We start from the raw sequence: 144,179 nt of genomic DNA on the forward strand, positions 1-144,179 counted from the left end.
ATCAAAACCTTTTTTTTGTAAATATTCTCGAAAGTGGCCTAAAAATAGCGCAAAATGAGTCGAAACTCTGTCCAAATGTCCAGTTAAAATTCGGGCCTCGAAACCAATTTCAAAAAAAAAACTTCATTTCGAGTCAGCACTCCTACAACTACACTACAGTTGCTTAGGACAAACATTTCAAAACTTTGTCATTTTCAAACTTTACTAAACACGGTGGCAACACTCCGACTTCACAAGTGGAGTCTTTAATTTTTTTTTTTTTTTTGAGTAGGTGTGCTAAAATGGTCGATCGCATTTTGATTCGTCGTCGATCTCTTATCTCCAGTTTCCGAGATGCCTGGAACTAGTCACACAAGTGTTAATGGACAAAATGGTAATGGTCTAATCCTAGCTACGCTCGCCCGTCTCCAAACAAGCCAAGACAAAGTTTATGCTCGCCTCAACGCTATTGAAGGTCGAATTGTTGCTGTAGAAACTAGGCTTCCTCCTGCAGAGAATGATGTTCCTGAAATGAGCGTGCATGATAATCTTCCACCCTTTGTGGGACAACAAGAAGTCAACCCTCCACTAGGTCCTACTGAAGCTGAAAAGCGGCTCCAATACTTGGAGGAGAAACTAATGTACCTTAAGGGAGATGACATCTACAGGGAGAATAATCGTAAGTGTGGGGCCGTGAATGCTCAATTGTCGACCAACTTCAATATGACTGACATTCCAAAGTTCAAGGGGCATGAAAATCCTTTGAACCACATTGGTGCTTTCAAAGATTACATGTCTACCAAAGGCATCAAACCCGAGATGTTCCTAAGGATCTTTCCTTCATCTCTCGACACCATTCCTAAACAATGGTTTTACTCTTTGGAGCACAAAAAAATTGCCACTTGGGATGATGCCGCAATTGAATTCACTAAACAATACGTAGATAATGCTGAGATCCAAGTCAACATGCGCACTCTAGAGGTTCTTACACAAAATGAGAAAAAAGGCTTCACCGACTTCCTAAGTAGGTGGAGGAAGACTAGTACCCAACTAGTTGAACGCCCGGATGAGGCCACTCTTGTGGAAAAGTTCGTAGATAATTTGAGACCTATTTATGCAAACCATTTGAGGTACCAAAACATAAAGTCTTTCAAAGACCTAACTGTACTAGGGACGAGAATTGAAGATGACATCCGTAAAGGACTCTTTCTAAAACGGTAGGTCGTGGATATCAAGCCTCACCGAATCGTTCTTATGGCTCCACTAGCAAGACTGATGAGGTTAACCTTGTCAAATCATCAAAGAAGAATAACCCGCAAAGGAAGTTCACGAACATTGGTGATGCATACTCCAATGCTCTGAAAAGGTTGATGAAACAAGGTAAGCTCCAACCCATAAGACCTACACCTGACCTAGAAAAGAAGTCTAAATTCTGGAATGAGAATGCATACTGCGAAGATCATAGAGGCAAGGGACATGATGCAGAGAAATGCTTTAAACTGAAACATGTCCTTCAAGATATGATCGAAGATGGTCGTTTACCCATACCTCCCGGAGGTAAGCCCAACAATACTCAGAATCCTGTTGAAGTTCTGATGATCACAGATAAAGAATCCACCTTGGATTGTTCACACCTCATTTCTCCAGCCGAAGATGAGATTCATGTACTAGAAGAGGAAGGGAGCTATTCCACCATTTCTCCTACCATTGCCGATTTCATCGCATGGGCAAAGAGTGGGAGTAGGCAAGTTTCAGAGTTGAAAGCTGTAGTGGCATCTCTACGCAATCCCGGCACCATACCCAAGGAAAACGAGCCACTAATTCTATCTCAAGGGCCTACGATGCAAGAAGTAATCGCCATAGTTGACAGTCTAGTCGACCAGATAATCAGTCTAGAAGCCGAGATCATCAGGTTAAGAGAGCTCAGCATCGTCAACGGAATATGGTCCGTTGACGATGAAGATGAATACCTCACAGAACACTATCTACTCAAGGTTAGTGAGGATATAGTCAAAGCTAGCGAAGATCAAGATATAGACCACCTTACTCGTTCAGGGCGCCCATATCAAAATGTTTCTCAGAACGGACCTATGGCTAATGGTCCAGTTACTAACACCAATGTCATCACTCCAAATGATGGCGAAGATATGTCTACTGACCATTTACTAAAACAACTGCAAAATACAAAGGCTGATCTTTCAGTCTGGCAACTAGTTGCGAGTTCATTTCCTCATCGTCAAGCTTTGCAACAAGGTTTGGCTAAATTGAACGTAGCGCACAACTCTACACCTGACGACGTAGTCAACTAGGTCTTCCAAGATTCAGTTAAACTAAGTAACCCAGTTACTTTTTCAGATGAAGATTTGCCTTCCTTCAGCGCCAGTCATAACCTCGCTCTATACATTACGGTCACATGCCTAAAGAAGAACGTACCAATGACTTTGGTGGATGATGGCTCTGCAGTCAATGTCATACCATTGAAGACGGCATATAAGTTGGGCATGAAAGAATCGGATTGGACTCCTACCAACTAAGTTGTTCGAGCATACGATGGAACATGACGTAAAGTAGTGGGACTAATCAACCTCACTATAGCCACAGGGCCAATCGAGCGAAAGGTTAATTTTCAAATAGTGGATATCGAAACATCATTCAATATACTTCTGGGAAGGCCTTGGATTCACGCTTCCAAAGCAGTAACATCCACCTTGCACCAGAAGATTAAGATTCCTCCAGATGGCAAAGTAGTGATGATCACTTCGTCACCTATCAAAGCCGTGATAAAGAAAATGTCAAGCTACCAAGTAGTCACTGATCCAGTATATGAGCTTGGGGGATTTCAGAGCATAAACCTTGTAGACAGCTAACTGGCACCTCTGTACTTCAACCGATACTCCAATTTAGTGATCAACCACATACTCAAGTCCCAGGGATACTTCCCTGGAATGCCATTAAATCCTGCCAAGAAAAATACCTTGGCACCTTACAAGGAAGGAAACTCTCGAAGGATACCATTAATATTGGGATACAAGCCCACAAAAGAAGAAGCCTTAGAAATGCTCACCCAATTCCAAAACCGTAAAGATAGAGGAATCCAGATGCGACCCTATCTCCCTACCCTAAACGGATATTTCGTTAGAGAAGGGAGTCATGAGTACTTTCACGGGTTTCCCGAACCTTGGCACTATAAAAGAATGCAACTAGCTGGAATCGAGGTCTTCCACGATTGATACCTCATTCCTCCAGAAACGGTTCATACCATCAAAACTCGTAAAACACCTTGTTTAGACGAACAGGCTGTTAGCCTTCTGTTTGGAGAAGACCGATTTATCAGAGCAGCACAGGATGAGATCATTACCATGATACTTCAAGATGACCATTTCAACCCCACAGCACTGATCACTAACACAAGTTCAAACCAGCAGAAAGGATGGAGAAAATCGATCAAATGGACTAATAACCAAAGAAAGCTCTTCAAAGTCACCACTAGAGAAGGAGAGATGTTCAAAGGAGAACCTAAAGACAACGAATTCGAGTCAGAGTCGGAGTCGAAGTCGAAATCAGAGTCTGAGTCAAGAGAAGTCGCTAGAGAGTCTTCTTCTGTCGTCACTCCCCATCCCCTTATTTCTCATAGCATAGCATCAAATAGTAACAGTAGCTTGGGAAATAACCCAGCAGCTGTCCCTTTACCACCACTGACTACTGAACAAATGGCTTCTTTATTTCAGCTATTTTCAAAATTTAATATGAATAAATCGGATTCTGCTTACTCTTTGTGTTATTCTAAATGCAATTCTATTTACGATGATAATGAGGATGATCCAGACCCAAACTCAGTCGAATTACCTCCCTACATAGTTAAAGAAATACTACAAGAGGGGAAAGGGGCACCAGTTATACAAAACACCGAACCCATCAATGTAGGAACTGAACTAGAACCCCAAGAACTTAGGATAGGGACGACCTTAAACCCAACTGAAATGGCCAATTTCATCGACCTCCTACACGAGTTCAAGGACGTTTTCGCTTGGTCCTATAAAGACATGCCATGAATCGACAGAGATATTGCAGAGCATAGAATTCCAATCAAACTAGGTTTCAAACCTGTAAAATAGAAACTCTGTTGGATGAGGACCGAATGGGCTCTTAAGATCAAAGAAGAAGTCGATAAACAATTCAAAGCCGGGTTCATCAAAGTTTCCGAGTATTTAGACTGGGTGGCTAACATAGTCCTCGTACCCAAAAAGGACGACTTAAACAAAACAAGTCCCAAGGACGACTTCCTTCTACCACACATCGATATATTGGTAGATAATACAGCAGATCACGCGTTGTTATCCTTCATGGACGGGTATGCAGGGTATAATCAAATCAAAATGGCCATAGAAGACATGCATAAGACAGCCTTCGTTACTCAATGGGGCAAATATTGTTATACTGTTATGCCATTCGGGCTAATCAATGCTGGAGCTACATATCAACGCACTGCGACCACTTTGCTACATGACATGATGCATAAAGAAGTAGAAATATACGTCGATGACATGATTGTCAAATCCAAGGATAGGAAGGGACATATTGACAATCTTCGCAAATTCTTCCTTAGATTGCACAAGTACAACATGAGGCTCAATCCTCAGAAATGTGCGTTCGGAGTAACGTCAGGCAAGCTTCTGGGATATGTCGTCATCCAGAGGGGAATCGAAATTGATCCATTCATGATCAAAGCTCTAATCGAAATGCCGCAACCCCAAACAGAGAAGGAGGTTAGTGGATTTCTAGGCAAAGTACAGTATATAAGCCGATTCATATCGAAGCTTACTATAATCTGTGAACCCATTTTCAAAAAGCTCAAGAAAACAGATCATAACATATGGGACGACGACTGTCAAAAGGCGTTTAAAAGAATTAAGGAGATACTGGCTAAGCCACCAGTGCTAATGCCGCCTCAACGAGATCAACCTCTTGGTTTATATCTCACAGTAACCGAAATAGCTATGGGGGCTATGCTCGCACAAGCTGTTGGGAAGGAAGAAAGAGCTATCTACTACCTTAGTAAGAAGTTCTTAGAATACGAGTGTAAGTACACACCTCTCGAAAAGACATGCCTCGCTCTTGTGTGGGCAACAAAGAAGCAACACCACTACATGCTTAGCTACTTTGTCAAGGTGTATTCTAAAATGGATCCCGTCAAATACCTCTTCGAGAAACCCATTCTCAACGGACATTTGGCAAGGTGGACCTTAATGCTCTCAGAGTTCGATCTCAAATACATACCTCTGAAGGTCATAAAGGGACGCGGCCTTGCCGAATTCTTTGCAGATAATCCTATCAACAACACCCAAGCAATAGACATGTGGTCATTTCCAGACGAGGATATCCTACAAACCAGTATAGACTCTTGGGATCTTTATTTCGATGGAGCATCGAATCTAAGAGGATTTGGAATAGGAGTATTGCTCATTTCTCCTGAACGCGAGCATATACCATTTTCTGTCAAACTCGACTTCGAGGTGACGAATAACGCAGCAGAATCTGAAGCTTGCCTCATTGGTCTACAAGCAGCAGTAAGTTTAGGCTTCAAGAATCTTCGAGTTCACGGAGACTCATCCTTGATCATTAACCAAATTACGGGATCTTGGAAAATTCGAAGTGAAAGTCTAGCACCCTATCAAGGTAGGATAGATCAAGTTGCCCAATTCTTCGATCAGGTCACTTATCTACACCTGCCTCGTGAAGAGAATTAATTTGCAGACACTCTTGCAAAACTTGCATCTTTGATTAATATGCCCGACAACATGGTTGAAATGCCTTTATGCATTGAACGACGTTCAGAACCAGCCTATATAAACCTCCTCTCAGATGAAGAAGAAAGTCCAGGGGAACCTTGGTTTCAAGCCATTCTAAACTTCAAACTCAATGGTACATAGCCACCAGATATGGATAAGAGGGGACAACGCGCCATACGTCTACTAGTCTCTCAATACCTCCTCATGCAAGAAGAATTGTACAAAAGAACACCTCTTGGTGTAGTCTTACGTTGCCTTGATCATTCAGAGGCACAAAAAGTGATGGAAGACGTTCACGATGGAGAATGCGGTCCTCACATGAGTAAACCCATGATGGCAAACAAAATCACGCGTCTAGGATACTACTGGACCACAATGGAGTCAGATTGTATTAAATACGTCAGACATTGCCATAATTGCCAAATTTTTGGGAATGTGCAACATGTCCCTCCTTCAATGCTTTACACCATGACATCTCCTTGGCCATTTTCTGCTTGGGGAATCGACATCATTGGGAAAATCACTCCAGCCGGAACAGGAGGTCACTGTTTCATTTTGATAGCTATCGTCTATTTTACCAAATGGGTGGAAGCAACATCCTACACTGCTTTTACAGCTAAACATGTGGCAAAGTTCATACAAACCAATATCATCTGTTGATATGGTTGCCCACATGAGATCATTAGCGACAATGGGTCACATTTCCATGCCGAAGCTGCACAATTGCTGTCCAAATACAAAATCAAACACCGCCATTCCTCGCCTTATAGACCTCAAACTAAGGGCGCGGTGGAGGCAGCTAACAAAAATGTCGTCACGATCCTCAAGAAAATAATCGACAATTATCGAGATTGGCCTACCAAAATACATTTCGCTTTATGGGGTTATCGCACATCGGTTAAGACGCCCAATGGGGCCACTCATTTCTTTCTAACTTATGGCATGGAAGTTGTACAACCTGTCGAACTAGAGATTCCATCCCTACGCATTTTGCTCGAAAGTCAAATTCCAGAGGCTGAATGGAATAGAGATAGATATGAGGAACTCATCCTCTTGGATGAACGAAGATTGTGGGCATTACATAATGTGCAAACCTATCAGGCACGTATCAAACGTGCCTTTAATAAACAGGTTAAGCCCATGAATATCAAAGAAGGGGACTTGGTGCTCAAATCAGTCAGAGCTCTCCTGCCTGTCGATCCGCGCGGAAAGTTTAAGCCTAACTGGGCCGGACCTTTCCTAGTCAAGTCCATACCCTCGGGAGGTGCGGTTAGGATTACAGACCTAGATGGGAATGGATTTGCTAATCCGAATAACCTCGACCAACTGAAAAGTTATTACCCTTAGCATAGGACAGAAAACGCGCCTCGCGTAAAACCCACGTGCCGCTCATGCGACACGAAATAAAAATGGCCCTTGGCCCACTGAAATAGAGCTTATGTCACCTTGCTCTTGCATTTTGCCATTTCGACATCCTCATCTCATCAAATAAATTGAATTGTATTTTAAGAGTAAGTAAAGCTCTTCCTTATTTTCTAAGTTCGTTACAGACTCTTGCTTCAAACAATTATTCTTTTGCATTTATTCGAACTACGCACAGGGTTTGATTTCATTTTTAATGAATACGTAGGCAATCCTTCACAGGATACAACCCATTATTTATTTAATGTAAATTGAAGGACATTTGTATTTGCATTTGAAATTCGACAAGAATAATAAAATAAAATCATAATAGTTCCTTAACTAATTAATCTTTTATTCATTTCTTCCATAAATAATAGTAATACGCCAAATACATATAAAATAAAAAGCTGAAAATAAAATGCTAGGCAAGGATTCTAAACACCCCGCCGTTTATTATAATTTAAATAATAATAAATAATACTACGACTAAGGCTATTCTTTCATCTTCCCTTTGCCTTTGTCACCCTTGTCATACTTCTTGTCTCGACCACGAGCCGGACGCTCTTGCGCTATCTCTGACCTAATCACCAAGGGTCTCTCTTGCTGTCTAGTCTTGCCATTTCGATCCATCACCATCTCTACAGCAGAAGCGGTCTTCGATTTCTTCAACGGATGAACAACTCGGAATCCGGCTTCTTCTTCCTCCTCAGTCAAGTATTTCTGGTTCTCCTTTACTACATCGCGAACCTTGTAGTCCATAGGCTTGTGTTTTCGCAATTTCTCACGCTTTTCAGGAGTACCAGCCTTCCTCCATTGCAAGTATGAGTCAGATACCCATAAGGAGCCAATAAGGACCGGTATGAACCACATGTTCCTCTGAGCCCACTTAATCACCTACTCTCGACAAATCTCTATGGTATGTGCCAATGCAGTTTGCGGAATGGTATCAAGATTCGGGATCTTCTGTTTATGGCCCACTTGCCTCAGCAACCTCTCCGGATAAATGCAAATCATGAACTCCAGGCCAGGGATACGAACTGGCCGTGTCAAATCCAAAGATGAGACTCCAGTAACTGACCTGTGATGCCACCATGGCACAGTCCACCGGATCAGAGGACCTCCTTCACTCTTCAGCTTATTCTCCCAATAGTTGCAAACCCGAATGAAGTCCACCATGTAGAGCCTAGTTCTCATCGCAATTGATTGAGCATGGTATTCTGGCACATTAACTGGGGGCTCGATCAACCGCAGCCGCTCCATCAGCCAAACCTGCAAAAGAAACGGGAATTAATGCCCATATTTCTACCGGAAAAAAAAAAAGACTGAAAAAAAAGAGAAAAACGTGAAACAAAAAAAAAGAAGAAAAAACAGTTGATATATAAAAAAAGAGAAAATGGGTTCTTACCTGTAGAATGATGGGACTTCCCAAATAAGGAAGCTCGCGGTTGGCCTTTCTGTTATCCAAACCAAGAATGGTCTCTCCTAAGCAAAGGCATGCTGGGCTCTTGCGTAGCTCCATTTGTTCCACTAGGGTCAGAAAACGAGGATCCCCTCTCTTTTTCTTGTCAACATGCCCTTGAAGGACATAGCAGTGAAGTAGAAAAAACCCGAACGCTCTGCGCCTTGGAACGTAAGAAATAGTAGGGTCCTCCCTATTTATAAACCGTTCAATAAATTCAAACATACGGAATTCTTTCGAGGTCACAAGACGGTCCACCTCAGCCTTGGTTAATCTGAGCAAGTCTCTAAATTTGCTTTTATATCCTTGAGAGCTAAGAGGTATAGCGGATACATTTTCCGGGTCCCATCCTCCAATAGCAGCTATTTCTTCAGGGAAAGGACAAATATCGCCTCCGGGAAAGGCGATACATGAAAATTTGGGTCCCAATACTCAAGACAGGCATCCAACAAAGGCTTCACAATTTTCACTAATTTGAGACTCAAGATCGATCCCAAATTAAATGCACCCATGTCATGTTTTTCAACATTTATGAACTCATTCGTCCACTCTTTGAGACGGTTTTCAAAGGCATCCATGGTTTTGAAATTTTTTATGAAGATATGGGAGTTTTTATGTGATAAACGGAATAAAGACGAAGGAATTGTGTGAATAAAAGCTTCCCCGAATTCTCTTATATATACTAAACGCTATTTCCTAATTTCTGTCGAGGTCTGACTGACTGGGGAAATGGCGCAACATCTGCTTCTTCCCCAGGCTTTTTTTCCGTGATTTTCATATTTGGATCTTTGCTAATTTGCTTTTTACTATAATTTCCTATTCTTATAGGGTATTATTTCGGTAATTCCGTCCAATTACCAAGTTTCGTGTTTCCTAATTTTTTTCGGGTTCACTTTTCGAGACGAAGTCGACATTTGCGCCAAACAAGCACATTTACCCATTTTATTTTATTTTCTTTTTTGGGGGAATCATTTCACTTCTCCTTTTCAACACTTTTCACACTTATACATTTCTTTTTAAGTTTTTTTAGGGGGTAGGCCTCCCTTCCGTCCGGTCATATTTTCTGCTCATTTTTGGGCATTTTTGCGCATTTTCTTGACATTTTTGTCATTTTTGCTCGTTTTCGGGCACTTTTTTTACTTCTCTCATTTTGCGCTAATTTAAGCCACCCATATGCTATATGTTATGTGTGTAAATTCTATGTAAATTTCGGCACCATGACGACATAAACCGTCACCTACCAAACCTGTTTTTAAGCTAAGCTGCAGGAACAACAAATACCCAGCAGCAAAGGCACTCAGGCCATCATATATACAAACGAAATGCAATATATACCTCAAACTGGGGGCTCTCGCCCAAAACAGGTCCGAAAATCCAAAATAAAGTCCAAAATTTACAAAATGTATACAAAGACGACAACAAAAAAGCAGCTACTCCTGGTTGCCACTCAGCTCAGCAATGGTCGCCTTGAGAGCAGCAATCTCAGCGTCCTTGACCTCCAACTCCCTCAACAGAAAGAGCTATCTCCACTCGGGACTACGCCAGCTCGCGCTCTAGGTCACTCTCTCTCTGCAAATGATCATGAAATCCCTAATTTCAATAATTTCAAAACAAAAATGCGGGAAATTGCAATAAAAATTCGAAATATCATTGAAATGAAATAGGTAAGAGAATGAGAGGTTCATACCTGTCGTCCTCGGCCACCTGTAAGTGCCTCGATGGTCGTGGTTCGCAGCCGGTTGGCCGCCCTCCACAGCGCCACGTACTGAGATGGTGCCGCCTACATTCAAATATAAAGAAGGTTCAAAAGGAATGAACGCATTCTTAAGAAATAAAAAAACAATAAAGCCAGCCAGAACTGAGGGCTTACCCTCCTCACTAAGTGTTGCCACTCCTCCAAACCGGCGTCCATCACCTCATCGCCGAAGTCGCGGATCTCCGAGATCATCGAAAAAACCCGCCGCGTCAGTGTACTCGAGTGTCTCTGGGTAAGCTGGGGGCTCGACGCCTGCCACCTCGATCTCCTATAAGGTTCAAGTGACTTTTTATTTGACGATCGTTCGTCGTTTTTCATGTCAATTCAAGAATAAGAAAAGGAAAGTACTTACCACGACCGGCCAGTACGCCAACCTCCGGTGAACGAACTCGGAGTACTCCTCGCCAGGAAGGAGAAGGGCGTCACCACTCGTGTCCGCCAAGTCAGCCTCTCTCTCGGCGTCAGAAGGCTCCCTAAACATCGTCCGTGGAGGATCGATGGGAACCGTAAAGGTGTCATGAGAGCACTGCCGAGTCAAACGCTCGCCCAGGTACCACACAGATCCCATGGGCATCCTCAGTAACAACCGACTCGAGCTCCTAGGACGAAGGATCTCAGCCACAAAAGCGGGAGCGTCAGGGTAGTCCTCCCAAGGTCTAGGCACCCACTAAAACAAGCAAACGAGGGGTCATTTCTATGATCGGATCTAAGCGGGAAGAGGGGGTCATTCCTATGATCGCTTCTAAACGAATAAGAAACATAAATAAAGGAAGAGTAATCAAAAGTACTTACGCTCTCCAACTTCAGGGCATTCACACCCCGTCGACAAACATCGTAAGAAGAGCCCTGGCTCTTCCTACGGCACACCACCCAGTCTCTCACAACAGGGTACGCCCTCGGCTCACGCTCCGTCCTCTTAGGCGCGAAGCTGGGAAAGTAGGAGCACACCCATGCCTACAAATAAAGATAATCATTAATGATCTTTCATAATTCGATAGAAATAGAAATAAATGAAGAAATAATGATCTTTCATAATACAAAAAAGGTTCATACCTTCAACAAGAGCCCAGGACCGACAGTAGCAGGAGAAGTCCCCTTCTCCATCAGCTCGGGACGTACCATGACCCTCATGTAGCGAGTGAGGACCGCAAAGCCAAGAGTAACCCAGTCCCACCGACCTAGGCTACTCAAGTTAGACAGAAAAGGAAAAAGCTTTATCGACAGCCTCTCCCCCTTGTCTCCGAAGTAAATCGAAGACAAGAACCACCACAGCCACAAGCGGGCCCTCTGCTCCGCAGAACTAGGAGGAGGAGCCACCTTCCTCCCATCCATCGTCACCATCGCCGGGGTCATGCCCGCAAAGTAGTCCTTACCGTAAGAACTCGGCACCAACCCAGGAACGCTGGCAGCACCCTCTGCCAGGTTCCAGCAGATCAGCCTCCTCGCCTCTGCTAAGTCTACTCTCATGGCCGTCGACGGCCACACCAAAGCCTCCTTCCCACACGGCAGACCTGAGATCATGCCGTAGTCCTCCAAAGTGACCCCGACCTCTCCAAAAGGCATATGGAAAGTCGAGGTCGTGTCCCAGAACCGATCAAGAAAAGCTCGAATCAGGCTAAGGTTAGCTCGAATCTTCCTTTCCCTGATCGCCCCCCACGCTCCCACTAGAGCTCCGAAGGCTCCCAACTCAACGATGGCCTTCTCCTCCTCCGACAGTCTCCCGAAGGCGTCCATCATCGTCGAGTAACCAAAAAAGGACCTCGTGTTCCCGGCCTCCTGTATCAATTCGAAACAATGCTATCTTTAGCACGGGACAAATGAGAAATGAAACGGCAAACAAATAGGTAATGTAATAAGAAACGACAAGTTTGAGATTTACCACACTCCTCGCAGTCCTATAGGACAGGTGGCTCTTTGCCGCCCAAATGAGATGCCTAACATCCCATTTCTCGACCTACTCGGGTGCACCCACTAGCTGGCGACCACCACGTCCCACGTTGGCCCGCCTCGGGACCTCCTCAACCTCCTCCTCAACCACCTCCTCTCTCTTACCTCTTACAAGAGCGAGCGAAGGGTTGAAGTCTACGTCCACGTCCATGGGAGCCTTCCCCGATGTAAAAGGAATGTCACCTGTAAAATTAAAGTAAATTAGGCTGCGTCAAGCCACGGCAAGCCTTGATGAGGTTGTTTCAAGCATTTTCGAGCCCTAAAATGACCTTTTTTCTCGCCATCTTTGGCCATTTATTTTGGAACCCGACCACTCATGTGGAATATTTGGGTCAAGTCAAGTCTAAGTTAAATCCTAGTCATGGGTTTGAGTCGAAATTTCGGCAGCATTTCGCTATAATAACGATTATGCCCTAGAAAAGTGTCCTGAAAAAGTCGTCACAAACCAAAAATCCGACATAGTAGGAAGTTCACCAATTACACAAGGGTTCCAGAAAACCAAATTTCATCAAAAATGGACAATCCTAAAGGCATTTTCGAAGCAATTTTCGAAACAGGTGAGAAACCGTCTCAATTTCGCTCAAATGTTCAATACTTGACGAAAATTCAAAAGAATACGTGGTTATGTTCCTAACATTGCCAATTATTCACTTCTAATGTCATTTTATTAAACAAATCCATTAAGGGCAAAACCCCCAAATTTTCGACATAAAGGGGAGGGGAACCCCCAATTTTTTTCGGCTCTAATTGATAAAAAAAAACGGGCATTAAAAGCAAGAATGTGATGCATACCTCTATTAGTCATGATTAATGGGACGGATTGATCAAATTTTGACGGAAATTGGTTGGAATTTGAAAGAGTTTAGAGGGAATTTGTGTTTTGTTATTATGAATAAAGCCTACGGTTTATCGAGCTTTTTACTCAGACAGGAACAAGCCCAAGAAAAGTCGCAGCACCTGCTGCACCTTTTCCAAAAGCCGCAGCTCTTGCTGCGCCTGTTCCCTAGCACTCTTCCAGCTCAATTTTTGAAAGTTTGTTATAAGTTCGTTTTTTGTGGGCCCATCTTTGGTGCGCCTCTTCTCCGACACCTTACATCATATATTTAGTCTATTGGGCATTTATTTTTATCCGGACCCGTATATTTTTCTAAAGCAGACTGCAAAACCGTCGCAGTATTTTATCTCCCAGCAAGGATCTCGCTCGCAACAACGAGCGGATTTCCAGCGGTGCTTAGGACGCGCCACTATCAGTCAGGCCTCTTCATTTTCTTTGACGGTGTTTTAAGACGCACCTTCATCGATACTTTATTTTTCCACCGAGAGTTCATGACAGACGATTGCGCTTCTCGAGAGATGAAGTTTGTTTGGAAGCAGACGCAAGCAGATTCCCAGGAAACGATTCAATCCAGACAGAATCATCAACATGTTCCCCAACGAGAGTTCGCTTGAGACCGAAGCAAGCCAATTCCCCCAGCAGTTTCTACCGACGTCCTGCTGTCCTCAATATTATTTGTTTCCTCATGGAGTTCGACAAAGGTGTCGTTCTCCAGAAGTTCTCATACCCACCTTTTCTTAGGTTCCTAAACTGCCCAGGTTCATACACCTAACCTCTACCTATAGGATCGTACTCCTTTAGGATCGCCTTTCTCTCAGGGTCCATACACCCAAACCATGGTTACCCTTAGGCCGCCTTCTCATCGATATTTTTCTTTTAGGGTCCCACACCCTAGCATAATCCTTATATACCTTTTAGGTCTTAACCTTAGCTCCTACGCTTAACCTTAGCTCCTACGCATCTCCGGAAACATCTCGGGAAAGAAGTCTCGGGTATGATTTCTTCTTATGGCTAGCGAGCCTCCTTACGTAGTCTAATAGACTTTAAACGACCCTCCTTGATAGTTGACAGACTCAAAAATGTTCCCGACGACAGGTCATTGTCTCAGACCCCTTGAGCCGCCTCGCCGTTGCCATAGTCGTCAGGTTGTAATCTTTGATTGACCTGATGGCTATACTTTGCCTTTCACCTTGTCCAATCCTCAGTCAAAGTGGGGGCTCTGTAGATGCCTCATTTCTACACCTCCCGCCAACCACCCGGTGATGATTGGGCCGCATGTTTTGTACGCGGAACGATTTATGACAATTCGTAAGTTTATCGTCAAGTGATAGCTCAAATAGTTATGTATACCCCTTGGTCGTCATCTATGCGCATATACGGTCATTTTGACAGTAATTAGAGTTCATTTGGAGTCCGGGTCAAAAACCGCTCCATTTTCTAAGAAATCGTTTAAAATGCCGAGTCGGAATGCTCTAGAATATTCCAAATATTTATTCCATAACTTAATTTTATGTCTTTTGGTAAAATATACCTCGTATATCTTATTTTAAGAAATAAGGAAGTATAGATCCACCGCAATTCGATAAAAGAAACGCGGAAATCTTTCTTCCGCAGGAGGAAACCTCTGGGGAAATGACACAGCAGATGTTGCGCCTCTTGGAAGGATCCCAGCAGCTGCTGCGCCTCTTCCCCGATTCGTTTCTGCCTATTTTCAGATTTTTCCGTGATTTGTTTCCAAAGTTTGAGTCATTCCATAACTCTTCAGGTTCCATATATTTTTCACGCGAGTGTCCGCCCTTCTCTTCTCCCTTTGCATTCTAAGACCGTGCTCTAAGCTATTGATGTCTACGTGCTTGATCAATTGACCACGTAAGCTCAGATCATTCTGAGTATCAGTCACGTTGCATGACCGACCAATTTGACCACTACACATCAATCAATTTAATCTAAATCCTCTTACGAGGGCACTTTCTTCACACATTCGAGTCGAGAAATCACTAAACGTTAAATTAGTTAATCTCGTTTCGCCAATCATGTAAGTCTGAGGGTGTAATTCCCATCTTTTTTATTGTATTTTATTTTCGTATCAATTATTGTAAGATTTGCGTCAAAAATACATTCAAAATCGACTTCTAAAACCCTTTTATCAAACCATTTTTATGGATCAACAGCAACCAGACGTCGAGAAGAAACGCATAAACTGCTGCGCCTGTTCGAAGGGTCGCAGCACCTGCTGCGCCTCTTCCAGAGGCTGCCGCAGTTCCTGCTCTTCTTCTTCTTCTTACTCGGTTTTCTGTTGTTCCGTTCCTTTTATTTTATTTTCTTATTTTCTTATGTTCTTTTTGTATATAAACCATGTTTTCCTTCTAATTATCACGCTTTATTAACGATTTGGATCCCTTAAAATCAATATTTGCGAGTTTTCGTCATTTAATCAAACCCTGATCTTGGAAACTCGATTTGTTCATATCAAGTTTTTGGAATTCGACCTTTGTACATATTTCAATTGCTTATTTCCAGTTTATCACATTCTTTCAAGTTCGTTTCCGTCTTCATAAATAACCTAAGTTCGTCTTAATCCTTATATAATTCGTTCTTAACTCGTTTTAATTAGTTTTAATCCGTGTTTACCGCTTTTATGACGGCTTCATATGTAATTAACCCATTAAATCACTTTCACTTGTTTCAAACATCGATAAACAATCATTAAACACATTAACGAACATTAACCAACCCGCGGTTCTGACTTCACAGCCAGAACTCAATCCAGGAACAGACGCAGTGATAGTTGCGCCTCTTCCAAAGGACGCAGCAATCCTGCGCCTTTTCTGGGATGAGTTCTGTCCCTGAACTTCCGTTCTCGCTTTGACTTAATCCTTAATTAAGTAATTAATTGACTATTAACCTTAATATCACTCTTAATCTGCCTTATTTTTGTTACCTATTTATCGTTTATTATGTATGGTTTATTTATTTATTTCTCACATGCAAATTAATTTAACTTCCTAATTCGACATAATTGAGTGCTAATTACTTTTTTACCGACTTAGTTTATCTCACATGTTAGGATTAATCTATTGTTTGTCGCATTGCATGCATATAACCGACGGCATATCAAATATGAATGATTTCCCCAATCATTAGTAGAGGCCGCTATCGAGGCGGGCGGGATTAGGTGTTCAGTAAAAGGACTTCCTAATATGTACCCCCACCCCTTACTCCAGATCTCTGTGAACATCCGTGTTCATTGGCATCCACGAGAGTCATTCTAGACATAGAATGCTAAGGGTAACGAGTTCTTAGTGTTCATGTCACTACTTTGTGTCTTGACATGACACGACGTATTCGAACGGTTCCAATTTTCCATAAAAATTGGTGGCGACTCCACAAATGCAAACGCTTGTCCCAAGCGCCCCCATGGCCCCGTGTCCACAGCCATGAAGAGTTAACAAGTACCCTATCAAGTTTAGACCAAACGCTGGCACCAGGCTCTTACTTGTTAGTCCAAGACATGTCACACCCTAAACTACTTAGATCATTAAGTTGACAATCTGAGATGCAAGAATTAAAAGCCAACATGTGCTGTAATATAGGACGATTAAAGCTAAGCTTCTCCTCAGGATATATAACCACATTAAAATCCCCCATCTCTATCCAAGAATTGTTTCTTATTTATTAATGTCCCCTCCCCTTTATTTATGTTGTTGTTAACTAATTGTTGTTTTATTACCTTAAATTTTCATCGGATTTTGAGTGTCACAATGTCTTTTTCAAGAAAAAAAAATATGTTCATTAGTTTTTTTTAATTTATTATATGGTTTTATATCTCATACATATCTTAATTACAAGATATCTTTAAAGTTACTCTCAAACCACCATCTTAGATACGAGCATTAGATGATAATGTTGACTTTTTATTGTATTTTATTTATAAAAAAAATGTTACTTTCTGCCCGTAAGGGTGGAGTCTAGTGGTTAAAACTTGGAGAAAATTCTCAGGAGACCCAGGTTCAAGCCTTCCCAAGAGCAAAATCTTGTGGAAAATTCTTAGCCTGAATCCATTCCTAATAGACTTCGAGCCTGTCATTCTCGGGTGGCGTACCTGGTATACGTGGTTTGCAGGCTATCATGTACACCCAAGGGTTTACCCAGCTCGCACCGAAGGTAGCGGTTGTGGGTTCCCTTGTCACCCAAGAAAAAAGATAATGTTAATCTTAATTGAACTTATGTCTATTTTTTTCTTAGTGTCTCAAAGTTTATGACCTACATAAGAAATTTTTTAAGTAAAAATTAATAGAGTAATTATCGATTACTCCTACCGACATTCCATTTTTTTTCAATTACTCCCACGTATTTTTTTTAAATACACCCTGTAATTTTTCATTTACTTGACCTAATTTCATCCTTTTAACCTTTTTTCCCACAAATTTCCCCCTAAAATTTTCCCAAGATTCTAACCTAAATTTTGTTGATTGAAGGTTCCTAAATTAAAAGATTGTTCACCAATCACCTAATTAGCATCAATCGAAAAACTATTATACAAAGAATAATACTATTGAGTGTAAAATTAAAAAAATTGCACACAATGAAAGAAACCAAAACAATGTGGGATAACTTTTCTTGATTATGAGCTCTTGAAATCAAATTAAGGATAGAATTTATAGAGAGAGAGAGAGATGAGAGAGAATCAAAATATGTTGGGTTATAAAATAAACACGAATGATAAAGGGGGAAATAACATAAGTTTAACAAAAGAAGTAAGGGCAAAATCGTCAAAAATTTAATGTTTTAACCAGAAAATTTGAATTTTGTCGGAAAAATGGCCTGGAAGTGATATTGGGTGCAAATTTTGACCTGAGCAAATAATATGAGTCTAATTTAAAAAAAAAAAAAGAATTGACGTAGGAGTAAGTGGAAAAAAGTGGAATGTTGTTGGGAGTAATCGATAATTTACTCAAATTAAAATATTAACTAACTTTCTATGCATTGTTTCTGAGTTACTTTTCAATCTCTCGAGCTAAATATTTATCTGAAAAACTCAAAACCTTTACAATAAAACATATAAATTTTAAAATTAAACTCGTAAACTTTATATTAAAGTTCCAAAAATATAACACTAGTAATATAGTCTACTAGCTGGTTTTAGAGTGGTGCTCAAAATCGAATTAAGCATAATTATCGAAATTCAAACAATCTAACTATTGGAAATTCTCACAATCTTAGTTTAAATATAATAAGTAGAGTTTGAAAATTGAGAAAGAAACATTTATTATCAAATGTTATTTTTTTTATCCCTAAACTTTGCTTTGATGATCCATTAACTTGTGATATATTACATGAGAATTTGTATTGAAGAAAGAAATTTATTGAGAATTGTGAAATGACGAATAAAAAAAATATTTTTTTTCCTAAAGTAACTTATACAACGAAATAAGATAAGTAATAAATACTCCATAAATTTATCTTAAATAACTCATGACCTACATAATTACGGTTACTAACATTAACAACGCATCTTTATTATTATATGGTGTTCTATATAAAAAAAAGGTTTCAACTTTCAAGCTTTAACTAAAAAACTTCTTACAATTTTTTTTATCAAAATGGCAGCTCCAAGGATAAATTTTCCAATAAAAAATATACTTCTCTTATTAATTTTTTCAATGTGGAAGCCAAACACAGCATATAAGCCTCATCCTCTAACCAAAATCTTGACTGTTACTAACGATTGTAGTAACGGTCAAATTATTGACGTCGTTTGTGGCGAACCGATCACGATGGCAGAAGAATATTCTATCTCACCTAGAAAATCACAAAAGATATACTTGCCACCGCCTAATATCGAGTTCCCGTACAACCCTAAACATTGCTACATAGGTGGTCATATTACGGTACAAGGCCCCGGTTTACCATGTAGGCGTTTTTGCAAAATTTTAATTAAAGATGATGGATATTTTATTTGGAATAGTTATGAGAAGGCTTGGAATATACTTTGGCAAAGCGTTGATAATAGTCTCCCACCTATGATACATCCATGATTTTTATATAAAAATATGAAAATATCAGTACCCGAAATATGGATAACCTCTTTCTATAATGTACTTATTTCAGTTGACGTTTATTTATTACGAAATTTTAATAAAAACATACGGAGTACAATTCATTGAGCAAAGTAGAATATACGCCCCTCTGTTTCATATTATATGTCGTTTTAGGAAAAATCAAAAAATTATTTTTATATGATATTTTACATTTTTCCATGTATTACATCTTTTGTACATTTTTCAAAACACAAATAATTAGGAGAAAGATGTACGTTCAACTATTTGTTGGTGGAGAAAGTATATTTTTTAATTTTCAACGATTTATTATAGGTAACTAATAAAGTATCACTTCCAATGCTTTCTTATTTCGTGTGCAACATTCTAAAACGACATATAAAAAAGAACAGAGGGAGTAATACAATTACTACGAGAAATTTCCAATGCTATGAACGAATCACTTTGCAAAATTCTAATTAATATAAATGAGTGATATCCCTCTAATTTTAAAGATGTGTGACAATATTCAAACATAAATCCTATTATCTACCGCCAGAAGTGATCGTCCATGTACATAAACTTTTGGTTAAGAGCGTCCGTATTCATAAAGACACTTAGAACAAGTTAAATAAAGAAAAAAAGGATTATAAGAGCTCTTAATTTAAGATGGTCATAAACAAAACCTACTTATCCATGTAATATTGATGATTAGATGAGACATTATTTGGTAGAAGATATATATCATGATGTTTTTTATCCCTTCAATTTTGCATAAGAAACTTAATAAGAACAACGATTTTTAACTATTAATTTTTTTTTTTTTGCAGATATAAATAAAAGAGTTTTATTTTTTAAATAAACGAGTAAATAAGGGGAAAGACAATGAAAATAAGGGAAAAGACTATTAATCGCTTCTAGAATACCTCGTATATGGATACTGGGAGTCTTAAATCCACATAGTTGGTTAATCACCTCCTTGAAGTCCGAGTGGATCCAAAAATGAAGTGGTCACTGCCTAAGAGCAATCAATTCAATGATTATGGATAGCAATCGATTCCACTTGACTTGGTGTTATAGGCATGATGTTAATCGATTTCTGTTTCAAAACAGTACCATCATCATGATACGAGATCCAACCACAACCTCTGTTAAGGTCTTTGTCTCATGCTTAATCTGGCTCCATCCTTATACATTTATCGATCATCAGATGGATATGTGCCGGTCACCAGACCGGCTGTCGGTTGACCGGTTGGGAACCCATACACACTAATTTTCGATCAAAAAGTCTAGCGGGATATGTGCCTGGTGGAGAGCCGGCGGCCGGCCGACTGATACATGGACTCAGTGTTTTTAAGTCTCTCTCTTATGAAGACCCTAATCACATGCAATAGTATATTACATGTTGAATAGAGAGATTATACACCAAAACCCTAGATGTAGAAATCCTCTCTATTAACCCCAATTAATCCTTAATCAAAATTTAATATCTCTTTGTTTTTAGTTTTAATCCTTCAAATTTTATCTTGGATCTCTCTTAAACTAGTGTTGGGTGCTTGTTAGTTTTGGGTTGAATGAAACATTGAAGACATGCATCTTCTATTTCAATCCAAGTTTTCATTTTTCATCTTTGTTGGTATAATATTCTTTCTTTTTACTTTGTTTATTCTTGTTTTAATTTCACACCACATCTAATTAGTTGAATATCTATTAGTCATAATTTTATCATTGTTTTGTGTTAATCTAATCTTTGTTGATTGCTTTGATTATGTCAACTATGAGTGAGCAGATAATTTTTTAGGGTTTACGGAAATTTTTGGTAGAATTGTGGTTTTGATTATGGGTGGTTGATGATTTTGGATGGGTGATCTGTCTTCATATTCACGCATGTTATGTGTTTGATGAATTGCTTGAACGTAAGTTTCTATTTTTCATTGTCGTTGTAGACTTACCTTTGAAGTGAAAGTTTTGGGTAGTGATTAGACTGTATTATTATGATAAGTTTAGCTTAACTATAGCAAGGACTTGTTAGTGTCGGTATAAGTGTCTTTTTGGACCGAAAGGTTGAGATTTGACCTAGATAAACACTATTTATCCAACCCCTGTCATTGTGACCAGACTTAGCTTTTCCTACCTAGGTGAACCTGACAATCATAGATTTCCTTTAATTAATTAAATCAACCAACAAAGTTTATTTATAATCCTTGCATCTTGTTTAGCATTATATTTCATTTGGTAGTTCATAATTTATATTTTTAAAAAACAAACTGTCTATATTTGACTAAACATAGACTTTACCAACCTAAGTAGTAACCCTACCATCTGTGTGATCGGCCTACTACTAACTACATAGTTGAGTTAAAAAAAAATTGATGTTAAGTGAGACAACTAAAACCTATATTAGCAACATAATAAAAGTATTTTCTCTCAAACCAAACAATGAATCTATCAAAGAGCGCTCGAAGGAACAAGAGAACGTAATTCCAGTGCAAGTACAAGCAAACTATGAAGCTATCGACAATGACACGCCATTGGTCATCATAGCTCTCTATGACGATGAGAGCACCCTCGTTTATTCATGTTTCCTCCGTAGAGGCAAGTCACAATATCAATATGGAAGGAGACGGTTTTACCTTGTGTAAGGTTGATGGTTTGTGAATATCTGAACATGAACTTAACCATCGATTTGTCCAAGGAGGAGAGGTCGACACTTTGGCTTGAGATATCAATACCATGGAACACTAACGAAGTTTTGTCTCTTGTAAATAGAGTTTATCTATCTTCTTTATAATTTCTACATTATCTTAATGTCGGACATAATTTCCAAATTATCACCAATCTCCTCTCATCTAACCTATATGATGTACAATATTAAAGATCCTCAAATAAAGTTAAAATAGTTGCATTAAAGGAAGTTGTTAAATCCTATAGACCGACGATTCTTGTCCTAGTTGAAACACATATAGGGAGAGCACTCTATTCAGTCCATTATTATAGGTTATTAAGGTCACATAAGTGCGGACACAATACGGTTTACAGAAGTATCTGGATCAATTGGCGCCTTTAATAAGCTACTGTATCTCTTGTATCTAAGCATGGTCAATATATCACACTAAAAATCCCTCGAACTATTGAGCCATTGTCGTGATTTTTTTTTCTCGGCAATCTATGCTAGCCCGAATCCATAAAAATAGACGGGAATTGTGGGCTTAACTAAATAACTTCTCAACTAATAACAATTACTCTTAGATGTTGGTGGGTAACTTCAATGAAACAAGAACTATGGTTGAGAGTCACGAAATAAGTACCAATATGGCTCGGCCTTATAGTCTATTCAACAGTTGGATTAAAATTTATAAATTAATTGAGCTCGAGTTCTCCAGTCCTTTTCATACTTTTCAGAGGATACTCGAAAAAGGGGTAGGTTGGATAGAGGTCTCTGTAATAAGAATTAGAGTACTTTATTTTGTGATGCGAGCGTTAGTCATCTCCTTACTATACAATCTGATCATTATCCCATGTTTATCGCATCGAATGGATTTGCACCTTTATGTTCCATTCAAAGACTTCCAATTTTGGGCTGCATGTTAACTTACGAGAACTTCACGGAATTTATTTATAAGTAGTTGGTCTTCGAATGATAATCTAGTTACTCAGTTCTCTCTGACTTCTCAATTAATCTCCAAAATTGGAATGAAAGTTTCGGTAATGCGTTTCACAAAAAGAACATTTAAAAGCACGAATCAATGGGATGTAAAATAAATCTTTCTATTTTCAAAGATCGAGCTTTGATTAAATTAGAGGCTAAATTACGGAAAGAACTGATGATTTGTTGGGAAAAAAAAAAATCTTTGGTATCAGAAATCGAGAGGTTGAATTCATCTACGATGGTGATCGTAATTGTAATACTTGAATATTTAGAGACCGATAAAGGAACCTTGGGATGCATGAGAGGACCCTTTGGCTTGACGAGAGACCATTCGTGAGTAAGACATAGTGGTGTAATGGACCAATTACATCATATACTAGACCTAGTGGAGAGTTTAGTGGACCGAGTAGGTGGAACTCGGCCGAGTACGAGTTGTACTTGACCGAGTGGGTGGCACTGGGCTGAGTACGACTGTACTCGACTAAGTGAGGAGCACTTGGCCGAGTGGACTCTGCACTCGACCGAGTGCAGTGTGTCAGAGGGCGATATAACATATGACGGGATTCCTTATCCACCTAATCCTAATTCATTTTCTTCCTTCTCTCTATCACTCATAATCTTCTCCCTTCTCTTTAAAACCCTTGTAAACATCTCCCCATGGAGTATAAGCTTGGAATAGATGATTATACACCTTTATCCTTCTTCCTCCCACCTTTTGAGTAAGATCTACCTTTCCTTTTTCTTTTATCCAACCTTAACTTTTGGGGATTTTGTTATGGGTGATTAATTAGTAATTAATATGAGTGATATGGGTAATTAAGGGGTAGTAAAAAGGGGTTTTTGTTGTATAATAGTATAAGACATGTTATTATGATAGTTATTATATTATTTATATAGGATGAGACGGTTTTGTGCAGGGGCGTCTCGAATAATTCGAAGGCCCCGTCCAAAATGAAAATGGAGGCCCTCAAAATTTGAGAAAATAAATAAAAATGGTTATGGCAAGGCTCGAACTCGGGAGGCTTGGGCAATTGAAACATGTTTTCACCAATGTGCTATCACACTTCTGTTAATATACACGAAGATTATTATGTGACTAATGTTTTCATAATCTATACGAACACGAGGCCCAAAAATTTGGAGGCCCAGTTCGCGTGTTCAGCCCGCACCTGGTCATAGCTGCCCCTTGTTTTATGAGACGAAGTCTTTCTTGTCTTGGATTGCTTACGGAGTATGCTAAAAGGTAGGTTTATTCTACTCATATTTGATAATGTGTATACTTGTTAGTGTGTCAATTGTCATTGTTTTCATGGTATAAGTCGTATTGCATCATATTGTGACATTTGGGGATTATTGTGTATCTCACGTAGTTGTCCGAAATGCATTATAGTATTGTATTGATCGAGTTGTTACGACTCGAAGAGTCGCGATTCTTGAGGAGATGATGTTCATAGCACGTTTGGGAGTGAGTCCCATGATGAGTCGTATATTGTCATATTGCATTGCATTTTACATTCACTGTGTTTATTGTATATGGTGGAGAATATGGTGGGGATGCGGTGGTTGTTGAGGAGACGTAAGGCGGTTTAGAGACTGTCTTACGCATGGATCGCCTCTTGGAGCTTTCTACTCCAAGAGAGATATGCACTTAATGGTTTGAGTTATGGAGGGGCTCGTGTTGTGTCACGACCCATGGCAGGGGTGTGGTTAGCGCCCGGACTCAGTACCACGGGTGTGTATGTCTCGAGTACCTGTTTAATGGACTGCGGTCCGGCTGTTTGGTGGGCGGTACTGCTATGATGTCACTGGTTGAGGTATTGTGGGTGTGTCCCTGGTATTTGTGAGGTAGTTGTGTATTATCATGGATGTAGAATCGTGTCTTGTGCATTCTTTATCGTGTTGCATATTTATACTTTTATGTCGTATTTAAGTATTTATATTATTGAAACTGACTTCAGTTGGTTGTTTGTAAATTGTCACCTATTTTCGGGGTGGCCTGTGTTGATCCATAAGATATTTTTAGGATCATAGGGGGAGCAATTCGTATACAAGTTTGGTTTTGGTGTCACTCGGGAGACGGGGCAAGCTTCGGACCTTGGAGTCGAGTTGCTTAGTTAGACGATAGACAACGTAGTTAATAGTTGAGTTGTATGACGTGTAGTTCACTTGTTATTCATTTATTAGTTATGTAATTCACTAAACATGGATTTATTTAAAGCGTTACTTAATTGAAGGTCCTATTCACTGCCTCGGGAAACAAAGATGGTGACATCTCCCGATTACTTTGGTCGGGTAAGAAGAGGGTATTACAGTTAATACCTCTTTTCTCCACGTCTCTACCTGAGTAAGAAGATGGTAAAATCGGATTTAGTCACACTGAGACGATGAAGGTAACCTAACCGAGACTAGTGAGAAGGTGGAAAACCTGGGGTGGATACCTATAAGCAGCTTTACAGAGAATATACACCTTACAATATAAGCGCAAATATACTGTATGACCCGTTGAAGCCCTTCGGTAATGAGTATTGTCGTTGGTTGATTAAACCATTTTTTTATCACGGAAATAGAATGCGTTGCTTTTAATATGGGAGCAATGAAAGCCCTAAGACTTGACGGCATTCAGGCCCTTTTCTACCAAAAACATTGAGCAGTCGTGCAAACTTCCATTTGTTCGACCGTCTTCAAAGCATTTGGTTGGCATAAGTTTTACGGAATAGCTTTATGACACACATATTGTCCTAATTCCAAAAGTGATTGGACCGGAATACGCATGTCAATTCTGTCCAATAAGTCTATGTTATGTCTCGTATAAGATCGTCAGTAAAGTTCTTACGAACCAGATCAAAAAAAGTACCCTACATCTTATTTTAGAAAATCAAAGCAGCTTTATTCTCGAAAAGCATGTTTATTACTGACGGTATAGTTAATTTTCAAGAACATATAGTTGATTTTCAAGAAGACATTCATACTCTGCGAATCAACAATGGAATAAAAGGGCACATGGCTATTAATTAAATCGACCGGGAAAAAAGCTTAAGATCGATTTAGAAGAATTTTATTTGGAATATCCTATTTTATTTCCCCTTGTGGATGAATAAAAAAATAGGATGTACTCTCTTGCAAAAACAAAAACCTTTATTTGGAATACATTGGTAGATATAAACTTACCCATTTTTCTTATAGATACCATCATGGAATGTGTAACGACTTCAAGGATGCAGATACACTACTACAAATCCAGGCAATTACAACGCCCCTTTAACAACGATTATTCACGAAAATCACAATAGACGTTGTAGAATGTATGGCGCGAATTTTACTAAAATAAATTACAACGGGTATTGTTATAAACACCGTTGTTATTAGTTTTAACAACGGGTCACACATTCACAACCGTTGTTAATAATTTGGCGCAAAATTGGCGCAAAGTTAGTGAAAAGTAATCACAACGGTTATTTTTGAAACCCGTTGTTAAACCTTATTTAACAACGGGTGTTTTTTACAACCGTTGTTAAAACTTATTTCACAACGGTTGTTGTTTAATAACCGTTGTCAATACCTTCCATACTATAAACCACACAAACAAAAGTCTGCTGCAGCCACAAAACACAACCCTTAATACACAAACACAAACACAGCAGACAAACAAACACATACACACTCTCTTTCTCTCTTTCTCTATTTCTCTCTTTCTCATCGTCGCTTTATCTTCTCGCCGTCACTGTGATTTCATCGTCTATTACGTTCGTATTTATCGGTAAATCTCGCCGTCACTGTTAGTTTCATCGTCATTATTTTCTTTTTCTATTTATTTCTTTTGCATGTATGTGTTTTTATCGACCATTATGTTATTTGTTTAAGTATTGTTCGCATAATTAGTTAGTAAAACAATGAAGAAGCAAGATGAAGAAGTAAGATAAACATAATTAATATATATATATATATATATATTTATAAATACATAAATTAAAAAAAAAAAATTACATATGTAAAAATGCAATTCTTATATTTTCATAGAGGATCTTATTCCGCTCTATCGTATCCGTCCTCTCCTCCTTGGCTATTTGGAGGTTCCGTTCAAAGCAGATTGCTATATCGTCATATAGCCGCAATCGCTTTGCTCCGTCAAGCCATCTTCTTTGGCGTGCTTCATGCGGATCGAGCATCCGCAAGGTAGCTTCAAAACTTTCCTCAATATGGAGGAACCGGCGGATGAAGTTGTTGTTGTTCTCGATCATGGTAAGAGTCTTAAGGATGAAATCATTCATTTTGTTGGAGTTTTTTGAGTTTGATTTGAAAGATTAAGTAGAGTTTGTTTTAGAAGTTAGAGTTTGGAGATGAATATATGAGATAATGGAAATGTTAGTTGAGATATGCAATGTATTTATACTAAGCAATGTGTGGGTTGAGTTAATTGCTTTTTAATTAATATATATGTTAGGAAGTTGTGCCATAATCATCATCATATCTCTCAATAATGCTGCTTCAAATCCTATTACTAACCCTTCTCATTCCATATTATCCGTTCATATGTACAGTGATGTCAGTAATAATGCATGCATCGGAATTCTAATAGGCCGTAATTATGCATGCATCTAGTAATATTTAATTTAATTTTTTTTTATTTTTTAAGAACAAACAACAACGGTTGTTTTAAAACAACCCGTTGTCTTTAGTTATAACAACGGTTTTGTATATTAAAACCCGTTGTTATAACTTTCCCCCCAAAATTGAGTCACACTTTCCACAACGGGTTTTTATACATAAAACCGTGGTTAATAGTTTTAACAACAGTTTCCTTAAGTAAACCAACCGTTGTTAAAACCTTCTACAACGGACGCTTTAACAACGTCCGCTTTTTTATATAACAACGGTTTTTTACCGTTGTTATAGCCTGTATCTGTAGTAGTGATATTATGGAAAAGCGAGCCAACTGATAAACTTAATCTTTTATGAGGGATTCATTATGATGATCCCTTATTGTCATATTTATTCTTTATGTGTTTGGAAAAATTAAAACATTTGAGGTTTGAAACAATAATTGGAAATCCATTCCAATTTGTTTAAATGGTCCGAAAATATCAAATTTGTTTTTTGTTGGTGGCATGGTGTTATTTGTCATGGCTATTGTAATACTATAGTTTTATGGGGCTTGTTACTCGGCGGAATAGCGCTAACTCGGCCGAGTAAAGTGTCGTGTGTTTTCAGGTCAAGCTACTGTCCAGGAACACTCGGCCGAGTAGTGTAATACTCGGCCGAGTAGGAGGTACTCGGCCGAGTACTCTCACTACTCGACCGAGTAACCGGTCTGACATGATTTATTTCCGCGGTTTGGTTAAGGATGATTGATACGTGCATTTTATATAGTCTTTTTAGCCTATTTTATGCACGTATTTCTATGCTTTTATCGTGGTTTTATGCTACGAAATGCCCCGAATATGCTACTTTGGGTTATTATGACTTATTTGCAGGTATGGACCCAAAAGTGGTGAAATCAAGCTATTTACCGTCCATTTTGGCATGCATTTGGAGGAAGAGTAGATTTGGAGCGGGAAATATTATTGTCTTGGGATGCGTGAAGGTGTTTCGGGAGCTGAAAGGACAAGTCAAGGCCAAACTAACGAGAATTACAAGCTGCTGAAGTCAAGATCCACTCGATCGAGTGCTTTTCTACTCGATCGAGTGGTTTAGGATTCAATAATCAGTCGATCGAGCACTATTCTAAGTCGATCGACCAGTTCCTTATATGCCCTTACTCGATCGAGCACATTCTTGGTCGATCGAGTTGTTTTCTGGCTGAGTTTGCTCGATCGAGTGATTCCTTTACTCGATCGAGTGGATATTGCTGACGGGCTGGGCTTTTTAGTTATATTCCGTCATTAGGTTTAATCCTCCTTCTATTTTCTTATAAATAGGAGTAAAGGTTGTCATTTGTAATCATCCAAGGATCACATTGCTCTTCTCCCTTTCTCTATACACTGTTACTTTTATTCCTGTTCAATTCCGGATCTCTTTAATTCAGTAATTCTTTCTTCCTTTCTCTCTTTTTATTTAATGGTTATTATTCCCTCTCCCTCTTTATTTATTGTTCTTATTAATTCCATGTCTAGCTAAATTCCCCCTAGTATGTTAGGATTAGGGAAGCCGTGGTAGCGATGCTTTAACTGTATTAAATAGATTAGCCTTGCGATAGGAATTGTATTAGGCAATTTAACTGTTATCCGGTCGAATGAATGCATGCAGGAGACCATAAATTTAGTTAACCCCGACCTAGATCGAAAGATTGGAAGGGAAGGCTTGCTTAATTACAAAAGGGTATTGCAGTGAGGGCGAAAGTTAAGCTATTTACGCTCTAGGGCGGTTTAAGGACCGAAAGGTGACGACCATAGCTCTTCTTATCAATAGTCTAGTCGCCTTAGTATTCATGATAGTATAAGATCTGATAGCTGCCACGGTAGACCGACTCCTAGCATACTACCCTTCTCTTATTGTTAATTTCTCTTATTTATTTCCCTTGCTTTAGTCTCTAGTCAGTTAACAATCAATCAAAACCCCCATTAGTGACATTTAGACAGATAAATAGACAAATAGATAGTACACCGCCTCCCTGTGGAGATCGACCCTACTTGCCGCTGACTTCTGTTAGCAGTAATCTAGGTATTTTATTTTTGGTGTAGAAACGACCGCATCAAATTTTGGCGCCGTTGCCGGGGAGGCAATTGTCTAAATTACTAGCTGTTTGTTTTTAATTCTTTTTGTAGTTTAAGGAACATCGTTCCTTAGACTATTCTCATATCTTGTCTGTAGTTTCGTCTTATGCGCAGGTCGCAAGATGGTCCACTACTACCTTTTGATCCCGAGATTGAGAGGTCTCTGCACGTAAAAAGGAGACTACTATTTCAAGAGCAACAGGCAGAGGAAGAGCCTAGTTCTCGTGGTAACTTTTACGAGAACGAGCTTTTCGAAGACAACCCGCCGTCTTCTCCAGTTTCCGATTTATCACTTGAGTCTATCACTTTCCCAGAATTTCCCGAAATGGCTGAGGAAGCAACCATCGCTAGTCACTCCGAGCCCACAGCTGATAATCTTTATAAAGGGTTCGAACTGCCGGGAGATGCCAGGAAGTTCGAGCCTAAGCCGTCTTACATTAGCATGGTCGAGAAAAATCAGTTCGGGGGAGCTGCGAAGGAAGATGCAGCTCAGCATATGGAGACCTTCATTGATTACTGCTGCTCCATACCACCTCCCACTGGCGTGACAGCTGACCAGATTAAAGAAACTATGTTCATTTTCTCACTCCGCGATGCTGCGAGGGAGTGGTACAGGGATTTGGATAGAGCTGCTCACGGCATAGTGGACTGGAATTCGCTAGCATTGGCGTTTTATAAGAAGTATTTTTCTGCTTCGAGAACCATAGCCATCAGAGCTCAGATAACCAGCTTCAAACAAGGGCCCGACGAGAATTTCCACGAGGCATGGCTTCGGTTTAAGAAACTGGTGCGGACCATACCGCATCACGGTTTCGAAAAGTGGAGCCTGTGTAACCATTTTTACAATGGTTTATATGATGATCAGAGGGCTATACTAGATGCGGCAGCTAACGGTCGATTTTCTGACAACTTGGGGCCGACGAAGGGATGGAAAATTATAGATGATTTAGCCACTCACAGGGCTGAATACGGGAATTCAAGAGGAAACCAAAGGAGAGCTGTTGAATCCTCTTCAGTGGCCGCATTAGAAGCCCTTACTGCTAGGTTCGACAAGTACGAACTAGGGGGAGCTCTCAAGCCAGGGATGTACCAGGTTAATGCTATGACAGACGGTCCTTTCGTCTGTACGAGATGTGGGGTAGATGGACATGTCGCTGATTATTGTCCTAGTCCTTATGAGCAATGTGCTGCCTTTCAACACTACAGGCAAAACAACACTCATTACGAGCCGAATATCCACCCCAATTTGAGGTGGAGTAATCAGAACAACGTACTCAACCCCACCGCTCCTCCAAATCAGCAGCAGCAGCCCTATATTCCTCCACACCAGAAGCAACAAGGCTATCAGAAGCCTCCGTCTTTTAACCCTCCTAACCACGGTTCATCTTCAAGTGGGGTGAGTGAAATGGGAGAGTTAAAGTCTATGATGCAAGCCATTACAAAGCAGCTTCATGCGAGTGATCAACAAAGAAGCACAAGTGATCAACAGAGAGACGCGACCATAAAGGCACTTGAGACTCAAGTGGCCCAACTCGCCGCTAATCAATCCTCGAGGAAGCCGGGTCATTTACCGACTCAAAATGAGAAGAACCCAAATGAGACGGTCCATTTGATAGAATTGAGAAGTGGTCTCTCTTATGAAGGACCGTAGTGCGTAAATCGGACAGGAAAGTCATTGCCAATGATGAACAAACAAAGTGTTCTCGTTAAGAGAAAAGGACTCACGACACAAGAGTTACTCGATCGATCAAGTCGATCTTTGAAACAAACAAACGATCGAGTGGAATTGGTGAGAAAAGCCCTCGATCGAGTAGTCATCCTGCTCGATCGAGTGAACTGGAAGCTGAAGATGGTCGATCGAGGGGGGACGTTGCTCGATCGACTAAAGTTGCTGAAGAAGGTGCTCGATCGAGTGAACACATTGCTCGATCGAGTGATATTGATGACGGGAAGCTTATTCGAGAGCCTGCTAGTGCTCGTTTAAGCGAGGAATCACCAGAAAGACCTCGTTCGAGAGGTAAGAAGCGTCCAAAGGATACTGAACTTGCTCCGGAAGACACTTTGGAGGCAAGAAACAAGGGACTTGAAATTCCAATTACGGTTCCCTTCCCGAGGCGGCTGCAGAATACCAAGATTAATCAACAGTTTAGCAAATTTGTTGAGCTTTTGAAGAGTTTGGAAGTTTCCGTGCCGTTCACTGAATTGCTGACTAAGGTACCTTCTTACTTGAAATTTATGAAAGAGATTTTAGCACGTAAGAGGACCATTAATGATAACGAGACCGTAGCTTTGACTGAGATGGGGTCAGCCCTATCTCAAAATAAGCTACCCCTTAAGCAATCAGATCCGGGTAGTTTTTCGATCCCTTGTCACATAGGTATGCAATTTATTGATAATGCGCTATGCGATTTAGGCGCTAGCGTAAGTGTTTTACCATTGTCTCTAGCCAAGAGACTTGGTGTGACAAAACTGAGTTGCACCAACATGACTGTCCAGATGGCCGACCGTAGCTTATCACCGCCACTAGGTATAGCAGAGGACGTACCTGTTCGGATCGGGAAGTTCTTTATTCCCGTCGATTTTATCGTCTTAGATATCCCCGAAGATGTGCACACCCCTATCATTTTAGGGAGACCATTTTTGTCCACTGCCCGTGCGTAAATAGACGTCGGGAAGACTTTGACCTTCCAGGTAGGGGACGAGGAGTTGACTTTCCATCAGTCCAAGTTCCGGAGGGCTCCCATGCAAGCTCAGCCTTGCAATGCCCTCTCTTCTGTTGACCCTATTATTGACACTCCAGATGAAAATTTGGAGAATTTTGCTGTTATTGCTAACCCTCCGCCTCACACTGAGAGCAAAAGGGAGGAAAAATCGCCTATTCTCCTTACTGCAGGTACAGATGAAGGCAAGAAAGGAGTTGTCAAAGGACGTGGTACGACCATTATCAATCGAGCTGGAGCAAAGGATGCCAAGGAAGATGACAGAGGGGCGAGAACGAAGACAGTTCGAACCTACATAGATTGGAACTACGTTCCTCCTCCTCTTGCAAACAGTAATTCAAGCTCATGGAAATCAAAGAGGACGGTCAGTATTGCTGAAGTGACGTCCTCCAGTCAGAAGCCCACGAAGGGGCTACTGAAAGCTAATGGGAATTAAACGGGGAAATGCCCCGTGTAACAAAGTGTAATAGACATTTGGTTGAATTTCTTTTGAATTTATTTATTACGTTTTTTAGGACAATTAGTTAGCAATTTCTTTAGCTTAGACTGAGACTATAGACTGCGTTTACTGTGTTTTTGGTATTTTGGGATATGTTTGGATATGTTTTACGCAGGTTTGGGGAAGATGCACGCAAATCAAGGAGAAAAGATGGAAATTCAAAGAAGCCTACACGAGGAAGTCCTCGATCGAGTACTTTTTTGTACTCGATCGAGTGAAGTTGGTTCGATCGAGCTTGCTGGATACTCGATCGAGGAAGGCCACAGAGGAACAGGTCGATCGAGAGGTTCTGTATTCGATCGAGCAGAGGGACATGAAAAAGTCCTCGATCGAGTGACTTAAAATCACTCGATCGAGTGAAGTGAACAGTAAACGGGAGTTTTCTTTCTTAAAACTCTTTACTTTTCTAATTCTATTTCATTTATCCCTAACTTCCGTCTAAACTCCCCTTATTGCGATTTCTTTTTCCCCCAAATCCCCATTTTTTGCCCATAATTACCAAATCCACCACCTACATCCTATTGCTAGCTAATTATTCTTCAATAGCCCCTTGTTTTCCTCTTATTTGGTGTTCATTTTCACGGTTTTCAAAGGGAATTAGGGTTCCGCGGGTTTTCGATTAAAAATCCGCCTTGCTTGCTTGTTTTTGAAGTTTAAGTGCTTGTTTTAGGATAATCATCATCAAGTAAGTATTTCTATCACACTCTTTGCATTTTCTCTTCATTTAATTCGATTTTTTTGAGGTGATTTGATTTAGGGCTCGAAAATCCATGTCTAGTCGATTTTGTTTCGACTTATTTGTGTTTATATGCCCTTAATTAGCTTGATTGATGATATTTTCGCAATTCCTCCTTGCTTCTACATGTTAATTCGAACTTTGCGCGATTTCCGCGATTAGGGTTCCTGTAAGTCGAGTGTTTCGAATGTTAGACGGCCTCTATGTTGCCTTGCTTGCTTAACTTCAGTCCATGCCTACTTACTGATGTTGTTAACTGCTGTTGCCGTCCCCTAACGCCCGTATACGCTGTGAATTATTGGGACTTTTGTTCCGTGAGTGCTTTTCGCTTGCTAGTAGACTGTATGTTGTCGCATGCTGTTCCTTGCTGATTTCAGTCTTTCTTAGCGGTCATATTTTGTCACTTTATCACCACTCACATGCTGTAATTCGAGGTTTGAGGAATTGCTGGGTTTTGCATTCTGGAAGTCGAATTTTTCGACCAATAGGGCCATTCTTTTTGCTGTCACATGTTGGTTAGCGGTTGTTTTAGCCACGGTTAGCAGCATCTTCTCTTATTTCGTGCCCTTTGATACCTTGCAGGATGGACGCGAGTTCTCTGTCTTCTACTAGTACGTCCTCCAGCTCGGCCGTGAGCGAGTCAGTGGTCCATGCTGTTGCCACTAGCTCTGCCTCGGTCACCACTGCAGCACCAGTTCTGCTTGTCTCAGCTGCAGGGACAGTTTACTCCGCGGCTAGCTCAGCCGGGAGCTCGGTTCAGGCTACACCAGCCACCACTCCTACCGGGCCTTTCTCCTTGCTGGACTGTGGACGCACTCCTCGTTTCCAGCAGCCTGGTATGCTGCCACCGAGGACACTTCAGCAGGCTAGCCAGTTAGCCATCACTTCCAGCCCGTCTGCGGCTGTTGTTACGAGAGAGGGCGCTCTCACACCTCTACCGAAGATGCCCACGGTACGTTTCATTTCCGAGGCTCACCGGAAACGGTTAATTGCTTTACTTCGTTGCCCTCTCTCCTCCACCTGTTTCCTTGCGCGGACTGACTTAGAGACCTTAGGCATTTACGAGGAGGTCTGTAGTTTGTTGAACGGGACGGGTATGTCGGGTTTGATTGCCATGCAGGAGGCCACCATTCGTACTCTTACGTACGAGTTCTTTAGCTCCTATTTCTTTGACACCGACTCTTACACTGCCGACCACTCCAGTTCCTGCATTCACTTTCGACTCCGCAACGAGTCGCATCACTGGACCTTGGCCAAGTTTGGGCAGGTTTTAGGACTAGTTAGTGACGGTCCCACTGCCCCACCTCGAGAGCTCCTTCAGCCACTTTGGGCTGCTCTTTCTCACACTCCCTTCCAGACACGGAAGGGAGCTCATGTTCACTTACTGCGCCCACACTACTTGCGTCGTTAGGAGAGACCATTTTTGGGCGCCCGAGCCCAATAACTTGACCAACACCGAGCTAGCGATTCTCGCGGGTACCTCAACATTGACTCCGTGTACCGTTTGTTCTGAACATTGCCTATCCGGTAGCTCAAAGATTGAACGGTATTGGGACTCGGTCAAGACCGCTGTTGTTGTCCGTGGCGGGCTAGTTACTAGGATTGCCCGCCACCTTTACCCCACCGACCCTTCACTCACCGCACCGATGAGATGGCTCTCCTTGACCTCGGAGGCCATGGTCGTCTTGACCGGTTCCCAAAGGCGAAGGGGAGTGCGAGGACGTGGAAGATCCGTGGCTCCACGTCCACGTTACCTTGCCGTGCTCTACCCTTCCGCCACTTTCACCGCTCCCTCTCGCTGCGCCGAGGGAGCGAGGCCACCTCCACCTACCTACCACCTTACCTTCACCCCTCCCTCTTCTTCTTCTAAGAAGAGGAAGCGGGAAGCCGGAGCATCCTCTAGCTCTCAGGCTCAGACTCAGGCCCAGGCTGGACCGACCCCCACGCCTCAGCCTACACCCTCACACACTCAGACTCATACTCCACCACCACTTGACCCTCCTTCTGGTTCGGTTTTTCCGGCCAATTTTGTCTGCCCTCCTGCTTTAGAGGCGCCCGAGGTCATGGACCAAGGGCGTCGTGATGCCGCGCTTTCGGATATGTGCAGGTACATTACTGAGATGAGACGGGATATGGCTTTGGCTGTATTCCCGCTCTACGAGTTCCACATCCGAGCCCGGCGACCGATTCCAGAGGGGTGGCCGCATCCTTCCTTCTACCGATACCCAGCGGACGGGTACCCTCCACTACCTTCTGACTCAGAAGAGGAGCCGGAGGAGACAGCGGTAGCACGAGAGGTGCGGTTACGGGCAGAGCAGGCAGCAGCGAGAGCTACCAGAGAGGAGCAGAGTGACCCTCCGTTCATACCCGGTCCGGATGATCAGCCTGGAGATGACGACTGAGTCTCCCCCTTGTTTGTTGCTGGTTTGGGGAGACCGTTTTGTTGAGTCGGAGTACCTGAGAGACGGCGGTGCCGACGACGAGTAGCTACTGGTCTACTCACTTCCCCAGTTTTCTGGCTGGTTTGGGGAAGTTCGTGTTTTGTATGTCCTTTCATTTTTTTTTATTTCGTCTCCTTTATTTTTCTTTTATTGGTTGTATACCCCCATCCCCCATTTTTCTGCTGGTGTATGCTGGAGGACAACGAGGGCGTTGTCCGTTTTGGTTTGGGGAGGGTATTGCATCCTTTTGAGTCTGCATCTGCATTTGTTTTGCATTCACGTTTCATTTTTCAGTTTGCATTTGTTGTTTATTTTCAAAAAATCAAAAATCAAAAAAAAAATTAGAAAATGTTAAAAATTCAAAAAATTTCACGTTTATTTTTGCATTTAGGTTGAGTCGGAACGGTAGATTCCCGTGATGAAATTGCACTTAACTTGTCGATTTACTTGAGCCTTGCACTTTATTGATGGTTTTTAGCTTTGTCATACGCATAGTCTACGAATTTCTGTTCAAATAATAGCTGACTGTTTAGACTTGACCTGATAAATTGGCAAACTACTTAAAAATTCTGAGTTTTTAGAGCCATAACTGGTGCCATTCATGACCAGTTCATTAGGAATTTTGAGAGTAGTACTCCTTGCATAGCATGTTCGTCTCATTTGCACATTTATGACATTCAATTTCTCGTCAAATGCACATATTCGGGTTTGCGGTTGGTGTCACATGCAGGGAGGGTCTTTCAAATTTCCCTTTCTTTACATCCTTCACCCATTTAGCTCCACATTGACCAAAACTTGCCTTTTTGACCCATTAGCCACAGTCCAAACAAGCCTGCCTAGTCAAGCTAGTTAGTCTGTCCTTTTGTGGTATGTTTTCCATTGCAGTTTGGTCCGTAATTTCTGTTTGGAGTTGGTGTTTGTGATAAGAAAGGAGGAAGAAAAAAAAAAAGTATTGAAAAAAAAAGAGGAAAAACGTGAAAGAAAAAGAAAAAAAAAAGAAAAGAGAAAGAAAATGAAAAAAAACATGATGAGATTCACGTACAAAAAGAAAAAAAAAAGGTTGGTCAGACGGTGGTTAAAAAAGGGAACTTTGTGACCGTCTAGCTCCTCCACTCTTATTCTATATTTTTTGAGGAGATTGTGCTTCCAGTTTAGTGAGTTTTGTGCCAAGTAAAGGGCACCTGTGTTAGTCTTTCAGTCAGTTTGAGATCCGGATGGTTTATTATGGTCCTGTTAGGAACTAGCTTGACGCTTTTACCTCCACATTTCCATAACTTGTTTTGCCTTTTCTCACCTGAACCTCACTATTCCCATATTATTTGCAAACCCTCGGCTGTGACGGACATTATTGGTTGGAGTGTGTGCATTAGTACTTGAATTGTCTTTCAATTTTTGTTGCATGCATGCTATGTAGGTCGCAGTTAGGCGAGTGACTGTCTTTTCTTCTCTCTTTTACATATAACATTCGCCCTTTGCTTCATGAGAGAAGAGTGACCACGTGAGAGTCCGATTTTGTTGGTCTTGCAAGGTCGATAGGTCGACTTTATTTTTGAACGACTTATAATTCGTTTGCGTATTGACCCTAGCTTTAATCGTTGATTTCTTTGCATTAAAGTGGTTCAAGTAGACAAGTTAAGCTAGCTCTGAGTTATCATTTCCGTTCCATTAGTTTAGTTTTGAGTTTACTCGAGGGCGAGTAAAGGTTTGGTTTGGGGAGATTTGATACGTGCCTAATGTATAGTCTTTTTAGCCTATTTTCAGCACGTATTTCTATGCATTTCTATACTGTTTTTATAGTATTTTGCCCCGAATTGGCTACTTTGGTGTATTTTGTCCTTTTTGTAGGAATGATCGCGGAAGTAGCGGAACCATACCTCTTTTTGTCCTTTTTGCATGCATTTAGAGGAGACGGGATTATCCCAGAGTGAGATGTTGCACTTAGAAGTGTCGTTGCACGCTTTACGAGGCATTTGGGTGAAGACGTGAGCTGAATTGAAGACCCAAGTGGTCTATCGAGCTGATTGGTGGTCTATCGAGTGATTCCTAAGCTTCCCAAGGCTCGATCGAGCTATTCCCTTACTCGATCGAGTAAGCTGCATTTGACTAAGCCTCGATCGAGTACCCTGAAGGTCGATCGAGGAGTTTCTGCTGAGCTGATGGTCGATCGAGTGGTTCAATCCACTCGATCGAGGGGTTTTTCACGGGCATGGGCTTTGCTCCAGTCCGTGTGTTTAATTTTCGCTAAACATTGTTTGTTTCCTATTTAACCTATGTTTACTAGGTTAATTAGGCATCTCTCTTGACATTATTCTTTTCACTATCCTTTTTACGATTCACATTAGAATACACTGTTACTTTCGACGTTGGATTGTTTTCACTCGGATTTCGTTCTTTACGCCGGAATTGCTCGGATTGTAATTCTCTTTCTCTCTTAATAATAATTAACTTTCTTGTTGTTTTAATTCTTGTTTTTGTTATCATTCTTCTGCCCTAGTTTATTTATCATTGCATTTTATTGTTATTTCGTCATGTCTTCTGCTGGAATCTTACATGCTGTTAGTTTAACAATAGACATGAGTAGCTAATCTCCCTTCATGTTGGGATTAGGGGATCTGCGGTAGAATAATGACGACGTAGTGAATGAATTAGACGAATCGACTAAGAGACCCTGTCACTATAGCAATATAACTGTAATTCTCGACCTAGTTGAGTGCACGCTTCTATGTCACCCATTAATCTGGCTACAATTAACCCTGGATCGAAAGATTGGATTAAATAGGCCTGCTATAAACAGTAGACTACCCTAATGAGGACGAAAGTTAAGTTAGTGGTATTTTAGGGTGGGAAGTGGACCGAAAGGACCTTCTAATATCCGTCTCGCATTAGTTCGTCTGAGTCATTTACTGCTAAGTTGTTGTACTACCGTAGTGAACCGAGTTCCCGACATGTCCCTCTCTTATTGATAGTTTAATTCATTTTCCTGCTTATCTGCTCTTCTCTTTATTTCTCTTTCCCTTTACTCCGTAGTTAGAACCAAAAATTAATCAACCCCAATTGCGACCATAGAATTAGAAATAGATAGCTGTAGTTGCATTCCTCCCTGTGGATTCGATACTCGACTGCCTCTACTACATTTTTAGTTGAGACCGTTAGGTTTTATTTTTGACAGGTACGCGACAGACGTGTCAAATTTTGATTTTAATCTCCCCAAACCAAACCTTTACTCGTCCCCGAGTAAACTAAAATGCAACTAAAGGAACGGAAAAAGATAACTCAGAGCCAGCTACAAATGCCCACTTAAGCCAATTTAATACAAGCAAACTAACACTTATAGCAGATAGTCAAATGCAAACGAGTTATAAGATGTCTATAATAAAGCTGAACCGTCGACCTTGCTAGACCTTCAATAATGGACTCTCACGGGTCACTCTTCTCTCATAAAGCAAAGGGTGAACATATATATGTAAGAGAGAAAGAAAAATAGTCGCTCACCTAGACTACGACCCACATAAACATGCATGCAACTAATATGATAGACAATTCTAGCTACCAAACATACATTCCAACTAAACAAGGTCCTGTCACAGCCGAGGGCTTACAAAAATATGGCTAAGTGAGGCAATGGGTAAGGAAAGGCAAAACAATTATGGGAATGTGGAGGTATAGGTGATCAAGCTAGTACCTAAACAAAACCATATGAAACATATCCATTTCCAACTCAATTATGAATCTAACACATGCCCTTCATTTGGCATAAAATCTCACCAAACCAAACTGAACTCACTCCTCAAATTATGTAAGATAGAACATAGGAGCAGAAACCGTCAACCAAACAACATTTCTTTTCTTCATATTTTTTTTCTTTTTCGGTTTCTTCTTCACATTCTTTTTCTGAATTTTTCGATTTCTTTTTTTTCATTTTTCAATTCTTTTTTCATCAACCTCCTTTTTTTTTTCAATTCATCCTCTTTTTTCTTTTTCTACCAACTCCAAATCAACAGAATACGCGCCAAAATTTGATACAATGAAATATATACCGCAAAACATACACTAAACTAGCTTGACAAGGCAGGCTAAATTTGGAATGTAGCTAAGGGTCAACAGGCAAATTTGGCTAATGTGGAGTTTATGGGTAAAAATGAAAGAAAGGGAAAATTGTAAGCACCTCCCTGCATGTGACACCAACCACTAACCCGAATGTATGACGGCAAAAAGCAATTGAATTTCATATTTGTGCAAATTAATGAACATGCTATGCAAGGAGTAACTACTCACAATCCTACATGAAACTGGTCATAAATGACACCAGTTTATAAGGCTCTAATTCTTAGAAATTATAAGTAGGTTGCTAAAATATCAGGTCAAGTCTATTCGTTCAGCTAAATTTAAACATAAACTCGTAGATATGCAATAAGACAATGCTAAAAAGATAATAGTTTAATGCAAGGCTTAAGCAAAAAGACAATTATAGGGCAATATCATCATTGAAATCTACCGTTCCGACTCAACCTATATGCAAAAATAAACATGATTTTTTTTTGAATTTTTAACAATTTTTCAATTTTTATGAGATTTTTTTTTATTTTTATGAAATAAATAACAATGCAAGCAGAAAATTAAACGTGATAACAGAAATGCAATAAAAACAAGATGCAGACACAGATATGGATGCATAACCTCCCCAAACCAAACCGTACAATGCCCCCATTGTACCAAAACATGGAAAGGAAATGCAAACTGAAGGAGAAAGAGAGTAAATGCGGAAAACTCACAAGATTGCGCGAATAAGGGGACCTCCCCAAACCGACCATGAAATGGGAGGTTGCTAAGGGCCCGGAAAACCGTCTCAGGAAGCTAATCCAAGTCAAAAGGGTGAAAGGGCATCCAAAAACTGCTCGATCGAGGAGAATAGCAGTCGATCGAGTAGTTTCTCATCTTGCAGGTGGTCGATCGAGTAGATTAATCACTCGATCGAGTGAATCCTTCAGCTACAGTGCTCGATCGAGTAGAAAAAACCACTCGATCGAGTGATGCTCGATGAATTCCTGCAAAATGCAAATGAAAACAGCCCGCGAACTAACAAGACAAGTAAACTGAGATAGTCTATGGTATAAAACCATTTATTGCAACCGAAAGTAAATAAAAAAGTGAAATTAAAATCGCCGGGTTGCCTCCCGGGTAGCGCTAGCTTCAGTCAGGTCCCAGCTCGACCTTCTTTTTCTTCGAGCCTCTCTAATGATCACAATCAAAACAGCTCAAAGCGCGCAGCAACCTGTCGAATAGCTGCGCATGTGCTACACAAAAGCATAAGTAGCACAAAAGTGGATTACAGAAATAGGAAATTAAAATATAAAACCGTTTACGTCTAACAAATTTCCTATGAGCGCTCCTAAATTTATCCACAAAATATAGGAGCGCGGGAGCAATTATCAAATAAGTAGGGCTCCATTTCAGATTAACGAATTTACAATGATAAGGGCGGTGAAAAATCGTTAAGTAGCACGACCTACTAGGAAGGGGTAAAGCATTAGAATGCAAAGCGTAAGTCAAACGAGGCAATTTACTATTTAAACAAGCAATAAACAGATTACCGTTCAATACCTCAGGTTGATCACTCTCAATGACGGAATCATAGATAAAAGAATTCATTACCTCTTCCGTGCTAGGAGTGACTACCGACTCAGCTACCTCCTTGTCATCCTCAGTGGAATTCGTCCCGTAAATCTCAGCCTCAAGTGCATCTAACTCGGCCTTGAATAAGGGGGATTCACCATAACCGTTATCATCGTCATAATCGTCATCAAAATCAAGCCCAAATGATGAATTACAGCTCCCAATGACCAAATCAGTCGATCGAGCAGAATTGTTACTCGATCGACCAATTTCTTCCCGCAATTCACTCGATCGAGTGGAAAAATCACTCGATCGAGAACTATCCTCCTGCATTCCACTCGATCGAGTAGAATATTCACTCGATCGAGCAAGTTCTTCTGGAAAATCACTCGATCGACCAATAATTGTCACTCGATCGAGTGATTCCTCCTGTACAGCGCTGAAATCTTCGCGTGGGGTAGTGAAATATGATAGGAACTCGTCGTCCGAGTCATAGAAGTCATCCTCATCATTGGGCAACACGGTTTCCTTACGAAAAAATCGCTCTCAAGAAGATAAACCTCTTCTTCTTGCATCTCACCGCTAACCGAGCTATTTGTGACTCCAGTTCGGGAATTCGAGCGTCCATATATCTATCACTCTCTTGCACTTGTGATACAAGCATTCTCATTAAATATATCGACTCCGCGATCTCTTCTCTCTCCATCTCAAATTTGCTAATTGAGCAACTGCAGACTCGAGCTCATCAAATCGCGAGACATATTCTTGCACTTGGAATGCAAGTGCCTCCATCAAGGATTTCAGCTCCGCAATGTCTTCTTCTTGTATATCAGGGGAATCTTGTTGCGGTGGCCATTGATAGGGCGGATGTGGCGGCACAACTACAAAAATGCATTGTGCTCGTGAGAACCACATCTCCCGTAGCAGATCACCGGCTGTTCCATATAATGGGACATCGGTGATGGGTCAAAGGTACTCAAGCCTTCCCTTTGACTGTCTTTCACCTAGAACTGTCTAGGTAGTACCTGTAAGGCCTATCAAAACAGCACTAAACAAAAGATTAAAACGGCCTCAAGGGAAAAATCCCCTGAGGCTAAAAACATATAAAATTTAAACAAATAAATAAATAGATTGCCTCCCCGGCAACGGCGCTAAAATTTGACACGTCTGTCGCGTACCTGTCAAAAATAAAACCTAACGGTCTCAACTAAAAATGTAGTAGAGGCAGTCGAGTATCGAATCCACAGGGAGGAATGCAACTACAGCTATCTATTTCTAATTCTATGGTCGCAATTGGGGTTGATTAATTTTTGGTTCTAACTACGGAGTAAAGGGAAAGAGAAATAAAGAGAAGAGCAGATAAGCAGGAAAATGAATTAAACTATCAATAAGAGAGGGACATGTCGGGAACTCGGTTCACTACGGTAGTACAACAACTTAGCAGTAAATGACTCAGACGAACTAATGCGAGACGGATATTAGAAGGTCCTTTCGGTCCACTTCCCACCCTAAAATACCACTAACTTAACTTTCGTCCTCATTAGGGTAGTCTACTGTTTATAGCAGGCCTATTTAATCCAATCTTTCGATCCAAGGTTAATTGTAGCCAGATTAATGGGTGACATAGAAGCGTGCACTCAACTAGGTCGAGAATTACAGTTATATTGCTATAGTGACAGGGTCTCTTAGTCGATTCGTCTAATTCATTCACTACGTCGTCATTATTCTACCGCAGATCCCCTAATCCCAACATGAAGGGAGATTAGCTACTCATGTCTATTGTTAAACTAACAGCATGTAAGATTCCAAATGAGAAGACATGACGAAATAACAATAAAATGCAATGATAAATAAACTAGGGCAGAAGAATGATAACAAAAACAAGAATTAAAACAACAAGAAAGTTAATTATTATTAAGAGAGAAAGAGAATTACAATCCGAGCAATTCCGGCGTAAAGAACGAAATCTGAGTGAAAACAATCCAACGTCGAAAGTAACAGTGTATTCTAATGTGAATCGTAAAAAGGATAGTGAAAAGAATAATGTCAAGAGAGATGCCTAATTAACCTAGTAAACATAGGTTAAATAGGAAACAAACAATGTTTAGCGAAAATTAAACACACGGACTGGAGCAAAGCCCATGCCCGTGAAAAACCCCTCGATCGAGTGGATTGAACCACTCGATCGACCATCAGCTCAGCAGAAACTCCTCGATCGACCTTCAGGGTACTCGATCGAGGCTTGGTCAAATGCAGCTTACTCGATCGAGTAAGGGAATAGCTCGATCGAGCCTTGGGAAGCTTAGGAATCACTCGATAGACCACCAATCAGCTCGATAGACCACTTGGGTCTTCAATTCAGCTCACGTCTTCACCCAAATGCCTCGTAAAGCGTGCAACGACACTTCTAAGTGCAACATCTCACTCTGGGATAATCCCGTCTCCTCTAAATGCATGCAAAAAGGACAAAAAAAGGTATGGTTCCGCTACTTCCGCGATCATTCCTACAAAAAGGACAAAATACACCAAAGTAGCCAATTCGGGGCAAAATACTATAAAAACAGTATAGAAATGCATAGAAATACGTGCTGAAAATAGGCTAAAAAGACTATACATTAGGCACGTATTAATGATTAAAGGTTATAAATCGTGTTTTACAGTTTCACTTTTCATTTTTACAAAAACCTAATTACATTCTACGTTCTCTAATCATCCTTAATCACTCCCGAGGTCTTTGATTGTTAGTGAGTCTTTGTTATTCTCTCTCACGTCGGTTTCGTCAGTAAGTCTCTAAGTTCCATATCTTTGGCTTAGTATTGTCTTTTAGTGTTAGGAATTGGGGGGAAAGGGTGATTGCATGTTTGTGATTAGATTGGTGTGGTTATTGTTAGATGAAGGATTTGTAGAAGAGCGTTTCTAGCTTCCGCTAAAGACTCGTATTCGGATCAGTGCTAAGGTAGGGTTTCCTGACTCAGTTGTCTGTTTAATTGATTTAAGATGAATTATTGTGTTGATGGCATGATTGATATCGTAATTGGAATTGTCTTTCTTGGTTGTTGGAATTGTTGTTTTTTGTCTATGTTGGTGAGGTCCTTTTCTGGTTGTTCAGTTGTTTGCTTTGGTTGTTTCTTTGCAATTAACTTATGTTGATTATTCAGTTGACTGACCCCATCGTGTTTTGTAAAACAGTGGTGATCCATTCGGGGATGGTGAGTAGATTGTGACAGGTGAAGATTACTTTCAGCTGCGGGGACAAGGATGGAGATGTCATCACTTTGAGTCTAGCTTCCGCTGTTACGAGTTTAGATACTTTGGTTTTGTTGTATTAAGATTTATATACTTTAATTTGGTTTTTCGTAAGACGATGTAATCACTAAACTTTATACTTTAATAATTGTTCTTGAATGGTTACTTTTGATATACTTACCTCGGGCAACCGAGATGGTAGCAGCTTCACATGCTCGGGTGGTCCTTGGTAAGACACCTTGGTATGTGAGGGTGTTATAAAGTGGTATCAGAGAGACGATTTTGGAACCTAAAACCAATGAACCAAATGAACATAGGGAGTCTAATTAAAATGAACACAGGTAGGAGTTGTTTGGAGCTACCGCAAAGGCTTGGGAGATGTCCCGAAGTCGCATTTAGGCCCTTACAACTTTGAGCCGGTCACCATGGGAGTGTCTTGGGAATCGTTATATGCTGAAGTAATGTGTGTTACATATATAAACATATATGAGTCCTTTGTAAAGTTGTTGGATGGAAAAAAAGAATGATTGCATGTATTGAGCATTGCAGTGTTTGACATGGTTATATAGGCTATTACTTGGCTTTTGGAGGGTTGTAACATGTTTAGAAGTAGTAAACATATGGCTATGTACGTTTTTTCGTGAAGTATAGCTCGTTTTGGCATGATTCGGCTGAGCAGGGCGGGTACTCGACCGAGTAGGGGATACTCGGCCGAGTAACCAAGCACTTGACCGAGTGTTAGTTTGTGAGTTTAAAACAGTAGCTTCTGGTTGTGATCACTCGGCCGAGTAAGAGGGGCACTCGACCGAGTGAGGCATACTCGACCGAGTACCCTGTGTACTCGACCGAGTATGTTTTATGTGTTTTGGAGGTCAACTACTGGAGTAGGATACTCGGCCGAGTAGTCTTAGTACTCGACCGAGCATCTCAAAGTACCCGACCGAGTACTTCTTTGGCGGGTGATTTGTTTATTTTGAGCTATAGGCTATGTGCTTACTTTTTCTTGGTTATATCAGCTCAAAATGCCGCCAAAGAGGTCAGATGCATACATCCAAGCTACTAAGATGAGTCTTGATGAGGTTGTCAGAATTATTGAGCAGCAAGATGCGCTCATGGAAGCACTCCAGAACGTGGGTAAGGGAGGTGAGAAACCGATGGATGCATCTCAGCTGAGCACCATTATTTTTCGCTTCCACCCCTCTACTTATGAGGGCACCGGGGAGCCAAAGCTGCTTGATGCTAGAGGTTGTGAAGTGTCCGGCTGATATGATGGTGGAACAAGCTGTGTTCTACCTAAGGGATGAGGCTGGAGTATGGTGGCAGAATGTGAGGAAGGATGCTCGGGCATACTATAGGGACCAGGGACAGGATGATATCCCATGGGCAGGTTTCAAGAGCACTATGAGAGAACACTTTGTGCCGGAGCACATTCGCCAAAAGCTGAGAGCAGAGTTCGATTCCTTCTACATGGCTGATAATATGACTGTCACGGAGTACTATCATCGGTTTATAGAGGTGCCAGGGTATTCGGAGGATATGCATATGGGTCAATGGAGTTTGGCTCTTTGCTTTGAGAAAGGGTTGGCACTGAAGATCATGGATAGACTACCTGTAATACTCCGTATTTATATGTCTTGGGGTACTCTATCGAGTAGCCCTTACTCTGTCGAGTATGGGCAAGTTGCGAAATCAAATAGTTTCTGACCTGTTGGGTACTCGGTCGAGTAGCTAGGGTACTCGATCGAGTAAGGGGGTACTCGACCGAGTACCTTGGGTACTCGATCGAGTGTCCGGTTTACGGGGAGTTTTTCTCGGGTTTTGTTAATTATGCGATTAGGGTATTTAAACATAGTCGTCGTTGTTTTAAAACACTTTTATCAAAACCTAAAACCTGTTTAAGAGAGAAAGCAGTCGGTTCATCTTCCTAATCGCATCCTTAACAATTCCGGAGTTCGACGGTCGGTTCTTCTTTGTTTTTCGTGTCGTTGGGTTCCTTGCGTCGAGGGTAAGCTTCTAGCATATTTTTTATAATGTTTTGCTAGGTTTGGTCAAACCCTAATTTAGGGTTTGGGGGTTTTATGAGTAGTAAGTAATTGGTAGTCTTTATGTGTTATGTATGATAGGAGGAGAATTCGTAGAGGAGCCGTTTTGATACAGCGGTAGATACCGTCTGCGTGTTGTGCTTTCCAGGTAGGATTTCCTACTCAGTATTAGTCCCATAATGGGTTATTGGTGATGTGCTGTAGTTAGTTGTTTGATATGATGATTGTGATTGTGATTGTGATTGTGATTGGTTGTCTATGGCTCTCGAGATGCGTTCTCCGAGTGGGGTCACTTGCGGGAGTTACTTCACGCCCTAGTTTCGCCCTTCGTGGAACCCGCCACGGGAGGGGATGTGCACATTAATGGACGGGGTTATCGCTCGGTATGATGAGCGGGGCTTAGGTGGGAACGGCTGCGGTCCCCCACTCGGGGCTGGTCCAAAGGACGATCGGTGATTGAGATTGTTGGGATTGGTGTGGTTGTGTGTGTGTGTGACGGTTAAGTCATCTTTTATCTTATTGTTGATATATTGAATTGTGTGATTAGTATCGACCCCGTTAAATGTTTTAAAAACTGTGTGATCCATTCGGGGTGGTGAGCGATTATTGAGCGGTATGAGCCGATGCGTATGGGATAATCGGGAGGAGTCACCACGATGCGGTTTAGAAGTCTTCCGTTTGTGCTTGATAGTTTTATAGTCTTTGATAGTAGATAGTTTTGGAGAACTTGTATCTCTTTATCAGTTTTGGGTTTTTGGCATGTAATCACTTTAAACGTTAATTATTATTTAAATATGTTTCTTTATTGTCTTATGATAATCATTGCCTCGGGTAACCGAGATGGTAGCATTTCCATGCCTTAAGTGGTCCAGGTAAGGCACTTGGAGTATGGGGGTGTTACAAATGGTATCAGAGAGACGATCCTGAAACCTGTAACCAATAAATCCAATGAATATAGGGAGTCAATTAAAATGAACCCGGGGTAAAGGTTGTAGGAGCTAATGCAAAGACTTGGGAGACGTCCTAAAGTCGCGAACTCGCCCTACAATTTTGAACCGGTCACCATGGGATATGTGTCGGGATCGTTATGTGCATATTGTGTGTTGTGTGTATCTATGTAGTAGTATGTTGCATGAATTGATGATGATGACGTGAATTGTATGTTGGTTGATTGTAAAGCATGAAAGTATAATGATTGATACATGTAATTTGGCATGTTATAATTATGTAAGGAAAAGTGTTCTGTTTATATATATATAAAGCGATGCGTAAGTATACATGTTGTTGTTGTCGTTTTGAGTAAGAGTACAGAAAGTTGGGAGTGTGAATTGAACATGTGTTGGGTGAATATGTTGAACGAATGTGGTGGATAAATATGTGGCATGATGGATGAATTAGTGGAAAAAGATGAATAATCGTTGCATGATAATATGATTTATGATTAAGCATGTTATATAATGAAAGTTATTTTATAATGTTATTATGCTAGTAACATGTGAATAGGGGACTTGATGTCATGTATTTGTGATTTTGTTTACGAAAAGTGATAGAATAAAAGCATGTGGGAAGCCATGATTGGCAAGTTAAATGAATTATGTGCATGATAAATGTTATTGTTTGGCTTTTTGTAGGTCGTAACATGTGGTTAGGGATAGTGGTTTTACAAGTATTGAGTCGCTTTTATTCGCTTTGTTGATGTTTAAGTTGTTTGAAAGAGAAAATCGAATAGTTATGTCGTCTGATTACAGCAAAGTTGTCTTTAAACTGTTATAACTTGAGATGCGTAAATGATTTTAATGTGATTCCAATTGGAGGTGATAGCTTGTTCTTTTACGATTCTAACGATAGGTCACACGCCCAAATTGACCAAGAAATGAGTGAGTTATGACTGTTTTACGAAAACTGGACAGTGCTGAGAAATGCGTAGGTACTCGATCGAGTAGCCTTGGTACTCGATCGAGTAGGGGGGTACTCGATCGAGTACGTCAGTTACTCGATCGAGTGTCCCTGGCAATTTGTTTTACGTGCTTCTGATCTTCACTTACTCGATCGAGTAAGTCCCTTACTCGATCGAGTGTCATGTACTCGATCTAGTGACCCCTGTTTTGGGTCATATGCTTATCTTTTGAATTCGTTGCATATTATGTTTAATTCAAAGTTATTATTTTGCTTCTTTATGCATTGTTTTACATGTATGTTGGTCTTGACGCGTAAGTTACCCAATCTTGTGGTGTAGTGAGTGGCACCTGTGTTGAGTATGAGTTCGGTGGGAGGACATGAGTTATACGTGGTTGTAATAGATAGTGGAAAAAGAAAAGGAAGATTGTTATGGCTTAATTAAGACATAGAGCATGTTTTCTGAGATGAGATGAGATGAGTGATATGAGTGTGTGTTGAGTAACGTAAAAGTATGTGAATGTGGGCAATGGATGATGTGAGTCTAAGGAACGTGAGAATGAAAGTATTGAAAGAAAGGATGTGGATAGAAGCAACTTGAGATGTATAACGGATTATGGAGGGAGATGGTTAGAAATAGTGTTGAGTAAGAATATATGTAATGAAAGGTCGTTTTAGAGGAATTGAGACGAGTGGTATATAGTGAACTTAATGGGATATGTCGCGACGTGGATTTGCAGATAGTGACTGAGTTTTGAAATTTGTGTCACCGAGAGACGAAACTAATGTGTGATTTCCTTGGGCAATTAACGGTATAAAAAGAGAATTTTGATTTCTAGAGATGTAAAAAGGGAGAATGAACGTGGATTTTATGGATAGATTAGTGGCAAGTGTGAGTGATAGCATAATAAGAGAAGATCCATGGTAAGAAAGAGTGAGATGATGTCGGTAGAAAATAATGGAATTTGAGTTTTGGAGCAACGAAGGGGTAACTGGATTTCTAAAGAGTTAGCTAGAAGGAATAAGGAGTTGAACTATTAATTGTTATTGTTGAGTGTAAAGAGAAAAGAAGGATAAAAGTAAGCTGAGGAAAAATGTTGACCAGAGTTATGTGATATAGAAGTAAGGAATCGTCGAGATTTATGATATTATCATGAGGATATTAGCTAATGATTATATAGAAGTTTCAGGACAATATGATTGATAATGAGTTTCGAGGAATTAAGGGAGTAATAAGTTGGGTAAAGAATTTGCACGATACGAGATTTTGGTGGTGAGGTGGGTGACTATACAATTAAGGATAGTATTGGGAAGAATGTTGAGGTAATGTTGTTGATGGATTTGATGTTCGTTATTTGGGATGTTAACCACAGATAGGAAAGAAATCGTGATGTTTAGAGATGAGTGTAAGAGGTTTGATGCCCGGACAGTGGTAGTGTTATGGTTTGTGACTAGTGGTTAGGGGTGATGGTATATTAGAAAGGTAGCAATTCTAATGAGGTTGATTTTGTAGAGGCCGGATTGATATGTATGGTTGTAAGGAAGTATAAGATGTGGTTAGATGCGGCGGGTGCTAATAGTTGAATAGTAATGGTATGGTTATACTTGGCATGAGGTGATGGTTATGCGAATGAGGGAAGATGTTATGAGGGGCATATGAGTTAAGCTCGGGCGACAGGTAACCTTTACCGAGTGGTAACTTACGTGATCAGGACTGACTAGCTGGATGTGATTACGGGTCTATGATGTGTATAAATGTTTGTGCGAGGTTCTGACCTCACAGGAAGTGGTATGGTGTGATAGTTATAAAGTCATTATCCAATGTTCGTAATATATGTTGGACACGGTAATTTAATTGAATGATATTCAAAAAGGTAATAATTTGATTGATCTGGCATGACTGGTTATACTTGTATGTATTCATGATATATGTTATTCCGTGATATGGTAAGGGGATGATATTCATGAGGTTATTATCTGTTTAATTCATATAATATGTTGCATTGTGATTTAGTAAAGTGGATTTGAGTAAGTTTTTCTTATCCGAGAAGTTATTCTGAGTCAGTGTTTATGGGAGTTGTATAAAGTTGTGATGTCTATCGATGTGGTTGTGGTGCCTCGGGTGGTGATCCGGGCACGATATTTAGTGTTGTGATGCGGGTATTTTCGCACTACGGTGTGGCTGTTGGTGGCGGTGTTGTGATGCCGTCACCGGTTGTGGTGGAGTAGGCAGGATGATTATGATACGAGTTTTCGAAAGTGCATACCAGTTATACATAGATTGTTGTTTTGTTTGATGTTGTTCTTTGTGAGTTTTGGTTGAACATGTAGACAGTTGTCTTGCTTGTTGATGTTTTCTTTACCAGGTTAAGTTAAGAATGAGGTAGAGTATGATATGAAATAGAGTTGAATATGTTTTCGTTGTTGTCATGGTATAGTGATGTTCTATTGATGGGACACGGTTGTGAGAGGTTGTTACAGTAATTTTGACCTTGTTCTTGATAAGGCTTTAGTAGACATGGTAATGAAAAATGATTCGTGGAACATGTGTTGTAATGATCTGAAAGCGGCAGGTAGTCCATAATCTTTTGTTGGGACAGTGAGTGTAGGGTGTTGAGGGAATTAGTGTCATATTAAGTTATGTATGAGTTTTGCGGTAGGAAATAACTTGAGGATCTGGAATGAGTGCACGTAACAAGTGTGGATCGTGAGTTATGCTTTTGATGATGGGAGTTTCATATAGTTTATATAGAGAGGTATGTCATGTTGCGGTAATGTGGAAAAGTTGAAATTTTGGGTTAAGATAAAGATTTTGAGGTATAGGTTAGGTGGTGTGACGAGTGAATTGAAGTACGAGAATTGTTTAAGTAAGAGAGCCTTGGATATATGCATGACGAGTGTTTAGAGTATAGGTGGTTATCTATGACATGTGATGATAATGAGAATAATGAGAAGATATAACTAAGGATATAGTATTAGTAGGTTACGAGGACGTAACATTTATCTTAAGAGGAGTAGGATGCGATAAAAGAGATTTTGATGATTGTTCATATGGTAGTATATTTGGAAGTAGAGTGTTGGTGTAGCATAAGATATGGATTTGTATATGTTGTGGTTGATAGTGTTAAAAGGTCACGGACGTGCTTGTAGTAGTTTGATGTTAGGAATGCGAGAATACTTCGATAGTGTTGACAGTTGGATGATGAGATTACGAGTGTGAGTAAACTTCGAGGACGAAGTTCCTTTTAAGGGTGGTAGAATGTAACATTCCGTTTGATGTCTATGAGTGTCTTGATTTTGGATTTGATAGTGGATGGTATTATGGAGCTAGCAAAGATTAGAGGATGGTAGTTGGTTATGTATGGAGTTGGTGTCGTGAGAGATATATCTGTGGTGGATACGATATCGTGAGTCATGTTAGGGAAGTAAACATAGTTGGTGGAGTGGGTGTTAAAAGTTCATGTTTTATGTTTGGTCGAGTTCTTGAGTCCTTAGTTATGTTGTTGTGTCTTGGTCGAGTTATTATGGTTGTTTTTATGTATGGGTTGAACTTCGGGGACGAAGTTCTTTTTAAGGAGGGAAGACTGTAATACTCCGTATTTATATGTCTTGGGGTACTCTATCGAGTAGCCCTTACTCTGTCGATTATGGGCAAGTTGCGAAATCAAATAGTTTCTGACCTGTTGGGTACTCGGTCGAGTAGCTAGGGTACTCGATCGAGTAAGGGGGTACTCGATCGAGTACCTTGGGTACTCGATCGAGTGTCCGGTTTACGGGGAGTTTTTCTCGGGTTTTGTTAATTATGCGATTAGGGTATTTAAACATAGTCGTCGTTGTTTTAAAACACTTTTATCAAAACCTAAAACCTTTTAAGAGAGAAAGCAGTCGGTTCATCTTCCTAATCGCATCCTTAACAATTCCCGGAGTTCAGACGGTCGGTTCTTGCTGTTTTTCGTGTCGTTGGGTTCCTTGCGTCGAGGGTAAGCTTCTAGCATATTTTTTATAATGTTTTGCTAGGTTTGGTCAAACCCTAATTTAGGGTTTGGGGGTTTTATGAGTAGTAAGTAATTGGTAGTCTTTATGTGTTATGTATGATAGGAGGAGAATTCGTAGAGGAGCCGTTTTGATACAGCGGTAGATACCGTCTGCGTGTTGTGCTTTCCAGGTAGGATTTCCTACTCAGTATTAGTCCCATAATGGGTTATTGGTGATGTGCTGTAGTTAGTTGTTTGATATGATGATTGTGATTGTGATTGTGATTGTGATTGGTTGTCTATGGCTCTCGAGATGCGTTCTCGGCTGAGTGGGGTCACTTGCGGGAGTTACTTCACGCCCTAGTTTCGCCCTTCGTGGAACCCGCCACGGGAGGGGATGTGCACATTAATGGACAGGGTTATCGCTCGGTATGATGAGCGGGGCTTAGGTGGGAACGGCTGCGGTCCCCCACTGGCAGGGCTGGTCCAGTGGACAGTCGGTGATTGAGATTGTTGGGATTGGTGTGGTTGTGTGTGTGTGTGACGGTTAAGTCGTCTTTTATCTTATTGTTGATATATTGAATTGTGTGATTAGTACGACCCCGTTAAATGTTTTAAAAACTCGTGGTGATCCATTCGGGGTGGTGAGCGATTATTGAGCGGTATGAGCCGATGCGTATGGGATAATCGGGAGGAGTCACCACGATGCGGTTTAGAAGTCTTCATTGTGCTTGATAGTTTTATAGTCTTTGATAGTAGATAGTTTTGGAGAACTTGTATCTCTTTATCAGTTTTGGGTTTTTGGCATGTAATCACTTTAAACGTTAATTATTATTTAAATATGTTTCTTTATTGTCTTATGATAATCATTGCCTCGGGTAACCGAGATGGTAGCATTTCCATGCCTTAAGTGGTCCTGGTAAGGCACTTGGAGTATGGGGGTGTTACACTACCAGCCAGGGTTCTCACAGATCTTAAAGTGGTATATGCAAGAGGAGGGCACACTAAGAGGCTAGTGGACTTAGCCAAGGAGGCGAAGGAAAAGAATGCTAAGAAAAGGAAGGCGAAGAGTGAAAGTGGCAACCAATCGGGTCACAAGAGGGGCAGTCACAATCAGGCTAGGGCCTTTTCTGGAGGATCTAGTTATGCTGGGGGATCTGGAGCTTGGGGAAGAGGAGGCGGCCGGAGTACTAGTGATAACTCTAATCTTACCTGCTTCAACTGTGGCGGAGTGGGTCATAAGAAGCATGAGTGTACCAGTACTAGAGGAGGAGGGGATTTTCAAGGGACATATCAGGGGAACTTTTCACATGCTCCAAGCCACAGCTTTGCTAGCAATAGGCCATCTGGGTCTTGGGGCAATCGCAGAGGGCATAACAACAACAATGGCGGCTACAACCACAATAATGGAGGATCCTATCAGCGTCCAAACAACAGTGTGACACAAAACTCAGCAGCCAAGCAAGCCGACTACTTCGGCTACCACGGTTCAGGGTAGAGGTCATAAAAGCAGTGGGAAGCTCTTTATGACGGGCAACCAGGAAGCGGAGAATGATGCTCGCGTTGTTGCCGGTACCTTTCTTGTTTAAAATACGACATCTTTTGTTCTGTTTGATTCGGGGGCAACCTACTCTATTGTGTCTAGGAGTCATGCCATAACTATGGGTCGTTTGGGAGAATGTGAACTGGTGAAAGATAATATGTTTATACCTTCGGGGAAGTCAATGTCATGTTCTAAGCTGTATAGGGATGTGTCCATGGTGGCTGGAGAAGTAGACTCACCGGTGAACTTGTTAGAGTTTCCTATGGATGCGTTTGAGGTTATCGTTGGGATGGACTGGTTGGGCAAGTATGATGCTAAGATATATTTTCGACAAAAGAGGGTGTCTTTAAAGGGGCCTAAGGGAGTCAAGGTATCATATAGGGGGTTCATGGTAAAGCCTAAGGTGAAGTTGATCGCGGTAATGACCTTAAAGTCATGTTTGAGGAAGAAGTGTCCCTTAATCCTTTGCCGTGTGAGGCATATGCTTGTGGAAGAGCCGTCACCAGCTGACATACCAGTGGTTGGGGAGTTTGATTATGTTTTTCCAGGCGAGATACCGGGGTTACCTCCTAAGAAGCACATCGACTTTAGTGTTGAGCTCAAACCGAGTACGAAACATATATCTAAAGCATTGTACCGGATGGGGCCTAAAGAGTTAGAAGGGTTGAAGAAGCATCAATTGGATGTGTTATTAGACAAGGGATACATTCGACCTAGTGCATCACCTTGGGGTGCACCAGTTTTGTTTGTGAAAAAGATAGACGAGAGTATGAGGCTATGCATCGACTACAGAGAGTTGAATCATGTCACAGTGAAGAACAAGTATCCTTTGCCAAGGATTATGATCTTTTTTACCAGCTGACTGGTGCAGGAGTGTTTTCTAAGATCGAATTGAGGTCGGGTTATCACCGGCTGAGGATAGGAGATGAGGATATTCCTAAGAAAGCTTTCCGGTCGCGATATGGTTACTATGAGTACGTGGTAATGCCATTCAGCTTGACTAATGCATCGGCAGTTTTCATGGATCTTATGAACCGGATTTTCAGCCCGTTCTTGGATAGGTTTGTGGTCGTCTTTATTAATGACATCTTGGTCTACTATAAGACTAAGGAGGAGCACAAGGAGCATCTGAGGGTAGTACTACAGACTTTGCGAGATAACCAGTTATATGCCAAGTTGTCTAAGTAAGAGTTTTGGTTGGAGAAAGTGGCTTTTCTAGGCCATGTGATATCCAAAGAGGGTGTGTCGGTGGATCCTAGTAAGATTGAGGTAGTGACTAAGTGGGAAGCACCGAAGAATATAGCTGAGATTCAGAGTTTCTTGGGTTTAGCTGGCTACTACAGGAGGTTCGTGAAAGACTTTTCTAAGATCGCCAGACTTATGCTAGCCTTGATGAGGAAAGAGACCAGATTTCGTTGGGATGTGAGTTGTGAAACGGCGTTCCAAATTAAACCTTGAAGGAGCATTTGACCACAGCTCATGTTCTTGCTCTACCTGAGGGAAGTGAGAACTTTGAAGTTTACACCGATTCTTCAAAGAATGGTTTGGGTTGTGTGTTGATGCAGAATGGGAAGGTTATCGCGTATGCGTCGAGGCAGCTGAAACCGTATGAGGAGAACTATCCTACTCACGATTTGGAACTGGGCGCAGTTGTTTTTGCTTTAAACATTTGGAGGCACTACCTTTATGGAGCAACCTTTAAGGTGTTTTCAGACCATAAGAGCTTAAAGTATATTTACACACAGAAAGAAATGGAACATGCGACAGCGACGGTGGATGGAGTTGATCGGGGACTATGATATGGAGATCATCTATCATGAGGGTAAAGCCAATGTGGTGGCAGATGCTTTGAGCAGGAAGAGTGTGCATTCGTTGTGTATAGTTATGTCTTTGATGAAGCTGAGGGATGAGATGTCTAAGATAGGGATCCATATGATTCGAAAGGGGGATGTCATCGGAGACTTGACTATCGAACCGGGCTTGTATGATGACATAAAGAGAAAACGGGAACTTAGTCCCAAGATTCTAGAGTGGAAGTCAAGGGTAGAGAGTGGTAAAGTTTTGAGGTTTTCTATCCACACTGATGGGAGTGTACGTTTTTATGGGAGATGGTGTGTACCTAATGATGTGGACTTGAAGAAGTTGATCATGACGGAGGCTCATTGCACTCCTTATTCCGTTTATCCGGGTGGTGGCAAGCTCTACAAGGACTTAAAAAAACGTTTTGGTGGCCAAACATGAAGAAAGATGTGACGGAGTTTGTGGCTAAGTGTTTGACTTGTCAAAGAGTAAAGGGTGAGAAACGAAGACCACAGGGTAAGACTCAGTCTCTTGAGGTACCGGAGTGGAAATGAGAGTCGATCTCTATGGACTTCATCGTGGGGTTACCGAGGACTCAGCAAGGTAACAATATGATTTGGGTGAGCATTGACCGTTTAACAAAGTCAGCTCACTACATTCCGATGAAAGATACTTGGACTAAGATGCAGCTAGCTTTGGAATATATGAAGCATGTGGTTTGGTTACATGGGGTACCAAAGAATATAGTGTCAGATCGAGATGTGAGGTTCATATCACGGTTTTGGCAAGAGTTACAGAACTTGATGGGAACTACCTTAAAGATGAGTACAACTTTTCATCCTGCGACAGATGGTAGACTGAGAGGACTATCAAGACTTTAGATGATATGTTGAGGGCTTGTGCCATAGGGTTTGGTGGGAGTTGGAAAGATAGGCTGGACTTGATCGAGTTTTCGTACAACAACAGCTATCACAACAGCATTGGGATGACACCTTTTGACGCTTTGTATGGCAGGAAGTGCAGGAGTCCGGTATGTTGGGACGATAGTGCTGAAGCTGTGGTTTTAGGGCCACCGATGGTGCAGGACATGATTGAGCAAGTTCGTATAATTCGTCAAAATATGAAAGCAGCTCAAGATCGCCAAAAGAGTGACGCGGATTTACACCGCAGGGACATTGAATTCGCGGTAGGTGACAAGGTCCTTTTGAAGGTGTCACTTATGTGAGGGGTGATGAGATTTGGCAAGGAAGGGAAGTTGAGTAAGAAGTTCATCGGTCCTTATGAGATTATAAGCCGCGTAGGTGAAGTAGCTTATATGCTAGCTTTACCACCATCGCTTGATCGGGTTCACAATGTGTTTCATGTTTCGCAGCTCCGGAAGTATGTGAGTGATCCATCACATGTGCTTGAGGTGGAGAACATAGAGTTAGACGACTCTCTAACTTATGTCGAAGTTCCTAAGGAGATCTTAGACCGTAAAATGCGCAAGACGAGGAGTGGTGAGACCGTATTACTAAAGGTACTTTGATCTAACACTACTACAAATCCAGGCAACTACAACGCCCCTTTAACAACGATTATTCACGAAAATCACAATAGATGTTGTAGAATGTATGGCGCGAATTTTACTAAAATTAATTACAACGGGTATGGTTATAAAAACCGTTGTTATTAGTTTTAACAACGGGTAACACATGCGGAACCGTTGTTAATAATTTGGCGCAAAATTGGCGCAAAGTTAGTGAAAAGTAATCACAACGGTTACTTTTGTAACCCGTTGTTAAAACATATTTGACAACGGGTGTTTTTTACAACCGTTGTTAAAACATATTTGACAACGGTTGTTGATTTACAATCGTTGTTAAAACATATTTGACAACGGTTGTTGTTTAATAACCGTTGTCAATACCATCCATACTATAAACCACACAAACACAAGTCTGCTGCAGCCACAAAACACAAACCCTTAATACACAAACACAAAAACAACAGACAAACACAAACACAAAACACACACTTTCTCATCGTCTCTTTCTCTCTTTCTCATCGTTGCTTTATCTTCTCGCCGTCACTGTTGATTTCATCGTCTCTTACGTTCTGTAATTATCAGGTAAATCTCGCCGTCACTGTTAGTTTCATCGTCATTATTTTCTTTTTCTAATTATTTCATTTGCATGTATGTGTTTTTATCGACCATTATGTTATTTGTTTAAGTATTGTTCGCATAATTAGTTAGTAAAACAAAGAAGAAGCAAGATGAAGAAGCAAGATAAACATATATATATATATATATATATATATATATATATATATATATATATATATATATATATATATATATATATATATATATATATATATATATATATATATATATATATATATATTTATAAATACATAAATTAAAAAAAAATTACATTAATAAAAATGCAATTCTTATATTTTCATAGAGGATCTTATTCTCCTCTATCATATCCGTCCTCTCCTCCTTGGCTATTTGGAGTTCCGTTCAGCATTGCTATATCGTCATATAGCCGCAATCGCTGCTTTGCTCCGTCAAGCCATCTTCTTTGGCGTCCTTGATGCGGATCGAGCATCCGCAAGGTAGCTCCCAAACTTTCCTCAATATGGAGCAACCGGCGGATGAAACTGTTGTTGTTCTCGATCATAGTAAGAGTCTTAAGGATGATATCATTCATTTTGTTGGAGTTTGGAGTTTGTTTTGAAAGATTAAGTAGGGTTAATTTATTTGGAGTTTGTTTTAGCAGTTAGGGTTTGGAGATGTATATATTGAGATAATGGAAATGTTAGTTGAGATAATGCAATGTATTTATACTAAGCAATGTGTGGGTTGAGTTGTTTTTTAATTAATATATATGTTAGGAAGTTGTGCCATAATCATCATCATTTCTCTCAATGCTGCTTCAAATCTTATTACTAACCCTTCTCATTCCATATTGTCCGTTCATATGCACAGTGATGGCAGTAATAATGCATGCATCGGAATTATAACGGGCCGTAATTATGCATGCATCTAGTAATATTTAATTTAATTTTTTTTTTATTTTTTAAGAACAAACAACAACGGTTATTTACAAACAACCCGTTGTCTTTAGTTATAACAACGGTTTTCTATATTACAACCCGTTGTTATAACTTTCCCCCCAAAATTGAGTCACACTTTTCACAACGTGTTTTTATACTTAAAACCGTTGTTAATATTTTTAACAACGGTTTCCTTAAGAAAACCAACCGTTGTTAAAACCTTTTACAACGGACACTTTAACAACGTCCGCTTTTTTATATAACAACGGTTTTTTACCGTTGTTATAGCCTGTATTTGTAGTAGTGTAATCATAATGTGGAAGAGGCCACATGGGAACCAGAAGAGTCTATGAGAGACCGTTTTCCTCACCTTTTTTATCGGGTATGTTTGGTTACAGGGATGTAACCGTTGTCTTTTAAGGGGGTGGGAGATGGTCGCATGCATATTTTGGTTAGTTTGAGGTCAACATAGTTGTGTTGTTGGTATCTTTGAGCTTGGGACGAGTCGTTTTGTTGTGTATAGTTGGTGTTGTTGGTACCTTCGAGTAGTTTTGGTTGTTGTCAGTAAGTACTTAGTGTGGCGTTGTGTTGTTTTGTTTTAGGTATGGTATGAACTTCGGGGACGAAATTCTTTTTAAGGAGGGAAGACTGTAATACCACGGTTTTCTAGGTCTTGTTATGCGGCCGAATAGGGCTAATTCGGCCGAGTAAAGTGTCATGTGTTTTCTGGTCAGGCTACTGTCCAGGAACACTCGACCGAGTATAGTGTAATACTCGGCCGAGTAGGGGGTACACGGCTGAGTACTCTCGGTACTCGACCGAGTAACCGGTCTGACGGGATTTATTTTTGCGGTTTGGTTAAGGATGACTAAAGGTTATAAATCGTGTTTTACAGTTTTACTTTTTATTTTTATCAAAATCTAATTACATTCTACGTTCTCTAATCATCCTTAATCACTCCCAAGGTCTTTGATCATTTGTGAGTCTTTGTTTATCTCTCTCGCGTCGGTTTCGTCGGTAAGTCTCTAAGTTCCATATCTTTGGTTTAGATTGTCTTTTAGTGTTGGGAATTGGGGAAAAGGGTGATTGCATGTTTGTGATTAGATTGTTGTGGTTATTGTTAGGTGAAGAATTTGTAGAAGAGTGTTTCTAGCTTCTGCTGTAGACTCGTATTCGGATCAGTGCTAAGGTAGGGTTTCCGTACTCACGTGTCTGTTTAATTGATTTAAGATGAATTATTGTCTTGATGGCATGATTGATATCGTAATTGGAATTGTCTTTCTTGGTTGTTAGAATTGTTGTTGTTTGTCTAAATTGGTGAGATGCGTCCTCGGCTGAGTGGAGTCATTTTCGGGAATGGTTTTACGCCCTTGATTCGCCCCTTGTGGTTCCCGTCACAAAGGAGGGATGTGAAAATTAATGGACATGAGTTGTTGCTCGTTGCGATGAGCGGGGCTTAGGTGGGCATGGTTGCGGTCCCCTACTGGCGGTGAGGATTACCTGTCATGGCGGGTAATCTGGCAGGGCTACACACTTAAGTGTGTAGCCGGATATGTGATATGATTGGAGTTGGAGAATGGTTGTTCAGTTGTTTGCTTTGGTTGTTTCTTTGCGATTAACTTATCTTGATTATTCAGTTGACTGACCCCGTCGTGTTTTGGAAAACTGTGGTGATCCATTCGGGGATGGTGAGCAGATTGTGACAGGTGATAATTACTTTTAGCTGCGGGGACAAGGATGGGGATGTCATCACTTTGAGTCTAGCTTCTGTTGTTATGAGTTTAGATAATTTGGTTTTGTTGTATTGAGATTTATATACTTTATTTTGGTTTTTCTTGAGACGATATAATCACTAAACTTTATACTTTAATAATTGTTCTTGAATGGTTACTTTTAATATACTTACCTCGGGCAACCAAGATGGTAGCAGCTTCACATTCTGGGGTGGTCCTTGGTAAGGCACCTTGGTATGTGAGGGTGTTACAGCTAATGTTGAATAAGCTCATATTACTATGAGGATGTTGGATAATTTTTATGGGGCTTCTAGTGAAAAAGTGAGTATTTCGAAATCAAGAGTATTTTCACAAATAACGTTTCGTTAGACAAGCATGACGAGATTACCTCGGCCGCCTTAAATTTGAAATCATGACGAATCTTGCCATTATTTAGGCATGTCGACTATTAATGGACGTGTTATGTGTGCCATATTTGTAAGAGAAACTCATTAAAAGATTAGAGAGGTGGAGCACAAAACATTTATCGCTTGCGTAAAGAACGACCCTTCTTCAATCTACCTTGTCTTCAATGGGAAATTATAGTATGCAATCAACAAATCTTCCTAAATCCTTATGCGACTCGCTTGACAAAAAATCTAAACAATTTTTATGGAATGAAAATGAACAGAAGAAGACGGTTCATCTCCTTTCTTGTAAGATGATCTAAACGTCCCAAAACTTTAGGTGGTCTCAGCATTGTTTCGACTAGACAAGTTAACGTGTTTGGTCAACGATCCTATGTGCTATGTATTGTAAAGGGAGACATGATCTGGATATGTTAAAATCAAAATCAAACATGTCCAATGTTTGGACCGGGATTTCTTCACAAGTTAAAATAATTTACGATGGTATATCTATGGCCGTTGGGAATTGTCAGAGGACTCTATTCTGAGATCACTCCTGGGTAGAGGGGGTAGTTTATCTTATAAAGCCACCTCCAGTATACCTAACAGTCATGCACAATTCTTGGTACTACAGTTAGCGATATAAGGTGTAAGAACTTGGGTTGGAACTGTGGTTAATTTGCTAATTATCTCCCTAAAGAAGAACTTAGTATGATCCGAGTTATATTCTCTTTATCCTAATCCTGACTTAGAGGAGTCTCTCTATTGGGATGGTACGTTATGTGGAAAATTCTCTTTAAAGTCCTCTCTTGGTTTTATCAGGGGCCTTGACTTTTAGGAGGAAGAAGCTAAGAGTCTTTTAAGTGGCGTCTTATTTGGCATATACCCGTTCAGTAACATATTAGAATGTTCATCTGGCTCACCTCTCATGGTCGTTTAATGTGCAATGTGAACCGCGTGAAAAAAAGGATTATCTGATGCCCATTGTGTCCACGTTACACATTAACTAAAATATTGATTTGGATTATTTAATGAGAATAATCCATCATAAGCCTCTCCTTCCCATTTTTATCCTTCCTTTATCTTTTGTTAAACTTAGCCTAATTTTTACCTAATACCTCCGGTAATGTTTCAGGTCATTTGGCCGTGGGCCTTATTTTGTTTTCTTCTTCACTCAACCCAACAAATTTATCTTCTTCATTATGCATCTTCAACTTTTCCGAAATTAAAAATAAATACACACAAAATCACACTTCCTAAAAACACACAAAATCACACTTCCGTCCTATCAGCTTATGTAATGTCGCTTATAAGATTATCAGCAAGACCCTTGCTAATAGAATCAAAAGAGTCTTGCCATACGTTATTTCTGAGACACAGAGTGGGTTTGTCCCGGGACGTCAAATAACTGATAATATCGTTATCTTTCAAGAAGCCATCCATTCGATGAGGAAAAAGAAAGGTAATAAAGGGTTTATGGCAATCAAAATTGATTTGGAGAAAGCTTATGATCGACTTCGTTGGAGCTTTATTCAAGACACTCTCAAAGATATGCGCTTCCCTAATCTCCTAATTGAAGTGGTTATGGAATGTGTATCGTCAACTAGGATGCAAATTCTATGGAACGGAGAGCCCACCGAACAATTCACTCCATCTAGAGGGGTCCGTCAAGGAGACCCCCTATCCTCATATTTATTTGTCATGTGCTTAGAGAAGCTGCAACAGGCTATCGATCTTGAGGTCCGTAACAAAAATTGGAGACCATTCAAAATCTCACGTAATTGCCCTGACATCACGAACCTATTTTTCGCGGATGACATGGTTCTATTTGCTGAAGCTACTGAAGACCAAGCCCTTGTTATTCGGTATGTCCTAGACAATTTCTGTAAAGCTTCAGGAGAGAAAGTTAGTGAGGCTAAGTCACGAGTTTTTTTTTCCGGTAATACGAATCAAGATGCAAGGGATACGATCTCGAGAGCTCTGAATTTCGAGGAAACAGACGACCTAGGTATTTATTTGGGGATGCCAACTATTAATGGGAGAGTGACTCGTCACACTTTCGCTCACCTAGAGGAGAAGATAAATAAAAGATTAGCCGGATGGTCCACTAAGCGTTTATCACTGGCAGGCCGTACTACCCGGGTTCAATCAACGTTGAATACGATCGCAAACTACAGTATGCAAACTGCAAAAATCCCACGGACTGTATGCGATACAATTGATCGAAAATCGCGCAGGTTTTTGTGGGGTGGAAATGATAATAAGAAATCAATTCATCTCATTTCATGGGAGAATATTCAAAAACCAAAATCGATGGGAGGATTGGGCATTACATCAGCAAGACAAGCTAATGCGGCTTTCCTTACTAAGCTAGGGTGGAGAGTCCTTGCGGAGCCAACAAGACTATGGTCACGGATTTTACGGGCAAAGTACTGCAATAACAGGTGTAATATCGACATATTTCAACCAAAAGCTAACATGTCTAATGTGTGGGCCGGAATTACGAAGCAATCTAAAACGCTAATCAGAGGCGCAGCATCCGCGGTGGGTAACGGTAGACGAACCTCCTTCTGGGAACACGCGTGGGTTGACGGCTTGCGTCTGGCCGAGCATACTCTATCACCAATTCCAGACGAAGTTAAAGATGTGACAGTGGGGGAAATGTGGTGTGAAAGCGCAGGGTGGAAGTGAGATAACTTTGCTAATTTCTTGCCGCAAAACATTCTACAGCGTATAGCTTCTATCTACCTGGTTCACGACCCCGATCTCGAAGATACGCTTTATTGGCAAGGTTCGTCCTCTGGTAAGTTCTCTTTAAAATCTGCCTTGGGTTTTTTAAGAAGTTCTGATGACGCTGCTTTACCCGAACCACCCGTTTGGAGAACAATATGGCGACTACCAGTCTCTTTTTTAAAAAAGGTAAAATAAATGGGAAATCATATTTAATTTTATCAAGGAAAAAGCCCAGTCAGCCACCAACTCCAACAACGAATTCGAATGTTTTTATGGCTAGCAGCTCACGGACTATTAATGGTAAATGTTAATCGGGTTGTGAGAAACATGGGAGATAATCCCATGTGTCCTAGGTGCGAGGAGGCTGAGGAGACCACCGAGCATTTACTTAGATCGTGTCCCATATCCCAACAAATTTGGAGCTTGGTTGGTATTCAAGCTTCACATACCCACTTATATTCTATGCCTTTTACGAGTTGATTGTCGAAAAATGCGGGGAATGAGGACATAATCTCAGTAGCAGAGTGGCCAATGCAATTTGCAATTACATGTTGGTGGATATGGAGATGGAGAAACAACATGGTTTTTGGACGAGACAGTGAAAATCTGGTTGAGCCCCAAGCTTTCCTTTTCCAACAGTTTGCAAATTCGAAAAAAGCATTCGATATGTATGATATATTCACACCCCAGCCAAGAAATTCCAATGAGGAAATATTTGTCCGTTGGCTCCCTCCCCCACACGGATGGACTCAATTAAATACTGACGGTGCCTCTAAAGGAAATCCGGGACCAGCCGGTGGAGGTGGAGTATTAAGGGACGAGACAGGTGATTTCATCACTGCCTTTTATTTCTCTTGTGGCATTTGCTCATCAATGAAGGCGGAGCTATTAGCCTTACTCGCTGGGTTGGAAAGAGCAAAGTCCATTCATATTCCGAAGCTACTAGTTCATATGGACAACGCACAAGGTGTTAAAATTATCCTCGAAGACGGACTTGTTAGTAATAATCTCAAGTTCATAGTCCAAAGGTGCAAGCAGCTGATAAAGGAACCACATTGGTTGGTTAGAATCGAACACACATATCGGGAGGCTAATAGAGCGGCAGACTTACTAGCAAACCGAGGAGTCCATTCCAGCACTCTAGTTCAGCATATTGACCAACCGTATGAAGAACTCCGTACAATTCTCAGAGAGGACATTTTTGGGGTAGCCATTCCCCGTGTAATAGCAATTAATCAAGTTATGGGGCTTTGCCCCTCCCATGTACCCAAAAAAAAAAAATCCCTCCAACCGTAAATCTCATCAACAACCCAGAAAAACTTACAAATCAAAGAACCTAATTACACAACATACAAACATCTCCCAAATTAAAACATATTCCATCTTCTTCTTCTTCTTCTTCCCAAAACTCCCAATCGACATACACCATTAAAGCATGTCTTTTCTTTTGCTTCTTTTTTCTCTAATCACCCAAATAAAAACTTATATTTTCACCACCATTTTCTATCACCTAAAACACCCATGTTACGATGTCACACCAACCATCACATTTCATACTGCTCACGACCACCGCCATCATTCTTTCTCTCTCTTAATGGCGTTGATGGTGGAATCCGATAGTGGTGATGGTGGTGGGGTGGGGCGTGGAGATTTTGCGGTGGCAGGGCTGTATGGATGGGTGCGTGGTGTGCAACGATGATTTGGTGCGATAGGATGTCATTTCAGAGAAGGGGTAGGACTGTTCGTTGGTGCCTTGGTGTTGCGGTTTAGTGGTGGACCGGTGAGATGAGGCTAAAGGTGGTTATTGGTGTTTGGTGATTAGTGATGAGAATGAAGAGGATGAATGGAAAGGAAGGATTTAAAAGGTTATTATTGTTTTTAATTATTTAAGGATCACTTTTTTTTAAAGTGTGACCGTCACATAGAAGTAGTCGGTTACCTGGTTCAGCGAAAGATAAATGAGTGCATAGTTCAGATTAATGTGGGTTAAAGTATAAGATGGATTAAAATGGAAAGAAGAGGTTTGGGATGGATTATTTTCATTAAATAACCCTATTAATTTTACTAGGTTAAAGTAAAATTCTAAAATTCTAAAATATGTTTAGTTTGAATAATGTAATATTGATATTGATATTCTTAGTTTCGCACTTGGGCTTGGGTCGTTCACATTGATAAGGAGTAAATTTTCACTTACTAAGTTCAAACTAATTAGCGATAGGAGAATAACTCATTTGTTTATAACGTTGATTACACTTGTGTATTTCCAATATAGAATACTCCCTCCAATTTCATTTATTGTTCCCCTTTTTTTTGCATAAGAAATAAGGGAATCAATTTGGACCACACAATACACATGACCTCACATCAAATTGATTTTGGACCACACAAAGTTGTTCAAAAATAGAAAGAGGGAACAATAAGGAAAATGGATGGAAAGGAAAAGAGGAACAATAAATAAAATTGAAGGGAGTACCTTATATATATCACATCTTTTGGTTAGGCTTATTTTTCGAAGACATGGTTAATTTTGAAAAATATTTTGTCTCAAACAGCCATTTGCAATTGCTTGAGCCTAATTTAAATTGTATGTGATTACTAGGAGTATATAAGGCTTCGCACTCTTTGTTTTTCTCTGATAATCTATGATATTAAAGTCCAACTTAATCATTATATATATTTTTTCCACGGACAATAGCAAAATTGTGTTAATTAAGTAACAAATTACCATTGACATTTTATAAATACTCCTTAATAAATGCCAATTTTTTAACATAAACATTTACTAATAACTTATCCTACACTAATAAGTTCTACTAATAACTCACCTTCTGTGGTACGACCTATAACGCTATAAAAACAACGTTAATTTGATCCAAATTTTGCACACAATTCTTTCCTTACCAAATCGTTGAACAAGCACATCAGCTCAAGCCATAAGCAAGCATAATGGCAAGACCAAATACTCCGAAGTTAACTTTCGCAGCGATTATAATTGTGTCGATAATTTTATCAATGTGGGAACCAAGTAGCGCGATACTTCCTCTCACTACCAAAATGATGACCGTCTATAATGGTCGAAGCGACGGTAAAAACGTTACTCTTACATGTAACAGTCCATTCACAAGAACTGAACATTATAGTATTCCACCTGAAGGGGTCCAAATGATTTTGTTACCGATAGGTAATTTGGATTACCCAGCTTGGCCTAAACATTGTCACATAGACGGTCATGTTGTCGTACGAGCTTTGACTATGCCATGTGGTCATCTTTGCAAAGTTCAAATTAAAGATGACGGGTGTTTTGTTTGGGACGATATTCGGAAGACATGGGATGCGCTTTGGCGTAACCCACAGGCCCCGAAAATTGCCCCAGCTCCGAATGTATGAGTTAATCTTGGCTTACATACCCGTAATCGTTGAAAATACTTGGCTTGAATCCAAAAGTGAGTGACTAGATTCCCACCACTTGTAAGATTTTGTTGGAGTTTTTTAGACTCAATGGAGTTTTTTTTTTTTGTATGTCTCATCAATAAAATAAATTAACTAATTAATAAAAAGAATCCTATAACCTTGACTATTCTTAAGTATTGGAGATTTCATTGTGTCTATTTATGAGATTGAATGAGATAACATGCATCAATTATGATTTTGTTTTCATAGTGTTATATTAAATACAAACCTAGGAAAATATCACCATCACTTGTCTAGTTGCGTGTATTGAAATGTATTTTCTCACACTTTAATATAAGTTTTTTTTTAATCTAACGAAGCGTATACTTAATCGCATTACAATAGAGGAGAGAGGGGATCCGAACCAAGGAGAAATTGTCCACAATGCCACCGTCTTAACCACTAGACTAAGACATTTTTAGTTTCACTTAATATAAGTTGGTGTACAAAATATACCCATGATAGATTAAGGTCACCATTATATATATAGTATTAGGATCAATAGAGTCCTCTTAGATACTTGAAGTCCATAAGTCCTCATCCAAGCCCTTGGATGACGGAAATAAAGGGCTGAGATTAGATCCTAGTAAGTGAATGAAAGGCTAAGATTAAAATAGAAGATGTGGACAAGAATGAGCCTTTAAAAGGAAAAAAACTCACCCCTTTGTCTCATTTTCAGCCTCCCTCTCTCTCACTCCTCCCTCTCTCAAAACACTTCCCCCAACTCTCTCAAAACATTTCCCCTAGCGCCTCATCCTCCTGTCACTGCACCACCGCACGACGTCCACAACAGCTTCCCACACACCCTCTCTTCCTCCCCTGCCTACCACACCACCTCCACCGCACCACCCGAGCTTCACAACATCACCACCTCCACCACCAAACTCCGACCAAACACCTAAACCAAAACCTAGGTCTACACAAAAAACCATCACCACCACCCATAGAAAAACCACGCACCACCTCCTTCCTCCTCCCGACGGCCTTCCTCTCCTATTTTCTCAACCTCCCCGCATCTGAACTCCCTTCCCCTCTACTCCGGCAACTATTCCTCCTCTTGTCCTTTTTTAAATCGCCGCAGCCATTGCCCACGCCGCCACCGCCGTTCTCATTTTTTTTTCAGATCTATTTGTTGTACCTTTTCAGATCTGATGTGGAGAATGGTGGTGATGTGGTGGTTGTGGATAGTTGCCGATGTGGCGATGATGTCGTGGCTACTAGTTGTTGGTGGATGTAGTAGTTGTTGGTGTTGTCGTTTTGAGGAGGTCGATGGTGGTTGTGTGGTGAGTGAAGGATGAAATGGGGGATGTTGTGGGGACGATTTCAGGCTAGATCTACAATATTTTGATATAAAAAAAACTAGGTGGTGGGTCTTGGGTGGAGGTAATGGCGGTTGGTGGTAGTTGTAGTGGTGTGGGTTTGCCTGACGGTGGTGAATGGAGATGGAGGCTCGTCGTGCTCCGAGAGTGGGACTGATATGGTTGTGCCGGTGGTGATGTATGGTGGTTGGGGGCTGACATGGTTGTTGAAGGACGTTAGGGGTAGTTAAATAAGATTAACGAGTAAAGTTAGCCTATTAAGGATTAAAGTTACAATGTCAAGGGTTAAAGTTACACCCGTAAAGGACTGAAGTTGCATAAAATTGGACTAAAGTTGCATATTAGAATAAAGTTACACCCTCGAGGGTTAAAGTTACACCCGCAAAGGACTAAAGTTGTAAAACATTGAACTAAAGTTGCATAAAATTGGACTAAAGTTGCATAAAATTGGACTAAAGTTACACCCTCAAGGGTTAAAGTTACATCTGCAAAAGGACTAAAGTTATAAAAAATGGGACTAAAGTTACATAAAATTGGATTAAAGTTGAATAAATTTCTTTAAAAATTGAATAAAGTCAAATTAGCATATTCAAAAACATATTGTATAAGTCCAAATGGCCATGTAACTTCAATTCTGAAAATGTGTAACTTTAACTGTTCATGTGTACCTTCTGTAACTTCAAGACAATCCCGTGTAACTTCAAGACAATTCCGTGTAACTTCAAGGCTGTGTGGCTGAGAGAAGGACTCATGGACTCAAAAAAATTTAGGGACTCATTTGAACCTTGCTCTATATATATATATATATATATATATATATATATATATATATATATATATATATATAGATTTGGGATCCTATGAGAACCACTAGTATAATGAGAACCATGAGAACCACTAATAATAATAATACAGACGACATTAGAGTTTATTTTGTTTGAAGCCTACGCGTAAACCCAAACCTTTCAATCTCATTCATTTTCACGTTTTCACTTTCTCACTCATCTCTCCTTCTCTCTCTTCGACCATCGTCCTCTCCGGCGTCCTTTCCGATCGTCCTCTCCGATTATCGTTAACCAAATCATATTTTCGTTCAACTAATTCGATTAAATTGCCATTTTTCGTGCTTTCTGATATCTTTTTTAGATTTTGACAAGTTACTTGCGGTTGTAATTGAATCTCGGTATTTTTTGTAGGTGACTCCAAACAATGTCGATATTGCAAGGGTTTCTCCAACCTACCACCTGTACTCTCCCTCTGAAGTGGAGGCAGTGATTAATCGATCAGAAGGAATTCCTCACCCAAATTCATCTCGTTGATCTTTAGGCGTCGATTTTGCCTTGGGGAGTTTCTTTTGGTGATTAGTGTTGGAGAGTTCATTGACTTCTCCCTCTCGATTGTTGCCGGAAAATTTTTTTCATATGTTATTCCAACATTCTAGTTCGGTTTTTTTGTCTTAATTGCACCATAGTTCAATATTTTAATTAGCTTGGTTAGTTCAAAGGGGATATGGTGCTGTTCCTGAAACTGAAATGTTAATTGTGAACTAATGGCTTTTTCCATCTGGCAACTATCAAAATATTGCGGTAGTTGAATTTTATACCTTCTCTTTCTCCTTGGGAACGTTTCTGCTCAAATTTGTTTCCCGTTTACTAGTCAGTTTCTATTGAAAAGCTTTGATTAGGGTCTTCATTTTGGGATAGTATCTTGAAGGGTGTTTTCAAATTCATTTAGAAGATCAATTTACGATTTGTAGATGATTTCCCAAGCTATTGAGCTGTTTTCTTGGCATAGAGGAAGTATCTAGACGTTCTGTTCAAAACCAGGCAATGTCTTATAGTTTAGGCTTTAGTCATAAGGTCTTGGTCGCTGTCAAAGCACTGGCTCATTACTTCTTTCCACAATGCTTCTGAAAGTAAAGATTGATCCTCAACTTATTGCTGCTCCAACTGTCAACTCATTTGAAATTGTGACAACCAGGTCTCTAACTTATACATGTTTCTTCCGTAAGTTGGTAGCTGGATTAGATAGATATACATGTACATCTGATGAACTTTAGTTGATCAATCATGCATTTTTAGTTTACTATATTTGTTCACTCAATTGTGGAAATCTGCAATTAAAATGATGGATTCAAATCAAGATTTTGACGAGTGTTTTATGGACACCAGTAATCGCCCAAAGCAGCCGAATTTTTCAAGATTTTTGATCGCTCTGCTCCATTTTGGAGGTGTTCCTAGAGAATTCTTTACGGATATTCTAGAAGAAGTTATTGTTGATGCTAGAAATTTGCTATCAAATATGCGTGGGGCTCTGCGAGGTAAGTTTTGAAATGTTCTGGGGCTCTCCTGCCGATTCTCGAATCATCTGTCTTATTTGCTTTCAGCTTTTTGTGTGGAAATAACAGCAAGGTTCCGCTTATAGTAGGGTCTGTATAGACTTGCAACCGGGTCTTTAGGTGCAGGTAGAACCATTTTGATCGTGTGTATAAATTTGTATCCTCATTTCGGGAGAGGTAGAGATATTGGGCCTCTCATTCTCCCAAAAAATGCTACGTGTGCCCAAGATTCGTACTCCCTCTCGGCCTCACCCATTTGCTTACATACTTGACTATTCGTTATTTGGTTTGTCTCAGTCGTCTGGTTATGCTCCCTATGCAAGTAAATTTTGTGCTAAAAAATCTGTCTATAATATTTGTCTCACTCTACGACAGCACATTTTTAGATTGGCGTAACTATGTTGTTGACGCCCTCCGCAGTGACGCTTATCTCTTCTGAGTGATTACATCTCCATTTCAATGGCTAACCGCTACCTAATTTAATCTTTGACAGTACATGGATGGACTTAATTCAGGACTTACAAGACCATGCAACATATGATACTCGGATGTCTTTTCATCATACTGATATAGTGATATGGTTACTTGACTACTTAACTTATTTATAGCGTATTGTAAAGGTTATTAGCTCAATGGTAGAGCGATGTGCTTATTTTGCACAAAGGTATGGGTTCGAATCCCATATAACCTAATAAATAAAAAAATCCCGTGATTTTAGGATAGTCATCAGGTGTACATGCATGAAATAAGTGTTATATGTGCATGAAATAAGGTTCTATGTGCATGAAAAAGTTCTTATTATAATACTAATTACGGTTGGTTAAGGACATTAATTTTACATGGCCGTGAAATAAGATTATAAGTGCATGAAATAAGGTTCTATATGCATGAAATAAGGTTTAATGTGCATTAAAAAGTTCTTCAGTTGCAGTAGTTGGTTATATTATGTTACTAATTATTGTTGGTTAAGGACATTAATTTTCATTATATGTGCATGAAATAAGGTTCTATGTGCATAAAATAAGGTTATATGTGCATGAAAAAGTTCTTATTATGATACTAATTACAATTGGTTAGGGACATTAATTTTAATGGGTATGAAATAAGATTATAAGTGTATGAAATAAGGTTCTATATGCATGAAATAAGGTTTTATGTGCATTAAAAGTTCTTTAGTTGCACCATTGGTTATATATATATATTACTAATTATTGTTGGGTAAGGACATTAATTTTGATTATATGTGCATGAAATAAGGTTCTATGTGCATGGAATAAGGTTCTATGTGCATGAAACAAGGAAAATGTCTGTGAAGGAGATTTAATATATTTATCGGCCTTTTCAAGGCATTTTAGGCTTATGCATAGAAACTACCAGTCCATGGCAATTACAATGTAAAAGAATGTAAAAGAAACACCGGTATTTGTTAGCCAATGTGGGAATTGAACCCACATCTTGTGCACTGCACAATGCTCTCCCGTTTGAGCTAATTGGCTTTCTAAATAAGTAAAATGTGCATCCTATTTTGCAGCGTAGTAACTTCATAATGTGCTTCTTTTTGCGGCCTAGTAACCCCTTCGGACTATTGCAATAGTTTTTGCATTCCTATCAATGTAAGCAATTTTAACGTTCTGTTAGAAGAAATACTTTTTTTTCCCAGCGTAACTCCTAAGAAAGCAAAGTTTAGTGGATCTTAACTTCATTCGAATATGTAAAATATGACAAGAAAATTACCGCTCATGTCAAGGTACCTCAACATCCGAAGATGCGAAAGCCACTTCAAATCATTTCCAGAAATATTCATATTAATTTGTGTAGTCTCAAAGGCATATCCTAAATTAAGATACTCTAGGTTTGTGAGTGAACCTAGGAAACTAGGAATAGGCGGAATAAAATAATTGAAGCCTAGGTCCAAATGTCTCAAATACTTTAACTCGAGAAGGGAAGGACTCAATATACCTTCCATACAACGATTAGGATCAGAACTTTGAAGGCGGAGCATAGTAACATGACCTGTATAGTTACTGCAATGGACTCCATGCCACTGACAGCAATCGATGTCGTCCCTCCAAGAATCGATCACCCACAATGATCTAGTGTGATGCCATTTTTGAACCGGAGCGAGAGATTTCCCTTCTCCGTCAAAGCACTTGAAGCTACTGATTTTGCTATTCCTGAAAACCAGGTGGCATAAGTGGCAAGACAGTAGTATTAGCCATGGTAGGACAGTGGTGATCATCAACTGTTGGCAGGTGTTCATCATGTGAAAATCATTGTTTAGTTTCAATATAGACACTTTAAGAGTAAATGTTGTCCTAAAAATTGGAGAAGGCTCGGAGCTATAGGTTTCGGAATGGGTTCGAGTTGATAAGTTTTATTGAGGGTTTTCGGGATTAATGCTTCCCATATTGGAATGGGGCCCGTTATTCTCTCGCTCCCGATGCAGTTCTAGCATTCGGAGGAAGTACTTTTTGGAAACGTGTATGCAAAATTGAGCAAAATAAAGTGAGGATCAACGATTAATAACAAGTTAATGTCTTCCCGTACATTCTATGCACACACCGATATTATCTCAAACTCGAATCACCCAACCCAAAGCATCCTCAGAACAACCCACATTGAATGAAGGCAAATTTGATCAGAAGAAACAACAAATAGATATTACAGGATAACATGAGAGTGGTATCTTTGGTATACCTTTGATGTAGCCGACTTAAAAGTCCCTCTTCCAAGCGTCTAGTTACATCTTGACATTTCTTTACTAGAACCTCACTGGGGTGTGGTTGTTTCCGCATTAGAATCTCAAAGTTGAAGAAAACATCAAACAACACATTCAAAGTGATCGATAAATGAAATCATGAGATTGAGGAACAAGGTTACCAACCAACCAACTAAAATAATCTTCCATGAGAAAAGGATGGTAAAATCTACTATATACAAATTACAGAATGCAGTTTTAAGCATCTTTTGACACAGAAAAAGGTACAAGGGTACAAGTGCTAATTAAACCTACAATATTTACAGAATTTCGTAAAACACCGCAAACATACAGAATTTCGTAAAAATTCAGAGGGCTAATAATTACAAACAATATTAAAATAAGGTCTAATATTCAAATTTTATTGTTTATGAACCCTAATTTACTGCATATCACTCAAACTAATTCAACATTGCATCAGCTTAGGCTAATATCAAAACAATCAAAGAAATTTGGCATAAAATCACTGTGATACTGCAATAATGCCGGAAATTTATCTCATAGCGCACAAAGTTGAATAAATTTGGACCTGAAATTTACCTGTGTCAATGGTGCTAAAGGAGGAGTATTTCGGTGTTAATGACAAATGAAGAAGGAGAAACACGGCGATCATCAACGGAGAAATTGGAGGAACACGGGTCGACAATGGAGAAACTGGAGAAGCGCAGTGGTCAGCAATGGCGAAACTCGAGATGCGCACTGGTCGAAAGAGGGGAGAGAGAAGCGTGTAGTTTGCGAAAATGGAGAGCATCTAAAATTTTCTATGACCCTGATTATACAAACACTTGACTAATCTTAGTCACTAGATCGTGATATGATCCAGTGGTCCTTAATGTTCTATTGGTTCTCATGGTTCTCATTATAGTATAGGTTCTCACCTGATCCTGACCCTATATATATATATATATATAGATTTAGGATCCGGTGAGAACGATCACTCGGTGAGAACGGTGAGAACACACTAATATAGGGTCCGTTGACTACTCTGACACATACTTTGACATACATTACTCCGTACATTACACTCCCCTGCTACTCTTATTTTTTTCCCAACTTTCCCTTCCCACCATTAAATAAAGTCGACGTCGGAGCTTCCATCACCACCGCCGTCGGCAAGACACTTAGCACCAACGTGTCTTCCTCATAAACCGCCGTCGTCTAACACCACGCTTCATCTCTCCGAAATCATCTCTCTCCACCTCCCCAAACCCCATCGTCACCCATCCGCTGTCGTCGCTGCCTTCAAAAATATTATCCATCCGACACTCCCTCCTTAACCGCCGGCGTCATTAATGTCCACCCCATATATCATCGACTACATGCCGACCACTCCGAACTACGCCGACCACCACAAATCACCCTGGACAACAACAATACACTACCGAACTGACGCATTTCTCCCTTCGTTGCTCTATTCTCGTCTCACGTTTGTGACACCAGCGCACCACTAGCGATGAAACCACCGGCGGACTCCCATAAAACGTCGGCGATGTCAGCCAGTCATGCGCGCACATTTTCTCCGTTCTCACCCAGCTTGACTTATAGCGGTTTCGATTAAGGTAATCAACTCAACCTGACTTTGCCTCGGCCTCGTATAACTTCGAGCTTTAATTGTTCTTAAGTGGCTAAGACGACGCTGCAGACTTGGAGGTTTTCTCTATTGATTGCAAACTCACACAGTCACACATGTTCTTGATTTTACTGAGAATGGCAAATTGTTGGTGCAATATTCAGAAGACCGTACATTAAATAGGAGAAGAAGCTTATCCAAGAAAAAAGTGGAAGAAAAAATAAAAGTGACCAGAAGAAATGCAGTAAAAGAAAAAAGAGAGAAGGTCAAAATGATGAAATAAGTAGATATGTTCAATTCAACCATTGTCTGACATTTTTATTTTTTGATTTTGATTTTGTTTGGATTTGGGTTATTTGATTTTCTGGAATTAAGTTTTATTTGGTAATTTAAGATTATTTTTTGTATACTCGAGTTTTATTATATACGTCAATACGTATATCTAGTTCACATATTTGTGTGTTTTGAATAATATTTTGTGTATTTCGATAATTCGTATTTTTTGTATTATATGTAGCAAAAAAATGTACCTAGGATGGAAAATAAAGTATCTAGATTGTTAAAAAATGTATCTAGAATTCATGCAAATAGCGTATCCAATTTCCATCTTAGGTGACACTTTTTACCTAAATACTATATACACTTTTTTATAGTGTAGATACACTTTTTTTTTCTATCGTAGACACTGACTTTTTAACTAATTATATATACACTTTTTTATAGTGTAGATAAACTTTTTCTAGCGTAAATACACTTTTTTCCTAATTCTATATACACTTTTTTTATAATGTAGATACATTTTTTTCTATCGTAAAGACACTTTTTACCCTAATTCTATATACGCTTAATTGATAAGAATGTAAATCTGATATTGTAATTAACGCATCTATTAACCCATTTTGCCAATTTAATACATTAAACTCAATATCAAGTCATAGGTACAACAATTATAATTAAGTTACACTAATGATGACCAATAGTTAGAATGCAGCAATTAAATTAAAGATAGCAAAACTACTCTCTAACGTTTCATTGAGCTAGAGACTACTGTTGTATTTCGCACTCGTCAATCGAGAAGTTAGTGGGCAAGGTTCTCATTAATAAATTAACAAAATATATACTCTGGACTGTGATTCGAAGGGGACGAGCTGATGATGACTGATGTCGTTCCTTATAACATTCCTCTTCGCCGGGTTCATCGATGTACAGCTACTTCTGTCGTCGACAAGTAGATTAGGACCAGTGAACTCTCTCATCCCAAATCACCATTGTCGGCGATTTGGCTGCCATATACGCCTCTTTTTTGTTGTTTTTCGACATCTTTCCGGTGAGTAATATATGCGGGAAGTGGCGGACGTAAGGGGTTAAGCGTCGGTTCGAGTTGATTGGCGAGGAGGATGGTGGAGGTAGGGTGGTCGAGGAGAATCTGGATCTGGGATTTGAGAATGGGGCTTCGTGGTGTCACCGGAGTTACACTGACGTCAGGGATGCTCGTCAATGGTTCGCCGGCGTTGTTGGTGGTCGGCGGCGACGACAGGTGATGGGTGGTGATAGGATGAGATGGAAAAGAGTTTTCTGGAAATTGGATTTATAAGATAGGGTTGGCCGTGAGTCTTGTAGAAGGGGATAATTAGTTTGTTCTCACCGTTCTCACCGAGTGGTCGTTCTCACCGGATCTTGACTATATATATATATATATATATATATATATATAGAGAGTGAAGTTCAAATGAGTCCACCTAAATTTTTGAGTCCTTAAGTCCTAATCTAAGCCATTGATCTTCTAAGATTGATGATTGAGATTTGAAGACTTTTTAAATGAAACTTTAGTGTTTTATAAATGAAACTTTAATCTATTATTGTAACTTTAATTCTCTACGATTGAAACTTTAATATTTTATGGTCATTTTGTATATAAAAATTAAATTTATGTTTGTAACTTTAGTATTTAAGGTAATTTTGTAAATTTATTTGATTATTGAATATAACTTTAATGTTTTACGAGTGAAACTTTAATGCTAAAAATTATAACTTTAATTTATTTAGGCTATTTATAATATAAAAAATTGAATTTATGTAATGTTGTAATTTAACTAATATTTATTAAATTTCACTGATTTATTGCAATTTAATGTTTTACGAGTGAAACTTTAATGCTTAAAAGTGAAACTTTAATTTTTTTATGTCATTTTTAAATATGAAAAATTGAATTTATGTAACAATGTAATTTTAATTAAATTTATGTAATTTCACCAATTTTTGACTGAAACTTTAATGTTTTACGAGTAAAACTTTAATCATATACGAGTGTAACTTTTATTTTCTTTAGGCCAATTTACCGATTTATGAGTGAAACTTTAATTGTATATGCGTGGAACTTTAATTGTATACGAGTGGAACTTTAATTCTTAACGAGTCATTTTTTATATATAAAATTATACGGAACTTTATTTGTCTACGAGTGAAACTTTGATGGTCCGAAGTAAAACTTTAATGCTTGGAGTCGAAACTTTGATGCGAGTCATTTTATATAGGCAATAACCACCCACCACCACCACCATCTACCACGACCCCCACCAACACCCATCCCAACCATCACAGACCCAACACCAACAGCCGACAACAACGACATCACCGCCACCATCCCCGCAAATGACCCACCACCAACAACCACTTTGAATCTGAAAAAGAAAAAAAAACGAGAAGGGAGAGAGGCGGCAGCCACAACCGCAACCAACACCACAAACCACCAGCGCACATCGACAACCACCGCCGTTAACTGAAAAAAAAAAACGGAGAAAGGAGAGGCGGCAGCAACAACCGCCACCAGCACCCCCACATGACCCACCACAACAAAGCCACGGCGGTAATCGAATAAAAAAAGAACGGAAAAGGGAGAGAGGCGGCTGCCCAACCGCCGCCAACATCCCCATATGACCCACCACACAACACAAACACGACTCCTTTTATAAGATCTGAAAAAAACAAACAAAAAAAAACCAACGGTGAAAGGAGGACGACGGCGAATGGAGGGGAAGAGTAGTGGTTGCCGACGGAGGCAGAACGATGGCGGGAGAAGAGAACAAGTGATGGCGGCGTCGGGTGTTGTGGTGGACGGATGGAGTTGTCGGGGTTGGTGAGATGAGACGGAGAGAGAAAGGGAGGAAGAGAGGGAAAGGGAGGAAGAGAGAGAAGTTGCAGGAATGAAATGAAAAAATTAGGGTTTTTGTGTTTATATAGGGCTTTTATTTTCAGATTCAATCTTAGCCCTTGATTTTGTTCTAATCTAACGGCTTAGATTAGGACTTATGGACTCATCTAAGGATGATGGACTCATTTGATCCTACTTCTATATATATATATATATATATATATATATATATATATATAGAGGCAAGATCCGGTGAGTCCACCTATATATTTGAGTCCATGAGTCCATAACACAATATCACGCACTATACAAAACAATATCACGAATTTTTTTTTCCGGAATTTTTTTTTTCAAATTTTTTTTTTCAAATTTTTTTTTTTCAAATTTTTTTTTCAAATTTTTTTTTTCAATTTTTTTTTTTCGAATTTTTTTTTTCAATTTTTTTTTTCAATTTTTTTTTTCGAATTTTTTTTTTTTTTTTTTTTTTTAAACTGTGTTATTGTTTAGTATAACGTGTGATATTGTATTACAAAATAATATCACGATTTTTTTTTTCAATTTTTTTTTTCGAAAAAGTTTTTTTTTTTTTTTTTTTTTTTAAAAAAAAAAAATTTAATGTATGCTGTGATATTGTTTAGTATAACGTGTGATATTGTATTACAAAACAATATCACGATTTTTTTTTCGAATTTTTTTTTCAAAAACTTTTTTTTCAGTTGTGATATTGTTTAGTATAACGTGTGAAACTGTAAGCTGTGATATTGTGTAGTATAACGTGTGATATTGTATCATGGACTCACGGACTCAAAAAGATAGGGTGGACTCATGTGATCCTAATTCTATATATATATATATATATATATATATATATATAGGGTCGGGATCCGGTGAGAACCACTAAGATAATGAGAACCATGAGAACCTCTTATATTACCACTAGATTAGTCACGGTCCAATGAATAAAATCATTCTATATACATCAATGTCTTACAAAAATATCAAACGTACCACATATTTCTTCTCTCTCTTTCGCTGCTTCCCTCAATCACTGCGCGTCTTTATCTTCGCCATAGCCTACCACTGTAATTTCCTCCTTCACCATCATTAATAAAGGTAAATTTCATGATCAAATCTCTTCAATTTTGTAACCTAGATGATATCATTTTCGTATTATTGTAGTTGAACTATGATCGAATTTAAGCCAAATTACTTTGATTGATTTTGTTTTAAACCTAATTTGATTCAATGTTAAATTATATTGCATTATATGCAGAAGATTACAGTTCATAGACAGTAAAATCTGAAAATTAGACCATACTCCATTGTTGTTTATATTTATTACTCCTAATTCTGCCTTAATATGATTTTGACCTAGATTCATTGCAAGGTAGTTTAGTTTTTCGTTCATATTATCAAACTGTCAGGCTGTATATCTGCCTAAAAGAAACGCACAACCTCCTATATTTATTCATAGAGAAATTTAATCTGTTATTTCGTGTATATAGTGGTTATTTTGGTGCATCTACTGAGTATTTTAATGCACCTAAGCTTATTTCTATATTTATAGTAATAAATTTGATTAAGAAATATTAATGTTTCATCTTGTTTTTCCCTTTTCGAACATTTGTGATTTTATAAGGAGTCCACAATAAATACTCCCTCCGTCCCAATCATTTTTTTTCTCTATGAACTGGTTATTTTCGTGTATCTAATGAATATTTTTATCAGTTTCGCCTCATACAGCAGAAGACCGACCGGCTTGCCTCGGCTAACTAGTGGACTGACTGGGAATGCAGCGGCAATCCCCTTTTCAAAGCATGCAGCAAATAGAGAAATTTGAGCCCTGCATGAAAACATGCTCACTACATTCGTTCCACTCGCTCGACCCAAACGTGTCAAAAGGATGGGTTCCCAATTTATAGCAAGTGAACTCAGATACAGCCTTATTCCTTGCATTTGCATTGGAAGGGCTTCCTGCTTATGCCCAATAAAACAGTCCTAAAATGTCGGTAAAATCATATGCACCTAGAGTTATTTCTACTTGTATACTACCTGCTTAGTGTGTAGAACTCAAATCGGATGAGTGATTCTCGAAATACGTGCTAAATTTGTAGCAAGTGCTACTGCCAACAATATTATTGTTCAAATGCCATTGCCAACTTACACTTCAAGGTAACACATTGATATGTGGACAGTATATAAGGCTGGATGTATGTGCATCTTCTTTTAATTTCGTAACTTTAGTCGGTATACTTGCAATACTATGCTGCTGTGATAATTGATAATTGGCAGGTTAGAAATAGCAATTTTGTGGTTCCTTACACTTTGGGATGTGTTTATTGTGTCTTTTTTTGTGTGGATAATTCTTAGTTCTTGCCTGTTTGATAATTTCTCATGAGTTGGAGTGTGTTAAGTCCCGCCCCGAGGATAGGAAAAAGCAGGATTTGCTGGTTTAAGAGGTTTAAGGCATCCCCGGTAGAAAGCATTAGACCTAATAAAGGGAATGCCACTAGAACTTAGAGGCACGGGTAAGGATTTTGTGCCACTGTCTGACATTGGGCATTGGGAAGGGCAATTCTAAGACATAACATTCTGGTCATCAAGTAGAGAGTCTCAAAATATCTTTAATTCTTATTAAACTTCATCAGAGTCAGAGAAAATAATCATTCTGCGTCTTACGCATTTAATTGACCCGTCTGTCTTTTCATTCTCGAGCACCTCTCAGATGATTCATGAATGGCCATGCTTCAGTGGCCCTAACTATAGTAGTGATGAATGGTGCTTCTTGCCTCCCTGTCGTAGGACAGAGAACTGATTTCAAGGAAGCTAACAAGAGACTTGAATGGAGTTTAAAGAAGGTGGTGTGCTTTTATTTACATTTTACTTATTTCGAAAGCCAATTAGCTCAAATGGCAGAGCATTGTGCAATGCACAAGATGTGGGTTCGACTCCCATATTGGCTATGAAATACTAGTGTTTCTTTTAAATTTAGACTGCTATAGACCGAAACTTGTAAATTGCAATCCAATTTCAAGAAAGGCATGCACGTACGGTCATATTTCCTACATATAAGCTCGCCTTTGAACTTCATTCTTATTGCACACGTGTGTATAATTATGGCCTGCTCGAATTTGCCTAACCATGATTATAGCCCGCTTAATCTTAATTTACAGTAGTCCATGGGATTTGTTATTTAATAGGCTATATGGGATTCGAACCCATACCTTTGTGCAAAATGTGCACATCGCTCTACCATTGAGCCAATAGCCTTTAAAATACGATAAACAAAGATGAACTAAGAATTATAGTATCTTAGTTGTCTGTATAATGGATTAGCCTATCAGTCACTACTAACTAGTAAAGTATAACTATTCAGATAAATAGACCAATGAAATTGTCCTTAAAACAATGGGGCAAACTATAAGTGAAATAGTGGCTAATGCAGAGATAATGAAGGTTAGTTGACATTTTTCACCAAGTAAATACTTCGTATATGATTATGTCACTTTCTTTTCTATTCAGAAGAACTGATTCCTTACTTGCACCAAGATGCAGCCATCAGGTCCACCACATCAGGTCCATCAGCATCACAGATGTTTGGGAACCTATTGAAGAGGGCCTTGTGCAGTAAGTTCCTTGTTATTCAGCAGCCATTCAGATTATAAGTAATTGATCTGAAACTAAAATTCCACTAGCAGTCCTAAACAATTTGCAAGTTATTATAGTTCATATACCACAAACACGGTTTCCACTTTTCCTTATTGTGAAGTGTCAACCTAGCAGATAAGTAGTAATAACTTGATAAACTCCAACACTAAAAGAAGTTACATAATACTCAAACATGTAAAGCATACACAATTGAATATCCATGATACCAAAATATATGGATCTAGCACTAGCAGATCAAGAAGAGTAAAAAAGACAACCTGCTGGGAATTCATAGAAAAGAATGCTCCTGTTTGCTATACCATATTAGCATAATATCAGAAAAAGTTGAGGCATAATGATCTTGCTAACAAACTACGATTAATGCCTCGGTTTACGAGATTTGGTTCATTATCCACACACTTAATACAACTCCTAAACATGAAAGTATCAGTAGCTCATTGTTAAAGAGTAAGCTCAAATTACTTCATTTGAAAACAGTTCGAGCTAAGAACAAAATGACGGAGTAATTCTTGTTTTAGTGTGGAATTGCTCAATAAACTAAATTAGCAAAAATATGGTTTTCTTTGTGGTTGGAGCCTGCTTTTTAACAGTTTAAGCATGCATCACAATCCACAAGACTCATTTTACACACATTGACTTACCCATGCAGCTCTAAAACCACTCATTTATTAGCGAGGCATTATTCAAGGTTGTTTAATGCACATATACTACTTTTTCATGCATCTACAAGGTTACCTCGTGCACTGATAAGATAATTGCACCCAAAAATCTTGTCATTCTTTTAGGAAGGGCAAGGGTAGGGTTAGATTAGGCGGCTTCTAGTGGGCCGCCTAATCCAGCCCTAAACCCTTTCCCTTATTATCGAAACAGGTTTAACTTAAAATTAATGTCCATAACCAACAGTAATTAGATGCAAGGGAAGACCATTTTAATGCATATATAACCTTATTTCATGCACATATAACCTTATTTCATGCACATATAACCTTATTTAATGCACATATAATCATATTTCATGTCCATATAACACTTATTTCATGCATGTACATGGTTGTTTAATGCACATATATTGCTTTTTCATGCATCTACAAGGCTACTTCTGCACTGATAAGACTATTACACCCAAAAATCTTGTCATTCTTTTAGGACGGGAAAAGATTTAACTTAAAATTAATGTCTTTAACTAACAATAATTAGTAGTCATAATATAATCACCTGATGCAAATGAAGAACTTTTTAATGCACATATAACCTTATTTTATGCACATATACCCTTATTTCATGCACATATAATCTTATTTAACCAACAGGAATAAGTAAACATAATATAGCCAACTGATGCAACTGAATAAATTTTTAATGCACATATAAGATTATTTCATGCATATATAACCTTATTTCATGCACATATAAACTTATTTTAGATATTTCTAAGCATAAGTGTGGTTAGTGTGGACAACCAAATTAATAATGATGAACTACTCCACAATTCAGCCAAAAATGAAGATTAGCAACTCCAAATAAAATCCTAGCTTGAACAATAATAGAACAGCAATCTATGTTAAACTCATTCAAAATAATATCATTCCCCTATCCAACAATTACTTTACAACTTTTTCCAAATAACTCAAGACACAACTCAAACAATTACTGATGGAAATTTTTATCAACTACTACATAGAAGCTCAGAATGACAAAATCAAATTTGAGTTAAGCGGTTAAATGAAATAAGTAGAAGAAGAGTCAAGACACTTGTCAAAACTACACCACTATATAATTAGAATAATACAGTTATAACACTACAATAACACAACTACACCACTACAACTACACCACTGTTCTATTATCACAAATTTGTTGTAGAGAAATTTAATCAATTAAGTCTACCTTTGGAATAACATTAGTAAACCATTATAATAACACTCTTGTACCATTAGAGTAACATAGTTATGGCTACTATTCCATTTATTACAATTGTTCAAGAGAAACAAGTTAATTAACTATACTATTAGAACAACACAATTAAACAATTAGAATAACACACTTGTACAAATAGAGTAACATAATTAAACATAGTTAATTAACTATACTATTAGACCAAAGATCGTAACATGACTACACTTTAAATGTAACATGGTTGGACCATCAACTGAAACACAAACTACATCGTTATCGTAACACGATAGATAGTCATTTTATCGTATCGTATAATGTAGCACAATAACATCATACCTAGAACAAATTCAACTACACTGTTATATAGTAGGGGAATTTTAATGTAGATTTTCTTCTTTAAATAAAATCCCCAAGATTCAACTGAAAACTTCATTGGATCACTGGAGTTAACCACAATCGGTGTCCTCAAGGCAAATAGTTAAACTGTTATCCTCAAACAATTCCACCATTCAGCACGATTATTGTAACATCATCAAATTGTTATTGTAACACTCTTATACCATTAGAGTAACAAGTGAAACAAAAACAAAAGATTTAGTAGGCGGTTTTATGGCCATCCTAGCACAATCACACCTCAAATTAACCATAATTCCACCCTCAAAAGGCCACACAACTTCTATATGAAGGAGTCACAGGAATCATATGAATCTCTAATAAGTGACAACATGAAAAAACTTATAGCTAATCAAAACTGAATAAACATACAATTTGGCAGCATATGGCTTATTTAATTTGGAGAAATAACAAAAGAGATGATGAATCAATGCTTCATAGGAACTTAACAATGGCTAAGAGGACTTAACAATGGCTAAGCTCAAGCCTTATGGGATGAAGCAACCGGAATGACAAATAATGGCTACGATTGCGACAAATATGTATTTTTTTATTATACGAGACGAAATACAAAAAAATCGAAGTGAAATGAGAGAAAAATTGAAATACCTCATACTGTACGCATATTATTGTCGCTTTCCCCTTACTCAATTGCGCCATCACTCTGAATCGTGTTCCAGCTGAAAATTAAATAGGAGTAAGAAAAACTTGAGTAGAAACACAATAAGTTAATGTTAACATACACATAACTAATTAAGATAAACCTAGAATTGTAGAATATTGGCAATTGAAACTGCAATTAACAATAGATGCATTCGATTATATTTTTAAGAAATCTGCAATTGAAAATTGATGTATAACAAATCAAGAACTAAACTAACAAATGACATACTATAACCATACATTTTGATTGTTGAAGAGTTTGATCAAAATGTTTGTGACGATCGAACGTGGACAAAAGAAGAAGCTAGAATGCGTCGGAGGATTTGAAGGTCGAAGACAGAGAGAGGGAAAAAAATATGAGAGAGAAAAGAAATTTGCAAAAATGAAAGAGTCTTGAGGGTTCAGGGGTGCGACGATTTTCAAAGTTAGAATTAGAATATGTTTAAATCACTGTTCATCTCACCGTCAGATTTTAGTTTGATCCAAGGGTTGTTAGTGGTTCTCATAGTTCTCATTATATTGATGGTTCTCATAGGATCCCGAATCTATATATATATATATATATATATATATATATATATATATATATATATATATATATATACACACACACACACATAGGGTCAGGATCCGGTGAGAACCACTAGTATAATGAGAACTGTGAGAACCTCTCCCAACCCTTAAATCTAAAACAAATGACGGGCTGATAGCCTGATACCATATTTTTTTACTAAACCCCACAGTTCAACTAAATTACTTTCTCTCTCCAAATTCTTTTTTCTCCCTTCGATCACCCAGCTTCTTCCTCGAATTGAAGACAGGCTTTCAATATTCTGCTTCGTTCATCAATGGAGACGCAAATCGAACTATCTTTCATCGCCGCTGTAAATTGGATGAGGTTTGTTTAATTTCCCAAAAATTCGACTTTATTTATTGAGAATTTGTTAATTTGTTAACAAATTATAATTGACGAATTTTGAATCGAGTTTATATACATATAATTATTAAGGGCGCGCCTAATGTTTGTGAAATTAGGGTTTATGTTCATAAAATTGGGGCACATAATTAAAACTGTCGCCTAATGTTTGTAAAATTAGGGTTTATGTTCATAAAATCGGTAAAATTTACATCATAATGTTGGTAAATTAGGATTGGGGGAAATTGAGAAATTACCTCAATTAGTTGAAATCATGAAATTGGGAATGTAATTTCATGAATTAGGTGAATTTAATTTCATGAATTAGGTTGGAAATGCTGTAATGTTTAATCTTATATTTCTTGTCAAACTAAAGTAGATGCAAAGAAATCATTATTTGGTTGGTAGTCAAAATTGATTCTCAAATTATTTGTTACCCAGATTTATAAATGAGATCTTCTTTACATAAAGATGATTAGGATATTGATTGGGTTACGATAAAGTAGTCTCTCAATAACTTAATGTTTTGTGATTGAAATAAAGCTAAAGTTTGTTTTGAATGAGATGAGAATTACTCTCTCTGTCGCAATCATTTGTTTACTTTTGATTAAAATAATTCACAAAGAATATAAAAAAAAAAAAGGTAAATAAATGAATGGGACGGATGGATTATTATTTAATATGAATCATATGAATCAAATTAGTAATTTCCAACATGGTCCATCAGAGGATAAAGTTTATAATCATTTTATTATTTCGCTTTAAAGAAACACAATTAATCTATGATGGAATTTGTCTTTGATTAATCGCTTTGCTTATTTTAACTCGTGCTTTAATTGTATTACTTGCAAAGTTTGCATTTTTGCATAACTATAGCTTTAGGAGGATCGAGTGTTATTCCTTATTTGGGCGATTTGTTGAACACCTGAACCCAGAACAAGATGATTAATGGCTAAATTGTGGTTTGTCGTAGCAACTTTAGTATGTACTTTGGCTAGTACTCTCAGCTAGTTTTGTGCTTGCTGGTTAACTGAGGGCATTGCAGGCATTGGATTATGTAATTGCCGAAGCAAGAAGGAATGGAGTCAGGCTGATCTTTAGTCTGATGGAAATGCATAGTTTTCATAAACAAAGAAACATTGTTTTCTCGAAGTTGATGTGTTTCGAGAATGTGTGGAGTTGAGGGCTGAGGGTGATGCTAAGAAAGGGTAGCATGAAGCAGTTACATGTAGTTTGAGTATTTAGTGTACTTTGCTATGATAGCTTTTGGTTGGAAAATGGCTTTCTTTAGCTACATGAGTATTTTGAGGAGGGGTGATAGACTCCATTTGGAATTCAAACCGTTAAATTGGGCTTTTAGCAGAAGTTCCATGTAACTTCTAAAGAGATAGCAGAGCATCATGCAACCTTTTCGATGTCGCAAATTCTAGCGTGGGACTAAAAGTAACATTTTTCACCTTCAAAATTCAAGTTACCATTTTAGTGTTATATGCAATATTAGTATACTAAGAGTGCTAGTTACTTTTAAGCTCGATAAGATTACATTTGAGTCATTTTACGGTTGTAGAAATGATTTATGTTTTGGTGTCATATGATACGTGCATTTTATATAGTCTTTTTAGCCTATTTTATGCACGTATTTCCATGCTTTTATCGTAGTTTTATGCTACGAAATGCCCCGAATATGCTACTTTGGGTTATTTTGTCTTATTTGCAGGAATGAACCAGAAAGTAGTGAAGCCTTTTACCATCCATTTAGCATGCATTCGGAGGAAGAGTGAATTTGGAGCGGGAATGTAGCTAGTTTGGGATGCGCAAAGAAGAAAGATAGCTAGGCGAGCAAAGGAAGAACTTCAAATTGCTAGTGCCTACTTTGGAGAGCCATATCTCGAGTTCTACAACAGATATTCAGGTGATTCCAATTGGAGATGAAAGTTTGTCCTCTTAGCTTTCCAACTCCACCGGAATCGCCCTATTTTCCCAAGTAACGAAGAAATGGCAGCCGTTTGAAGTTCAGTGCGCAAAGCAGGAAAAGTACTCGATCGAGTAGATAAATCGCTCGATCGAGTACTAGCTACAGCGAGAAGGTTATTGTCGAGTATAATTAGATTTATCTTATGCTTATCTTATATTTAGTTAATAAGAATGATACTACTTAGTATAAATAAGAGTAGTTTAGACCTAATGGCACAATCATTCATTCCCTGGAGTCAGTAGAGGGGACGGACGACACTTCTTCTTTTCTCTCTATTTCCGGATTAATTGTAATTTTCTCTTCCCTTAATTCTCATTCATAATTAGTTTGCTCTTAATCTCTCTTATACTCTTATTTAATTTATGCATCTTAGGTTAATTCTCTCTCTTATAATGCCTCTTTCAATTAATTGCTTATTTATCTTTATTTGTTTCATCAATATGAGTAGCTAATTCCCCTCTGCTAAGACTATAGGGGATCCATAATTATGAAGGGAGAGTAATCGATTTATTGGGTTAATGCTGGTATTGTCTTTGTTGGTTAAATGCTGCAGTTAATTGTATCTGTCTGATTGAGTCGACGCAATTAGACCTTTAATTCTTAGTGATCCTTGACCTGGACCGAAAGGTTGGAAAAGGTAGACTAGTAGCGAACAATAGAGTATTGTAGTGAGGGCGAAAGTTAAGCTGTTTACACTTTAGGGTGAATTAAGGACCGAAAGGTGACGTTCGTTACCCCTTAGACCGTATTTGCATTGACCTGAGACCTAGATTACTTGACCGGATGATTATGGTGAACCGTTTGTCTTAGCTGTTTTTCTCTGTCTGGTTAATCCCCTTCTCTTATTCTCTTTTCCTTATTCTTATTAGTTTAGAAAATCATTTCAAACCCCCACATTGTGACCCGTTACTCATAGACTAAAATTAGACAGATAAATCTCATTTTTGCCTCCCTGTGGAGATCGACCCTACTTACCGCTGACTTCTGTTAGTAGTAACTTAGGTATTTATTTTTGGTACCTGACGACGGTATCAAATTTTGGCGCCGTTGCCGGGGAGGCAGCGATTTTATCTGTTTTTTATTTAGTTTATTTCTTGTCTCAAGGAGCTTCGGTTCCTTGAGACCGTTATTATGTCTTTCGTTCTTCTCTTTCCGCAGGAAGAGAACGAAATTTTTGGTACTTATTTAGCCAGGTTTTTGGAGTGGCTCGAGCCCAGACGAGATGCATTTTCTCGAACTCCAATTGTCTTTGGACTATCTCCTGGGTATGAATGACCCTACGCGAGCATACCTAGAATCTATTGGTAAGTGGGATTTCGAAGGAATCCCCGTAAATGAGGTATTAGAATTCTTTGATTGGTTTGCTACTGAATCTCTTAAACCCAACTTTTCTCTTCATGTTGACTCAAATGAGGGGGTGGGTGAGACCTTAGAAACCAATCTAGAAAGTGCTGACGGAGACATAGAGGAGACCACTAGCGTGGTTGACAATCCTTTTTATGAGGATAGTTTAGAACCCCTTTATGATTCTTGCACTGATAGTGAGGGTGATTTGAAGGACCTCTTTCAGAACCTCCAAATTGACGAGTCTAGCGATAAGGAGAGTGAGGAGGAAAATTTTGATAGTCTTGAGGTCATATGGGATAATTATGACAATGTAGATGAGCCTATTATAGAGGACCCGATTGACCCAATTGACTTTACAACCCCTTGCATCTGGAATGATTATCCACCTTCACCTTTAGCTGACCAGACTCCTTCACCTCACAGTTCTTACCCGTCTGAGCACTTAAATTCTACTCGCGTTATTTTTAAGTTGAATGCTGTTGAGCTCCTTCATTTACCACCTACGGTTAACCTGAGCTTTTATATTCTGCTCTTAGGCGGAGGGGGAAATTATTTTGTGAACAATTTTAGGAGCTGTCATAGGAAATTTGTTAGACTTAAACTGTTAAACATTTTTATTTCCTATTTCTGTAATCCACTTTTGTGCTACTTATGCTTTTGTGTAGCACATGCCCAGATGTATGATTTGATGCTGCGCGCTTTGAGCTGTTTTGATTGTGACTATTAGAGAGGCTCGAAGAAAAGAAGGTCGAGCAGGGACCTGACTGAAGCTAGCGCTACCCGGGAGGCAACCCGGCGCGATTTTAATTTGCATTTTAATTCATTTCAGTTGCAATAAATGGTTTTTATACCATAAAACTTTCTCAGTATGCTTGTCTTGTTAGTTTGCGGGCTGTTCTTATTGCGTTTTTGCAGGTATGCACTGGGGATTACTCGATCGAGTACTTTTTGTACTCGATCGAGAGCTTTTTCTGCTATATTCACTCGATCGAGTGAAATATTTACTCGATCGACCACCTGCGAAAAGAGAAACTACTCGATCGACTGCCTTTCTTCTCGATCGAGCAGTTTTTGGATGCCCATTCATTCGATTGACTTAGATTAGCTTCTTGAGACGGTTTTCCGGGCCTTTAGCAACCTCCCATTTCATGGTCGGTTTGGGGAGGTCCCTTATTTCGCGTATCCTGTGAGTTTTCTGTATTTACTCTCTTTCTCCTTCAGTTTGCATTTCCTTTCCATGTTTTGGTACAATGGGGGCATTGTACGATTTGGTTTTGGGGAGGTTATGCATCCATATCTCAATGTGTCTCCAGCATATTGTCTTTATTGCATTTTTGTTGTCACGTTTAATTTCCGTTTGCATTGTTGTTTATTCTTATTAAAATCAAAAATCTCATAAAAATTGAAAAATTTCAAAAATTCAAAAAAATCTTCACTGTTATTTTTGCATATAGGTTGAGTCGGAACGGTATATTTCCGTGATGAAATTGCACTTTAACTTGTCTTTTTTTTACTTGAGCCTTGCACTTTATTGACAGTTATTAGCTGAGTCTTGCGCATATCTACGAGTTTTTGTTCAAATATAGCTGACCGTGTAGACTTGACCTGATAAATTGGCAACCTACTCTACAATTTCTCGCTTTTAGAGCCTTATAACTGGTGACATTCATGACCGGTTCATGTAGGAATTGAGAGTAGTACTCCTTGCATAGCATGTTCATTATTTTTGCACTTTTATGACATTCGATTTCTTGTCAAATGCATACATTCGGGTTTGTGGTCGGTGTCACATGCAGGGAGGTGCTTATAAATTTTCCCCTTTTCTTATATTTTTCACCCATTTAGCTCCATTTAAGCCAAATCTTGCCTTTTTGACCCATTAGCTACATCAAAAACTGAGCCTGCCTAGTCAAGCTAGTTTAGTTTGTCTTTTGTGGTATATTTTATCGTCTGCAGTTTGGCCGTGTGAATTTCATTGGAGTTGGTGGAAATAAAGGAAGGAGAAAAGAAAGAAAAAGAAAGAAAAAAGAATTGAAAGAAAAGAAAGAGAAAAAAAGATGTTACGTGAATAAAAGAAAAAAAAAAGAAAAGAAAAAAAAATGAAAAAAGACATGGTGATTCACGTGAAAACCAGAGATGCAAAATCAAAAAAAATTTGAACTGGTTGTATTTCGAGACTGTATATGCTTATCTTTATCTTGTGACGGTCTCCCTCCTCCGTTTTATTCATATATTTTTGAGGACATAGTGTATTTGGATGGTGAGTTTTGTGCCAATGAAGGGCACTTGTGTTTATTTTTCAGTCAGTTGAGATTGGGACGGTCTTATATGGTCCTGTTAGGAACTAGCTTGACGCCTTTACCTCCACATTTCCATAACATGTTTTGCCCTTTCTCATCTGAACCTCACTATTCCCATATTATTTGTAAGCCCTCGGCTGTGACGAACATTATTGGTTGGAGTGTGTGCATAAGTACTTGAATTGTCTTTCATTTTTGTTGCATGCATGCTATGTAGGTCGCAGTTAGGTGAGTGACTGTCCTTTCTTCTCTCTTTTACATATAAACATTCACCCTTTGCTTCATGAGAGAAGAGTGACCACGAGAGAGTCCGATTTTGTTGGTCTTGCAAGGTCGATAGGTTGGCTATATTTCTGAACAGCTTATAATTCGTTTACGTACTGACTGCTTAGCTTAAACTGTTAATCTTGTTGCATTAAATTGGTTCAAGTAGACAAGTTAAGCTAGCTCTGAGTTATTTTTCCGTTCCATTAGCATATAGTTTTGAGTTTACTCGAGGGCGAGTAAAGGTTTGGTTTGGGGAGATTTGATACGTGCATTTTATATAGTCTTTTTAGCCTATTTTATGCACGTATTTCCATGCTTTTATCGTAGTTTTATGCTACGAAATGCCCCGAATATGCTACTTTGGGTTATTTTGTCTTATTTGCAGGAATGAACCAGAAAGTAGTGAAATCAAGCCTTTTTACCATCCATTTAGCATGCATTCGGAGGAAGAGTGAATTTGGAGCGGGAATGTAGCTAGTTTGGGATGCGCAAAGAAGAAAGATAGCTAGGCGAGCAAAGGAAGAACTTCAAATTGCTAGTGCCTACTTTGGAGAGCCATATCTCAAGTTCTACAACAGATATTCAGGTGATTCCAATTGGAGATGAAATTTTGTCCTCTTAGCTTTCCAACGCCACCGGAATCGCCCTATTTTCCCAAGTAACGAAGAAATGGCAGCCGTTTGAAGTTCAGTGCGCAAAGCAGGAAAAGTACTCGATCGAGTAGATAAATCGCTCGATCGAGTACTAGCTACAGCGAGAAGGTTATTGTCGAGTATAATTAGATTTATCTTATGCTTATCTTATATTTAGTTAATAAGAATGATACTACTTAGTATAAATAAGAGTAGTTTAGACCTAATGGCACAATCATTCATTCCCTGGAGTCAGTAGAGGGGACGGACGACGCTTCTTCTTTTCTCTCTATTTCCGGATTAATTGTAATTTTCTCTTCCCTTAATTCTCATTCATAATTAGTTTGCTCTTAATCTCTCTTATACTCTTATTTAATTTATGCATCTTAGGTTAATTCTCTCTCTTATAATGCCTCTTTCAATTAATTGCTTATTTATCTTTATTTGTTTCATCAATATGAGTAGCTAATTCCCCTCTGCTAAGACTATAGGGGATCCATAATTATGAAGGGAGAGTAATCGATTTATTGGGTTAATGCTGGTATTGTCTTTGTTGGTTAAATGCTGCAGTTAATTGTATCTGTCTGATTGAGTCGACGCAATTAGACCTTTAATTCTTAGTGATCCTTGACCTGGACCGAAAGGTTGGAAAAGGTAGACTAGTAGCGAACAATAGAGTATTGTAGTGAGGGCGAAAGTTAAGCTGTTTACTTTTTAGGGTGAATTAAGGACCGAAAGGTGACGTTCGTTACCCCTTAGACCGTATTTGCATTGACCTGAGACCTAGATTACTTGACCGGATGATTATGGTGAACCGTTTGTCTTAGCTGTTTTTCTCTGTCTGGTTAATCCCCTTCTCTTATTCTCTTTTCCTTATTCTTATTAGTTTAGAAAATCATTTCAAACCCCCACATTGTGACCCGTTACTCATAGACTAAAATTAGACAGATAAATCTCATTTTTGCCTCCCTGTGGAGATCGACCCTACTTACCGCTGACTTCTGTTAGTAGTAACTTAGGTATTTATTTTTGGTACCTGACGACGGTATCATCATACTATGAGACTTTCTCATGCTATTCAAAATTAGCTATTTCGTTATATTATCTCTTCTCTAGTCAAGCTCAAGCCAAAAACAATGTTTACTGTTTGTCCCTTATTCTAGCCATTGCCAACTATATTTAGCATAAGTGTATAACCCCATGATAATCTGTTTATGTCTAATGTCACACACATATGGAGCATCTATACCATCTATAGTCCTTCAGCAATTCACTCATGGCAGTAAAAGTTGTATTGTTCCTAGTATATTCGTTGATTTAGTTAGGATATCCCTCAATACCCTAGCATCTTCTTTTTGTTGTTGCAGCTACTGCTAAAGCTGGAAGACAATAGGCTGGTTGAAACAGTTGGCATACCAGTTGCTTATGGGAAAGGTTCGGTGAGGCTTACAGCTTGTGTTTCATCACAAGTCATTATCTAAGAAAAGTTGTCCTTTATTTTTTCGTCTCCCATCAAAATTTTCATATTTCCAGTTTCAGTTAATTGTTCCTTTCTCCCTCACCCAAGAAAAACGAGGAAACTATTTCATTTAAAAGAAAAAAATTAGCAGTTTATATTATCTTTGATATAGTCATTACAGTTTCTAGATTATGAATATTTACGTTTACTTATTTTGAAAGTCAATTAGCTCAAATGGGAGAGCATTGTGCAATGCACAAGATGTGGGTTCGATTCCCATATTGGCTATGAAATACCAAACCTTTTTTTTACTCTAAATAATGAAAAATAGTGTAGTTGGTAATCCTATTTGCATAATTGCATGTATGATAATAATAATAGTTTTGGTATATATGCTAGTCTTTGAAATGCTTGTATTGAACTTCTGATCATTGCAAATCTATTCCACTTGCTCATTGCCATTGTTGTTGCTCGCTTGAGACGTATCATGGTCTGCACGCCATTGCCCGAATATGATTATGGCCTCCTAAATAATTTTACTGTATTGCTCGCAACATTACACATTCCAATCAATGGATTTACGATTTAATAGGCTATATGGGACTCGAACCCATATCTTTGTGCAAAATTTGCACATTGCTCTACCATTGAGCTAATAGCCTTTAAAATACGGTAAACAAATAAGAGTCTGAAATAAATGACCAAAGTACACTGAAATTTTTCTTGTATATTAGTAAGATAAGTAATAGATACACTAAAATGCCTTGTAGTTACGCAAAAAGGCCGGTCAATCCATTAAATCTCCCCCACAATCATTTCCCTTATTTAATGCACATAGAATCGTATTTCATGCATATAGAACTTTATTTCATGCACATTTAAAATTAATGTCCTTAACCAAAAGTAATTAGTATCATAATATAACCAACTGATTCAACTGGAGAATTTTTTAATGCACATAGAACCTTATTTCATGCACATAGAACCTTATTTCATGCACATATAATCTTATTACATGCCCATATAAAATTTACGTCCTTAAGCAATAGTAATTAGTATCATAATATAACCAACTAATGCAACCGAAGAATCTTATTTCATGCACATAGAACCTTATTTCATGCACATAGAACCTTATTTCATGCGCATATAATTTTATTTCATGCCCATTTAAAACTTATTTCATGCACATAGAACCTTATTTTATGCATATAGAACCTTATTTCATGCACATATAGAATACATCCGGATACATTTCTCGCTGAAGTTAACAACTTATAACATGAACGTTCCTTGTCATTCACCAGCCATTGAGATTATGAGTAATTGGCCTGAAACTAAAATTCCACCAGCAGTACTAAACGATTTGCAAGTTATTATAGTCCATATACCTCAAAATATTTTCACTTTTCCTTATTGTGAAGTGTGTACCTAGCAGACTATAAGTAGTAATAACTTGATCAACTCTAACAGTATAAGAAGTTACATAACAGTTAAATCATGTAAAGTAGACACAATTGTGAGAATCCATGATACCAAAATATATGGGTCTAGCACTACACCCAACAAAGAGTAGTAGAAGAGTAAAAGAGACAAAACCTGCAGAAAATTCATAGAAATGAATGCTCCTGTTTGCTATACTACATTGACATAATATCATAAAAAGTTGATGCATAATGATGTAACAAACTCCAGTCGTCAATGCCTCAGTTTCCGAGATTTAGTTCATTGTCCAAACACTTAAAACAACTTTTGAACATGAAATTATCAGTAGCTCATTGTTAAAGAGTAAGCTCAAATTGCTTCATTTGAAAACTGTTTGAGGTAAGCACAAATGAGGGAGTAGGTCTTGTTTAGGTGGTCTTAGACAATAACTCCTTCATAAAAATTCATATCCATAAAATGTAACTTACTTACTGAAATCCAAAATACTGCAACAAATGAAGGCGAAACAAGAACGATTTATCGGACTGCTACAAATCAAGGAGGTTGTTGTCAACGAGACAAAGACGATTGTTTGCTTCAATTAAATGAGAATTACTAAAAAAGGATCATGCAATATGAATTAGCGTTATAGAAACGAACTGGTATAAACATTGAGATATATGATTGTGATTGAGATGAAGGTGAATAAATAGAGAAAGAATCTAATACCTCTGTTGCTAACAACTGTTTCTCCTTTATATATTTCTCTTTCGTTTTCTAATGCGATCAACTGATAACATTAAACGAAACTGGAACATCAACCGACATCCACAACCTGACCACACCAAAATTTTATCAATCAAAATTCATTTCCTCTTAAATAAACTGCAAATAGATCTAATTCAAGCTTTGGTAAGCATCATAATTATGGAAATTCACTCCAGCAAAACTTATAAACAAGAAAATAAAATAAAAGAACAATCATACTGAACCTACACCTTAATAGAACATTAGCAAATAAAATTTATTTGAAGAAAATTAAAGGTAATTGAAAGAGAGATTATACGATGTTCCTTCATTGTAGATACCAATGGAAACTAGGAGACGTTCAGTGACATATCGATTTGAGATTCTTGAGAGTGTGTTTTGTGTGCAACGATGAACGGAGCTTCGGAAGAGGCGTCATTCTTCAATAAAAAAGAAAAATAAAATCAGGAATGCAACCCTAATCAACTAATTTGCTCATAAAAATTGAGGAATAAGAAATAAATTGGGGAAATTGAATTACCTAAATTGTAATTTGCTCGAAATCATAAAATCGATGATGAAATCAGTGAGAACGAAGAAGGAAGCAAAGTTGAAGTCTGATGTACAGAGTAAGCTTGAAGATGGCCCAATAATGTGCTCAAAATTATAGCAATGGTGGTTGATCGTCGTAGACAGCTTGATAATCGAAATGGGGCGAAGAATTAGTGAGAAAGGAAAGTTGTATAAATGAATTGAGTTACAGGGGTTGGTGGTTGGGAGATCGTATGTTTGATGAATTAGAAGAGTTTATCAAATCCGTCCAATTCGTCTTAGATCTAAGGGTTATGAGTGGTTCTCACAGTTCTCATTATCTTGGTGGTTCTCATAGGATCCCGAATCTATACACATATGTTTCCTATATTTATGGACTAAGTGTCTATAAATTTTTTTTTTTGTTGTTGTTTGAGTTTTCCCCTTGCAATCAAGGTCCCAACGATCGTAATTCGTAGCACCGAAAACACAACTTATTTTACATGTCGTTTTGTTGCCTTTTCTCCTAATAAATCAAATGAATTTGAAAACGTATCTATTGTAAGAGGTGTGAGTTGAAAAGTGATGATTATATTAAGAATATGAACAACTATACAAATACAAGCCTAATGGAGTTTTTTTTGTATGTCTCATCAATAAAATAAGTTAATTAATTAATGAAATGAATCCTATAATCTTGACTATTTTTTTAGTATTGGAGATTACATTGTGTATATTTATGAGATTAAATGAAATAACATGCATCAGAAATTATTATTTTGTTATCATAGTGTGATATTAAAATACAAACCTAAGAGAATACTACGATCATGTCGATCACTTGCCTAGTTGCGTGTGTTAAAAATGTATTTTCTTACCCTTAATATAAGTTGGTGTAAAAAATATCACCATGATAGATGAAGGTGACCATTATATATATTTCCTATATTTATGGATTAAGTGTCTATAAGGTGTTTTTTGTTTGCGTTTTCCCTTTCCAACCAAGGCCCCAACGATCGCAAATCGTACCATTGAAGATAAAACTAATTATTTACATATCTTCGTGTTGCCTTTTCTCCTACTAAATCAAATGAATTTGAAAACATATCCATTGTAAGAGGTTGTTTGAGTTAAAAAGTTATGATTATATTAACAATATGAATGAGTATACATATACAAACCTAATGTATGAAGTCACGGTAAATCTAATCACTAAGAATAAAACTCTAGGAGGAAACTAAGGAGGTTACAAAACATTATATAAGATACAATATGGAAAGCACAAGAAAATAATATATGCAAATAATACGACAATTATTCCTTAACATGCCCCCGGCCCGCAAGCTAAACGAGCTGTGCGTAAGGTCAAGCTTGAGTAGCAATATTTCAAAACGCGGTCGTGGAAGCAGCTTGACTAAGACGTCAGCAAGTTGCTCGTCCTTGTGAACTGTAGTGACACGAACGGAACCAGGCTGAACTTGCTCACAAATGAAATTAAAATCAATAGCCAGACGCTTCATTCGGGAGTGAAAAACAGGATTGGCACTGAGCGCAGCGATACCATTATTGTCACAATAGATAGTCGGGGTAAGTACCAGAGAGCTCTATACGAAGTTCCCGAATCATATTACTAAGCCTACTAATTTTGGTCGAGGTGTTGGCCACAGAACGATACTCAGCCTCAGTAGAGGAGCATGAGAAAGAACGTTGCTTCTTGGTGCTCCAAGAGAGGGCATTTCAACCGAGAAACACATCGTAAGCACCAGTGGACACATAAACATTGCGATCAGCCGCACCAAATCAGAGATGGAAAAGGCATGAAGAGTTAAAGGGGAGTGACAAAAAATTGTAATACCTGTGTCAAGTGTGCCAGAGAGATACCGAAAGACACGTTTAAGAGTAACCTAATGAACAGAGGTAGGGTGATGCATAAACTGAGAAAGTTTAGTAACAATGAATGCAAGGTTAGGCCTTGTAAGAGATAGATACTGAAGACCACCAACGAGAGTACGGAACGAGATGAGCTCATCAAGAGTCTCACCATCAGTAGCAAGCAGCTGGAGAAGAGGAGTCCATAGGAGTGGAAACCGGTTTTGAATCTAGCATGTGAGCCCGAGTGAAAAAATGAAGAACATGGCAGCGTTGACTGAAAAATAACCACGAGGAGTAGGCCGAATTTCAACACCAAGAATGTAACCAAGAGACCCAAGGTCCTTGATGACACACCTTCAAGCAAGAGAGGAGATAAAAGGAGACACAACCTCGGGACGCGGACCTATCACAATAATATCTTCAACACATACTAAGATGCAAACAGGAGACATGTCATGCTTAATTGTAATACCCGCCCCGTTAGGGACCCGTTGACTAGTAGTTGACTGACCTTAGACATATGGTAGACCCTTGGGAACCTTTCATACAGACGGACTTAGCACTTGGTGACTTTTAAACGTGGAGAACTCAATCTAGCGTAGGATACTAGATCAAGTAGTCTAGGGGCTCGATCGAGTAGAGGCCACTCGATCGAGTAAGTTCCATACTCGATCGAGTACGATTGTTTCAGCGGTAAGTTATAAATCGTGAAGTCGTAAACCCCAAATCAGTTTTTCATTTCTTTTCTTCCTAAAACTAATCGACGACACTTCTCTCCTTCACCCACCTTTAACCTTGAGATACCTTTTCACATGGAGACACCATGGGGATGGATACTTGAGTCGGGTAGCGGTCTTATCGCCGGAATGCTGAGTATAAGTAAGTTGTCATCATCATCATCATACTTAAGTTTGTTGTGGTTATGTTTGTGAGTAATTGGTTTTCCCTACTGTTTTGATAGGTATCTATGGTGGTTGCGTTGTCTTTGTGCGGTTGTATGCGGTGTTGATGTTGATTGCTAAAGGTAGGTTTTCCTACTGAGTAATGTTGATTGATTGTCTTATGTGGTGAATAGTATTGGTTATTGTGTGACAGTAATAATGTGTTTGTATACGGGGTGCGTCCCTGGCTGAGTGGAGTCATCTCAGGAATGGCTTCACGCCCTTGATTCGCCCCTTGTGGTTCCCGCCACAAGGGGATGTGCACATTAATGGACATGGGTTATTCGCTCGATGGAGATGAACGGGGCTTAGGTGGGAAAGGCTATGGTCCCGCACTAGCGGTGTGTAATATCTGTTGCGATGGATATTCTGGCAGGACTTTACCTTTGGGTTAGTCAGATATTGATGGTTGATTGGAGTTGGAGATGACTGCATATATGTTGTATCTTGTGTTATCTGTTGTTCTTCAGCTACTGACCTTGTGTGGTATTGTTTGTCTTTCTTCTTGTTATGTGTCTGCCGTGATCCATTATGGTGAGCAATTAGTCTTAGCAGGTATTGATATGTGGAGCTTAGTTGGGTGCTTTAGAGTGACGAGTCTATCACTGAGTTGTGGCATAGATAGTATCACCGTAGTTGATGTTTTATCAGTTGTAGGTTCCTTTTATTTTGAGTTAAAGTATGTAATCAATTGTAATAGTTCTGTTATTGATGTTATAATAATTATTATTCCTCGGGTAACCGAGATGGTAATGCCCTTATCTGATGGGGAAGGTCTTGTTAAGGCTCCTTGGTAGATGGGGGTGTTATAAAGTGGTATCAGAGCGACGATTTTTGAACCTGTAACCAATGAACGTAATGAACATAGTGAGTCTAATAAAATGAACCTGGTGTATGTATGTTGGGAGCCTCTTGAATTGCTTGATTTTGGGTGAGAAGGCGCCCTTATTCCGAAATCTCGGCCCCAATATGCTTAAGCCAGCCACTTCGAATGGGGATATTGAGTCGGGAATTGTGTGTGCCTGCGTGTGTAATATGCAATTTGTGTGATATATATGTGTATAAAGGTAATGTTTATGAGTGTGGATGATAGGAACATGTGATGTGTAACTGTTTATATAGTCGTATATGCGTAAGTGTGTCGATGGACAGTAAGATGTGTTGGATGAATTCATGAGATTATGTGGTGACATGTAAGTTTTAATTAAATTACAAGTTGGTAATGTTTGATAAATGGTATGAATATGCTGTGTGGTTGAATTTGACATGCATATCTATGAATAGAATATCATTAATGTTCTGAACAGCTATGTGAATTAAGGTACGTAATAGTCAAACTGAATCGTATGTTATGTGAAATGTTGTAGTACAGAAATTATAATGTTTTGATCACGGTAGATGTGTTATATGCAAAGTAATGTTAATCGATAGTGATGGTATAAAAATAATCAGTGACGAGTTCTAAGTATGCCTTAGACTCCAAACGAATTGTTATTTTGCAGGAACGACTAATCGGATTCGTAATCTTTTGTCGCTTGTTTTGACTTACTCGACCGAGTACGACGGACAACTCGACAGAGTAAGAAGGTCACTTGATCGAGTTTGATCAAAAAAAGAATAAATGCTAATTCTGCCAGCGTCAAAACTCGACCGAGCAACCTCAACTCAATCGAGTAGAGGCTACTCGATCGAGTACCTCAGATACTCGATCGAGTACCGCTGCTACAATAACACGGGATCCTTTAAAAAATTTCGAGGCTTATAAACCTCAACTCTTTTCATTCTTTTACTTCTTATTACTCATTCAAAACCTAATTTTCTCCCTAAACTCTTTTCCTTTGCAAAACCTTAGTGATTTTGTGCTTGATTCTTCCGCATCTTCCTAAGTTCATCCACCAAATCCGTTTACACACTTATTCAAGGTGAACATCTACTCTTTCCTTTGGTTTTAAATCAATTTGAGGCATGTAATTGTGTTGGATTTTCTGAAATTTCGGTTTTATACCCAAATCTTGTAATTTAATTGTTGTATTTTGATAGGAATTACCTTGAATCGTTGTTATTGATGTTAGGAATTGCAAAATTAAACCTAATTAGCAACTATGTTCAACTCGGATTTTTCTAGGGTTTACCCCAAACTTCGATTTTTTTTCATCAAATTCAACTTAAAGTGTTGAAAAAGGATAAGGGATTTTAGTAGTATCATATTTGGTGCTTGATTTTGGTCATTTTGATCAAAATTTTCGTCTTAAAACTCCGTCTTAAAAGAGCACAAATCTGAATTTTTGACCCCAAATTTCTCTACCATGACCGACTTATTAAGCTTGTTTTGGTAGACATTCAGTCCAGTTGCTTCTATAGCTTGTTTAAACTTCATATTTTGAAACTTTTAAACCATCTTTTATGGATTGTGAAAGATAAGAGGAATTGGCAAAATCGTGTTTTGTTTCAAAACTTTACATACTTTGACAAGGAATTTATCTTAACCATCATCATTGTATATAAAGTATTTGAAAGTTCTATCTTGAATTTCTAAAAACCCGATGTGTGGCTAAACTATGTTGAAACAGATGCCGCAAACTACTACTACAACCCGAAAGAGCAAGAGGTCACGCGCCGCCGAGCCAGAGGTAGGGGAAGGAAGTCAGGGACCCGTTATTCCACCCGTTCCTGGATACCCTACGATAATCTTTGCTGATTTTAAGCAAAGAGACGCTTTTGTAAAGTTGTTGAGTCGCCCCATGAGACCCACTAGGTGCATAGACACGAGTGTGTTGGATGAGTTGAAAATAGAAGTTGATGTCCGACATATCTTTGAGACACTGGGTTTGGAGGGGTTGTACCACTTGAGGAAACACTCTTATACCTTTTTGACCCTAGAATTCATGAGTGCCTTCACTTATGATGTGGCGGAGAAGATGGTAGGTTTTCGGTTTATGACCACTAGTTTCTATCTGACCCTTGGCTAGTTCGCCGATCACCTGAGGCTTTCATTGGCCAAGAAGGGATATCTCAGAGATGTCCCAACTGAGTATGGTGCCAGTGGCTACATGCCCTTGTTCACTGGTAGATCCGCCCCTACTTCGAGTAACATGCTGATTAATGACATTCAGCACTTTGAAGATCTTTCTCCGAGCCCTGACCTGTCTGCTCTATGGTAGGAAAGATTTAAGTAAACTTAACTCACATGAGGTGATGTTATTGGTTGCTTACCTGAACCCCACCCGACAGGAGCGCGTTGCTTACAGTGCCCCGGCCATAGTGTGTGCCAGTTTGGCCTTGATGGCCAAGTCTTCGACCCGTTACCTTAGTTGTGGTGTTGTCGCCAGCCGCCTAGCAGAGAGCTTGACTTGTTTTGAGGCCTCTTCGGCTCTCAAACCGTTGGTTGCGGTTGTTCCGACTTTGGACAGGGCTTACTTCATCTCCTAGAAGTGGTTGAGAGTGTTGGGTAATGGGTTATGGTGGGTTAGCTTGGAGGGTGAGAGGTAGGAGTTGGATGAGAGTGACCTCCCCGAGCATACCTACCTGATCATAAACGACCTCCTCGAGGAGATGCCTGAGCCGGTCGCAACAGACCACGCTAGGGCAGAGGACCAGGTGCCCATGGTAGGGAGAGGCCCCAGGAGAGGGAGAGAGGTGGTTGGAGAGTCCCATACTGTGCAGCCTGGACCGCTCCAGTACCAGTATCCCAGCTACCCGTCTTCTTTCAGCCCTTAGATGCAGTTTAGCGAGCTGACAGAGAGAGTGTCCAACGCCTTAGTGCTTTGGAACCTCCACGAGATGGCCTATGTATAGGGTATTGGGACCGACTTGGCCCATCTAGTTTGGTGGCGAGGCGTGGGGAATGTTAGCGGCGTCTTTCATTCCTATGGAGTTGACCTCGCTACATGGGGAGATCCCACGAGCTACCCCTATGGGTGCCTTGCACCATGGAGAGCAAGAGGAGACCCCAGCACGGGAGCGACTACTTGAGAGGGCATGTCGGGAGCTGGAACCTCAGGAGTAGGTGGAGAGGATGAGATGGAGGAGGGTCGAGGTGGCAACCTCGAGGGATTTTCTTGGTTGTGTTGTTTTAGAGGACTTATGTTTACTTGTTACATTTGTTTTTATCGTACTTGGATTTATCTCGGTTTGTATCTGGCCATAAGGCTGTATTTTGTTGGACTTTCTAAACTTGTTATGGATGTATGTGACGTCGGGGATGAAACCCCGGAGATTAGTATACTTTCTTTGCTTAATATCGCATGTGGGAGCATTCCGACCAGCAGTTACTCGATCGAGTTCTCTCAACTCGACCGAGTACCTGCATATGACATCTTAGGGAGCATTCTGTTCTATGCATACTCGATCGAGTACGCTTAACTCGATCGAGTAGCCTGAACTGAACTCGATCGAGTAACCCTAACTCGATCGAGTGCCCCTGTTTGTGTTTGTAATCCGTTTTCTTCTGTTACTTGGCATCATGGTAGTACTTTGGTTATATTATATATTGTTCTCATGACTATTAGTCACGTTCTTATGCTTTATATTTCAATACATATGATATCAAGACGGTATACATGATGCGTGTCCAAAATATGATGTTTTACACCCTATTTTACACGCATTTCAGAGCTCAATTGTGTAGTTTATTCTACGATATTCCCTTTTTCCGTTTACTTTCGTGTTTTTGTGTAATATTGCAGAAATGTGAAGAATTCAGCGGAAATCGACCCGAATCCGTCCCCGAGTATTTATCATAGGACCTGATATGAAGTAGTGACTCGGGAAGCGAACTTGGTGCGCGTTTCAGGGCCTAAAAGATAGCAAAAGCATGGTTGCGTACAAGTTGCAAAGCTTAAACAAGCGAAGAAGTGCTTCTCGACATTGCAGCCTTATTCAGATGGCTATATCTCGAGTTCTAGAGCAGATAATCGACTGATTCCACTTGGAGGTGAAAGCTTATCCTCTTAGCTTTCTAACGCCGCATAGAACTCCTGATTTTTTCAAGTAACGAAGAAATGGCAGCTGTTTTAAGATCGGTGCGCGCTGCAGGAATCGTCAGAATGCATTACTGTAAAGCGCCTGTGGTCGATCGACTGGTCCCAGTGGTCGATCGACCACCCCTCGACTCTGACGCAAATTAAGAACGAGAATTAGAAAGCCCAATTATAATTATTTTTTAGGTTTTTGCGTGACATCTCTATAAATAGGACCTTGAACATCAGTATTGGGGACGCATACAGTAGGGGTTAATCCCGTCTATTGATTTGACTTTATCGTTTTAGATTCAATTATAATTAGTTTAGAGTTTTCAATAAAAGCTTCCTTTTGCAATCTGATTCTTCCTGTCTTTCTTTTATTCGGTATTTCTGCTCTTTATTTCAGTATTATTTCAATTCATTCAGTAGTTAGATTGTTAGTTTAGATCTCAAACCTTTAATTCAATTGTTGCAAGTTTATAATTCAAGTAGTTTAGTTATGCCTTCGCTATTCGTTTTTATCGCTTTATTAGTCGTAGTTAGAATTAATATGCGTAGCTAGAAACCCCGTGCTAAGATGTGAGGGGACCTGCGGCGAAGACGACGCAGAATAAGTGTGATGCCTGTCGTTGTGTGCACCAAAAATAATATTTATAATACCTATTAAAACTAACAGAAGCTAGTAGTAACAGGGTCGAACCACAGAGAGGCGGGGGAGTTTCTATTGTTTAATATTCTAGTCTTAGGGTAACAATTTGAGGGGGTTTGGATTTTGTCTAAGTCTAAATGCAAATGAAATAAATAAACAAATAAAAACAAGCAAATAATAAAATGGGGTAAACAAATAATAGAAAGGAGCTAGGATGATCGGGTCACTATAGCTACGATGGCACAAAAGTCTAGGTAAGTCTCGAAATACAGTCGTGAGTGATGGGTATGACAAGTCCTCTCGGTCCAAGTCAACTAATAGCCCCTCTCGGTCTATGCTATTAGACCCTAGGTGTCACTAATACTAACTTTCGTTCTTGACTAGTGATCCTAATGCCTAAATTACATTATCTTTCGATCTAGCAATTTAGCCGTCTTAAATCGTTAATTTAAGTCCTTCCCTATCTTTCGATCTACGGGTTAGTCAAAACTAAGCATCTAACAAGTCTCCGCTAGGTCTCATTGATAGATATTGCACTTAACGAGTCAAACGAAGCAAATCAGACACGAAGATGTTCGATCGACCGGCTACCCCAGTCGACCGACCACCCGACTCAGTCGACCGACCAGATAAGCCAGTCGGTCGACCAAGCCCTAATCCGAGGGTAACTATTCGTATGCCATCTATGCTAATAGTTCGCCTACATCCTAGCAAGGGGTGATTTAGCTACGCATAATGGGTCTAATAAGAACGCATAAATTGACAAAAAGCATAAAGGAAAACATGATTGAAATTAAAGCAATAATAATACGATAATGAGATTAGGGTTTCGGGATTCTAACTACACAATTCTAATACTAACAATGAAATAAAGCAGTACTGGAAATAAAGAGCAAGAAAATACCGAATTGAATAGCAAGAAAGCAAATCCGAGAGCCAAACAAGAACTTTATCGAACAAACTAAAATAATGAATGTGTTTAATGTATAAATGTGATAGGAACTCAAAGCTAATCTAATCTAATGAAAAATACTGAATTGAATAATACAGGGGAGCAGTATTACGTTATATAGCAAAGTCACGTAATACTCTCCCAAAACCTAATTACATATGAGCTTAAATCACGTCTTTTAGTTTCTCGTCAGATTGTGGAGTGGTCTATCGACCACATGTATCAGTCTACCGACCAAATGTCGGGGTAACAGTAGCTTCTGACTAAAAATAAATCTCGTGCTTCAGTATACTTGGTCGTTCGACCAATGTATCCAGTCGATCGACCAAACGTGCTGTACAGCAATGCATTCTGACGAATTCTGCAGCGCGCGCCGATATTAAAACAGCTTCCATTTCTTCGTTACTTATCGGAATAAAGCGATTCTCATGGCGTTGGAAAGCTAAGAGGATAAGCTTTCACCTCCAATTAGAATCACTTGATTATCAGCTCTAAAACTAGAGATATAGCCATTTTAAACAGGCTGCAATATAGTGAAGTGCTTCTTTGCTTGTCAAATGCTTGTAACTTGTACGCACCCATGCTTCCGCTATCTTTAGGCCTTGAAACGCGCGCCAAGTTCATTCCTCAAGCTTTTCCTTCATGTCAAATGCTATGCTAAACACTTAGGGACGGATTTGGCTCATTTTCCGCTGAAATCTTCATATTTCTGCAATATCACACAAAAACACAAAAGTAGACGGAAATAGGAAAAATAGTAGAATAAACTACTAATTGAGCTCTGAAACGCGTGTAGAATGAGGTGTAAAACATCATATAATAGACACGCATCAAAGTGACCTGATGTCGGCCTTTGGTCGATCGACTGGATTAGTCAGTCGATTGACTGGACCTGTTGGTCGATCGACTAGCTTAGCTGGTCGATCGACTGACGCGCGATAGTTTAGCTTTCGTTTCAATGTTTTAATTGCAATATTTGACAACGAGACCGAGAGGAGAGTTGTTAAATACTTAGTAATTGACCAACCCACAGATCGAGAGATAGGGAAGGGAAATTGACTAAATTGAAACGACTAAATTTTACTAAGATCGAAAGATAGGTAAAGTTTAGGCATTAGGAATCACTTTTCAGGGCGAGAGCTAGTATTAGTGAGACCTAGGGACCAGTAGCATAGGCTGAGAGGCGCTACTAGTTAAGAATGGACCGAGAGGACTTCTTATTTTCCCACCTATCGTGATTATTCAGACTTACTTAGGAACCCATCGTCATAGCTGCAGTGAACCGACCGTCTTAGCGTTCTTTTTATTATTGTTTACATCTCTTTAAATTATCTGCTTTAAATTATTTGCATTTAGTTTAGATTTATTTTATTTGCATTTATATTAGTTTTAATTCAATTCAACCGTCATTTAGTATCAAAGTTAAATTTATAAACCTAATTACTACTAACAGAAGTTAGCGGTAAGTAGGGTCGAACCACAGGGAGGCAAATGAGATTCATATGTTTAATTTAGTCTATAGAGTAGGGGGGTTAAATTGAATTAAAACTAATCTAAATGCAAATAAAATAAATCTAAACTAAATAAAAATAATTTAAAGCAGGTAATTTAAAGAGATGTAAACAATAATAAAAAGAATGCTAAGACGGTCGGTTCACTGGAGCTACGACGATGGGTTCCTAAGTAAGTCTAAATAATCACGATAGGTGGGAAAATAAGAAGTCCTCTCGGTCCATTCTTAACTAGTAGCGCCTCTCAGCCTATGCTACAAGTCCCTAGGTCTCACTAATACTAGCTCTCGCCCTGAAAAGTGATTAATAATGCCTAAACTTTACCTATCTTTCGATCTTAGTAAAATTTAGTCGTTTCAATTTAGTCAATTTCCCTTCCCTATCTCTCGATCTGTGGGTTGGTCAATTCCTAAGTATTTAACAACTCTCCTCTCGGTCTCGTTGTAAAAATTTTGCAATTAAAACATTGAAACGAAAGCTAAACTATCGCGCGTTAGCCGATCAACCAGCTAAGCTAGTCGATCGACCAACAGGTCCAGTCGATCGACTGGCTAATCCAGTCGATCGACCAAAGGCCGACATCAGGTCACTTATTTTGCGTCGTCTTCGCCGCAGGTCCCCTCACATCTTAGCACGGGGTTTCTAGCTACGCATATTAATTCTAACTACGACTAATAAAGCGATAAAAACGAATAGCGAAGGCATAACTAAACTACTTGAATTATAAACTTGCAACAATTGAATTAAAGGTTTGGGATCTAAACTAACAATCTAACTACTGAATGAATTGAAATAATACTGAAATAAAGAGCAGAAATACCGAATAAAAGAAAGGCAGGAAGAATCAGATTGCAAAAGGAAGCTTTTATTGAAAACTCTAAACTAATTATAATTGAATCTAAAATGATAAAGTAAAATCAATAGACGGGATTAACCCCTACTGAATGCGTCCCCAATACTGATGTTTGAGGTCCTATTTATAGAGATGTCACGCAAAAACCTAAAACCTAATTACAATTGGGCTTTCTAATTATCGTTCTTAATTTGCGTCAGAGTCAAGGGGTGGTCGATCGACCACTGGGACCAGTCGATCGACCACAGACGCTTTACAGTAATGCATTCTGACGGTTCCTGCAGGCGCACCGATCTTAAAACAGCTGCCATTTCTTCGTTACTTGGTCAAATCGAGTGTTCTACGCGGCGTTGAAAAGCTAAGAGGATAAGCTTTCACCTCTATATGGAATAGGTCGATTATCTGCTCTAGAACTCGAGATATAGCCATATGAATAAGGCTGCAATGTCGAGAAGCACTTCTTCGCTTGTTTAAGCTTTGCAACTTGTACGCAACCATGCTTTTGCTATCTTTAAGGCCTTGAAATGTGCACTAAGTTCGCTTCCCGAGTCACTAATTCATGTCAGGTCCTATGATAAATACTCGGGGACGGATTCGGCTCGATTTCCGCTGAATTCTTCACATTTCTGCAATATTACACAAAAACACGAAAGTAGACGGAAAAAGGGAATATCGTAGAATAAACTACACAATTGAGCTCTGAAATGCGTGTAAAATAGGGTGTAAAACATCATATTTTGGACACGCATCATGTATACCGTCTTGATATCATATGTATTGAAATATAAAGCATAAGAACGTGACTAATAGTCATGAGAACAATATATAATATAACCAAAGTACTCCCATGATGCCAAGTAACACAAGAAAACGGATTACAAACACAAATAGGGACACTCGATCGATTTAGGGTTACTCGATCGAGTTCAGGTCAGGCTACTCGATCGAGTTAAGCGTACTCGATCGAGTATGCATAGAACATAATGCTCCCTAAGATGTAATATGCAGGTACTCAGTCGAGTTGAGGGCACTCGATCGAGTAACTGCTGGTCAGAATGCTCCCACATGCGATATTAAACAAAGAAAGTATACTAATCTCCGGGTTTTCATCCCCGGCGTCACATACCTGCATAACAAGTTTAGAAAGTCCAACAAAATACGGCCTTTTGGCCAGATACAAACCGAGATAAATACAAGTACGATAAAAACAAATGTAACAAGTAAACATAAGTCCTCTAAAACAACACAACCAAGAAAATCCCTCGAGGTTGCCATCTCGACCCTCCTCCATCTCATCCTCTCCTCCTACTCCTGAGGTGCCAGCTCCCGACATGCCCTCTCAAGTAGTCGCTCCCGTGCTGGGGTCTCCTCTTGCTCTCCATGGCGCAAGGCACCCATAGGGGTAGCTTGTGGGATCTCCCCATATAGCTAGGTCAACTCCATAGGAATGAAAGACGCCGCTATCATTCCCCACGCCTCGCCACCAAACTAGATGGGCCAAGTCGGTCCCAATACCCTACACATAGGCCATCTCGTGGAGGTTCCAAAGCTAGTAACTACTAAAACCCAAACTATAAAATATTCCAACTTCATACTCAAGATTTCAATCGAAACGGTGCTAACAGTAAGCACAAATCTCACATTCTCCATACAAACTTAATTCCCCAAATAATATTAATAATACATGGGAATAAAATCACTATCTAATAATGATTCAATCATGTGATTTTTTGAATTTTCTTTCGCTACTGCAGCAAGCAGTCGATAGACCAAGTGGGACGGTCGATCGACCGATCCTCTTTTTTTTCGAATTCCTATTTCTGTTTTTTTTCTTCTCTTTTTTCTTTTCTTTCCCTTCAATCATTTCACCAACATTCTCAATAAGAGCAAATATAACCAAAATGATAAGAACACTCCCAAAGACTAATACTACTAGCTTGACAAAGGCAGGCTGAATATAGGATGTAGTTAAAGGGACAAAAGGCTATTTTTGGCTATGTGAAGCTTATGGGCAAAATGAATAAAGGAGACCTCTTCCACATATGTCAACAAACCACAGACCGAATGCATACAGGTATTAAGCAGCTTAAGTTCATATTTATGCATATTTATGTAACATGCCTCATAAGGAGTAACTACTCACATCCTAAATAAACTGGTCATGGATGTCACCAGTTATAAGGCTCTAAATCTCAGAAAATGATGTAGTATGCCATAAATCTAAGTCAAGTTTCAAATTCAGCAAATAATTTAACGAATACTCGTAAACTATGCATATTTGATTCTACTAATAACATGTTAATTAAGCACGGCTTAGGCATAAAACAGCTGAAAATGCAATGTCATCATTAAAATACTACCGTTCCGACTCAACCTATATGCTAAAATAAACATGCATTTTTTTGGATTTTTGAAATTTTTCAATTTTTATGAATTTTGATTTTTGTATATATAGGAAATAAATACAATGCAAGCAGAAATGCAATAAACGTGTAACTGAAATGCAATAAAAACAATGCAAATGCGACGCAAAACCCTTCCCCAAACCAAATCACACAATGTCCCCATTGTGCAAAATCATGTAAAAGAAACAAAAGGGAAATGGGATTTTTGCGATAAATAACTAAATAAGACATGGAAAGGAACTCGGAAACTCACAAGATTTTAAGCGCAAAAGGAAACCTCCCCAAACCAGTGTGAGCTAGGAGGTTTCAGTAGCCAGCAGTGCTACCATAAGGTACCTGAAAAGACAAACAATACCGTGCATAATCCGAGAAAAACAAAAATGGGACGGAAATTACGTGCAAAGAATAAAAATAGAAGAAAAGGAACAGCAGCAATACTGGTCGGTCGACCCATGGTACCTGTCGATCGACCAGTGCTCGATGAACAGAAGCTACTGTACTGCATATGGCAGTCGATCGTCCAACTAGGTCAGTCGATCGATTGGCCTACCTGACGAAACAGATCTCTTCTTCAAATTAACTCATTGAATTGAGTTAATTTGGTCTAAATACCTGCAAGTGCACATAAATACGCGCCCAAAATTTGCGCTAAACCCAATTGTAAAGTCTAAAGACGGAAAAAAAAAACTAAACTAAACAAGAAACACACTCCGGGTTGCCTCCCGGCTAGCGCAGGTTTCAGTCAAGTCCCGCTCGACCTCTTTTTCAGCCAACTACTCTAATTGAACCCAATCAAAGCAGATCAAAGCTTGCAGCAACCTGTCAAATAGCTGCGCATGTGCTACACAAAACTGTAAGTAGCACCATAAGACAGTAGTAGCATAGGAAATTGAAATGCAAAATCGTTTAAGCGTAATGAATTTCCTATGACAGCTCCCAAAATCATTCACAAAATAATTCTGCCCTCCAGCTAAGGGCGGAATATAAAAGCTCAAATTAACCGCAGGTGGAGAACAAGAGAGCTCAACAGCATTCAACCCAAAAACAATGCGAGTAGAGTTTAAATGCTCAGACGGGTAAGAACTGTGAGGTGAAGGAGTCTGGTCAGCTAAAGGTGAAGGTGGATAATCATCCCAAATGCATGGGGATGTAAAGTCAAATGGGTCAATGGGGTCTCCTAAAATAGGCTCATCATCTATATCATCATAAGTATCCCATTTGACCTCAAGACTGTCTAAATCTACCTCCTCACTCTCCGCATCGCTAGACTCGTCAAGATGGAGATTCTCAAAGAGAGCCTCTAAATCATCCTCACTATCTGTGTAAGAATCATAAAGGGGTTGTTGACTATCCTCATAAAAAGGATTGCCAACCACGCTAGTGGTCTCCTCTATGTCTCCGTCAGCATTTCCTAGATTGGTTTCTAAGGTCTCACCCACCCCCTCATTCAAGTTAACATGAAGAGAAAAGTCAGGTTTACGAGTTTCAGCAGCAAACCAATCAAAAAAATTCTAATACCTCATTCACGGGGACTCCTTCGAAATCCCACTTACCAATAGATTCAAGTTATGCTCGCGTAGGGTCATTCACTCCATGGATGATAGTCCAAAGATAGTTGGAGTCCAAAGATGAATTCCCCGTCTGGGTTCGAGCCACTCCAGAAACCTGGCTAAATAAGCACCAAAAATCTCGTCTTCTCCCTGCAGAAATCTCAGAAGGAACGACATGAGAACGGTCTCAAGGAACCGAAGCTCCTTGAGACAAGAAATAAACTAAATAAAAACAGATAAAACAACGCTGCCTCCCCGGCAACGGCGCCAATACACTAGTTTTCATCCTATGTGGTTACTAAATTCCTTAAGTATCATTCTAAACGGTTATTGAGCTTATATAATTGTTGGTAATAGTTTCAAGATAGTTATGTCGAGTAATCATGTTTTCATAATGTCACATAAACAATTATTCTAATTTTCACATATATTGGCTTGATATTGCTGCGCATACTTTAAGCATTTTTTGTGTTATTTTCATTAGATGTACCCACATGAATACATGTTATACAAGTAATGTCAAAGAGGGTTAGATCGTAATTGTTGGTTCTATCTGTAATACTCCGTATTTATGAGTCTTGGGGTACTCTATCGAGTAGGCCTTACTCTGTCGAGTAAGGGTAAGTTGCGTTTTAGAAAAGTTTCTGACCTGTAGGGTACTCTATCAAGTAGCCTTAGGTACTCGATAGAGTAAGGGGGTACTCTATCAAGTAGCCTTAGGTACTCGATAGAGTAAGGGGGTACTCTATCAAGTAGCCTTAGGTACTCGATAGAGTAAGGGGGTACTCTATCAAGTAGCCTTAGGTACTCGATAGAGTAAGGGGGTACTCGATCGAGTAGCCTTGGGTACTCGATAGAGTAAGGGGGTACTCGATCGAGTAGCCTTGGGTACTCGATCGAGTAGCCGGTTTTACGGGGAGTTTTCTCGGGTTTTGTTAATTATGCGATTAAGGTATTTAAACATAGCCGTCATTGTTTTAAATCACTTTTGCAAAACCTAAAACCCTGTTTAAGAGAGAAAGCAACCACTTCATCTTCCTAATCGCATTCTTAGCAATTCCCGGAGTTCAGACGGTCGGTTCTTGTCGTTTTTCGTGTCGTTGGATTCCTTGCGTCGAGGGTAAGCTTTTAATATAGTTTTTATAATGTTTAATTAGGTTTGGTTAAACCCTAATTTAGGAATTGGGGGTTTTTATGTGTAGTATGTGATGTATGGCCTATGTGTGTGATATGATAGGAGGAGGGTTCGTAGAAGAGGCGTTTTGATACAGCTGTAGATACCGTCTGCTTGTTGTGCTTTCCAGGTAGGATTTCCTACTCAGTATTAGTCCCATAATGGGATATTGGTGATGTGCTGTAGTTAGTTGTTTGATATGATGATTGTGATTGTGATTGTGATTGTGATTGTGATTGTGATTGTGATTGGTTGTCTATGGTTCTCGAGATGCGTTCTCGGCTGAGTGGGGTCACTTGCGGGAGTGACTTCACGCCCTAGTTTCGCCCTTCGTGGAACCCGCCACGGAAGGGGATGTGCACATTAATGGGACAGGGTTGTCGCTCGTATGATGAGCGGGGCTTAGGTGAGAACGGCTGCGGTCCCCCACTGGCAGGGCTGGTCCAGTGGACAGTCAGGATTGAGATGATGGGAGTTGGTTGGTGGTGTGTGTGTGTGTGTGTGACAGTTCAGCTGTCTGTTTATCTTATTATTGTTATCTATATTGATTGTGTGATTAGTCGACCCCTGTTGTTTTGTAAACTGCGGTGATCCATTCGGGGATGGTGAGCGAGATATTGAACAGTATAGAGATGAGTACTGGGATAGCCGGGATGGCCACGACATGACGATAGAGTCTTCCGCTGTAGTTTAGCATTTATTTACATTTCATTGAGAAATGAGATAGTTTGGAATAATGTATTGTACTTTCAGTTTGGTTTGAGGATTGTAACTCTTCGCTAAAGCTTTTATAATTAAACGTTGTTTCTGTTTTGTCTATTTGATTATCATACCTCGGGCGACCGAGATGGTAATGTCTTCATACCTGTAGGGTACTCTATCAAGTAGCCTTAGGTACTCGATAGAGTAAGGGGGTACTCTATCAAGTAGCCTTAGGTACTCGATAGAGTAAGGGGGTACTCTATCAAGTAGCCTTAGGTACTCGATAGAGTAAGGGGGTACTCTATCAAGTAGCCTTAGGTACTCGATAGAGTAAGGGGGTACTCGATCGAGTAGCCTTGGGTACTCGATAGAGTAAGGGGGTACTCGATCGAGTAGCCTTGGGTACTCGATCGAGTAGCCGGTTTTACGGGGAGTTTTCTCGGGTTTTGTTAATTATGCGATTAAGGTATTTAAACATAGCCGTCATTGTTTTAAATCACTTTTGCAAAACCTAAAACCCTGTTTAAGAGAGAAAGCAACCACTTCATCTTCCTAATCGCATTCTTAGCAATTCACGGAGTTCAGACGGTCGGTTCTTGTCGTTTTTCGTGTCGTTGGATTCCTTGCGTCGAGGGTAAGCTTTTAATATAGTTTTTATAATGTTTAATTAGGTTTGGTTAAACCCTAATTTAGGAATTGGGGGTTTTTATGTGTAGTATGTGATGTATGGCCTATGTGTGTGATATGATAGGAGGAGGGTTCGTAGAAGAGGCGTTTTGATACAGCTGTAGATACCGTCTGCTTGTTGTGCTTTCCAGGTAGGATTTCCTACTCAGTATTAGTCCCATAATGGGATATTGGTGATGTGCTGTAGTTAGTTGTTTGATATGATGATTGTGATTGTGATTGTGATTGTGATTGGTTGTCTATGGTTCTCGAGATGCGTTCTCGGCTGAGTGGGGTCACTTGCGGGAGTGACTTCACGCCCTAGTTTCGCCCTTCGTGGAACCCGCCACGGAAGGGGATGTGCACATTAATGGGACAGGGTTGTCGCTCGTATGATGAGCGGGGCTTAGGTGAGAACGGCTGCGGTCCCCCATCGGCGGTGGTCGGTCCAAAGGGACATCGGGATTGAGATGATGGGAGTTGGTTGGTGGTGTGTGTGTGTGTGTGTGTGTGATTCAGTAAATGTCTGTTATCTTATTATTGTTATCTATATTGATTGTGTGATTAGTACGACCCCGTTGTTTTGTAAACCTGCGGTGATCCATTCGGGATGGTGAGCAGATATTGAACAGGTATAGAGATGAGTACTGGGATAGCTGGGATGGCCACGACATGACGATAGAGTCTTCCGCTGTAGTTTAGCATTTATTTACATTTCAGTTGAGAACAGATAGTTTGGAATAATGTATTGTACTTTCAGTTTGGTTTGAGGATTGTAACTCTTCGCTAAAGCTTTTATAATTAAACGTTGTTTCTGTTTTGTCTATTTGATTATCATACCTCGGGCGACCGAGATGGTAATGTCTTCATACCTGAGTGGTCCTGGTAAGGCACTTGGAGTATGGGGGTGTTACAAATGGTATCAGAGCGACGATCCTGAAACCTGTAACCAATGAACCTAAAGAATCTAGGGAGTCAATTAAAAAGAACCCGGGGTAAAGGTTGTAGGAGCTAATGCAAAGACTTGGGAGACGTCCTAAAGTCGCGAACTCGCCCTACAATTTTGAACCGGTCACCATGGGATATGTGTCGGGATCGTTATGTGCTTATTGTGTGCTGTGTGTATCTATGTAGTAGTATGCTGTATGAATTGATGGATGTATACATGTGGAGGATGTGAGATGTGTAGTGAAGGATAATGATTATATGATTATAATTGTCATTGATTGAATACATGAATTGCAAGACGGTTGGTTTATAATGTTGTTTTGAATTGGTTGAAAAGATGAGTTAAGGAATTGCATGAGAATATGAAATTCATGTGGAGGACATGTTTATGTGATGGAAGTGGATTTTCTACTTTTGCTATGTTAGTAACATGTGAATAGGGGATTTCATGTCGTATATTATGTTATTGTGTACGTGAAGTTATAAAATAAGAGCATGTGGGTAAATCGTGATTGACAAGTTAAATAATATATGTGCATGATGAATGTTGATGCTTGGCTTTGAACATAGTAACATATGATTAGCAATACTGGTTTTATGAGTACTGAGTCGTTTTGTCTACGTGGTGGTTGTTTACGTCGTTTGGGAAGTAAAAATCAATAGTTGTGTTTTTCGATTATAAAGAGGTTGTTTTTAAACTGTTATAACTTGAGATGCATAAATGATTTTGATGTGATTCCAATTGGAGGTGATGGGTTTTTCTTTTACGATTCTAACGATAGGTCACACGCCCAAATCGACCAAGTAATGAGTGAGTTATGACTGTTTTACGAAAACTGGACAGTGCTGAGAATTGGGGTACTCGATCGAGTAACTAGGATACTCGATCGAGTAAGGGGGCACTCGATCGAGTACCTTAGCTACTCGATCGAGTAGCCCTGGTGATTTGTTTTACGTGCTTCTGATCTTCACCTACTCGATCGAGTAAGTCCCTTACTCGATCGAGTGGCCGGTACTCGATCTAGTGAACCCTGTTTTGGGTTCATATGCTTATGTTTTGACATTCATTGCATATTATGTTTAATTCAAAGTTGTTATTTTACTTCTTTATGCATTGTTTTACATGTAAGTTGGTCTTGATACGTAAGTTACCCAATCTTATGGGGTGGTGAGTGGCACCTTATGGTGAGTATGAGTTTGGTGGGAGGAGATGAGCTATATGTGGTTGTGCTGAGAAGTGGAAAAAGAAAAAGAATATTGATGAGCTGATTTAGGCATGGTGCAAGTTTTGGTGAGACGTGGTGAGTGATTTATTCGCGAAATTGAGTGATGTAAAAGTAAGTGAAAGTGGGTAAGGGATGATGTGGGTCTAAGGAACGTGAGAATGAAAAGATTGAAAGGAAGGTTTGAATAGTGGCAACTTGAGATGTGTATAGAATTATGGAGTGAGATGGTTAGGAGTCGTGTGGGTTAAGAATATACACAGTGAAAGTTCGTTTAAAAGGGCTTGAGAAGAGTGGCATATAGTGAACTTTATGGAGACATGTTGCGAGGTGGATTTGTTGACAGTGAGTGAGTTTGGAAGATTTGGTTTATTAAGAGGTGAAACTACGTGTGATTTCTGTGGGCAATTAATGGTATGAAATAAATTTTGATTTCTAGAGATGTACAAAGGAGATGCAATTGTTTGAACAAGTGAACGTTAATTTTATGGATAGATTAGTGGTAAGTGTGAGTGATAGCATAATAAGAGAAGATCCATGGTAAGAAAGAGCGAGATGATATAGATGTGAAATAGTGAGGTGTGAGTTTTGGAACAATTAAAAGGTAATGGGAGCACTAAAGAGTTAGGTAGAAGTGATAAGGAGTTGAATGGTTAATTGATTTTGTCGAGTGTAAAAGAAAAGAATGAGGGGAGTAAAACTAGGAAAATGTTGACCGGAGTTAGGTGACATAAAAGTAAGGAATCGTCGAGATGTATGATACTATCAAGAGTAAGTAAGTTAATGGTTATACAGAAGTTTCAGGACAACGTGGTTAATAATGAGTTTCGAGGAATTAAGGAAGTAAGAAGTTGGTAGAATATCTGCATGATATGAGATTTTGGTGGAGAGTTAGATGATGACACAATTAAGGATAGTATTGGGAAGAATGTGGAGGTAATGTTGTTGATGGATTTGATGTTCGTCATTTGGGATGTTAACCACAGATAGGAAAGAAATCGTGATGTTTAGAGATCAGTGTAAGAGGTTTGATGCCCGGACAGTGGTAGTGTTATGGTTTGTGACTAGTGGTTAAGGGTGATGGTATATTAGAAAGGTAGCAATCCTAAAGAGGGTGATTTTGTAGAGACCGGATTGATATGTATGGATGTGAGAGAGTATAAGATGTGGTTAGATGAGGCGGGTGCTAATCGTTGAATAGTAATGGTATGGTTATACTTGGCATGAGGTGATGGTTATGCGAATGGGAAAATATGTTATGAGGGCATATGAGTTAAGCTCGGGCGACAGGTAACCTTTATCGAGTGGTAACTTACGTGATCAGGATTGACTAGTTGGATGTGATTATGGGTCTAAGATGTATATAGATGTTTGTGTGAGGTTGTGACCTCACAAGAAGTGGTATGGTGTGATAATTATAAAGTTGTTATCTGAATGTTCTGTAATATATGTTGGATACGATAACGTAATGGAATGATGTGTAAAAAGGTAATAATTTGACTGTTTTGGCATGACTAGTTATGCTTGTATGTATTCATGATACATGTGTATTCCGTGAAATGGTAAGGATGATGTTCATGAGATTCTTGTCTGTTTATTCCGCATAATATGTTGTGTTGTGATTTAGTAAAGCAGTCTGAGTAAGTTTTCTTGTCCGAGATGTCATATTGAGTCAGTGTTTATAGGATCGTGTATGTTGTGATGTCTATCGGTGTGGTTGTGGTGTCTCGGGTGGTGATCCGGGCACGGTACTTAGTGTTGTGATGCGGGTATTTTCGCACTGCAGTGTGGCTGTTGGTGGCGGTGTTGCGATGCCGTCACCGGTTGTGGCTGAGTTGGCGAGATGATTATGATACGAGTTCTCAACATTACATATCAGTTATATATAGTTGTTGTTTTGTTTGATGTTGCTCCCTGCGAGTTTCAGTTTGTGCAGATAGACAGTTGTCTTGATCAGTGATGTTTTCTTTACCAGGTTAAGTTTGAGAATGAGGGTAGATTATGATATGGAATAGTGTTGTATATGTCTTCGTTGTTGTCATGGTATAGTGATATTCTGTTAATGGGACACGGTTGTGAGAGGTTGTTACAGTAATTTTGATCTTATTCTAGATAAGGCTTCAGTAGACATGGTAATGGCAAGTGAGTCGTAGAACATGTGTGGTAATGACCCGAAAGATGCAGGTGGTTCATAATCCTTTGTTGAAGACAGTGAGTATAGGGTGTTGGGGAATTAATGCCATGTTGAGTTATGTATGAGTTTTACGGTAATGGAAGAAAGAACTTGAGGATCTAGTGTGAGTGTACGTAACAAGTGTGGATCGTGAGTTATGCTTTTGGCGATGGGAGTTTTATATAGTTTATATAGAGAGGTATGTCATGTTGCGGTAATGTGGAAGAGTTGAAGTTTTGGGTTAAGCTAAAGATTTTGAGGTATAGGTTAGGTGGTGTGATGAGTGAATTAAAGTATGAGAATTGTTTAAGTAAGAGAGCCTTAGATATATGCATGGTGAGTGTTTGGTTTATAGACGGTTATCTTTGACATGTGGTGGTAAAGAGGATAATGAGATAATATAGCTAAGGATTTAGTATTAGTGAGTTACGAGGACGTAACATTTGTCTTAAGAGGAGTAGGATGCAATAAAAGAGAGTTTCATGGTGGTGCATGTTGTAATATAATTGGAAGTAGAGTGTTAGCGTAGCGTAAAGGAGGGATTTGTTTTGTGGATAATACTTATAAAAGGCCATGGCCGTGCTTGTAGTAGTGTGATGCTTCGGAGTATGAGAATATTTTATATAATGTTGACAGTTGGAGGATGATGTTATGAGTCTGAGTAAACTTCGAGGACGAAGTTCCTTTTAAGGGTGGTAGAATGTAACATTCCGTTTGATGTCTAGGAGTGTCTTGATTTTGGATTTGATAGTGGATGATATTACGGAGCTAGTTGGTAGTGTATGGAGTTAGTGTTGGGAGAGATATAATGGAGTTGATACGATATCGTGAGCCATGCTGTGGAGGTAGGAATAGTTAGTGGAGTTGGTGTTACGAGTTCATGTTTGGGTTGGAGTTTCGTTTTGAGTTCTTAGTCACGTTGTTGTGTCTTGATCGAGTTAGTATGGTTGTTTTTAGAGTATGGGTTGAACTTCGAGGACGAAGTTCTTTTTAAGGAGGGAAGACTGTAATACTCCGTATTTATGAGTCTTGGGGTACTCTATCGAGTAGGCCTTACTCTGTCGAGTAAGGGTAAGTTGCGTTTTAGAAAAGTTTCGACTGAGGGTACTCTATCAAGTAGCCTTAGGTACTCGATAGAGTAAGGGGGTACTCTATCAAGTAGCCTTAGGTACTCGATAGAGTAAGGGGTACTCTATCAAGTAGCCTTAGGTACTCGATAGAGTAAGGGGTACTCGATCGAGTAGCCTTAGGTACTCGATAGAGTAAGGGGTACTCGATCGAGTAGCCTTGGGTACTCGATCGAGTAGCCTGGTTTCGGGGAGTTTTCTCGGGTTTTGTTAATTATGCGATTAAGGTATTTAAACATAGCCGTCATTGTTTTAAATCACTTTTGCAAAACCTAAAACCCTGTTTAAGAGAGAAAGCAACCACTTCATCTTCCTAATCGCATTCTTAGCAATTCCCGGAGTTCAGACGGTCGGTTCTTGTCGTTTTTCGTGTCGTTGGATTCCTTGCGTCGAGGGTAAGCTTTTAATATAGTTTTTATAATGTTTAATTAGGTTTGGTTAAACCCTAATTTAGGAATTGGGGGTTTTTATGTGTAGTATGTGATGTATGGCCTATGTGTGTGATATGATAGGAGGAGGGTTCGTAGAAGAGGCGTTTTGATACAAACCGTAGATACCGTCTGCTTGTTGTGCTTTCCAGGTAGGATTTCCTACTCAGTATTAGTCCCATAATGGGATATTGGTGATGTGCTGTAGTTAGTTGTTTGATATGATGATTGTGATTGTGATTGTGATTGTGATTGGTTGTCTATGGTTCTCGAGATGCGTTCTCGGCTGAGTGGGGTCACTTGCGGGAGTGACTTCACGCCCTAGTTTCGCCCTTCGTGGAACCCGCCACGGAAGGGGATGTGCACATTAATGGGACAGGGTTGTCGCTCGTATGATGAGCGGGGCTTAGGTGAGAACGGCTGCGGTCCCTCACTGGCAGGGCTGGTCCAGTGGACAGTCAGGATTGAGATGATGGGAGTTGGTTGGTGGTGTGTGTGTGTGTGTGTGTGTGTGACAGTTCAGCTGTCTGTTTATCTTATTATTGTTATCTATATTGATTGTGTGATTAGTACTGACCCCGGTGTTGTTTTGTAAACCTGCGGTGATCCATTCGGGGATGGTGAGCAGATATTGAACAGGTATAGAGATGAGTACTGGGATAGCTGGGATGGCCACGACATGACGATAGAGTCTTCCGCTGTAGTTTAGCATTTATTTACATTTCAGTTGAGAACAGATAGTTTGGAATAATGTATTGTACTTTCAGTTTGGTTTGAGGATTGTAACTCTTCGCTAAAGCTTTTATAATTAAACGTTGTTTCTGTTTTGTCTATTTGATTATCATACCTCGGGCGACCGAGATGGTAATGTCTTCATACCTGAGTGGTCCTGGTAAGGCACTTGGAGTATGGGGGTGTTACACTATCATGTGTTGGTTCATCTCGTAATGTCAAGGTTAAGTAATGGTTTTCATTTTATTGTAATGTTTATATCTCGTCTTGAAGGTGAACTTCGGGGACGAAGTTCCTTTTAAGAGGGGAAGAGTAATGTTGCGCGTGAAAAAATGCCTAAAATGTCGTCTTTTAAGTACTTCATTAGTAATTTAATTGTTATTTCTGCTGTATAATTTAATTGGTGTTCAAGTAATTTAAATATTCGTTAAGCAATATAATTGTTGTTTGAATGATTTAAACGGACATTGAGTAATGTAGTTGGTAATTTATGCATTGGATTTTTAATGGATGTTGAATAGCTTAGTTGTTGGTCGAGTAAGTAAGTTGTTTGCATCGAATGTATATGGTGTGTATAATGTCTGACGTTGCATGGCGTAAGTTTGTTCGCTAAAAAGGAAGTGATGGTCATATTCGTGAAAGTAGATGATGATGATTAGTCGGCATGGAAAGTGAGTGGTACGTTGAATATGACTATAACAGTTCTTGTCAGGTTAAGTTGTGTTAGTTGTCTTGACTTAGCATACAACTTTGGTTATGGGAGATGATGAGTTGAACTTCGGGGACGAAGTTCTTTTTAAGGGGGGAAGACTGTAATACCCACCCCGTAGGGACCCGTTGACTAGTAGTTGACTGACCTTAGACATATGGTAGACCCTTGGGAACCTTTCATACAGACGGACTTAGCACTTGGTGACCTTTAAACGTGGAGAACTCGATCTAACGTAGGATACTCGATCGAGTAGTCTAGGGACTCGATCGAGTAGAGGCCACTCGATCGAGTAAGTCCCATACTCGATCGAGTACGATGGTTTCAGTGGTAAGTTATAAATCGTGAAGTCATATACCCCAAATCAGTTTTTCATTTCTTTTATTCCTAAACTTAATCGATGACACTTCTCTCCTTCACCCACCTTCAACCTTGAGATCCCTTTTCACTTGGAGACATCATGGGGATGGATACTTGAGTCGGGTAGAGGTCTTGTAGCCGGAATGCCGAGTATAGGCAAGTCGTCATCATCATCATCATCATACTTAGGTTTGTTGGGGTTATGTTTGTGAGTAATAGGATTTCCCTACTGTTTTGATAGATGTCTATGGTGGTTGCGTTGTCTTCGTACGGTTGTATGCGGTGTTGATGCTAATTGCTAAAGGCAGGTTTTCTTATTCAGTACTGTTGATTGATTGTCTTGTGTGGTGTATAGTATTGTTGATTGTGTGACAGTAATAATGTGTTTGTATACGGGGTGTGTCCCTGGCTGAGTGGAGTCATCTCGAGAATGGCTTCACACCCTTGATTCGCCCCTTGTGGTTCCCGCCACAAGGGGGATGTGCACATTAATGGACATGGGTTATTCGCTAGATGGAGATGAGCGGGGCTTAGGTGGTAAAGGCCGCGGTCCCCCACTAATAGTGTGGAATATTTGTTGCGATGGATATTCTGGCAGGACTTTACCTTCAGGTTAGTCAGATATTAATGGTTGATTGGAGTTCGAGATGGCTTCATATATGTTGTATCTTGTGTTATCTATTGTTATTCAGCTACTGACCTTGTGTGGTGTTGTTTATATTTCTTCTTGTTATGTCTCTGTTGTGATCCATTAAGGTGAGCAGTCAGTCTTACTAGGTATTGATATGTGGAGCTTAGCTGGGTGCGTTGGAGGGACGAGTCTATCACTGAGTTGTGGCATGGATATTATCACTGTAGTTGATGTTTTATCAGTTGTAGCTTCTTTTATTTTGAGATAAAGTATGTAATCAATTGAAATAGTTCTGTTATTGACGTTATGATATTTATTATTCCTCGGGTAATCGAGATAATAATGCCCTTATCTGCTGAGAAAGGTCTTGTTAAAGCTCCTTGGTAGATGGGGGTGTTACATTATAAAATAAGGACGTGACACCGACGGACTTCACAAAACCAACAGAGAGCAAGTAGGAGCGGAGTTCAGTATAACACGCCCGTGGCGCTTATTTGAGGCCTAGATGGCCTTGCGAAGTTTACACACATGGTTCAGGAAGCGGGAGTCGACAAAACCCGGAAGCGGGTCATGTACACTTCCTCAGAAAGAGTGCCTTGTAAGTACGCGCCATTTACGTCAAAGCTGAAATAAAGGCCAATTGTTAGTAACAGCAAGAGTGAGTAACAGACGGACTGTGGCCGGCTTAATGACACGACTACAGGTTTCAGTGTAGTCTAAGTCGGGAACTTGGTGAAACCCTTTAGCAATTAGTGGGGCTTTATGTTTGTGGATCGGGACATCGGGATTTACTTTGGTGTGAAAGACTCATTTGCACCTGATAACATTAATGGAGGGAGAAGAAGGAACGAGATCCCATGTCTTGTTCGCACAAAGAGCCTCGAATTGAGAATTTATGGCTTTGAGCTAAACAGAGTCAGCAAGGGCGGTTTTGACGGATTTGGGTTCGGTGGATGCGGGTGTAACTTAAGCCGAGAGGTTCATTTTAACAATAGATTTTAAAATATTTGAGGCCCGAGTGTTGTGAGTATGGGGTTGAGGAGGTGGTGCAGTATGAGGATGTGGGGGTGTATGGGCAGCACCAAATGGTGAGTGAGGGGGCAATATGAGAGCAATAAGGGGCATGTCGAGCAGCGAGATACTTACGGTCCACAACGTATCAGGGGTGAAGATGTCAGGGCTGTTCGAGGAAGGAGAGGTCATAAAAGGATAGACATGCTCAACAAAGCAAACATGACGAGATGAGTAGATATGATTGGTGACAGACTCAAGACACAGAAAGAAGTGTTGACTTGGAGAGTAGCAAATGAAGACACATTGAGCGGACCTAGCATCGATCTTGTGAGATGTATAGGGGCGAAGCCAAGGATAGCAGAGAAAAAAAAACTACGAAACTTTTCATACTTGGGATGACTGTAATACCCGCCCTTTTAGGGATCCTTTGACCAGCACTGACTGCCCTTGGGAGCGGGAGTAACCTTAGGGAAGTATGCCAAACCATCTTGGGGTGCGTTTTAAGAGTGGTACTCGATAGAGTAGAGGTTACTCGATCGAGTAGCTAGGGTACTCGATCGAGTAGGGGGCCACTCGATCGAGTAGGTTGGGTACTCGATCGAGTGCCCGGTTTTCAGCGAGGGTTTTATATCGCGTTTTGTTAAATCCGCAAATCACTTTCGCCACTTTCCTCCTATCCTTCAGTCGCCTCTTTCCCTTCCCTTCACCTCAAAACCTCCATGGATGCCTTTTGAAGATTCTTGAGCCTTAGGAGAGCGTCTCTTGGGTCGGGTAGCGGTCTCTTGCTGAGTTTCCCCTATTAGGTATGTCATATTCATCATCCGTGCCTTTGCTTCTATAATTAGGGTTTTGCTTGTAGTAATAGATATTTGCATGATGGTAATAGGCTTTGCTTGGTTGCTGGATGTGTTATCTGTCGGCATGGATTGGTTGCGGTCGCTTAAAGGTAGGTTTGCCTACTCAGTTTCTGTTGACGGTCTAGTGTGTCGGTCGTTGTGGTAGTGTTGTGCTTGTTTGTTATAGTATTTGTTTGTGTTGTGACTGTGGTGGTGGTCGTTGTTGATGGTTCTCGAGATGCGTTCTCGGCTGAGTGGGGTCACTTGCGGGAGTGACTTCACGCCCTAGTTTCGCCCTTCGTGGAACCCGCCACGGGAGGGGATGTGCACATTAATGGACAGGGTTATCGCTTGTTTGATGAGCGGGGCTTAGGTGGGAACGGCTGCGGTCCCCCATCGCGGACTCGGTCCAAAGGACGATCGATGGCAGTTTGGTTGGATTGTTGTGATTGCAGTTGGGACTAGTGTCATTGTTTGTATTGTTGTTTGTAGTTGTCTTGTCTTGTCTCAGTACTGACCTTGTTTGGTTGTTTGTTTGTTATGTGTCTGCCGTGATCCCTTATGGTGAGCAGTCGGTCTTAGCAGGTGTGGATGATGTTGATAGCTGGTTTCCGGGCAGGGATGAGTCTTCACGAGTTATGATGGTCATATCGAGTAGTCCTTGAGTTGTACCCTTTGTATTGTAATTTGGTTTAAATCACTTGTAACACAACTTAATAGTTCTTTTATTGACGTTTGATAATTACTTTCCTCGGGCAACCGAGATGGTAATGCCCTTATATGCTAAGGAAGGCCTAGTTAAGGCTCCTCTGGATATGGGGGTGTTACAAAGTGGTATCAGAGCGACGATTTTGGAACCTGTAAACAAATGAACACAATGAATGTAGAAAGTCTAATAAAATGAACCTGGTGTATGTGTAATGGGAGCCCCGGCTGATGCTAGATTTTGGGTGAGTAGGCGCCCTCATTTCAAAATCTTGGCCCCATGACACTTAAGCCAGTCACACAGGATGGGAATGTGGAGTCCGTGTCTCTATGTGTTCTAGGTATGTTAATTGTGCCGGAGCTACCTCCGGTTAAGTTTTGTTAGAATTAATAGCGGTGTGATAGTAATGTTTGGATCGAGTATGGTAATTGTCGATGAGGTTATGGAGTTCTTTGAATGATTAGTGAGCTTATATGATAGCTATGTGATGCGTGACGAAATTTCTCGTCATGGAGATGCGTGAAAGTGTGAAATTGAATGTGTAATATGAATAGTGAACACGTGAGTAGTTGCCATAGAATTTATGATGACGGGAGTTGTACGTGAGGTTATAGATCCTACCGCGATGACTATAATGATAATTATAGTGTAGGTGAGTAATGACCCGAATCAAGTATGTGATAATGTGTTTATGCTTTGCTATTCAGCTGAAATTTTCCGCTGCGTAATATTTGATTTAGGCAAAATAAATTGCTTATGATAGAATGTGAAACATGGTAGATTAGTTTGTTTTGAAAAGTACGCATTTATGTAATACGTGAAAGAATGAACTAATATTAGTTTAAATGTTTCAATTTAGTAGTAATATACATAAAGTAAGCTTAAATGTAGTACGATGATGTGATTATGTTTACGGAAAGTCGGTAGCAGGTAAACCGAGTAGGGTAAAGGTTGTAGTGTACGTGGGATAAGCTTCATTTGTTTGGCAATATGGTAGACTTTATTAATAATGGTAATACGTGAATGAATTTGATAATGAGTGCCGAATTCCGAACTTAGTTGGAATCGACACGCGGTGTTGTTTTTGGCAGGAATCTTCAAGTTACTTCGTACTTTTGATCGAGCACTTAGCTATACTTGACCGAGTGCGAGTGCGTACTAGACCGAGTAGACCTCACTCGATCTAGTTAGGAGGCTATAACGTCGGAATGTGGGAAAATTCCCGCAGTTACTCGATGATTTAGCTCCTACTCGATCGAGTAGGGTGGTACTCGATCGAGTACCCCAGGCACTCGATCGAGTAGGTTACTGTGCAGCATTCCTACGGGTTTTCTTAAAACCCTTCATCTTTCTATTTCTCCTTCTTATTCCTCCATATTTCGACACAACCATCCTAATCTCTCTCAAATCCCTTAATCTCTCTCAAATCCTCTCTTTCTCTTGGGTTAGTAGTGATTCTTGGGGTTGATTTTCTTGTTTAATTCGTTTCTTTATCTTACTAATCAATCAAGGTATGTTATTCTTCTTAATTTATGTGATATGTTACTTTGAATGTGTTAGAATGATGAGATAATCTGAAATTTTCGATTCACATGAGTAATAGTTGCTTTAGATAGTTGAAATATGATTCACGTGCCTCTTTTCCATGTTTGTTGGTGACTAATTGTTGTAAATTAGATTAGAAATTTGCAAAGTTGAAATCGAAATTTCTAGGGTTTACAAATTGGAAATTGATTTTTGATTGTTTTACATTGATTAGATGATGGAATTAAGTACTATACATTGTTTATATCATGTAGAAGAATGAATTTTGATGATTTTACCCTTAGAAAGTTGCCTTAAAACTCCGTCTTAAAAGTGTCTTATGGGAAATTCGTGACTTAGAATTGGAAAATTGATGTTGTAATTGACAATATATGCATGAATTGAACTTCAATATGATAATAGAAATAATGATTGATGAATACATGCCACAATTTTTCACAGCTGTAAAGACCGTCTGAAAATTTTAATTGAGTTGTTTTACATAATAGTGAAGGGTGATATTGATTTGTCATAAATTATTCATTCTCTTGAATTAGTAACATGTAATTAGCAATGTACTAGAACAACCCTTAGAAGCATGATAGGGCATTCAAATTCGCTGAGCATATGCGGCCATCATGATAATCACTTTCACCACTATGGCTTATGAGTAGTAATAATATGAACTTGTATGTTGAAATCGTAGAAACTGCTAATGAGCATGTATACTTACCTTCATACTTAAAGTAACAACGTGAAATATGTGCTTCACATGCTGAGAATTGTTGGTAAATTGGTGTGTACCTAGCTGAGCATCTAAGTTTGGTGGCATGATTTATGTGCTTCAAATATGGAACTGGTTGATGAATTAGTAAATTTACTAAGTATATAGAACCCAAATTACATGAAGTATATGCTTGCATGTTTATATAAATTGTTTGAACATATGTCTAAAGCAGATGCCGAGACTAAACCTTGGAACCCGTCAGAGTAAACGGGGAAGGGTTGATCCACTTGAGAGGGGGGAGGCTAGTGGACCGGTAGTACCCGATTTAAAGTACCCTTCTGTTGTTTTTGTTGACTTTAAGCAAAGGGAGCGTTTTGTAGCTTTACAAAAACGCAAGATGAGACCCACAAAGTGTATTGACACCGCTGTGTTAGAGGAGTTGGAAATAGAGACGGATGTCCGTCACATATTCGAGACCTTGGGGTTTACGGGTTTGTACCGGCTGAGGAAGCACACTTACCCCTTCCTTACCCTAGAATTCATGAGTTCCTTTAACTATGACCCAGGTAGTCGACTTGTTGAGTTTAGATTGATGAATACCGGTTTTACGTGACCATGGATTTGTTTGCCTCTCACCTTGGGTTGGCCAAGCCTCCCAAGGACTCCATCACCGACATTCCAGGTGAGTGCGGCGTCCGCGCCTAATGCCTTGCTTGACTGGGAAGCAAGCTCCCACCTCGAGTAACATGCTGATTAATGATGTTCAGCATATCACCTTGAGGGTCTTCCTCCGCTCTCTTTCGAACCTCCTCTATGACCGAAAGGATATAAGTAAGTTGAACAACCATGAGGTCTTGCTTTTGATGTCGTACCTCAACCCGGAGCGGGCCAAGAAGGTGGTCTTTAACGCTCCTTCTATAGTCTGTGCTGCTCTCGCCTTGATGGCTTCTTCCTCTTCCCGGTACCTTAGTTGTGGTGCCATTGCCACTCGGTTAGCTGAAAAGCTAACCTCCTTTGAGGCTTCTTCGGCATATGTGCCTCTAGCTACTCCAGTGCCTACCATGGACCGTGAATATTATCTCGACCTGAAATGGTTGAGGACCTTGGCTGACGGTAGCCTAGCATGGAGAGTGTATGGCATGAGTTGGATGAAGGTTCCAGCTCCTGAGCACCTCCCAGCCACGGAGCCCTTGGAGCCGGCAGTGGTGACTGTGGACTCAGATGACGAGGAGGAGGAGGATGATGACGGACCCCGCCAGCTGCAGACCTATCTCATTGATGGCACCATCCTTGAGGAGATGCCAGAGCCGACGAAGGGCGAGAATGCGGGAGTTCAGGCGGCAGAGAGGCCTAGGGTGGTGAGGGGAACCCGACGAGTGAGAGAGAGGGCCACGGAGCCTAGACCACAGCCAGTAGCACCGCAGCAGCAGCAGTCCTTCCCATGCTACCCTTACCTCGACACCCCGGAGACGCGATCCAGTTACCTGGCGGAGAGAGTGTCATCTACCTTGACACTTCGGAACATGCACGAGATGGCGTACACCCAGGGGATAGGGACCGAGGGACCGCATCCAGTTTGGTGGAGTGGAGTTGGGAACTACTCGGGGGTTTTCCATGCCTACGGGGTGGATCAGTCGATGTGGGGGGCACCTCAGTCCTTCCCTTACGGTGGCTTGACCCCATGGTACGTGGGCCCAGGAGCAGGAGCAGGGGTGGATGCGGGGATCGGGTCAGCAGGAGCAGGTACTTCAGGTGGTGGTGATGATGAGGTGATGTTCGAGCAGCAGCAGCAGCAGGAGGAGTGATACTCCTCGTCCTTATCGATGTTGATAGTAGTTGATGTTAGATGGTGATATTGTTGTTAGACTTTGGTAGTTCTTTCCTTTTATTGTTGAAACTTAATTGGATTTGTATGATTGGCCATAAGGCCGGAATTGCTACACTAACCTTTTGCAGGATTAATGAGAGTCGGGGCATCATCCCGACTCAATTTATGTGACAGTCATGTGTGATATGTTGGTTTGCGACGGGTTATGGAAAAGTACTTGACCTGCAGGTACTCGACAGAGTACCCCACACTCTATCGAGTAGCTGCAGGAAGGGAAGTAAAGATACATTCTGATCTCGGGCTACTCAATCGAGTAGCCAAGACACTCGATCGAGTAGCATGGCACTCGATCGAGTACCGCTAGTTACTCGATCGAGTAGCACTGTTACAGGGGGTTTTTGGAAATTAAAAATGTTCAATTGTTTTATACTTGCGAGTTTAATGTTTAAAGTAGTTGTGACTGTGTAGTAACACCTTTAAACCGTTAAATCATATGTTGCAAGATGTGGTTGAACTTTTATAAGCATAGTGGTCACGATTAGTGAAGCGGTAATCATTTTCTTGTTGCTTTAATATGGCATACGCCTCATTACGATCTACTTATCGGAGTTGTAACTCCGCCCATAATTGTGCATATCATTTTAACGTGTGTGGTCAACGGTAACTAGCTATTCCGGTGACTCGGGTATGATTTCTAAATTAACGAGTGTATAATTAGCGAGTAATGTCCACAACAAATAATATGGTTCTCCTTAATGATTAAGATGCAAATAATAATTAATATGTAACAACCCAGTTTCTCTAATGACTTAATTAACGAAAGCGGAAAGAAAGATAAGTCATAAAAATCAGTAAAATTTAAAACCGTCAACTCATATTGAGTTGATTCATAAAACTGGATGTTTAGAACATAAAACAAGGTCTGATATCCGAATTACAAATTAAAGCAAGGTCCGACTTTAATAAAAGTTTGCTACATAATCTCATGAAAGATCAACATAAGATGTTTTATTCTCTCGACAGTCCCCTCCTAAGTCCAAGTCTTCAAGATCCATGTTACCTGAAACATCATTAAAATAAAACTGCCCCACTTAGTGGGAGTAACCTAACCGTCCTCTATCAACGGCCTCTTATCATGGAGAATATTAGTAATGCAATTAGGCGGTCAAACATACAACTCCAGTCACATTACAACATCGACATGCACACATGTGATATGTACATGAAGTAACACATTGGTTCATATTGGCATATGACATGATAAATATGTGAATATAACGACATTATTCAACAACATGTGATATAAATCAACATATAGTAAATCCAAGTAGATATTATGCGGATAAAAACTTGTAGTCATTTCTTTTTAAAATATTTATTTTCTTCATAAAAAGCACGGGACGTGACTACTAATGTCACACGCATACTCACGGCTTGCATCTCACCTTGAGTACGAGTGGGAGCATCAATCCCGTCGATCATATCGATACTAGGAGGTTTACATCTCACCCCTAGTGCTCAATAGGACCGGACGACTAAATTGACTTGGTTTAGCAACCAGAATCGTGGGGAAGAACAGACGGCTAATGGATGGACTCAGAGGTCCCATTTAAGTGACATGTCCCATACACTTCGAGGCACCAAGACAATCATAACTGTCAAGGTCTGCACACGATCGCAACCGTGAAATAATATTTGCCAAGATATCTGAAAGGTAGTAAAGCTGATCAAGCTCCTGTCAATATATACGCATATACCCACTCCACACTTCTTGGAACACGCAGCTCCTCAGTGGCAGCTGGTCGACTACTATCCTAACGACAATCCCTCCACACGCAACTTCGGATATGTCTTTGTCCGTACTTGTATAGCATAAGCTCTCTAAGCATTCTTCCGACACGTCGATCCCTAAAACTTACCAAGGTAGCGCCCAACATATAGCACGAAAGACTCACATGTGTCTCATAGAGACGATGATACATCGATATGCGGACCATCCCAACATATCGACAACATAGCGGCACTTGGCTCAGAGGTCCCATTCAAGGGGCATACCCAAGATAACCGGAAATAGCATACCGATTCAGAGGTCCCATTTAAGTGGCATGTTCGGCACTAGGATAACATGACGGTAAAATGATACCGGACTTACTGAGACTCCGCAGCCCTAGTCCAAGTCATGTGAAAACGCTTTTACTCCATGAGAAATTCATGGGTATTAATCTTAACCGGGTAGTGTATTTGAGATTTGGAACATCTTATTCAAGTAATATATTAGAAAGTATTCATTATTTCTAATTCGTTATTCAAGGATTGGAATTGCTAGATACATTATTTTCAAGTATAAATTTACTTTGACTTAGTAACTATTGACTAATTAATTAGTCAATGGTTAACCAAGGTCGTCATAGTCAACTCACAGCTTAACTAATATTTTAATTAGTCAAGGCATGACTAGAGACAAGTCCTTAAGTTTTATTTAATATTCAAATAAGGTCCTTATAATATTATATTGATTTACTTAAAATTTGAAGGTGAAGACAAGTATTTTAAAATAAAACCTTCAAAGGCATTTGAGTCCAAAATTTAATAATTTCATCAAAATTTCTAAGAATCACTTTTACACTTGTTAAGATCTTTAAAGGTTGTTTCTAAAACGGTTTTTAGAATAAAATTTACTTAAACTCTTAAAACAGTTATTAAAATAACTAAGCAAGGTAGTTTTAGTTCAAAACTGAATAATTTAATATAATTATTTTAATAAGGTATTTGTATATTCTCATTGCTGTATTACACTTGAATAAAACTTTATTTTTATAAAGTAGCTTCACCAAATAAATTTAAGATATTAAAATCGTATTAGACCATAGAGCGGCCTTTTGTTTATTTTCGAAAAGGGTGATAAACTAAGTATTTTCTTACAAGATTTCTCCAGGTTATTCCTCATAATATAATTGAACTCCTGTAATTTTTTTATGATTTTTAAAAGGGTATATAAATTACTGAATTTCGTACATTATTCAGGCTTGTAGGAATTTTATAAAATAAAATAAAAATCGTATCGATACAAGGTCTGCGCCTAAAAATCCTATAAATCAGAAGGTAAAACATATAAAAAATTCAACTCTATATCATGCATGAAACGAAATGAGTGTAAATAAGAAGTTTCATCATTTTTCATACAAGTTAGCATATGCATACAAATTTTCATTTTGACTTTGTTTTAGTGGATCCAACATGTGAGTGCATAGTAAAAATTTAGTCAAAGGTATATTTCTCATGTGAGGTGATGACACAATTATTAAGCTTATAGACATGATTGGCACATTGTTAATTTTCCACATAATACTTTATTTAAGTGATTTATTTAAGGTGGACAATAACATGCATGTAACAAGCAATATTATGTGGCACTAAAAATACATATATGACACTAGTTAGAAAGACTTATCCTACCAAGATATGTCTATTTGCCTCCTGACTAGATTACTAGTATTCTACAATTACGAGGCAGAGGGTTAGGTTAGGTTACCTTAAAGGTTGTCCGGGTCTTGAATGTAATCGAAGATGCTTAGATCAACAGGCTCCTCCTCTTCCTCCTCTAATTTGATTCCATGATAACAACAAAATAACAAACAAGTTAGTAATAAATTATCTACTTAATTAATCTAGTAATTATAATCAAGGAAGAGTTAGGAAAGAAAAAGGGAATGAAAAGTATACAAGTTTTAACTTAGGCTTTGTGGGATATGGAAGATGTGAGTATGCAACTAAGTGGAGCAAGGTGTGAAATAAGGTGCTTTAAATAGGATGTCAAAGTACTCACTCCATGTGTATAAGTTCACGGATCATTTGCATGCTAGTGGAAACCATCACAAAGGACAATGGCCATGGTTTGTGTAAGAGTGAGGTCTAGTCCATGCACAAGGGTGAAGAAAGAAACAAAAGCTCATGAAGGATTAGACTCCTCATAAGAATGGATGTATTTGGGGTGGAAGAAGAGTCACAAGCTGCTGCAATTTCTTAAATATGGGAGGTACAAACAAAACCTTTGTTTGTTTGCAAAGTCATCATAGAATTGATTATAGACACCATGATTTTATGAAGGCTCTTTGCACAACCGAGCAGGTTTGGGATTTTAAAGTTGTTAATGGCTAATGAAAATATTACCATGGTGTCGGGCTCGGAAAAATAATAAATTTAGGCTTTTGTTTCACCTCAATCGGAGTCCGGATGAGTAAATAGGGGCCAAAATACGAAGATGGATTAAAGTTACGCGCGAGGGAAAAGTCGTAACTTATATAATGATTGTTTCGAAGGCTAAAAGGTATTGAAAGAAATTTCAAGTTTCTCTTCTAAGATTATAATATCATAATTAATTATGTAAATATGCGATTAAAAACACGGGGTGTTACAGTACATCCCCCTTAAAAGAATTTCGTCCTCGAAATTCATGATAACTAAAGAGGTGCAAACTACCTAATCAAAAAGCTCAGGGTATCTTTCGCGCATGGACTCTTCGGTCTCCCAAGTAGCATGGTCGAGGTTTTGACTTAGCCATCGAACTTTGACCAAAGGTACCGACTTCCTCCTGAGTGTCTTGGTCTCTCGGGCCAGAATCTCCACCGGTCTTTCAGAGTAAAGAAGGTTGGGTTCGATAGCGACAACATCAGGTGTAAGGACATGTGATGGGTCGCTTCTATACTTCCGTAGCTGGGACACGTGGAACACGTTATGCACCTTTGATAGGTTTGGTGGTAGCGCTAAACGATAGGCCACTTTGCCAACTCTCTCCAAGATTTCGTATGGTCCGATGTACTTTGGGCCGAGCTTCCCTTTTAGGCCAAATCGTCTTACTCCTTTCATTGGTGATACCTTTAGGAAAACATGATCTCCCACGGCAAACTCGATCGGTCTTCGGTGTTCATTGGCGTAGGCTTTCTGTCGATCTTGCGCAGCTTGGAGTCTTTCTCGGATAATCTTAATCTGCTCAATCTGGTCTTTAATAGTCTGGGGTCCTAGTGTCAGATGATCGCTGGCATCATCCCAGCATACTGGACTTCGACACTTTCTTCCGTAGAGTGCTTCGAAAGGTGCACAACCCAAACTCGCATGGTGACTGTTGTTGTAGGAGAACTCTATCAAGGGTAGTTGTTTTTCCCAACTGTCATTAAATTCTAGGACACATGCCCTCAGCATATCTTCTAGCGTTTGGATTATCCTCTCCGTTTGTCCGTCCGTTTGAGGATGGAATGCGGTGCCCAAGTTGAGTTTACTCCCCATGCATGCCTGTAGTCTTCCCCAGAAGTGTGAAACAAAACGAGGATCTCTGTCAGATACGATGTCCTTTGGCACTCCATGTAGTCGAACGATGTCCTTCAGGTAAGATTTTGCCAGTTCCTCCATGCTCCAAGTCTCTCGTATCGGAATGAAGTGTGCCACCTTTGTCAATCTATCGCCAACTACCCAAATCGCATCCTTGTTGCTTTGGGTTCGTGGTAGTCCCATTACAAAATCCATGGAGATGGAATCCCACTTCCTCACTGGAATGTCCAAGGGTTGTAGTAGGCCTCCAGGTCTTTGGTGTTCGAACTTCACCTTCTGGCAAATGAGGCACTTGGCCACATATTCTGCTATATCCCTCTTCATCCCATGCCACCAATATTGTAGCTTCAAATCCTTGTACATCTTATCAGATCCTGGGTGAATGGAATATCTCGAACTGTGTGCTTCCCACAAGATCTTCTTGCGAATGGCTTCATAAAGAGGCACACACCACCTTCCTTTAAATCTCAAGCTCCCATCTGGATAGATTTCGAATCCTTCGGATCTTCCCTGTGGTATACCTTCTCTGATCTTTACTAACTCTGGATCTTCCCATTGTAGAGCTCTAAGTTCATGATACAAATCGGGTTCAGCAGCCATGGCATTCAAGGTTAACTTTCCTTTATTCACAACCTCAACTTCCAACTTCTCTAAGTCTCGTACTATCCCGTGAGCTGTCTTCCTACTCAGGGCATCGGCGACGACATTTGCCTTCCCTTCATGGTATTGCAACTCAATGTCGTAGTCCTTGATGAGTTCTAACCACCTCCTCTGTCTCATGTTTAACTCCTTCTGGGTGAAAATATACTTGAGGCTCTTGTGGTCCGTGTAGAAGTTACATCTAACTCCATATAAATAATGCCTCCAAATCTTCAAAGCAAAAACTACAGCTGCTAGCTCCAGGTCATGAGTTGGATAATTTTTCTCATGCACCTTCAACTGTCGAGACGCATAACCAATCACTTTTCCTTTCTGCATTAGCACACATCCTAGACCATTTAAGGATGCGTCACTGTAGACGTCGTACTCTTCTCCATCGGTTGGTAAAGTTAGGATTGGGGCTGAGGTGAGTCGGGCTTTTAGCTCCTGGAAGGCCTTCTCACACTCTTCGGTCCAAATGTACTTAGACTCCTTCTGTAAAAGTTTGGTCATAGGTCTCGCGATCTTTGAAAAGTCTTGGACAAATCTTCGGTAGTAGCCTGCTAAACCCAAGAAACTTCGGACTTCAGAGACATTCTTTGGGGATTGCCATTCTTCCACGGCCTTGATCTTGGCGGGGTCTACTTTTACTCCCTGATCTGTTATGATATGTCCCAGAAATGCCACTTCCTTCAGCCAAAACTCACACTTGGATAGTTTTGCATACCACTTTTGTTGTCGCAGCTTGTCGAGAACTGCGCGAAGATGAACCTCGTGCTCGAACATAGTTTTAGAGTATATTAAGATGTCATCGATAAAGACAACGACACACTTATCTAGGTACTCTCTAAACGTGCGATTCATCCGATCCATGAACACCTGGCTTTGGTGCGTTGGTCAAACCAAAAGGCATTACGTTAAACTCATAGTGACCATATCTGGTTCTGAAAGCTGTCTTCGGAATATCCTCTTTTCTTACTGGAATTTGATGATAACCAGATCTGAGATCGATCTTGGAGAATACTCCCGCTCCTTTCAATTGGTCGAAAAGATCATCGATACGTGGTAAAGGGTATCGGTTCTTAATGGTGACCTTGTTCAAGTCGCGATAGTCGATACACATCCTCATACTCCCATCTTTCTTCTTCACAAATAGCACTGGTGCTCCCCATGGTGATGCACTTGGTCGGATGAAACCCTTTTCGATGAGTTCCTGTGAACCCCCGCGATAAAGCGGAAAATATAAGTTATAAATTCAAGCGGAAATTAGGAAATTTTCAAAACTTTTAAAATTTAAGGCGCGGGTTCATTAAAACATAAAACACCAGTAAAGAATGCGGAAATAAAATTGAATTATACAAACGTGATAGTCAAGGTGAGGAAAAATATATCCCTCGAATGACAATACAATAAAAGGTGAGTCTAAGCAAAATCCTAATAAACCAATTACTAGTCCAAGGTGCTCGCTAGCTCACACGTCTAAACCCCACAAATGCATCTTCACAAACCTGTCATTCATGTAAACATGAAAGCCACAGTCAGTGGGGAGTAACTCAAGGTTCTCCCAGCCACAAAATGTCAAAACGAACATAACAAAGAACATGAACAAATAATCATATTAGATAAGTTATGAGTGAATCGACTTATAACTAAACATGGGATCATACGTGCTTAAACCAACAAGGATAAAATAAATGATGGAATAAACAATTAAGTAAGGCATAAGCAACAATAAAATAAATGGAGAAGAAAGATAAGGAAACAGACACGACCACTTAGCCACGAGCACGTATTTCAAGGAGATATGACCAAAGTAACCATCCAAATAATGCAAGACATTTATTACTCTTAGACTATAATTTCCCCGGGTAGGACTACGATAATGATACGGTCCTAGTCTAAATCTGCAGATTCTCGGGTGTACATCCCGATTCGACGTGCGCCAAAGACAAAGACGCACCCAAGACTCGACTACTAAGGAGACCGAGTACCCCAATCGCGAACAGCACGAAAGTGGCGGAAAGACTAAGATAAGACTCACTTGCCGAGAAAGACAGTGGCCAAAAGCCGTACTTGGCCAAAGACAAAGACAAGTAGGCCAAAACCGTACTCGCCAGAACAGCACGAGTAGGTCAAACCCGTGCTTGCCAGAACAGCACAAGCAGGGCAAAAATGTATGTCAAGCACATACGATGGTAATATGGCATTTCTACAAGAATACGACTCTTACAAGTAATCATTTATAATAACCTTTTCATGCATATGGGGCGGGATTATTAATGTCACACTCATACTTATGGCTCGCATCTCACCATAAGTACGGATGGGAACATCAGTCTCGACGATCATATCGCAACTAGAGGGCCTATGGCTCACCCCTAGTATCCGATAGGACCGAGACTCTCATAATAGAACAATTCAAGACGTTATTAAGAATATGACTCTTCACAAATAATTACTTAACAATAAATACCTCATACTTGTCTCATGCAGATAAATATTTCATTTTATAATTTATCATGTCGGTTAAATAAAATATACGGAATGATAGCAAATAATTTACGTCATATGAGATTACGGAATAAAATGGAACAAGCATAAGCGACCCATTCATGAGCCCACTACAAAACATGAGGTTGGCCCAACAATTAACTAATATGATAAGTCCAACAAATCACTCATGTAGAAATCAACAATTAAATCCTGGAAAGTCCAACAAATGAATCATAGAAAAACCAAGAAGTGAATTATACCAAGCCCAAAAGATTTAAATATGCATAGCCCAATAAATGGTGAGTATTTAACCCAACAACTAAGGCAACTAAGCAATCAACCACAAGGAAGAAAAAGGAGAAAGACAAGGAAGCAAGGGGTGTTGTAGTACACTTATACGCCTGACAAACCGTGTAAACTCCATTGCCAACAAACAGCCAGCTATGGCCAAACCACCCATCCACGGCCAGCCTTCGGCTCGCCAACAGTTTCCATCCCGACCACTCCTCCTCGACTGCCCAAAACAAAACCAGTGAACAACCACCAAAAACAGTACCCAACACAGTCTATGTGAAGCCATTCAACACGAGATTATCGAGTATGAACAAGACCGTCATGTGTAGCCTAAGAACAGTCCTAAAACGCATACAACCCATATCCTATAAGTGTTTTAAGGCGGGGATTTTAAGCACACACTAGACGATGTTGAAGGGTGTTAAACGAGCATGGAGACGGGTCTGAAATGTTACTCCGCCTGCCCCAGAACAGAGGCCGACACAGCACCTGTCTCGGGTGTAAGGCGAATTTGAAGCCCCCCCTTTAGCTCAGTTTTCAGGCGATAAGAAAATAAGATAGAAGTGAGACAAGAGCAAGACGGGACTAAACGTGAATGGTACCCATTAAGCCCATCTTAACCATGGTCAAAACCCGTGTAAAAACAGTCCGCCATTCCTTAATTCGACTACTAAAACAGAGGACGACAGCTTCCAAGGGGACTCATTCTAAGACGGAAGGCGACAATTGAAGCAAGGTTAAGACAGAAATTATCATACACACGAGAAACATCATAAAGGATCGAACTTTGACAAGTAATGACACATAAAACGATACCATAAGACGAAATTTCGACATCCGTCGAGTAACCTATCACCGTTACCTGTTTATGAGCTCTTAAACGTCCAAGGAAACGCCCTACGATGATCTTACACCCAAGAATGGCACCGAAAAGCTCTAAAACCGGATGCTTTGAAAGACGACCGAAATGCAACAGACGAAAGTTTGGCTCTTTTTTACATAGAAAGAAGGAGAATGAGGAGGGGAAGCTAATGGAGTAAGTTTTATAAAAATTGGTTGAGAATTGGAAGGGAGATCTGGGATTGAGGGTGCGTAAAAATGGAGTATGGAGTTGCTGTTGTTGTTGCATATTGTTGTTGTTGGCTGCGTGAAAATGAAGGAGAGGTAAGAGGGGGTGGGGACGGGTAGGTTAGTAAAGTAGTAATATAATAATAATAATAATAATAATAATAATATATAAATGTGTAATAAGGAGATATTTTACAAGTAGAGTGTGGGGTGGATAAGGGTATGTGTTGTCGACATACGGTTGGTCCAAGATTAGATAAAATTCTCCCATTGAAATGTGACGGTCTAACGTTAGACGGAATCTAAGACGCGAATTATTATTATTACAGTCATTATTATTATCCGACCAAGAATACGTATACATATATTATCATATAAATAATGCCTTAAAGATATAATTTAATCGTACGTATTTTTATATAAACGAGCTTTTATATAATACGTTTATAAAAATCGTTTTTGACATAAAACTAATTAAATTGAATAATTCAAAATTATAAAATAAAGTAGTCAAACGGTTTTAATAAATTTTAAATGTCGAAATAGAAAATTCGCGGGTGTTACAATCACCCCATCTTTTAAAAAGTTTCGTCCTCGAAACTTGAAGGTAAAAAAAAAAGAAAGGTTATAAAATAAAACTGAACTTCTAAAGTTGGTAACCAAAACATTAAAAGGTTACTTATCGTAAGAATTAAAATTGTTCAAAAATTTCAAATAAAATTTTACGACAGAACCCGATCGAAAATTAACTTATTTGCATAAATCAAAATCAAAATACTTTCAAAACATTAATGAAGAGTTCTCAAAAGTGTAAGTCTCATTCATGGAACGAAATTGCTCTTGTCGTGCACACAAGAACGCTTACTTTCCAAGTCAAAGACAAATTTAAAACAAAAATCATTCGCCGACAAGCGTAGAACAAGTTATCAAACGTCTCCAATAACGAGTTCTATCATCCGATCAACGTCAAAATCAAAAGAAAAGGTAATTTACCCAAATTTTCTTTTGCAAAAGTCAAAATTGAAATGAAGATTTTACCCTTAAACTCAAAAGGGAGTCAAGTTCCTGAAAATATGAGATTAAACTTTATCGAAGAAATCATAAATAGATCAGAGTTAACAGAAATTGGATAAAATTTAAAGAAATATCAGGTTTAGCAATTAAAATCATGATAGGGAAGTCTATACTCAAGGAACAAATACGGAATTAAATCAAATTTTCATTTTCAAATCTTTAGAATAGGTAAGGTTTTTCAAAAGTAACATCAACTTTTAACAACGAAACAAAAATGGTAGCTTGAAATGTTTAGAAATTTTACGAAGTGAAAAGTAACTTAGACACCATAGGTGCAAGTATGCTAAAAGGATTCAAACTTAACTAATCAAAAGAGCTATGATGAATTTTCTGGGGTAAGAATTGAAGTCAAATTTACAAGGATGTAAAAGATAGAGCTTTATAGGTTACCAGCATCAAACTTAAAAGAGGAGTATGATGAAGTAGGGAAAAGAGGTATGAACGGTAACACTTATGGTCAAAGGAAAAGATGAATTAGACAACAAGGAAACGCCAGTACTCAAACTTCAAATAACAACATCATCCTAAGCGGTTCCGAAAACTTCCTAACAACAAAACTCATAATCACAACACTCCCAAGGATTTCCTCAAATTACTCATGTTACTTCATCTTAAGCTATTCCTTGAAACAAGGTACTCCACTAAGAGTGCGATCTCAACACACCAAATCCTCAAACATCTACAAACAACTTCCACAAGGTCAAGGTCAAGGTTTCCAACAACGCTATACTCATATCCAACTAGTGTCAACCACGGGTTTCTCAAAATTGTAAAATCCTCAATCAAGAATCCCAATACCCAGCTCTAACCTCCAAGAAAAGGTTCCTCAAATATTCCACAAGGTTTTCATTTCAATACAAGGTAGTAACATGCCAATCCAAAGTCTGAAAAATCAATAGGATCTCGAGTCCTTTTATCCTTTTACTTATCACGGATTCCCAAAAGCAGAACTACACTCATCTACAACATCATCCCGTCATCTCAATTACCCAATACAACCTCAAAGTTTCTAAAACCATAGGGTCAACAAAGACTTCTCAACAATGTAGCTTAGTCTGACAAAGCCAAGTTTTATAACCTTAGTAACAAATGCCACTCATACTTGACAACACCAAATCCACCAATCAAATATACCCACTTTAACAAGGATCTAGGTATAAGAATCATCAAGTATGTCTCATCACACTACTTAAATCTTAACATCTCAACCCCTCAGAACCAGGGTTAAGGTCAACCACAAACAATCTCCTCAAAAGTCAAAATTTTCAACCCAGGTCAACATTCCTCAAAAGAAGAGTATTATCGAAGGCGTTAAGGAGGATTAGCAAAGAGCAAAGGGCAAGTTAGGAGTGTACAAGAGTAACTTCCACGGAAAAGAAAAGAAGGTTAATAAGAGGATATAAGCATCAAGAACTAAAGAATAAGGCAAGGTACACAAGGAAAGAGAAACATCTTCAAGGAAGAAGAAGCATTCTTCAAAAGTTGAACAAATCTTCAATCTTTGGCAATAGGTACGAGGTCTTGATCTTCACGTAGGTAAACTCACGGTCATTGATCCAAGGATACAAAAATATAAAATGACAATCAACAAACGTGTTAGAACCTAACAAAGAGCAAACACACTACAGACTACCACCTTAGGTCCTTAAGTCTACCCACCTCTCATTCATTATTCAGGGTCAAGTTCAAATTAAATTTTGGGGTGCACGTGTGTGCGTCGGGAGCAACAAAGGCTCTGATACCAACTGTGAACCCCCGCGATAAAGCGGAAAATATAAGTTATAAATTCAAGCGGAAATTAGGAAATTTTCAAAACTTTTAAAATTTAAGGCGCGGGTTCATTAAAACATAAAACACCAGTAAAGAATGCGGAAATAAAATTGAATTATACAAACGTGATAGTCAAGGTGAGGAAAAATATATCCCTCGAATGACAATACAATAAAAGGTGAGTCTAAGCAAAATCCTAATAAACCAATTACTAGTCCAAGGTGCTCGCTAGCTCACACGTCTAAACCCCACAAATGCATCTTCACAAACCTGTCATTCATGTAAACATGAAAGCCACAGTCAGTGGGGAGTAACTCAAGGTTCTCCCAGCCACAAAATGTCAAAACGAACATAACAAAGAACATGAACAAATAATCATATTAGATAAGTTATGAGTGAATCGACTTATAACTAAACATGGGATCATACGTGCTTAAACCAACAAGGATAAAATAAATGATGGAATAAACAATTAAGTAAGGCATAAGCAACAATAAAATAAATGGAGAAGAAAGATAAGGAAACAGACACGACCACTTAGCCACGAGCACGTATTTCAAGGAGATATGACCAAAGTAACCATCCAAATAATGCAAGACATTTATTACTCTTAGACTATAATTTCCCCGGGTAGGACTACGATAATGATACGGTCCTAGTCTAAATCTGCAGATTCTCGGGTGTACATCCCGATTCGACGTGCGCCAGCACAGCACGCACCCAAGACTCGACTACTAAGGAGACCGAGTACCCCAATCGCCGAACAAAGACGAAAGTGGCGGAAAGACTAAGATAAGACTCACTTGCGGAAACAAAGACAAGTGGCCAAAAGCCGTGCTTGCCAAAGACAAAGACAAGTAGGCCAAAACCGTACTCGCCGAAACAAAGACGAGTAGGTCAAACCCGTGCTTGCCAGAACAGCACAAGCAGGGCAAAAATGTATGTCAAGCACATACGATGGTAATATGGCATTTCTACAAGAATACGACTCTTACAAGTAATCATTTATAATAACCTTTTCATGCATATGGGGCGGGATTATTAATGTCACACTCATACTTATGGCTCGCATCTCACCATAAGTACGGATGGGAACATCAGTCTCGACGATCATATCGCAACTAGAGGGCCTATGGCTCACCCCTAGTATCCGATAGGACCGAGACTCTCATAATAGAACAATTCAAGACGTTATTAAGAATATGACTCTTCACAAATAATTACTTAACAATAAATACCTCATACTTGTCTCATGCAGATAAATATTTCATTTTATAATTTATCATGTCGGTTAAATAAAATATACGGAATGATAGCAAATAATTTACGTCATATGAGATTACGGAATAAAATGGAACAAGCATAAGCGACCCATTCATGAGCCCACTACAAAACATGAGGTTGGCCCAACAATTAACTAATATGATAAGTCCAACAAATCACTCATGTAGAAATCAACAATTAAATCCTGGAAAGTCCAACAAATGAATCATAGAAAAACCAAGAAGTGAATTATACCAAGCCCAAAAGATTTA

The sequence above is a fragment of the Silene latifolia genome, chromosome 1 (assembly GCF_048544455.1).
Source record: "Silene latifolia isolate original U9 population chromosome 1, ASM4854445v1, whole genome shotgun sequence".
NCBI classification, from domain to species: domain Eukaryota; kingdom Viridiplantae; phylum Streptophyta; class Magnoliopsida; order Caryophyllales; family Caryophyllaceae; genus Silene; species Silene latifolia.